Source organism: Hippocampus guttulatus, chromosome 5, assembly GCF_054856545.1.
Source record: "Hippocampus guttulatus isolate MCC_2025c chromosome 5, RoL_Hgut_1.0, whole genome shotgun sequence".
Classification (NCBI taxonomy): Eukaryota; Metazoa; Chordata; class Actinopteri; order Syngnathiformes; family Syngnathidae; genus Hippocampus; species Hippocampus guttulatus.
The window spans coordinates 16744881-16887106 of NC_141265.1; the positions used below are offsets into that span (position 1 = coordinate 16744881).

A 142226-nucleotide genomic window follows, 5' to 3' on the forward strand; every position below is an offset into this window, starting at 1 on the left:
TTCGACCATTGGAACGTTTTTTTATGAGAAGTTGTACAGAATCCAGGACCTCGTAAAAGATTATTGGGTCCTTTAAACGCTTCATAACACCGACAACATGTTTGTCCTCAGTGGCACAGAGCGCAACGGGGGTGAGGCTTCGAAACACTTCGTTGACTAAACATGGCTTCCTCCATTTTTTTTTTGTGGCTGTAAAAGCTGGATGCAATTTTCACGATGGTCACTTAGCACAGAACGCAAAGGCCAGGCAGGTCAAACCAACTGTTGCCATCGTAAAATGGGGCCTTGACTCACGAGTGCTCCAACGTCTAAGTTTTGAATACAAAGCTCACATACTGTGATGCTCTGCAATGCCCTCCGACTTTTGATGTCGCCTCCCCAGGGCCTACCACACATAGGCACACATGCAACATACGAAATGTAGGTGTAGTTTTAGATCGATTTGGTTTTTATTCATGTATTTTTATTCTGCATTAAAAACACATCAGTGGCTTGATGGAGTGCTGGTACAGATTCGTAGCATTTCAATTGATCCATCCATCCATCCATTTTCCGATCCGCTTATTACCACAAGGGTCGTGGGGGGTGCTGGAGCCTATCCCGGTTGCCAGCCAATCGCAGGGCACACACAGACGAACAACCATCCGCGCTCACACTCACACCGCTGGACAATTTAGAGCGTCCAATCAACCTACCATGCATGTTTTTGGAATGTGGGAGGAAACCGGAGTACACGGAAAAAACCCACGCAGGCCCGGGGAGAACATGCAAACTCCACAGAGGGAGGTTGGAGCTGGAAATGAACCAGGTACATCTGCACTGTGAGGTAGACACGCTAACCACCGGGCCGCTTCAATTGATTTAAATGGTAAAAATGTCATACGATAAATTAAAAAAACTTTAAAAATCGAACATGATAATGTTTTGACAAATGTACACATCGTGGAATGAATTGTCTTTTATATTTCTGATTATAAAATTGCACTTCATGAGAGTCATTATCACTTGAAAGCAAGTAGGCATTTCATCAAACCAAGTTCAAACCAACCAGTTTTTTTTTTAAATAAATGCATATTTTTCTAAAAGTGTCAATAAAAAGCGCTTTTTATTCACGTTCTATTCTTTACATAAATGCTATTTATAAAATGTCATGGGGATCTATTTTCATCCCCAATGTCAACCTACAACGGGGTAGGCTAGACTGAGTATTGATACTTTCGCCGATCAAATACACCAAAATTACATTACACCACCAGCGCCAATAGAGGTGGTTCCAGCAGGCACAGTGCAGTCTGCCAAATTCATAAAGGGGCCAAACCAGGCTTGCATCGGCATGAAAATCAAGATGAGCCACGTTTTACGCTCCAGCACAGCTGTGCCATCTAAAAATAGAGAGCCCATAGTCCTAAAAATGTCAAAATGTCAGCGATTAAAATTAGAGTTTGAGAGAACAAAAATGCCTTTTTTGGAAGTGGTGGTGGGGGTTACATGTCATTTTCTTAAACCTCATAACGAGTTGTAATTTTTTTAATGTAATATTATATTGTGGAAGAACATGCTTCAAAAAATGTTGCATGATGGGACTCAACTATTTATTTTTTTATACAAGCTATTAAAAAGTCCTTTTTACACACAATGTCCACTTTGAAGGAAACATAGTTCGACAATGCAGCCAGAACTAAAATCCCGTTACCCTCCGAATGCTCTGATGTTGTTGCTTCCTGTTAGCTACTTTAAAACTTGGCGTCACAAGATGGCCTCTTTGGTGTTATTGTGTGTTTTTGTCAGATAATTGCGTGCACAAGGGGAGTTTCTCGAAAGTTTCTCAAGATTTGATCAAAGACAAAAAGTTTTGCAACAGACTAATGGTGATCTCCCGGAGGCTGGACGTGCGCACAACGGGCGTTTGGCCGCTGCAACTTTAATGCGCGCACACACACACATACACATACACACATTTTAGATCGGAACAGCTTGTCTTTGCGACGACTACACCAGTCTTCACGGAACATTAACTGGCTCTAATTAAAACATGAAGCAATATGTTGTTTTGCAAGCATTACTCTTTTTTTCCCTTTGCATCCTCCTTCATAAAGCCTTAGGGAGCACACCTTCAGTCAATTTCCCAGACTCATCCCTGTCGTCATTTCACATATGCTACGTTGTGTTGTTGGACATGGCGGGGCATCTCCGCCTACACTAATAACGTGACTAAGGAGTTGAAATGAAACTACATTTGGCTTCCATAATATGTGTTTTTTTGTTTTCCACAGCAAACTGTTGTTTGGAAGATAAAAGATGTGTGGTCAATAGTGAATCCCCCGCTTACCACGTACGTTCCAGACACATCCAGTTTGAATTTGCAATGTACTTTAAACAGACCGTATCAAACACACTCATAGTTTAATAATTCCAACACACTTTAAAAGCACTGTAAACATATTTTAAGGCAAAGAAAACGTAAGCATAAAATTTAAAGACAATATTGGCTGTATTGTGATGTGTGTGTGAGTGTGTATGTAAGAAGAGGTTGGGTTCTGATGGGGTGGAGTAGCGTGTGAGTGTTTGGGTGTGAGCCGGGGCCGACAGTAGCTCCTAATTTCTTGTGTTTTGCTGTTCTCCTAGCGTCAAATGCGAGAGCATTGCATTGAGGAAAACCATCCCAAAAAGTGATCACTAAAACATCCGCACTATTGCAGGGGTGCTCATAATGAACCGTAGTACATGGGATTATTTGAATTGTAATCGTTTTATATTGTTGATCAATATTTATTCATTTATGTAACAATTTAATGACAATATACTTATTACTACTTATATGCCATATACCTTTTCAGAGGTTGAATTGTATTTTTATTATTTATTTTATGATCATTGTATGATACCGTTTTTGAGTAGTTAATTTGAAAAAAAAATCGGAATTAATTCACGTGTCTATTATTCATGGGTTTTTTTTCTTTAAGAAACGGTTAACCAAATTATCAAGTTTAAATATTTTAAATTAATGTATTCATTATTAATTCAATGATTTATTTTGATTTTAAGACCACTGTGCAGCACTGTTTTTATTTTTTGTTGTACTGAAATATGAATGTAGTTATTCGGGTAGTCACATTAAATTTGATTCCAACTGATCACAAACCAGGTCAGCACAAACGAAAGTCTTGAATTTGAGTTTTTGCGAGACTTGTCTATGTTCCCCTCGTCTCCCTCGATTGCATGGCTCCACATATGGCCGGATGGAATTGGGCAAATCATTTCCAATATGTTCACGGGCGCGGCAATGGCGTTTCACAATATGGCTCATGAAACGACATTTAAATTGTCCATGTGGCACAAAGCGGTCTTTGAATGCCCTGCAGTGGAAAAAAGTAACTCAATTATCTAGGATCCCACATCAATATTCCCCATTTAAATGATTTCCATGCATCTGTTCAGCCCCCCAAAAAGACACTTTTTGTTACGAGTTTTTAATAATATATATTTTTTAAAACTGTATTGAAACAGACATTTAAAGACGTACTAAAACACATAAACGGAAAGAAATAAACTGCAGCATTCAATAAGGTGGACCACGGTACAATGTTGGCTCATTTGCAGCACCGGGTGGGCACCAGGTAGTGCTTTAGAATGGTTTAGATCCTATTTGGTAGAAAGAACTTTTTGTGTTAGCCCTGGTTGCTCCCAGTCCCGTTCTCCCCCGCTGTCATATGGTGTTCCACAGGGTTGAAATGTGGGACCCCTGCTGTTTTCATTGTATTTGCTGTCCCTGGGTTCCATCTTACTTGTATGACAGTTCCCAGTATTAAAATACATCATGTATATTTTAAGAACGTTCCTCATAGCCAGACAGCATGTGGCCAAGGAAAGGGTGGCTTCCCCCTGGTCAGGTCATTAAATTTCCCGGTGCCACGGAACACCTGGCCAGGGGTGAACACCGGGCGGTCCCCGCATTAGCTGGTATTAATGCAAATGTTGTGCTACAGCTGGTTGGGGCGAGGGAAAGGGCAGATCCCGCGTCAGATCATTAATTCCGCCCACAGAGACGAGCAGCAAAAATAGAGGGGAAGAAAAGTATGCACGCAGGCGAGACTTTTCTACAAAGAGAGTTCACAAGATTTGGGATTTTTTTGTGGACTATATTTTCTCAAGAAAATAAAATATTGGTGTCATATTTGTCGTTTTTATAAACTATAATCAGAGAAAGAGATAAAATTAGATTTTTTGGTGGTGGTGGGGGGGGGGGGGGATTAATTCGTCACAGTTCCCCCCAAAAATGTGGTAATGAAACTAACGATGAATGTTCATGATGTAACACAAGCATTTACGACTAATTTCAAAAAAGATTTTACTCAACACTCTTCTTTTTTAAGATTGTAACCTTGCAAGAACAGCTGTATTTTGTACAAAAGATCGCAGGAATTACAAATAAAATATAACAATAATTTTTGTTGTTTGTTTTCTGTCTCTAGCCGCCCAAATTCTCGATGGCACGTTTGTAGCAAGAAGTAACTCAGTCACTTTTCTGAATTCCGGCTCCGCCCATGTCCCGGCTCGCGCACACCCAAGCTCAAGTCACCGCTGGCTGCGCCGATTCAAAAATGAGACAAAGCTGATGTGCAACTAAACGCCGTCCGTCCATGACTGACCGCACAGCTGTGAGCACTGTGGGCAAGAAGAAGAAGGAAAAAAAAAAGTATCTTTTTGTAATGAAACGCTTCAGAATGCCTCACGGTGATCATTGCGGGGGTCAAGGAGAGTGGAAGCTTGCGATAAAGATGGAAGTGTTGGGAGGGAGTGAAAGAAAGAGACATCAATCTCCTCCCCGCCCCACTTTCACTGTGGTCTGGGAGACCTGTCCTGTTCCTGACATCAACAATACTCAGCCTTCTGGCGAGTCATCAATCAGTCACACGCTGACAAGATGGTGGAACTGAATGCTCCATCTGTGGGTGGGTGTGAGCATCGACGTGCATGAGTGGAGTGTGTGTTGGTGGTACAGCGGGCATATTGGGCAGGTGAAAAGATGAGTAGAAATATATGGAATGGACCAGCCACTGGAGGGGGAAAGGAAGCGACAGCAACGGGGTGAGATAAAAGTTCAAAACATGCAGGATTTCATTTATGTTTTATTTAAGGACTGTGTAAATATATTTTTCTTGAGTCAAAACTTTGTAGGATAAAATAGTACCGTATTTTCCGCACTAAAAGGCGCACCGAAAAGCCTTCCGTTTTATTAAAAGCTCACAGCGCGCCTTAAAACCCGATGCGGTAATATTTCGCCTCCAAAATGGCTCCTTGCTCGAGACATGCTGACAATGCAGAGTTCAAACTTAAGGCGATCGGTTACGCAATTGAACACGGAAATAGAGCAGCGGCAAGAGAGTTCAACATTAACGAGTCAATGTCATAACTTGCTGTTGGTTAAGTGAACTGTGTCGCTGCTTTATTATATACGTTTTACTGACATCTGATCGTTCAGTTGGTGTTTCCTTGAGCATAGCTCCATCTAGTGGATGCATTGTAGATTGCGTCTTATAATGTGGTGTGTCCATTCATTTTATTTTGAGTCAAATTTTGAGGGGACTCTTTTTCAGAAAAAAAAAGTATTTCAGGAAAAAAGTATTGATTTCAGAAAAAAAGCATTTATTGAGGAAAAATAATATTTGGAAGGGAAACCCTTCATGCAACATCAGTATGCGGGGGGAATGCGATGCTTCATAGGGGAACATTTTTGAGAATAAGTTGATTTTACAAGAATAAAGTTGTCATTTTTTTATCTGTAATAGTGGATATGAAAAAAAATATTTGGGAGAGAAAAGCTACAATTTCAAGAGATGCTTTTAAGAAACGCCAAAAAAGAGTCGTTTTCTTCTACCTAGACTTTGGGAGAAACGCATTTCCTTTTGGCTTAAAAAAAAGTGCAGCTAGTCATATTTCGAAAGGATAAAAGTTTTTTTTTTCATATATATCTATATATCTACTTTTCATTGTTATCCGGAGACGTTAACTTGGACGTAGCATATCTCGCAATCCCTTCAAAGCGCCTTATCGTCCATTTGAACATTGGCGCATCCTCGCAATAAACATCCCCTCGTAAATCACAGAGGATATCTATTAAATTAGCCCCGCAGCCAGATCAAATCAGGCATAATTGGTTAAATGCATTATACTGATTAATCGCCTCATGAGCCGTAAGAAAGTAAAAGTCAGGATGAGCAGAGGAGATATATATTAGGAGATATATATTCTTTGTCTGGAAGAAATCTTTACAAATGGCCTGACGAAGGACGAGCGCTCTGTTTCCTCCGCCCCCGTGGCTCGTCCGTCGCTTTTGATGGCTTTGAATCTGCTGGTCTAAGCTGTGTCTAAACATCTTCCCCTCCCGTTTGATGCGCGGGCTTTTAGAAATGAAAAGAAGCTTAACTGTCCGTTCCAATAAAGAAAACAGCATTCTTCTACTCAACAACAGTAAATGCTGCCCGGATTAGAAGAAAAGGCCATTGTCTTCTGAGTGATGGCGTCATTACAGAGCACTTTAGAGAAGGGCAACACCAAAAACAATTCATTGCAAAAAAAGAAAAAAAAACATCTAAAAGTTTCACATGCCGAGTACACTATTTCTACACTGAAATGGCTTGGGGCAAAGACAGTTTTCATTTGAACAGCACATATTAGTGTTGTGGTATTCAGGATGCTGTTGCACACGGTCATTATCATCATCCGGCAAAATTCTGCCCCGAAAGAAGTGGTCGAAAAATTTAAGTGCTCACATTATGTTCAGTCCAATATTTTTGAAGGGGAGCATACATTTGTGAATATAAACGCAAAAGATTCAGTGCAAAAGTGCCACAAAGTCAGCGAGAAATGACTTGTTGGAGGCCCACAAAGAACAAACTCCAGCATTATGAACACACTGATATGTAGGTTCCAACAAATTCTGTCAGTATGGATCGATCGCTGTGCATATACATACATATATATGCCTTAAGAGTTCAAATCCTGACAGCTGCCTCTTCAAAGAAAAAAAAAGACTTCCACGGATCACTTTGCTTGTGAAATTTTGAAATCCACTTGACCTTCACCGCGTTGCCTTGAAGGCGTTCGACGGCGTTCCTGTCCATCAATCTCGCACGGCGCAGAGACGGAGAAATAGATTAACTTCAACTTCACATTTCTTTTTCCGAGTGCGTCACGTTATGCTTGCGGGGGCGCATAATTATCGTTCCATCGGTGAGGGCAAAAGTGACAGCCGTGTCACTTGTGGATGTGGAGAGTTCACTGACGGAACGGCAACAGATGACAAATTTCTATTCACAGAAGAAGCTTTTAAAGAACACACTTTATCGACCAGTTTATTTTCATGTTTACTGAAGCCAAAAGGGCAGCGTGCTTCTTCCTTCTCAAAGTCTACTTTGCACATACTTGATGTTTTTGCTCTAACCGGCCCTAGCCGACCTTCCTAACCTCGCCGCATCCCTCCCGTTCCTACAACCGGAATATGAACATCGGAAAGAGTTTCTAAAATGCCAATTCTCAGGTTAACGGAGAACTAAACGCCAATTGTATTTCTATTTTTTTTTACAATTTTTTTTTTCAAATTTACCCGCTGTTTTCGACTGAAATTAACAATTTCACTGCGTTACTTCCGCTATACAGGAGATACCCGAATTACGAACATCCAATTTAAAACCATTCACTCGTTAATGTCGTTAATGCCGTATTTGTAATCGCACGCAACATCATGGCGTACGGGAAATTTAGTGTGCTCCAATTTGCCAACAATTCAGGTGAGGAACAGCCTCTTGGAAGCCATTGTGTTCGTACCATGGGTGCTAATGCAGAATGTCACCCATAAACCCATTAAACCGGTGAGCAGACTCCGATGCGTATGCTGCAATAACTAGCATAACTACGGATGGATAACATGATGGTTTCAATAAATGTTAGTAAAATATTTGTTGTTTTGTGGTGTGCTGCGAGAATCTTCTAATGAAAAATACCGTATGGGCCTTGGCGTAACATGTAAAGGTAGGGAAACACCAGGTTAGAGATCCCAACTTGGGTACAAATTTGGTGACGTCATCCTCACAGGAATGGAATAGCCTCTTACAAGACAGTGCGGAATTTTTCTTTCTTACTTAGTGAATCTCCTATGATCCGTTTTGTGGTTTCATATCCCCAATCCTCGGCAGAAGTACGTCAGAGAAGACAACCAATCTACAGCAAGTGCATGCCGTAATCAAGTCATCAACAACTCCAATACACCGAGGGGTCCTGACTCACAGCCGAGTTTCAACATCAATCATTGCGGATTTGTTTGTATGCTTCCTTTTAAATCACAACGTAGCCCCCCCCCCCCAAACACCACCGCCAATGATTCACTACTTTGCATGATTTGCCCTGATACAAGGACGCCGCCGTGTTTTCGACAATGAGCCTCGGTAATGACGTCGAGGAAAAACATGGAAATGAAATCAGACATCTATTCTTCAGCTACAACGCCCCGGCGGGGGCGTTGGGAAAAGACTGTAAAAAGGAGCGATGGGAGGAGGAGGCGGAGGAGAGCGTACAGGTAAATCCAATTGAAAAGTAGACAGAGGAGCTGGCAGCGGTGGATGGGCGGAAAAGAAATAAATCACAAGAGTGAGGAAGAAATGATATACTGACGAGAGGGATGGAAAATAGATGGAGTGGCAGGGAGGGAGGGGAGGTGGGGTGGGGTGGTGGCTGGTGAAGGCAGTGGGAGCTCCGAGGAGGAAATCAGCTGCTTTCTAATGGACGCTGATTACATCTCCTCCTAAATGTCAAGTATATTTCCATTTAAAGTGGCTCACCATGCTTAAAACGCCAAGGAAAGAAGTGCACACACAGACCACATGCAGACATTCTGAACAGGTACGGGCAGAAAAACTCCACTCAAACATCAAAAGTAATTCCCGCTTAAATGATCCCCCCCCCCCCCAAAAAAAACAAAACAAAAACAAAAGTGGAAAAAAATTCTTTCAGTTAAACATTTTACTCTGTTTATCACAGTTTAAAAGCTTGCGCTATTCTTTCGTGGATGTAGCCAACATTTAATATCTCTCGCTCTCTCTCTCGATAGATAGATAGATAGATAGGGCAGCAGGTGAATGATCACTCTGATTGGCTAATGTGTGAAAAGAGGCAAGTCTTGGAGTTATCGTGCGCAAAAAAATTTGAATTTAAAACATTGATGACTCATCGTCAATATATGCAGTCATATGGTGAAAATGAGAGAAAATGGGAATATTCAAATTGCAAGTACCTTTACATACAGTGTGTACTCCTAACTCTTTGTGCCGGTGATCCTAAAATTTTAGGTTCGGGGCCACGGTGTTCCTATTTGGTAGAATTTTCTTTCACTCTATCTATCAACCCAGTATAAACAAATACAATGCAGCTCAGCTTTTCCGACACCCAAAGTGCCACTGAAGCAGAGTGCAACTGCATCCCATCAATAAAACACGCATGCATACTTCCCTCCTCATGGTCCTCCTCCATCATCTGGACCCGCCCGCAAATCTGCTCTGAACCAATGATGCGTGTGCGCCCACAGGGGACTGGTGGAGGGGTGGGGGGCTCCGCATAATGACTGCCAATCAGGATCAACGTAATGGTGGCGCCCCAAAGCAAAGAGAGACAAGATGGATGAGTGGCCGCCAGGTCCCGAGCGGCGACTGGCGCAAACACAGCTTTGGGATGGATTCAATATGTCACAATATAAGACACAGGTGGGAAAGCTCCGGTGTGTGGGTGTGCGTCAAACAAACAAACAGGCAGTGAAAAACAAATTAAAGGGTACCCTTTCATCTGTAATATTCTATTCCACCGTATCAATATTTTCAGCAAAGAAGGCAGATATTTTCAAAAAGAAATGTAATTGTTCAAGAAAAAAAATATTGTTTGAAAATGTATTTTCACTGACAGATGTTGCATAACAAAGAGAAGAGTTGACGATTTTTGAATACATTATGTTTTCAGAAAGAGAGTAAAATGGGAGAAAGAAAAAGATATTTACTGGAAGCTGCAGGGTAGTCAGGTGGTTAGCAGGTCCACCTCACAGTGCAGAGGTGCAGGTTTTCTCCAGGTACTTACAAGGTGTGATTGCGAGCGCAAATGGTTGTTCGTCAATGTGTGCACTGTTCAGGGTGTTCCCTGCCTGCTGCCCAATGACAGTTGGGAGAGGCTCCAACATGACCGCGACCCTCGTGAGGATAAGCACATTCAAAAATGGATGGATGGATGGATGGATATTTCTTGAAAATAAATTTGTCATTTTGTTTGGGGGGCGGCCCGGTAGTCCAGTGGTTAGCACGTCGACTTCACAGTGCAGAGGTACGATTCCAGCTCCGGCCTCCCTGTGTGGAGTTTGCATGTTCTCCCCGAGCCTGCGTGGGTTTTCTCCGGGTACTCCGGTTTCCTCCCACATTCCGAAAAACATGCATGGCAGGCTGATTGGACTCTCTAAAATTGTCCCTAGGTGTGAATGTGAGCGTGGATGGTTGTTTGTCTCTGTGTGCCCTGCGATTGGCTGGCAACCGATTCAGGGTGTCCCCCGCCTACTGCCCGAAGACAGCTGGGATAGGCTCCAGCACCCCCCGCGACCCTAGTGAGGATTAAGCGGTTCGGAAAATGGATGGATGGATGGATTTTGTTTGGGGGGGAGGGAGACAAGATCTAATATTTTAGAGGAAGGGGCAGGTTTTTTGGGGGTTTTTGGGGGGGGGGGCCCAAAGTATTTTATATAATAAAAATAAATATTTGTTTTCATTAAAAAATATTCAATCTTTTCTTTGACCAAAAAAATCTGGTATAAAATATATAGCGAGAAAAAAACATTTCTGGAAGAGAAAAAAAATCCATTTAAAAAGTCAGATACTTCTATCCATTTTAATCAGAGTGGAATTAAATGTAAGTTTTATTGTACCTTTTTAAACGTGTACGGTAGGACATTTTAACCATCTCCCTTGAAAACCAGTGTTATAAATCATGTATTTTTACAACACATCCTGTTTACTAGCCACTCTAAAAGCGAGACATCAATAACAAAACAGTTGACAGCAGACACCTGCTATCATAGCAGCCAGCTACGTGAACCGCTGCACGTTGAAACTAAAATTAGAGCAGAACAGGCCCCCGCACTCCCTATCATGATGGCCAACCCTGCAAATGATCGTCAAACTTTGATGCCTCGTTCCGCCCACATTAGCTAAATGAGTTTCACCATCTAGCGGGGGTCCATCTGTCTCGAATAGCAGCTAACAATCGGGGCTCATCTGGCTGTAGTAGTAGTTCGTCAAAGAGCCCTGGTATTCGTACAGAGTAGCTGCTTCACCCCCCCCCTCGAAAAAAACAAGGGGACGCTCTTGAGTGAGTCTCGCTACATGTCTATGTTAGCATCTGTTGGTTAAAAAATGTATTTGACATCCGCTTTACTGTTGTGCTCTCGTCTGGCCCGCCCTTGTCAGCACTCGTTAACCTCCGCATGGACTCTTTCCCCCATTAGACTGTACTGTTATTCTCTCCTTTAATTAAAGACACCAGCTAATCTCGCTTCCCACCGCGGCGTTGCCTCGTGCCTGTCACCTCCAGATGATGGGCGGCTAAGTATAGAGCTTTTCATTTGCATGTATCGACGCCGCGCGTTATAAGGTCAGCGGGGGGGGATTGATTTTAAAGCACTTTGAGCTCTGATGACTTTCACTTTTTGACAGAGAAGTTCTCGTGTGGACGAGGAGCGGTGGGCACCTATACTAAGAAAATCATCAGGAGGCCTTCATTCACTCCTCACGTAAGAAACAATATCATGGACGAGGAAGTTGAAGCTTGTCTTTCTCCAAGCAAATCAGTGTGTGTGTGTGGGGGGGGGCAGCAGTGGCGTCGCGGGGGGGGGGGCGTAGAATGATGGAACGTGTGAATAAATTTAGAAATCAAGATGAAAGTAAAAATGAATGATGTTCAGGTTTTTAATGAAAACACAAAATCAACATTATAATCAAAAAAGAATGTTATTTAAATTACAAAATATGTAAGAAATTGTGAATTAAAATAGAATGATCATAAAAATCAAGAATACATTCCAATGAAATAATACAAAAAGCCACACAGGAAGAATTATGCTAAATTTGCGATATTCTCGATTTTTATTTTAGAATGCGTGTGAAATAAATGTCAGAGAATTTCCCTTGAAGTAATAGGGAAAAAAAGGGAAACATAAAACACACCAGTTTTTCCATATTTAAAATATCCTACACCATAGTTAATATCTTACAGACTTTTATTTGGATTATCGCTGTTCATATTATCATATGATTTAAAGGTGCACATCTATCTTGAATCACACTGTTCTATGTATTCATTAGAACTTTATTTATTGTTGTGTCAGTGATTTTTATATATTTAATTATTTTTTGTAGGTCTTGTTTTGGGACAAAAAGGGAAAATAACATTTTTTGTTGGACAGTGACATAATAAAAGTCTGTATTGCTTTGTCCCCTAGTGAAGTCAAGCTCATTTGCATACAGAATCATCTTCCCTAAGTGGCTACTCCAGCAGCTGTCTGGCGTTTGTTAACCAATAAAAAACAAACAAAAAAACAAAAACCCTGATCAACCTCCATTTTACAATTATCAAGAGCTCTATTGAGGGAGAGAGCGTCAAGCTGATTAGATTAAATAATGCTCGGAGACAGAGCCCTTTAGCAAATGAGGACATAAAAACAAGCCTACAATGAAATCCGGGCTTCAGGACGACGCACCGTATGTCTTTGAGCCCGCACGAGACGTCGCTTAGTGGCCCGTTGACGCGGCGGAGTGCCCGTTTGAGCATCCATCACTGTTTTACGGGGCTCGGCTCTGTTTACATATTTTCCCCACCAATAAACAACATGAGTGATGTGCCGCGTAATGCGCCATAATGGAGATTTATACAATTGGTTAGGGGTGTGGGAGATAGTCCGGGAATCAGGTGGGGCTGTGACCGCCTGATTTATTTCATTTAATTAGATCACTGATGGTAAAACAACTCGCAGGGATAAAAGAAAAAAAAAAAGGTAAAGACGACTGTTAAGGGAGGCGTAAATACTAGTCGACTTTTCTCATCTTCCCTCTGCTTGTACACAGGCTTGCTTTATTTACAATATCTTTGCAACGGTTCTAAAAGGTAGGAGTACCAAGAGTTGTACGCAGACTCACTCCTAGTGGTACACGACAGAATCACTGGCCATGTACAGTTCAGTTGTATTTAACTTTTAATTTAATGGGGGAGTTTGCAAAAAGTGAAAGTCATGCCAATGTAGCATTCATGGCTAACGCAAACATGTTACAGTGCTAATGCTAGCTTTCTATTGCTGGCCCAGCTATTTTGTTGATGCTGATGTGTGTTCTCTGTGAATTTGTGCCTGTTGATATTAGCGAGGGGCGTGGCTTTCGTCAGCAACTCGTAGCATGTTGGGAGCTTTGCAAAGTAAGGTAATAATCTTGCTAGCAATGTTGACACAATACAATACAATACAATACAATACATGCTGATTTATATAGCGCTTTCACAACAGCGGCAGCTGTAACAAAGCGCTTAACAAAACAGTTAACATAAAGTGAAATAATAAACACAACACATAACATAAAACACGGACAGTCGTGCAACAAACACTCAGTAAGGTCACCTGTGAGATTAAGAGTGTATTTTTGGTTGATTCTAAAATTTCCCCTGAAAGCATTGGCTATAACTTGTTTTGTGAGTAGTGTACAGTATGTATACACTTGTATGACAGAGAAGAATGTTAAAAAGTATCATGTTTGACTTGAGCAGGCACTGTTTTAAATGCTGCGGCTCATCTTTGGTATTATTTCGCTCACAATTTGATGTCAACAGTCATTATTCCCAGTGGGAAAATAGGAATTTTGTAATGCTTGAAGTGTCAATTAAAGGGCTAATTTCATCAGCGTGCAAAGACCACATTGGTGAAGAGTTATGAGTCATCTATGCAACTTTGGTCAGCAGAACTCTACATAATGAACGACCCTGTGATTTATGCCCAGTCTGCAAATATGGCTTTGGACCTTTAGGCGTTTTAATGGCTTTTTTTTTTCCACCCTCGAATTGTCTTCTGAGCTACTTGTCATTAAATAAAACATGCTCCCTCAGGAGGTGCTACAAGCCTATAAAAGCAATATGCTAGAAAGCCAACTTGCAGCTTTTAGATGAGATGTTTGAGAATTTTAGTTCAATCAAATGTCTTTTTTTTTCTAAAGTGCTGTAAATTGATATATTCGGTGTGAATGAAGAGATAATCCAAATTGCTTCCTGCAAGCATTAAGAAAAAATATACGTGTTTTTTTTTTCTTTTCCCCCCCAATCGAGCGCGACAAATCTGCAGCTGTAAATTCAGGGTAAGTAAATTTGATCTATGACATATTCCAATGAAAATCTTCATCAGAGGAATGGAAGAATCTCCCTAATCCACCACTCGACTTTGAGCTTTGCTAAACCAGGATACATGGAGTCCTGACATTTCGAGGCTAAGAATGGCACACGATAAATGAGTTTGCACCGCTTCCTGTGTGCAAGTCAACCACAGTTTAATACCTGATGTAGTAGAATCATGTTTATCATACAAAAATTTACCGTAGTTTTGACTTGACTCGTGTGTTAGCGAAGCTTACTGATACACTGCAGCGAGCTCTGAGATGCGTACGAATTTGCCTACGCCGAATGCAAAGGAACATATATCCATCGTAGCAAATAGTGAAAAATACGACCCCTATGTTGTCGCTGGCCACTTTTTTTATGTCATCCTCCAACCCCGCGACATAAGGAGGAAGTGGATTGAAATATTTTCACTTTTCAGCTGCGACAACTACCTTCGACCCCCATTTCTTCTTTGTCATATGTGGGGTGTCTGTAAGAGTTAAATGGTGTGTGTACCCTCCCTAAATTAAGATATAGTGGTGGCAGCAAAGGTATGGTGGGAAATGGCATCACTGGCCTTGTATTCCGGTAGAAGATGGGCAGCGTGGCGGGGTCGATGCATCAGAGGATTGTTGAGAGTCGTGTTAAAGGTTCCCTTTAGCACTGTGTTCATGATGCCTGGACTCAACTGTACACAAACACAAAACAGAGAAGATGTCGGTGGTTAATATTCTTTTGACACTTGTAAGACAAGTGTAAAGAGGAAGCATTATGCTTTAAAATGACAGTTATTGTTTTTGTCTCACAGTGGTTCATGATTAAGTTAAACAATATGGGTGGACTCACTTTTGCACTACATCATCATTACCCATTTTATATTAGCATTGCTTCAGTAAAAGCTACTCCATCTTCTCAAGATTCTTTGTGGGATACATTGGGGGCACTGTGTTGGGGATAACTTATGCTCACTACAAATTCAAAGAGCACGACGAAATGGCAAACTTCCTTTATCGTGGAAAGGGAGTGATTTCAAACACAGCCACAAATCCTGTATTCCTCCCATCCAGGAAGTGCTTGACAAACCACTTCCTGTGAGCTATCAAAACCGCCAAGCCTTCTCCCCAGCTTCTACCCACCGTGACCTCTTGGTGATGGTGCACATCATCAGTATGCACGAAACGCCGTAGCGGGGATTTAGGCACAAGAGGCCAGAGCGCTCAGATCTCCGTCTTGATACTGATGGGAAAAGGGTTGCGGGTTCAACTGCGGGTCACCCTCGGAGGGGTTGCACTGGAGGTGGATGCTTAAGAGCCCCTTTGGAAGTGACGACAGCATCGGCATGGCAATGATGAGGGAGATTTATGGGATGTTTGGCTGGGTCAGAGAGGGGAAAGGGAAAAGGGGGATCTACGCGGGGAATGGTGTTAGTGGGTCGCAACACAGACGTGTGCAAGAGTCTTTCCCACAGCACGCACACACGTGCAGTACAAGACATCGAAAACTCAGCAGCGGCTTTGTAAGCTAAATGCTAATTATGTACACATACGCGCATAATAATAATAAACTGAACAGATATGACAATTACTTTTGTCTTTTACCATTAAACGCACAACGTTAGAAATCACCGATTCCATTCTCAGCATGTGTGTTGGACTCCGGTGAATCAAGCTGTCTCCGGTAAGAAGAGCGGATTACGCTCCATGCTCTATCCGGATCTGGCCGTCCATAATTGCCTCACGTGTGAGCTTTTGGGGCAACACGGATTCACTTTCTCAGCACAAGAAGGTGCGGGAGTATTTCTCAGCGAGGGAAACTCTTTCACTGCAGTTTATGTGCCGTTTAGCCTCTAAAAGTTGCCGTTTTTACACCCCACCCGCCCCGCCCCCCATGTCTCCATTCCGTATAAATGAAACTGATACAGAATCGGGTTATTTTCTCAATTTTCTGGTTTCAAAGGTTGTATCAGAGATGTAACAGAGGTGAGAAAGCGCCATTGTGAAAGGGGATACCGGAAAGGTGGGACAGGGATGCGAAATGCAAATACACTATTGCGTAGAAAGCAACTGATGCAGTTCAACAAGCAATTAATACGTCACACCAGAGGCTGTATGGAACATACCCGCCATTATGAAAACGATGTTTTACTGTAGTTCAGCACTGGCAGAGGAGAGTGCGGTTGTATTTCACACTGCACACCTCTTTCCACTTTCAAGTCCCGTCTAAAAACACACCTGTTCAGGATTGCCTACAACACATAGCTCTTCCATTTCCTATGTTTTTATGATTTTATGATTTTATGTCCTGTTTTTATATAATATCTCGTTTACTAATTTTTACATTGTATTTTCTTATTGTCTGTACAGTGTCCTTGGGTGGCATGAAAGGCGCTTTTAAATAAAATGCATTATTATTATTATTATTAAGATGTGTAAGGTTAGTGATGAGATGAATGTCCTTTACACGCCTGCCTGGATATTAGGTGCCATTAGGGTCTACTAAATGTACTGTAGAATTGCACATCTCTAAAAGTGAAACATGAGCAGTGTAACTTCAGCTGAAGAGTCGGACAGTGGGAATCATTAAAGGTCTGAAAAGTCTCATGTGGAGCCAGCGCATCGAGAGAACAGAGGAAGGTTTGCAGATAATGAACATGAAAGTCACGCTTTCAAGATTTACATCCGTCCTTTAAATCACATTTGTTTGTGCTCCACAACTAATCCATGAGTCGTTTCATTTTCAAGTATAGCACACACACGCACGCACACGGTTAAATGAAGCCCAACCAATAAGAGCGATGTCATACGTGGGCAAAGGTAATCAAGCCTACTCTCTAGAAGTAGGAGACTCATAGGGTGCGCCGGAGTCCCCAAATGAGCTCCATCAGCGGGCTAATGCAGCTCAAGAAGGCAGCGATAGCACATTACAGCCACTTTCACAGACGAGCGCACATGAGCACGCATTGATGCTAATGCTCAAATAGGTACAATTCCCCCTGCGCCGCCATCTGCTCGCCAGCAGTTTTAACAACCTTGTTCAGCTCCGCTCCTTCTTCCTCCCACCTTTCCACATCCATCCCTCACGCCGCACTCATCGCAGCCACCTCGTCTCATCCCTGTGCCGAATGAGCGTCCTGTGGTGTCGAAACGCAGCCGCAGTCACAAAGCTAATTACTGAGACGTGGGCTTCGGCATGCTTTCCGCACGAGGCGTATGAAAAGGCAGCTGTTCCGTGTCATGATATCTCGAGCAGGATGCACACATAGCGATAATCGGGAGAAATGGGAGATTTTTTTTTCCGCATACTGAAAATGGGACAAACATGAGCATTTTTTTTCTCTCATGCAATCAAAGTCAGCAAAGGCCTGCTTGTCTCTAAATGATCCTTAGCAGGTATCCAGTGGTGTAGAGTGTGTTAATCGTGGTATTTCCACTCTGATCAATCAGAAAGCAATCAGGACCGACAATCCGAAGTGAAACGGGAAAAAAAAAAAAACACACGAGCAACTACTTGTGTGGAGTGTTTGCATAGCGCAGTGGAGGGCCATGTGTTTGGGAGCTGACCCTCCAATGGAGACTTACCCGACAGACATAATACCACTGAAGGCTGGCTCCGGGCCTTGAGAGAACGAACTTGAAATTGGTTTGGTTCAAGCAACAACCCCATTGCTAATATAGTGAAAATGGTCCAACGCAACAGATTCTGAAGGCCAAATATTAAATGACATGGTAACGCATCAATGCTGTAATCTAAAAGGACCAAAAAATGAACTGTTGGGAATACATGAATACGATTTAATGAAACAGAAAAAGGATTTCAGTAAAATGATTTAACGCTCACAATAAATATTTAACTCATTAGTCAAATTTAGAAGGGAATTTTACTGTTCAATTTTTTTCCTTACACAGTTGACTGAAAGGGATGATTTGCTTATTTTTTACGCCAATCAAAGTGTAGGGAATGTTTAAAATGGTTGTATAAACATTCTCCTGTATAGTTAAACAATATATCATTACTTTTTTTTTTTTATTCATTTTCTTCCTATATATATATATATATATCCCATACTGGGCAAACTTCTGTGAAAACAAATTAAATACACATTCAATAGAAGTGTTTACTTGTGTCATTTTTGCATAACACGACTATTTGCGGACACCGAACACAAATTAGAAGACATCAGTGACACTATCTGACATAATGTAAATTAAGAAGCCTGTAAAAGGCAATTACGACTGCTGCTCGAGGAGACTTTGTCACACTGAGGCGAACGTCTCACATGGGTGATGATATTCATCGATGGCTTTCGTGTTTATTCCGACTGTTTTCACGCGATGCAATGCCAGAGCGTTGCGATAACGCCAGTGCATTGAGCATGGATGCGAACTGTTGTTTTTGTCAGAGTTGAGTCAAGTGCTTGATCATATCTCACAAAATTATATTTTTTAGGTGAAGGTATAGTATGTTCATCATACGATATATATACTGTGATAACACACAATATGTATGTTAAGTGTACCTGGTAATCGGCAGGTCCTGGATTGGTATTGGTGTTCTCTTTGAAGCGCTCTTCTCGAGAGGCCATCAGACACATTGGAGGGGAGCATCTCACACTTGGGTTATACTCACCTGGACCTAGTCAAACAACAATTGCATTTTATTTTGGGAATAAGATTAAACACTTCTAAGAGGATACTGCAGTACAATTTCTGTAATTTTAGATGTTAACGACAGAACTCGCACAGATAAGCAAGAGTGCCGTAAAGCCGAATGCAAGTGGGGGAAAAAAGACAAGCTGCAGATTTCTTATCAATTCAGAAAAGACTAACGACCAGATTACAGTTAAAGAGGCCAAAAGTGAACATTCAACAAACCTAATTGAGGCTAACTGTCATAACCCACGCGTACTATTTAAAACTGTTGACTCTGTACTGAAACCCCCTCAGTCTATTTGCTGAGACTGTTCACCCAAAACGTGCAACATATTCCTTCAGTTTTTCATTGACAAGTTTTCTACAGCAAGGACTTTTGTTTCCCTTTTAAGAAAACTTGGTATTTCCTTCAACTGCCTGGATGGCACTGAATTGGGAAACCGCTTCTACTGGCCGGGAATCAAGTTGGCTGTGTTCAGTCCCACAACGGCGCAACTGGCCATTCCTACGGCGCCTGTCTACAAAAATGTCTCAAGAAACCTCCACCCATGCGCAAAGCTAGACTGCACTTTGCGCTTGACTGGCGCTGAGCACAAAAAATAGGGGCCTCTGACTTTAAAAGGTTATGGCCGACAAGAAACAATACGTACGTAGTAACCACCATGCAAGGATTCTAATTGTGCCAACATATGGCATCCTGCAGGGACTTTCTGTGCAGTGTTTCAAGAGTTAGCTTCCTTTAGAATGATGAAGATTATAATGTTCCCTAATGGTCCATACACTGTGGACCTATTCATATATGCAAATTCAGTAATGGAGAAAATCGTGCATGTGTGCGAGACGAAGTACATTTCAAAATGTGTGTGTGTGGGGTGTTGGGGGGTAGGGGGTGAACAGCACAGCAAACAGTGCAAATCTATTTATATGCAAATTGGAATTTGGTTAAACGGTTGGAGGCGCCTCATGGGTTGAGTCCCATGGTGAAACGGGCCAAGTCATAAATTATCCAACTAAGTCAGGAATCTATTCATTTTGAAACAACATTTCGTTCATTGAGACTGTAATTGAAGTCAATATTAGCTCGGAGGTCCGCCGAGATGGCGAGCTAATTGGAGAGCGAAGGGCGGTACTCTCTCTGTACTCCCGCATCTGCGACTGTTCTGGATAGATCAGAGATTTTCAACCAGCGATCCATGAAGAAATTGCAAGCATTCGCTGGCCTTCTGATTTCAACATTCAGCCAGCGTCACAATGCATCAGTGTGTGGTGACGAAAAGGGTAGCAACACAAGAGGTGGGGAATCCACTCAGATTCTGCTACATGCTGCTCGGACAAAGCTTTGACTGCACAGGGAACATGGACATTTACAACTGCATTAAATGTCATTGATGTACTGTACTTCACAACCCTGTGTGAAGTTCCAGATATGTTGTTCAGTCGGGGTTTCTTCTTTGTCAGAATAGTGGTCCCTGGATCCAAAAAAAAAACCATAAACACCTTGGAATGGATGGATGGATGGATACCTGGTCCAGTGTTCACACAGCCTAGAAAGGAAGCAGTTTGTCGCGGTGCCGCTGACAGGAAGCTGCTTTGTCGTCTTCTGGCTTCTTTACTCCGAGCTTCAAAGTAACCACTTGTGCCCTTTGTCCTATTTATGTTGTATGTATTGGGTGGAGGAGAATCCTGAGGGCGAGAAACACCTGAGTAATTACTTTCCTGTGTATTATGTTATTTGGATTGTAACAAGTGCAAAACAAAACAGGAGCACACAAGCACGGAGCCTCTGAGGTGAATTTGTCACAGAACAGGTTGGAATAAAGTTCGCTGATTTAGCATGAAGCGGCAACAATTGGTATTGGAGTAAGAATGAGAGACTGAAGATAAAATGCACACAGGGAAAAAATATCTGGCTTTTTTTCAGGAATTCAAATTAAAATATCCACCCAAAAATATATGTTTGGTGGTTTGAAAATTAAATACATAAAAATGGCTGTTTGCAAGGTTAAAAAAATTCAACTGAAAAAAAATAGAGGCATTTCGAATCGAATAGAAAAAAAAACATCACTTTTTTGTTAGATTAAGAAAAATGCACAAATAAGAAAAATATTTTGATTTTTTGCTGCATCAAAAATTTTAATTCCCAAAGGTATTTGTCTTTTGGGGGCATGAAGATAAAATGGCAAAAGACCGAATAATCGTGTGTGAGGTGGTTAAAAAACTTATATGGGGTATTAATGCTAAAAATAAACAAAAAAGAACTTGGGAGTAGGATTTAAAATTAGTAGTAGTAGACAGAAAAACATTTTTGGCAGGCGCATACACAACAAAAAGGTGCTCTTTTTCAGATTAAAAATGAAAAGTAAAAACGATATATAATTCTAAGATAATTGTGTGGGGTTGGAAATACACTACAATACACAGACAAAGATATTCGTTTTCGGTGATTAATATTATAATTCACAGCAAAAAAGACTGTATTTTTAGATCAAGAATTAATTTATTAACAGACAGAAAAAAAACTTATCTGCAGAGTTTTCTGATTGTGGGCTTCACCTTGACAACAACAAGACATTTTTCAGCTAGGATGATTTACTTTGAGCACACGATTACCAGTATTTCATTTTTATTTATTTGGGAAAAGAACACCACCACCTGTTACAGTAGAAAGTAAAGATAAAGGCGTGTGTGCATTTTTGTCTCCATTTTTTTTTCAGTTTGGGGTCACCATCACAGGCCATCTGTTTGCTTGAGCACAAAGCCAGACTTGTTGGACTATTAGCCAACATATGGCGGCACGCTGCTTGCTAGCACAGACAAACAAAGGCTAATTTGTGAAGCCGTCATCACGCTTTTTCTCCACAGAGGGAGAGATGCCGCATTTCTAAAAATACGACGGGTGATTTTCACACAATCAGCCCATCTTTAACTCTGCGCTGTTTGAATAATTTGAAATGACAAAAATCATGACAGGTGAATGAGTGTCACCTACGAGAACCCTGCTAGCTTCGAGTGAAGAAGAATCAGTCTTGTTGTGTGAATAATTGATGGTGAGGGCTGAATATAGCCACACCATCCATCTAGACGTAACATAGCTGAGCTGTCATTTGGCTCTTCTTTCTCACTGGTCTTCCATCTTTAATCATCTCTAACTAGGACTGTGATTCCGCTTTTGGATTTATGGACACGGTGGGAGGATGAGGAGAGAAGTACCAGAACGTTAACAGAACAATGACGCACGCACACAGAAAGCAAAGAAAATTGTATTGTGTTCAACTAACAAAACACAATTGTACGGAGCCATACATCATTTTAACTGATTTAAAATGTGATTTTCTTTCTGGAAACGGCATCGCCTCCTTGAATTTGGCAGATTTAAAACTTTATGGACAGTATTGACTCGTACATGACATCAATTGTTAATTTTTGATAAAACATATCACTGTTAGGGGGATATACACTGTGTCCACTGTGGTTGAGGCATATATGCTCCGCTGCACAAAACAAAGAAAGAAAAAAAAACGTGGCAAGAGTGGGGATACAAGAAAATAATATTGTAAAGAACAATTTGACTTCCCCTTTAATGCCAAGGCCATCGTCCTATTGTTATCCCTCCAAGAAGTTAAATTTAGAATCTTGATGCTTCTGAGCTGATTATGTGACAAAAGCAGTTGATAATTACTAGTCAGCCATTAAAATGACAAGCACTTTTTTCCACTTAAAACACCCATCTCGCCATTAATACTACATCTCCACGCGTTTGTGTTGTCTTATAAAAAAATAAACTAAAACAAAAAAAAAACCAAAAGGAGAGAGAAATGTGAACGGCATTTCGCCAACAGCGAATATTTTCATCTTTTTCTTTCCCCGGCTTCCCCGGAATAGCATGCTAATGTGGTGCACAAGCACAGCTGGTGTGTCATCATGAAGCTGATAAGCATCTGCTAAATAATAGCATTGGGCAGCTGAGGTATGGTGTGTGTCATGAGGCCATAATGAGGTTGTACGTGCGCCTTTAAATGAAATGTACAAGAGACAAAACATGTATCAGCTCCATTTGCATCCGATTGATTTTATAAGGACGTATCACTTTAGTCATACCACTTGCGGAAATGTACTGACTTTTGCACTCTTGTGTAAATGCTTCCAGTAACAATTGTATACCGTCAGAGATATTTACAATTATGTACTCCTCCTATTTACACTGTGTAGGGATCTTGTGCATAACCGTCACTGACAAATAAGGAATAAAATGTGAAATGCTCTCTAAAAGCAGTAAAAGTGAGGGAGGAAGTTGCACCACATTCAAATGGCCTTGTCCATAGATTTAAACTATTACAAGCAGTATTTAGGGTTACACTGAACAAGAATATTCAAAACAATAATACATTCATCAAGTTAGTAGTACTTGCGAAACTCAACTTTTGAATATTTTGGAAACACGAGGCATGATCTTCAGGATCAAAGCGATCCAAAACAACAATGCGCTTTCACAAAGATAATCATACTCCATTTTGACTGCCCGTGCTACAGACGTCTTCATCCACCACTCAGCTTATTATCGTAGTTGTGGCTTTGCAGTGGCAAGGAGTATCCGTCAATGTGATGCAGTGCGGCCGGACAACACCACAAGCCCTAAGCACAGTAATACGGGCTGTCATTAGATTTTGCAGTAACTCATCAAGTGTTTGCATGGCTGTAAAAAGCTAATCCACCTCCAAGTAACGTGATCTTGGAAGGCGTTCAAGAGTCAGTCTCCCTGTGATGAATGTGTGCTGTAATGAAGTAAGCTGTCTGTAAGCCTTGGCAGCCAGTGCGCCCCCTGTACAACCACACCTGGAACACCACCACCCTCCTCCCCGCCCTTCCCTCCTTGCCGAGTCCACAGGGCCCACTTGAATAAAACGAGCAGCTCGCCTCTTTCGTTTTACATCTTTATTAATCTCGGCTCTCCCAGTTGACTATCTGTGTGGCTGCTTAGCTCCCCAAACCACCAACCTGCTACTGCTTCAACATCTGTCTGTATTCAAACGTGCAGCTGCTGCATCAAAATGTGCACACCTGCGTCAACGGGTGGGGTGCTGGCATGTAAACACTTGGCAACTCGAACATCTGCCGGACACAGCTGGTGGACTACACCGTGCTGGACTGGAGTTTGAGGAGGGTGATGAATGGACATATGAAGAAAATGTAATACTGTAATATCAAGCGGAACATATACACAGCACCATTGATGAACTGATTGATTGTCCTTGCTGACAATGTGATTAGCAACACATAAATGAATCTAAACGACAGCCTTGGAGAGTTGGAAGAGTGGCTCAATACAAATGAAATCCGGTTCATTAAGAAAAATGTGATCACATTTAAGACTTTTTACTCGATGCGTTTTCTTTAATTTGAGCCTGAAAGCACTTGGGGAGCAACAACATTCCATCAGGAACTACCTTCAAGTCAGGCTTCTCATTGGTTGACTTTTGAGGCATAAACTTTCCCATACAACATTGTGATCGAACACCAAATTGAAGGTGTTTGACAGACGTTCGACTTTGGAGCTTCCGCTGAATTACATAATCTGCGTTTTCATTAAAAATAATGCGGTGCCTTGAGATATAACTGACCCGACATTTGAGTGTTTCACGATGCGAGCTTACGGGCTAACGGGCTAATGGGGGCCGCGGATGTTGTTTTGTCTCAACTCAACTCAACTCAACTGTATTTATAGAGCACTTTCAAACAGCCATCGCTGCATACAAAGTGCTGTACATGGAGCAATTTAACATATACAATCAACAGTAAAACAAATAGGTAATAAAGACGGTAGAAAGCACCAAACAGTAAAACCAAGAACAAATCTAAGTCATGCTGAGTCGAATGCCAAAGAATACAAGTGAGTTTTGAGGAGGGTTTTGAAGATGGGCAGCGAGGAGGCTTGCTGAATGTTCAGTGGGAGGTCATTCCAGAGAGAAGGACCAGCAATGCGTAGATCCACATAACACAGACACTTCTGGGATTTACCTTTTAGTAAACACAGCAGCACACATTATTCAGCCTGTGGCTCATACTACAGGACAGATAATTCAGCACGGGCTTCCTACTACAGTATTGGTATACCCACAATGCTTTGCGTTCCAACATATACCGTAGTAGCCTGATAAACAAAATCCATATTGGAATGCCTGGGAATATAAATAAGGACAGTGAGATGTTCTGTAAATGGTGGCATCTAGGTAAGATGTATTTAGCTAGTTAGCTCACTGCGCGCTCTCCTGTCGAAATGGGCTAAATCTAACAAAGGAAATCACAATTGCTCCAAATAGCCACTGACGGAACGAAGGCACTCAGTTGTTATGTATAGTGGAAGATGAAAAAGCAACATTGCCATGACAAACAGCTGGTTGTCAAAATTAAGCAATCAATAAGACGCACCACGGAGGATTCTTTAGCTTACCACACAATAGGTGTGAGGTTGTAGACACGTGGGCTACCGTTAACGATGACGACAGCCGATTCAAACTCACGCTGCGTTTCGCCAACATTTTCTATTTTTGTTTTTCCACTCTGCTTGTTTTTATAACAGGCAGCCACTGGGAAACTAACAATGAGCAGCACTTTTCGGCTAGAGGAGATTTTCTCACTTTGAGAGTGTCCACACATGATAAAACCTCAAAATGCACAACACACAACTTCACCATCTGTGCACCGATAAAACTTACTTAGTTACTTTTTTTTTCTTGGGAAAACTTGACTTTCTTAGGAATGTCCTCATTGTTAATGCCATTTCATTCTATGGCTGTGTGTCATGAATTTTTAAGATTCAAATATCTTACGTGATAATATATGTGCTATACAAGGTCTTGTTTTAAAATAGTCCAATGGACTCTGTCGTTTTACGCATAAATACAATGCATAAATCTCATTTAAATCTTAATAAAAATCAGTTTTTCTTTTTATACGCCTGATATTTTATGGAACAATACTTTTGTAATTAACGGTCAGTTAAATATTTAATTGAAATAGATAATATATAAAAATATGTAAGTTGATACATTTACTGGTAAACAATTATTCATAAAACATTAATACAAAGGTAATATTTTTCAAACATATGGTGTAGAAGTCTTGAATTATTAGAACATTTTATAGATCATTTTAGAATTTATTTGATGCAGTTTTATGACACAAATACCTTATATTGGGTCAATTCAAAATGTTAAAACCAATGTTCTTAATATTCTTTGGAATATTTCATTTAAAAGATTCAACCATTTTAATCGATAAAAAAAAGTCGACTATTTTGTTGTGTTTACGCTCTTATTATTAGCAGTATGATGTTACTAAAAGGAACACTGTTGACTGGAACAAATTTCATAATGCCAACAACAGACGCGAATACCAAGGCGGACGCATTTCATCTGTTGGCTGCATGCAAATGCTACGATGACAGCCGCCAAGCAGTGATAATAATAACAGGCATGTGTCTCCAGCATTTTCCACTTTATCATCACTAATATCAACACTCTGCTTGCTCAGTGTAACTGGCGGGATATTAAAAGACATATTTCACTGCGGTTGTTATTACATGCGTCACGCACACACACACACACACACACAATGACTCATAAAGCATCGATGGGAGGGAAGCAATAAGGAAAATAAACAAGGGAAAATCTTGACCAGACAACTCGTACGGTACATCCAAACGTTAAGATTTGGCGTGACGTTATTTTGACGGAATTTGACAAGGACAAGACGGTCACAGTTCAGGGAGGAATCAATTTTGTGCTTAGGTTTGATCTGGTATGTTAGTTTGACATTAAATATTCCCGGGCTTTGATGATCCAGCGGTGCCAGAAATGGACATCAGTGATGCCGTTAACGGGTTACTAAATAACTTGTATGTTTCTGCATCAATATGTGTTGCTGCGGGTATTCTTTTCCAGCGACAAATATTCATCAAGATGAAGATGTCGGGTTTGGAGTCACTTTGGACCAGGGTTGGGCACATCAGGTCCTGGTGTTGAGGTCCTCGTGTTTACCAATGTTTGCAACATTGGCTAGACAGTGTGACCACGGAATTGATGAGTTCTATTTTTTTTTCTTCTTATATGGGAAAACATGTTTTGAAATCCAACCAAATTGTACAGATTCTGTTCAACTTTAGACATTGCACATAAAAATAACTCAATATCAAGTGAATAAAAAAGGCAGAATCCTGAGGTTGCTGACAAGTAAAGTTGGTCGTGTGAAGTCGACAGGGCCAGAGAAAAGAAGTACCCTTTATAAAGGTCACATACGTTATGAAAAGCAATTTGTCCGGTGTGACGCTGCTCACAGACACGAATCAGTCACTCGGGCCGACGAGGCGAGAGCACCTCATTAAGGTCAGGGACATGTGCTTGGAAAAAAAGGAGAAGGAAAAAAAAATGCCGGGTACGATATTGGTTTCAGAAAAAAAAGTACATTATGGAAGTTGATGAAAAGACAGATGTCATAAAAAGAAATAAAATCAGAGCAAAAAGCAAGACTGATGACAAAGACAGGGTACATGAAATGTGGCGGAACATAAATAAAATCAAGTCTGGCAAGGAAAAAAAAAAAGAAGAAGGCGACTGTGACGCGTTGATGCCACAGGGCAAGAGAAGTATGTTTGTCACTTATTGACATTCATTTCATTGCATTTTTATGACACGCAGCGCAACTGCGGCCTCAAGTTATGGCAGACCAGGGACCAAATGGACTTATAGATTCGCTATGGATTTTTTTTGTCAGCTGTCAAAATGATGCGGCCGCGAGTACTGCCAAAGATTCACAAACACGCATACACACACAAGCTCCAAATGTGGCCCACGGTGTATGTTCTATGTGAAAACCCACGCAAGCATGGGGCAAACATGCTAACATCATACAAAAGGACAGCGCTCAGGGCCAAACTTGAGGCAAACGTCCTTACTAGATCACTATGCTACCAAGCCACACTCGTCGACAACTGTAGCGGTGATTAAGTGCTGCGGCCAAGTGTTAAAACCCAAATAGAACCAATGTTTTTGCTGTCTTTATGGGGGCTCACAGTTCGCATTGACTTTTTTAGACTCTGGGCTCAACAAGTAACTCTGCGCCAAGTCACCATGGTTACAAAAGCAGTCAGTCGCATTGGTCCTGCACTGGCTCATTTGCATGAGTGTAATGTGAAATTCATTGACCACAAACATCTGTTTTGAATTGTCACACAAGCATAACAAGACGTTTACTATTAGTTTTAGTGCGCAGCAGGTAGATATTTTCAAAACTTACATAACTGTTTCACAATGTTAAAATGTAGTTTCAATCGTTGCCGGTCCAGTTACTAACTGTGAATAAAAGCTTTAACAACTCCTATTATTCGTTATGGGGGCATTTGAAATCAGACCAAAGTTGGCCCAGCATCCTCTACTGTATCATCCAATTGAATTTCAGTCTCTGCGTTCAAATTGGATGTCAACATTTTTTTGCTATCTGGCTATTGTCCTTGGCCGTGAGCCGGCCTGCCTCTCAGTGGCAGTCCGTGCGGACCTCCATCCATCTCAGCGTAAGTGGCGGAAGAATGAAATTGACATCAATGAAGAAGAAGCAGAAAGGCAAGAGCTGTAAAAAAAAAAAGTGACAAAAGAGCCAGTGAGAGCTTGTGTGCGCCGTCGCTCGGGGGGACAGTGCAATGTGTCACTAATCTATAGAAGGCAGGAACCCATGCCACAGCGCCTCAGGGGAGAACATCGGTCCAAATTAAATTCTTCACTCGCTGTCTCCGGGCGCTGCCTGCGGGTGTATCCCACGACCTCGGCAGAGAAGAGGCCATTATGAGGCGAAGAGACAGAAAGAGGAGAGGAAGGAGGCAGGTAAAGAAGGAAGGACACTGTTGTTTGAGAAGAAAATAAGTTTAAAACAAAACCCTTTATGAACCGGTTTACTTGCGTTTACTTCTTGTCACTAGGGATTGCGCTACACCGAGTCTCAGGGAGGCTCTGGTCCTGTCAGAAATCTGTGTAGCCGCAGTTGAGGTCCTCGAGCAGTTTATTTGGTTTTCTAAAATATTTTTATGAATTACTGTCTCAGCCCAGTTTTGGTCAGGACCCTCTTTTGCAAGAGAAAAAAAATCCTGGCGCCGCCCTTGCTTGTCACACTCTGCCAGACCTGGCTCAGCCTTTTAAAAGCAGTTTGGAAAAGAGGGCTAAAATGGGTCCTCAAATATTTTGAGTACCTCGTTTAAAAAAAAACAAAAAAAAAACACCTGGTGCTTTCTTCAGCCCCGAGTACCCGTTTATATATGTAGATATTTATTTCGTGCAAACTGTCAAGAAAAAGTCAAGCCAACTGCAGCAACAAGTGTTCATGCTATGCATGACAGGAACACATCATCAACGCGATAAGAAGGTCAACTTCAAAATAAACCTTACCTTACGAATTAACATCTGAACATCGATGCCTTGGGACGCTTTTACTTCTAAGTTGTTCCTGGCAGCGCGTCGCGACATGACGCTTTCTTGACTCGTATTCCCGACGGTAATTGGGGCTACTTTACATTGCAGTCACAAGCTGTTGCCATTGACATCAATGACACAACGTCGTCCTTAAATCAAGTTCAATCGCTACTTAAGGGTGTCAAAAAGATCTCTTATCATGCTGATGTTGTATTACACGTCACCTGTTGGCAGCGCTTAACAGAGGCTCCAGATAGCCGCTAAGCAAGTGCCTCTTATAGGCTGGCGAGAATTGTTGGATTGCTTTGCAAAACCAGTGAAAATAGGCAAAAATGACTCTGCCCACGTTGATGCGGACAGCCTGAGATCGTTGCCCTTCCTCAGTGATTGCTTTATAGCAAACCAGGCTCACTCAAATGTGCAGTTTTAGCCAGGCGAAATTGCTCGTGTGGTTGTGACGTCACTTCGACTCAGAAAAAAAATATGGGGTTGAGATTTGTCCAAAATCTATTTTGGTGGGAATGTGGGTTTTTTTCTTTGGTTTTTTTTTGTCTTCTGTGTCTTCGACCAAGCAAAAATATATCATTTTAATTTTTATCTGAATACCCGATCATTCGATAACATTTTCAAAAGGATATCCAAATACTGAAGTATTGGATAGCCGCAGCCCTAATGTACACACAAAACTTTACAAGTTAGACTTCTGTAACCCGTTATGCTTGTGTCTTTTATTCTACAAATAAATCTGGCAATGGCTGTGGATTAAAACATGTACTCTTTAAAGAGCGGACTTGGAAGATAAGACATTATGCAAATGACTAAGACTGCTGCAATAAAGCAAACAAAAGATGTTGCAAAGAAAAGAAGGAGCAGCGATCAAAGAGGAAATATTAAAGTGAGTCAGATAACAGGTGCTCGTGGTGTGTTCCATGGCCATGTGCAGACATTCAACGTGACAGAGTACAGCTTTCATATTTGCCATTGCCATCACTTGCAACATGAAGCATCTCGCTGCACATGAAACAGATGACAAGACGGTGTGGCAGTGCCTTCATCCTTCCTTGTATCCCTTTCATGCGTCTTATGCATGTCCACACCGCCGCTTCCGGAATATCAGTTGCTTTTTTTTTACTATCGGCCCCTGCGGGGATGGTGGAGGCGTCGCCGCGTCGACGACCTCGGCTGTGGCGCAGCATGTGGCTAACGACTACAGCTACCGTGTCCCCAGGCCCGTTTTCATTAAGTGCTCATCAGCGAGGCTCAGCGTGAAAGCCTGGGTCACGTGGCCACTCACGTACACGGGCCCGAGCATAGACATTTATGTAAAATCAAGCAAGCATTTTTGTGTATTTTACATGATTTTTCTGACTTTTCTTTAACTTGTTTTGTGCCGCAGAAGGGCTTTAGCGTGTTCGCCCACATCAAACCTAGATGCTCCTCCGCCTACAAACGTTGCAAATTAGGCTTGCAAAACACAAACAAGAGGGAGTTGCTGTTAGTGAGTCAAACCAAAAGCAAACCACTTTTACACATTTAGTCATATAGACAAATATATATATATCGATATATTTGGCCTTGTGGCCATACAGGATTACTTTTTACACGATATTGAAGTTAGTCTTTCAACATTTTTTATTCCAAAAGGTTTTCATGTGCTTGTTGTTCCACATATGCCTTTGTGGACTCTTGCTTTGTGCATTGGGAAGAGATGCACAGAAATGCTGCCAAAAACGGGTCCAAACATTTTTCTTAAAATGGAGAATCAGCACTAGAAGAAAGTGTCTTTCCTACAGCCGAACTTAAATCTGAACATTCAGTGACCTTTAAGACTCACAATGGCAAAGTAGGCATAGGTGTGATCTCATTTTATCAAAATGTGAAGAGCATGATGAAGAGGACTCTTTAAAAAGCAGTGGCCCGAAGGTCGGGGTCACCAGCGCGCGCCAGGTGGCCCCCAAGGAACCACATGAGTAGCCCTTGATCCTTTTCTCCAAATATCTCGCCAGCGACAGGAGACTGATATCCTCGAAATGTTGTACAAGTGATCATTTGAAAATGTGAACATTGGGCAGAGATTTACCGAAATAAAGTGCTGCATCTTGATATGTATCTTTTTCTCCAATTGTTGTGGGAAATGATCAACATGTCACTTCTTCAAGTGAATGTCATTCATGATTAATAATAACACAATCGAACGTTATTCAAGGGATTTGGTCAAAATTTCAGCAGTGTGTATCAAACTGTTAACCATTTGAATTGATCAAATACGCAAGTAGCTCTCGCCTTCAAAAAGGTTGGTGACGCCCTTGCTATGCCAATGCAAGACGATACTTGTGGTTTGCCTTTAATCCATTATTAATGCAGCAAAACTGAATAGGTCAAATTTACTGAGAACGCAACATAGGCCACAAATGGGTTTTTTTTTGTTTTGTTTTTTTGTCAAAGGTTATTCACCAACTTCCCCTGTTCATAGGGCAACTTCATCAGAATTCAGCCTTTTTAAAATGTTTTAAGCAAGCCAAAACCTCCCCAAAAAATGACCAACAAAGCGTGTGACTGCCCCAAAATGGCAACCGTGTGAGGATTCAATTTAACACGTCATCGTCATGGCTGAGCTCACCTATCAATTTCCCCATTTTCAGACGAACCAAACTGCCTTCATACAATAAAACAATCCTGTCCGTATTCCTGCCTCTATTTGTGCTTTCATCCATTTGTATACTGGAATACATGAGAAAATTTTGGAAGGATGGGATGCATTGTGGTCACCTACCAACTTAGCATTTCTAGTCGATCTAATATATATATACTGGGTCCTTGGGCAAGATCCTTCACGCTAATGCCTACCTCATACAATAATGAGAGACAATAAAATGAATGACATGCCGGCTCAGACGTCGCCCGGCCAAACAAGGTCTGCGTCAGGTGCTGGGGAACCAGAGCACCTTGATGAAAAATGGGCTACTGGAACAAAGCGGAGATGGGCTAGATGCGATAACATGGCTCTGTTGGAACGCTACTACTCAAGCAACCCTAGTCAGAGGGGTTACATGCAGAGAATGTGGGCTAAATGGTTACTTTGAAACCCACAGTCACGGTTGACCACGAAACAACTAGTAGCTCAGTGTTCCAACATCCACAAACGGCAACTGCTGTCACAACTTGAGATTGATGAGGTGCAACGCAGGTTCCATGGTGAAGGGCCCCAGGCTGCCAGATCAGAGGAGGAGGTCATACAAGAGATTGGGAGGCAAGCCCCAATGAATGCAGATGATGAGATTGGGAGGCCAGCCCCAATGAATGAAATGCTGAGCGAGGCAGCAACTGACCTGAAAGCTAAGATCATGGCGAGAATGAAAGCTGGGCAACCTAGAAACCGATTACAACGGCTATGTGAAGTACCACCTGAAAGTCTCATGGAAAGTGTGAATGCAGCACTGAGGGCGATCCCTACCGTAACAATCACGGAAACCAATGAGCTGATATACGCTTCAGCATCAGTGATCCTAGAGATGCTTGGCTATAAGACCAACCATGGAAGCCATGAGATACGTTACCCACCATGGAAAAGACGGTTGGAGGCTAAGATCAAGGCGGCTCGGAAAGATGTGAGTCAATTGACAGAGGCCCAGAGAGGTGTGATGAAAAGGCCGATACCCGAGAGGTACATCCAGATGACCATACCTGAAGCACTCGAAACTGCCAAACAAAGGCTCCAAGCCTTGTCCAGCCGCCTAAAGCGGTACACGAAAGAGAATTAGGCCAGACGAATAAACAGGCTGTTCGCAACACAACCTGCGAAAGTGTACGCTCAGTGGCAGGGTCCTAACAACAGAGCTGACCCACCAAGACTGGAAACTGAAAGGTACTGGAAAGGCATATGGGAGAAGGAGGTTGCACATAACAGCAGTGCACAATGGCTGGTGACCCTGTGAGAGGAGCACAGCGACCTCCCTGAACAGAACCCAGTTACCAAAACAGTGGCAGACATACAGGAAAGAGTCTCAGATATGAAGAACTGGACAGCACCAGGCCCGGACATGGTCCACACCTACTGGCTAAAGAAACTCACAGCACAAATGAACCAGCTGCTGAGGGATGGGACTCACCCAGGATGGCTAACCGAAGGGTGAACGATCCTGATCATGAAGGATCCCTCAAAGGGTGCAGTCCCATCCAACTATCGGCCAATAACCTGTCTCTCCACAACATGGAAGCTCATGTCAGGCATCATTGCGGCTAAGATAAGTGGACACATGGATCAATACATGAGCGAAGCACAGAAGGGCATTGGCAGAGATACCAGAGGAGCCAAACATCAGCTCCTGGTTGACAGAACAGTCGCACAAGACTGCAGGTCCTGACATACCAACCTGTGCACAGCCTGGATTGATTACAAGAAAGCCTATGACTCGATGCCACATACATGGATCACTGAATGCTTGGAGTTGTATAAGGTGAACAGGACCCTAAGAGCCTTCGTTGCAAACTCGATGAGGATGTGGAAAACCACACTTGAAGCCAATGGCAAGCCACTTACCCAAGTGTCCATCAAATGTGGCATATACCAAGGTGATGCACTCTCCCCACTGCTGTTCTACATAGGACTGAACCCCCTAAGCCAAGTAATCACCAAGACTATGGATACCACCTCAGAAATGGAGCTACGATCAGTCACCTCCTCTACATGGATGACATAAAGCTGTATGCTAAGAGCGAAAGGGACATAGACTCCCTGATCCACACAACCAGGATCTACAGCAGCGACATCGGGATGTCATTCGGGCTTGAGAAATGTAGTCGGATGGTGACTAAGAGAGGAAAGGTAGTCCGCACTGAAGGGGTCTCACTCCCTGAAGGAACAATAGCAGACATTGAGCACAGCTACAAGTACCTCGGTATACCACAAGCCAATGGCATCCTCGAACTGGCAACAAGGAAAGCGGCTACGGCCAAATACCTCCAGCGAGTGAGGCAAGTCCTAAGAAGCCAGCTCAATGACAAGAATAAGAATAAGCAATAAACAGCTATGCCCTGCCAGTGATCAGATACCCTGCCGGAATAATAAGATGGCCAAAGGAAGAGATTCAGACCATGGACGTTAAGACCCAAAAGCTCCTAACCATGCATGGAGGGTTCCATCCCAAATCCAGCACCCTGAGACTGTACGCAAGCCAAAAGGAAGGAGGCCGGGGACTAGTGAGTGTAAAAGCCACTGTCAAGGATGAAACATCCAAGCTCCATGAATACATCAAGGAGAAGGCTCCAACGGATGACGTACTCAGAGAATGTCTCAGACTATGGGGAACAGAGGATGAGGCGCTGCAAGAGGGACCATCATGGGAGGACAAGCCCCTACACGGGATGTACCACCGGACCATAACTGAAGTGGCTGATCTCAAGAAGTCCTATCAGTGGCTAGAGAGGGCTGGCCTGAAGGACAGCACAGAGGCACTCATCCTGGCTGCTCAGGAGCAGGCCCTGAGCACCAGAGCCATTGAGGCCCAGATATACCACACCAGACAAGACCCAAGGTGTAGGTTGTGCAAAGAGGCACCTGAGACGATCCAACACATAACTGCAGGGTGTAAGATGCTGGCAGGGAAAGCCTACATGGAACGTCATAACCAGGTGGCTGGCATAGTCTACCGAAACATCTGTGCGGAGTATGGACTGGAAACCCCAAGGTCAAAATGGGAAACACCTCCGAAGGTGGTGGAGAATGACAGAGCGAAGATCCTGTGGGACTTCCAGATCCAGACTGACAAGATGGTAATGGCGAACCAACCAGATATCGTGATCATAGATAAAGGGCAAAGGTGTCACGTTCCGTATTTGACAGCAGGGGGCAGGCGTTCTTGCTTGCCGCCTGCACACCTGCCACCCATTAGTTGACAATTGCACCTGCTATATCTAGGCACTCCGACAGTAAACTCACTGCCGGAGTATTCCATGCCGTGCCATTTGCTATCGTCTATTCCTTCTCGGTTAAAACTCTGACTTACTTGACTATATTGCGTGCCTTAATATTCCTCTCGTGTTTGATTGGTATTTTACTTAAGAACTTTCTCCTTGCCGTTTTTGTTTCGCAAGCGTTTTCTGTTATTTTCCTGGTCCTCTTTTTTGACCAGCGTTTTCTGTTGCTTCGTTATTATTTCCTGGCCCTCTTTTGACCAGCGTTTTCTGTTGTCCGTTTAGACGGGGATTTTGTGTTATAATAAATTTCATTTTTTATGACAAAATTCTTTTTCTGTGTCTGCTGTTTCGGGGATCCACTTACTTCTAGTAGTTGTGCACGAAGCGATTATTCTGTCGCTTCGGGCTCAACGTGACAGAATACTCCGGCCACCATGGATCCCGCAGACATAGAAAAGATTTTGTCCGCTCTGTCCCGTCAAGAGCAACAGACGAGTCAGCAGGGCCAAGCCATTAAGGAACTCCGCGGCGCGGTTTCCATGCTGGCTCATCGGTTCGATGATTACGAACCCCGTATTGTACGATTGGAGGAACGGAGAGCACCTCCCCCGGTGGTTCGTCATACCACCACTGAGGCACCCGTCTCCTTCCCCACAATGAGTAGGGAACCGTCGCTTCCACACCCCCCACGTTACGGGGGTGAGCACGGTCAGTGTGGGCACTTTCTCCACCAGTGCTCACTCGTCTTCGACCAGCAACCTTCCGTCTATGCTACTGATGACGCGAAGGTTGCTTATGTAATGAGCTTATTGACAGGTCAGGCGGCTCATGGGCTATCGCGATGAGCGACGCAAAGCCGAACCTCCGGTCTTCTTTCCCCGGCTTCGTAGCAGCGCTTCGCCGGGTGTTCCACCATCCCGTCCGGGGCAGAGAGGCTGAGGGCTCGAACTCCACCAGGGGAGGCGATCCGTAGCGGACTACTCGATTGAGTTCCGGATTTTGGCCGCCCAGAGTGGCTACGACGACAGGGCACTTTGTGGACTGTTTCGTCGCGGATTGAACACCCAGCTCAAGGACGAACTAGCGACCCGCGACAACAGTTCCGACCTGGAGGAGTTGATAGATCTCTCCCTACTGTTGGACAACCGCATGAGAGAGAGAAGCCGGGAGCGTGGAGGTGGTTGGTTCCCGTTCCGGCATGACACGCACCGTGGGGGATCCCGTGAGACGCTTCGGGCAGCTGGGTCCGGCTGGGACCACCCCCGATCTCGGAATGCTGTCACCGGGGAGGAACCGATGCAGCTGGGTGGCGGAAGTTCTGGATCGGAGGAGAGACGGCGCCGGTTCAACGATCGGGCCGGGTCTGACAGTGGTCTACAAGGACCTCACGTCGCTCCCGGTCCTCCGGAGCCTCAGCCGTCTACATTCACCGAGTACTGTGAGTCACGACCCCGCGCAGAGCCTCCCGAGCCTCGGCGAGTCGATTCCCGGCCGGGGCACCCCAAGAGACTGGAACTCGAAGGGGAGATCTATGGGGCGTCCCGGGCGCGGCGGATTAGGGCCCTGATAGACTCAGGGGCTGATGATTGTTTTATCGACACCGACCTTGCCTCAGAGTTGGGCTGTTTTATCGAGGAGTTGGCCGCGAAGAAGCGCGTTCATGATCTTGATGGGCGCCTCCTGGCGGTTGTAACACAAAGAACAGAACCACTAAAGCTCAAATTATCCGGGAACCATGTCGAACGCAGACGGTTTTATTTAATGCGGTCTCGAGCCGTTCCGGTTATTCTCGGCTTGCCCTGGCTCAAGACTCACAACCCCGTTATCTCCTGGGAGCGCCCGGCAATAGAGCTTTGGAGCCAGTATTGTTATGAGCGCTGTTTACAATCAGCCGTAGGGGGACGCGAACGTGCCGGTGACAACTCCCCTGAAACCATCTGCCTTGACGGAGTGCCAAATTGCTATTATGACTTACGACAGGTATTCAGTAAGGATCGCGCTCGCTCTTTGCCCCCGCATCGTCCATACGATTGCGCCATAGACCTGCAAGTGGGCGCTCCGCTGCCGAGTTCACAGCTATATCAGGTGTCTCAACCAGAACAAGAGGCATTAACGGAGTATATAAATAGCTCGCTCACTGCAGGTCTAATTAGACCATCGCGATCACCGTTAGGTGCGGGTTTCTTCTTTGTGGAGAAAAAGGACAAGTCGTTGCGACCGTGTGTAGACTATCGTGGGCTAAATGACATCACCACCAAAAATAAGTATCCGCTGCCTTTGTTGGACTCCGCCTTCGCTCCTTTGCAATCAGCCACCATTTTTTCAAAATTAGATTTACACAGTGCTTACCATTTGGTCCGCATTCGTGAAGGAGACGAATGGAAGACTGCTTTTAAGACCCCATTAGGTCATTTTGAATATTTAGTCATGCCTTTCGGGCTGACCAATGCTCCCGCCGTGTTCCAAAGCCTGATCAACGACGTGTTAAGGGACATGCTGAATATCTTCTGTTTCGTCTATCTTGATGATATATTAATTTTCTCCCGGTCGTTGCAAGAGCATAAACAGCACGTCAGACTTGTTTTACAGCGTTTATTGGAGAATAGGCTCTTTGTAAAGGCAGAAAAATGCGAGTTTCATGTTCCAACCATCTCCTTCCTGGGTTTTATCATTGAGCAGGGCAAGCTGAGAGCCGACCCCATCAAGACGAAGGCGGTGGTGGATTGGCCAACACCGTCTAACCGTAAGGAGCTACAGCGCTTCTTGGGGTTTGCAAATTTCTATAGGCGTTTCATTCGCGGCTATAGCCAAAAGGCACTCCCATTAACCCGACTGACGTCCATTAAAATCCCATTCAGATGGGACTCGGATGCGGACTCGGCATTCGCGAATTTAAAGGCAGCATTCACTAATCCCCCCGTGCTGCAACATCCTAACCCTGACCTCCCTTTCATCGTAGAAGTGGACGCATCGGATTCGGGAGTGGGGGCGGTTTTGTCCCAGCGTTCCCCGGTCGACCAGAAGTTGCACCCCTGCGCCTTTTTCTCTCGTCGACTCAGTGTCGCCGAATCGAACTACGACGTGGGCAATCGAGAACTGCTAGCTGTGGTCGCTGCTCTACAAGAATGGTGACACTGGCTCGAGGGGGCCAAAGAGCCATTCACTGTATACACGGACCATAAGAACCTGGAATATATCCGCTCCGCCAAAAGACTCAACTCCCGTCAGGCCCGGTGGGCCCTACTATTGACCCGGTTCAATTTCACCCTCACATACTGTCCGGGATCCAAGAACACCAAGCCCGATGCCCTTTCCCGTCTCCACGACCCCGCGGAAAGGGACCGGACGCCGGAGACCATTCTCCCGGCCCATTGCATCCTGGGGGCGTTGAGGTGGGAGATTGAGCGGAGGATAGAGGAAGCTCAAGATGGTGTCCAAGTCCCGGCTGAATGTCCCGCGGGGAAGCTGTTTGTGCCCCCACCGCTGCGTTCGGAGGTGTTGCAGTGGGGGCACGGGTCCAAGGTGGCTTGCCATCCTGGGGTGAACCGGACTGTGCATCTCATCGCCCAGCGGTTCTGGTGGCCGGAGCTCCGGAAGGATGTGGTGGAGTACATCAATGCCTGCTCCTCCTGCGCCTGCGGCAAGGCCTCGCATCGACCTCCGGCGGGATTGCTCCAGCCTTTACCCATTCCTCCCCGACCTTGGTCCCACATCGCCCTGGACTTTGTCACGGGCCTTCCTCCATCCCGGGGGCGGTCCGTCGTTCTCACTATTGTGGACCGATTCTCGAAAGCTGCCCACTTTATTCCCTTGTCCAAGTTGCCGTCGGCGTTGGAGACCGCCGACCTCCTCATCAAACACGTTTTCCGTCTCCATGGCATACCTTTGGACATAGTGTCGGACCGGGGGCCCCAGTTCGTGTCCCGAGTGTGGAAGCGGTTCTGCCGGTCCCTCGGGGCCACGGCCAGTCTGACCTCGGGATATCATCCTCGATCCAATGGACAAGCGGAGCGCGCCAACCAGGATCTGGGGGCAGCCCTCCGCTGTGTGTGTCTCCACCGTCCCTCCTCCTGGGCCGACCACTTACCTTGGGTGGAGTATGCACACAACACCCTCATCTCTTCAGCCACTGGCAGGTCCCACTTCATGACGGCCTACGGGTATCAACCACCGCTGTTCCCGTCCCAGGAGGGACAAATAGAGGTCCCTTCTGTGCAGTGCCACCTCAAGCGGGCCCATCACGTGTGGAGGGAGGCCAGAGCCGCACTGTCCCACACGGCGACCCGGAACCGGCAGATCGCGGACCGTCGTCGGCGCCCGGCACCAACCTACGAAGTGGGGCAGGAGGTGTGGCTGGCGACGAGGGACCTGCGCCTGGCCGGCACGTCCGCGAAATTGGGGCCCCGATTCACCGGGCCATTCGTGGTAGAGTCCGTCGTCAGCCCCGTCGTGGTCAAGCTCCGGCTGCCGGCCACCATGAAGGTTCACCCCGTGTTCCACGTCTCCCTGCTCAAACCGGTGGCGACCAGTCCCTTGGCTCCTTCTCCCACTCCGCCCCCTCCTCCGCGGGTCGTCGATGGTGACCCGGTGTACACGGTACGGGCCATCCTGGACTCTCGGCGCAGGGGAAAAGGTTTCCAGTATCTGGTCGACTGGGAGGGCTACGGGCCGGAGGATCGGCAATGGGCCCCCCGCTCCTGGATCCTTGATCCGTCCCTTCTTCGTGACTTCCACGCATCTCACTCGTCCAAACCGGGTAGGACGCCTCCCGTTGAGGGGGGGGGGGGGGGGGGGGGTACTGTCACGTTCCGTATTTGACATAATAAGATGGCCAAAGGAAGAGATTCAGACCATGGACGTTAAGACCCAAAAGCTCCTAACCATGCATGGAGGGTTCCATCCCAAATCCAGCACCCTGAGACTGTACGCAAGCCAAAAGGAAGGAGGCCGGGGACTAGTGAGTGTAAAAGCCACTGTCAAGGATGAAACATCCAAGCTCCATGAATACATCAAGGAGAAGGCTCCAACGGATGACGTACTCAGAGAATGTCTCAGACTATGGGGAACAGAGGATGAGGCGCTGCAAGAGGGACCATCATGGGAGGACAAGCCCCTACACGGGATGTACCACCGGACCATAACTGAAGTGGCTGATCTCAAGAAGTCCTATCAGTGGCTAGAGAGGGCTGGCCTGAAGGACAGCACAGAGGCACTCATCCTGGCTGCTCAGGAGCAGGCCCTGAGCACCAGAGCCATTGAGGCCCAGATATACCACACCAGACAAGACCCAAGGTGTAGGTTGTGCAAAGAGGCACCTGAGATGATCCAACACATAACTGCAGGGTGTAAGATGCTGGCAGGGAAAGCCTACATGGAACGTCATAACCAGGTGGCTGGCATAGTCTACCGAAACATCTGTGCGGAGTATGGACTGGAAACCCCAAGGTCAAAATGGGAAACACCTCCGAAGGTGGTGGAGAATGACAGAGCGAAGATCCTGTGGGACTTCCAGATCCAGACTGACAAGATGGTAATGGCGAACCAACCAGATATCGTGATCATAGATAAAGGGCAAAGGTGTCACGTTCCGTATTTGACAGCAGGGGGCAGGCGTTCTTGCTTGCCGCCTGCACACCTGCCACCCATTAGTTGACAATTGCACCTGCTATATCTAGGCACTCCGACAGTAAACTCACTGCCGGAGTATTCCATGCCGTGCCATTTGCTATCGTCTATTCCTTCTCGGTTAAAACTCTGACTTACTTGACTATATTGCGTGCCTTAATATTCCTCTCGTGTTTGATTGGTATTTTACTTAAGAACTTTCTCCTTGCCGTTTTTGTTTCGCAAGCGTTTTCTGTTATTTTCCTGGTCCTCTTTTTTGACCAGCGTTTTCTGTTGCTTCGTTATTATTTCCTGGCCCTCTTTTGACCAGCGTTTTCTGTTGTCTGTTTAGACGGGGATTTTGTGTTATAATAAATTTCATTTTTTATGACAAAATTCTTTTTCTGTGTCTGCTGTTTCGGGGATCCACTTACTTCTAGTAGTTGTGCACGAAGCGATTATTCTGTCGCTTCGGGCTCAACGTGACAAAAGGAAAGCCGTTGTAGTGGATGTAGCAGTCCCAAGTGATGGAAACATCAGAAAGAAGGAACATGAGAAACTCGAGAAATACCAAGGGCTCAGAGAGGAGCTGGAGAGAGCCTGGAAGGTAAAGGTGACAGTCATGCCTGTGGTGGTCGGAGCACTCGGGGCAGTGACCCCCAAACTAGATGAGTGGTTGCAACAGATCCCGGGAACAACATCGGACATCTCAGTCCAGAAATGTGCAGTGCTGGGAGCAGCAAGGATACTGCGCAGAACCCTCAAGCTTCCTGGCCTCTGGTAGAGGACCCGAGCTGAATGAGGGACCCGAGGGGTGAGATGAGGATTTTTATATATGATGGATTAACGAGTGAACTTCAAATGTATTTGAGAGAGAACAAAGGCAGAACGTTCTTGGAAGGAGACTAATAAGGGTGTAGGAAAAGTCGCAAAAAAAAACAAACCTCATTACCGTAAGTAAAAGTCAGGATGCAGTCAAAGATAAAAGTAGTGGAAAAATAGGATCGCTGGCATCGTTGTAATAAAGGGTCAGATGCTGTTGCTGCAATGCCCCACTTATTAAAGTCTGAAAATTGGCGCTTCTTTCTTTTAAGGACTTTCTGTTAAGTAGGGAGGTTTAAATCTCGAGTGACAAAACAGAGAGAGACTTACTTTGGCCACAGTTGAGGATGCCAGCCGCTGCGTGGCTGATCTGAATGCGGCTGTGTGCTGCTTTTTGTAAAGCTCCTCTGGACGCGTTTCTACCTGACACAACATAAACAGTATTTAGTCGAAATAACGTGGAGGGTGATTTCACTAAAAGAGAGCTTCAGTTATGCCGCCGCACGTGTGAAAAGGAGAGCAACAGTCGCCGTTGCATTTTTAGCAGTTTCTTCAACAGTACAAACAGTCAAACACACAAATCCAAAATTACAAAATGAGAACATCAACAAAGAGCCAAGGCAAGCCAAAACTCACATGCAGAAGCACACATGAAAGCTAACTGACCACGTCCTGATGTCGCTCACTATAGGTTACGCCCCTAAAAGGCACATAAAATGTTATAATTGTTGTGACTCAGCTTGTCATAACAAACAGTCATCACAGTGAATTTCTTAATATTCTACTTAGTTGTTTAGCAGGATAATTTACTATTGTATTGTGCCTTGAGATAAGAGTTTAATTTGTTCCATGACCACACCTGTAATAGTCTTTCTTCGCGGAGGTTAAAAAAAATCGTGTTCAAATACAGTATCAGTTGCTTCAAAGGCCAGCACGCTCATGCTATTCGCTTCCCATTATGTGTTAGCATTAAGCTAGCGGCAAAGCTTTGTACATCCCATCCATCTCCTGAACTGCTTATCCTCACCAGTGTCTGTTGAAAATCCATAATGTATAATTCCCTTTGCTTTATGTTTAGCTTGACAGTAAACTTCAACTGGGAGTATCAATTATCTAACTTGTAAATTAAGGTACAACTGTACCTGGTAATCTCCTGGGCTGGGTCCTTGTATGGACTCCTTGTTGAGGAAAATGCTGCTGCGTTTAGCGGTGGAGCCAAAGCCCCCTTTCCTGGCTCGCTCTGAATATGCCCTTTTCAAACTTTCCTGGGCCAAACCCAAGTCCAGGACATTGTAGGAGCCGGGACCTGGACACAGTACACTGGGGAATGTCACTTTGCCAACAAATGCAGTACTCGTGCAACACAGTGAATATTACTGTACACCCAAGTCAAAGATGCCCTCGCAATCGTGTACTTTTAGAGCACTCCCGCAAGAAATTTTATACTTTTGTTGTTTTCACAGTCTAAAGCAGTGTTTCCTAACCTAGTTGGGAATTGCTGGTCTGTAGTACTGTATTTTGTTGGCTTCACAAATAGCACTCCACCCATACTTTACCAAACAACTTTTGTGGCTTTATCAACTTCCCCCCAAATGTGTTTGATTACTTATGTAAATGTTGAGAGAACGCAATTAAACAACGCTAATGTGTTTGCATACAACCAGCAAAGACAATATTGCAACACAAATTAACACAAATGAGCAAATATTGCCCCTGCCGCCCCCTCAACCCTCCCCCAAAAAAAGAAAACTCGAATGTGATGCAGACTGAGCCAACACATTTGAGCTTTATGTAGCTCATTTGTCATTGATGCCAACCGCTTCTATCTGACTTTAAATGGAACACTTTAGGAAGATGTACTTTTTAGTGATTGTATTCAAACAGTTGTGTCTCTCTAATTGCCTGTCCACAAGTTGACAATTAAACACGTCATTTTGTTCGCCGGCTATATCCCAACATGCGCCTGTGAGCAAGCCCTTCTGAATTTACAAAGCAATGGTCATAGATGGCCGTCAGACCACACTGTAAGAAACCATACCATGTCAAGAGGTAAGCAGAGCTGCGCTGAGTTATGTTAGATGCAAAGATTTGCTTGAACTCACAGTATTAGCTTCTGATGAAACAGCAAATACTTGACAAGTTTTCAGGCACAAAGACATAATAACCTGGTGTGCAACCTCCGTTGCGGTTCGGCGGGAAACGTTCCGCTGTGACACCAAACAGGCTTTTGCGCACCCTCGTCGCATCGTGAGACATTTGAATGGCGCACCGCGGGTCATTATAGGCACCAACAGGGGGCGACTCTTCCTTGGCAAGCTTGAACCTCTAAAGGACAAAGCAGAGAAGGGGCAGGTCCCGATAGCACTCACCGAGGTCCACGTTAATGCTCATTTATCGCCGCTGGCATTTCATGGCAAGCATTTTAAGTCTAAAACCTCTCTCCAATGACTCCCTGACCATCTGAGATGCTAATGGGCTTCATCCAGGCACACACTTCGACAATAAATCACAAAGCAAGACCTCACTTCTTATTACACACAACACATAAGACCTAAACTCCTGCGGGCCCAAAAATAAGCACAGTTCTGGTGCCAGAGGAGGGTTTCTTTGGGAGGTTGTTTTTTTTCTCAGGCAAAAGCTATTTTAGCACCGCTCAAGTTGTGCTTGTCAAGCTCGACTCGATAGACCTTTCATCAGAGGTTCTCCGTGTCAGTCGCCGCGACGCAAAGTCAGCCTCAGCAGCACTTATAGCACACAGAGGCCACAAGGTTCAGCATAAGCACTGGAAAGCATTGGAATCAAGCGGCTGGATTTTACATGATTCATTTTCATGCTGCGTAATCCTGCATTTCTACCTCCTTAGGGGGTATATTATTGAAAATGGAATTTTTTAATGTCTTATATACAAATAGTTGGGTCTGCTTGCCCATCCATCAAGTGTGAAATGAAACAACTACTGTGTTTGTGAAAATGCTTCTTTGAGCGAGCCCTTTTGAACGTCTGACACTTGGAGCTACATAAGTTACAGAACAGCTAAGACTCTCCATAAGTTCCAGTAACAAGCCAAGCTAAAGTTAGCGCTTAAACAACATGCCAAGATCTTCATTTCTTCTTTCTTTTTTTTTCCTTTACTTTCTTTTTCTTTCTACTTTCTTCGATTTCAAGATCTTCATTTCAATTTGTGAATGGACAGGATCACTGGAATGCACTATATGCTAGACATTTTGACACTCTCGCGGCGCCATTTCTGAACAAATTCACACCCAAAAACAACCCAAAAACGTGTGCTTTGTTAGCAACAGATGAGCTATCACTTGACATCTTCCAAACATTCACAAAGACCGGAAAGGAATTGTTGCATGAATAACTGTGTTGTCACATAACCCGCTGTTTGAAGGCCACCACATTCAACGCATGTTACACATGCGAGGAGGCCCATCTGTCAGGCTCATGCTGTGCCTTTGCTCTTTTTTCCAAGTTTTCCTCTCCAAAAAAAAGAATCCCAACTGAGCACTTTACTGACGCTCATTTGAATTCTGTTGTCGAGCTTGTTTTCTTCCAAACCACACACACACACATACACACACACGCGCGCGCACACACACACACACACACCAAGTTCGAGAAAAATCCCACATGTGGTTATTGTCCAAATTATATTGCGGCAAAATTGTGAAGAGCCTATAGTTGAGGCGACAACTGGGCGGATTCCCACTGTTCCTCTTATCCTCTCATCCCTCCCTCAGTACCTCCTTATCTCATTTCCTCTCTATCCCTCCGCAAGAGAACACGCAGAGTCACACCGAGATGAACATATAAGAAAACTGTTGCCCGAGGTTCTAACGCCCCCCCCCCCCACACCCACACACACACTGCGCACAGCATGTGGTCAGGGAAATTAGGTCGGAAACTCTGCCTTCCATAGATGCACAATTGCGCTTTTGTGCCAGTGATGGCAAACTGTGAAAATTTAATGACAACACTATCAGCAGAAATTTACCTTATTCCCCTTTTCCACTGTATGGCATTGACTCGTAACCAACATTGGAATTTATACAGACCCAGTGTCTCCTTGTCATTGGAGATGTTGTTCCTTGCCCTGACTTGCTGTTCCTGTTCTTGACATGTGGGCGCTGTAGTATTATTAGACTCCACAGTCTCCACTTTGCTGCGGCGCCCCTTCAACTTCTCTTACATAAAATCTCTAAATGCAGGCTTTTACAGCAATGCATTTTTGTTTGGCAGTCATTTAAATAAGCACTTGAATGTGTGTTTCAAAACCCGCCTGCTTTTGAATGTGCTAATAAACTCATGTTCACCTCATCTCTGAGAATCGCACTGAAAAAAGGAGCTCAGCGTCAGGATCTGGGACACGTACGGAACAGCGTTCTCCTATGAGAAGTCGCTAATTGACTGCATTTATCTCCCAGATTATATCCGGGAAATATTTTCAGTGTTGGCACTATGCGGAGTAATGTCCCTAAATGCATCCAAATGGATCCTAATTTGCTTATCTGGGCCAATGGAATCAATAGTTTGTTTTCATCCTACGGCCACAATGAAGCCATATTGTGTGTCATCCTGTTGGAATTGTACCAGTCAAATACTAAGTGACAAAGTGAAATGAATGCACTGTGCTACTTAATGAGACGACTCCGGCGTGGGCTGCCATTGCAGCAAAATCTATCTTTGTTTATGAAGAGCGCATGTTGTACTATATGGTATGACACTTTATGATTATCCATCAAGTGCATACTGTACATTCTACAAATGTGGCAAAGCAAAGCAAAATTAAATAACATTTCCTACTTCCTACTTCACTTGAATTAAAGTTCCTCATCCGCTTGCTGTTCTTGTTGAGTCTTCTTGAGTGGTGTTTGCATTGTACCTCAGTCTGAGAAAGAAAGGCGGCGGTGACTTGATGCTTTTTGTCACTGAGCCTCTCAAACTGTCCTCTTATGTCATAGTGGCCAGGACCAGGAATGCCCTGTACAAAGACGAGTAAAGACAAATTAAAGCTGCAAGCAGCGATGAACGGGTCCTCGCACCCCCTTTTTTTTAATGGCCAATCTTCCAAATGATTATCAGTTAGACAGTACAGGCAAATTGCCCATCTCTCTGGACAGTGCCTCCCAACTTTTATATCTAGTTGAGGCACAAATTTAAAAAAAAAAAATCTATGGCACACCACCCAAAAAAAAAAAGTCAAAAGCATATGCAGTGTATTTTTTAAAAAAAACAGATGATGTCATCTAAATGTACATACTCGTGAAACCTGGACCTCACAGGAATTGAAGAAAGACAGCCAAGATTTGCTTCAACACCTTTGCCATTCGTGGAAGAGCATTTAATTGTTCTGCCTATCACTATACATTGCTGGCATAGATAGATGAACAAAGATTATTTATTATTAAAAAATATTATTTGTGGTAAATAAATAACAAAAATTCAACACAGGAAACTAATATGTCATGGCACAGTGGTTAAGTATCACTGGTTGAGGGTGCCTGCTTCTGACTGGGGCTCATTTGTTAAATTTTTCATGTGTCCTCTTATGAGACGTCCACCCAATTTTGGGCTAATCGGTGAAAATGGTGTCAGGGGTAATGTGTTTCCTATCGTTGCAGGGGGTGCTGTTGAGTGACTGTCGGAGTAGTGCTGTTGTGTACCCCTAAAGGAGGGGTGTCAAACTCATTTATGGCCCGGACCACATTTTAATTAATGTTTCACTTGGAGGGCTGTTATGACTGAAACCATATAAAGAATTCAAGAATAACTGTTGATTCAACTATTTTTTAAGCTACTATCATGAGGGGTTTGTAACAAGAAAATGTTTTGAATATACTGTAAATCTCATTTATTGCATATGAGAATTTAAAATGTTGGAAGACATTTTAGAAAGGATCATGGAAGTTGACATGTTTGAGCTGCACATAAAATGATGTGGCGGGCCAGATCTGGCCCCCAGGCCTTGAGTTTGACACCAGTGCCCTAAAGGTACTAATTGTACATTTTCAAGCTTGCAAAAATTCTGGGCAAGTTGAGACCCCGCAAAAAGGCCATTCATTCATCGTTTGTTCTGCAATTTTCACAGGCAAAACCAGAGTGGACAACAACCATGGCACATCCAAAAGGATGATTTTTTTTTCATTAAAAAATGACAGTTACAAACCGGACATAAAATGGGCTGGATATACGTGAGTTTCGGCAAAAATCTTGGGCAAAATCAATTTTCATTCAGGACTTCACTGCGCGTGTGCATGTGTGCGTGCTTGCCATGAACAAGGTTGTTATTGTCTGAGTATAATACTTCCCATGTACAAGAGAAAAAGCCATTTTCTAGCGCGACACTCACACAGGGCAGGGGACACTTCTTTTGATGGCTTTATGTGTAACACCTTTTGTTGCTCGTGCTTTTACGATTGACAAAAATCCAGGGGCTGCGTTCGCACCCCGCGGTCCTCGGCAAGAAGAAAAAAAATTGTTATGAAGGGAAGTGTGCGAAACAACATGGTGTGTGGCAAAGTAATAAATATATTTATAAAAATATATATAATCCTGAAAGCAAACACAACAACTCGAAGGCTGACTATTTTTAACAGAAGCTCTGCATTTGAAACTGACAATGTGAAGTTGGCAAGTCAATTTCGAGGCAATGTCTGCTGACAGCTGCATGCAGTGATGCATTATAGGAAGTGTGACACTAAGCGTGTCGAAGTGAAGTCTGTATTTGTGTAAGTACTGAAACTGCCTTTCTGTATTTGTATTTGGACATAAAACGTCAGTGGTTCCTTGACTTACAAGTTGAATTCATTCCGTCACGATGCTCAAAATTCAAAACTAGGGCAGTTTGATACTTTTTTTTTTTTTTGCAGACCGATACCAGTTTGAATATTCACTGTTTAAAAACTCATTGGGACTAAGTACTGATATCGAATTCTTAAAATTTGTTTTCATGATATACTTCCCCTTGTAAAATAGTCGCCCAAGTTATATTTCTATACTGTGTTGTAATTAAAAAAATTTTTAGTACCGGTAATCATAGTCGTAATAGTGTGAGTCAGGAGTGTTGCCCCTCTATTGCACCAATTTTCAAGGGGTTTCAAATATCACATGATAATGTGGAAAATGATAATGATGGTGAAAAGGACGATTCTCATAATCATCATCATCATAATGATGATGTTCACGGTGAACAGAAGGTTTGGGTTCTATTTCAGTTGGACGTTGCAACAGAGCGACGTGCACATTTCAAAGTGCAGCATGTCCAAAAGATGATTTAATGAGCTTCAGTGGGACAGCTAAGGTAGAAAGGTGTTTTGTCCTGTGTGTCCCCACTGTGACTAATGACCCATCTGCTTTACGGGTGCGTACGTTAACATAGTCCTGTGCTATGAGCTCCTAATGATGATGGATGGAAGCACAAGCATCACAGCGGGGAGGTCCAAATATACCATGGTAGCGTGCGTGTGGAAGGGCAAATTCTCAAAGTCACAGGTAAGTCCACTAAAATTTAAACGTGCTAAATTATGTTTTTAATGTTGGTGGAAAAGGTGGAAGGACAGAGAAAGAGGTATTAAGTGCTTGACAGAAGGAAGATGTTTCACTTCCTTGCGCGCGCGCGCACACACACACACACACACACAGACACACACACACACACACACACACACACACACACACACACACACACACACACACATACTGTGGTTCACACACAGGTAACTCCTCAACATCAACGTGTTTTGAGTGGGGTTTGAAGATGGCACTCTACTGCCCCCCTACGGCACCAAAGAACAGTCAAATTTGAGTGAAAAAAATATATATTTCATACACTCGACTGAATGCTCGGTTATTAGGTGAAAAGGCTAATGTTGTGACCAATGAGTACACCTGCAAATCCAGTAATGACAGATTGCATTCTTTTGCCACACTAGCCATGTTATGATCATGTTTAGTTTAATTAGAACATAATGATTAAAACACACACACACACACTCACACACAAATTATGGTAGGAAATGGTATATTTGTGCAAATTGGGTTGGGGTTTTTTCATTTTGGCCATGTAAGGAAGTTGATCAAATTCATTACTTCAGTAATTTTACTTCAATGTTTTTAATTATAAAATGGCTAAGCGCTTGTGACAAAACAAGTCATGTCAAGACACACTTTATGAAGATACATAAATCATTGTTATCATGATTATTATTATTATTTTATGTACTTAAATGACTTTGTTAACCCATAAAAGTGTGAGGTGTATATTTGCCTTTTTTTGTATAATATTCATGACTATATCAGGACTTGAATGAAAATGTATGCCTTTGTAAAAATCATGAAAACGCTTCAAGCATTTCATCAAACTTTTATCTAAATGAATTATAGAAATTACTTGTAAAAATACAAATGAAAATGTTTTTGGGTTGGATATCACCAGCTTCTTAAAATAATCATCACCTCAAATGCCACAACACTTCTTGTTGCTAGATAGCAGACTACTTCCTGGTTCAAGCAGGATGTGGAGGTGGGCCATACCATTTTGATTGGGAGGTGTAACCGTCTCGACAAATGCGATAGTGACTCAAAATATTTTATCCAAATCCAATTCATTACATATACTGTATAATGCATGCATTACTCTCGGTAGACCCTTTGAGAACAAATCATATCATGTAATTGTCATCAAACATGCGCTTACCTTCTTGTGTTCCAGTTGGGTCAACAATTGGTGGTATCGAGGAATGACAAGTTCCGCCCTGACCCTCTGCTCTTTTCGCATGTTCACATTTTCGTAGTGTGTTTCAGGAACACTGATGTGGACATTTGAGAAAAGAAGAAGCACAAATCGAAAGCCACTTAAAAAAAATGTATCTATCGTAGAGTGGGCAGGTGATGCTCACATCTCAGGGTAGTAGTGGCCCGGCCCTGGACCTTCATCCTTGGTCACCTGGTCTCTCCTGGCTGTCATGTTGCCAAAGTATATGCCTTTGTATTTCTGGGTCTTTGCAGCCTGGAGACAAAGGGACCAAAAAAAAACAAAAGGCATTCCAAAACTGTGGTGAGGGTAAAAGAATGACAGGAGGAGGAAGAGATAACGACAAGGTGACTGGATGTTTCAAAAAATATAATGGACTAATTTTGTGTTTTAACTGCATTGTCTTGTGGAGTTGAAGGTGAATGAGAAGTGAAGTACAGAAAAATGTCTCACAGTATGTCAGCATTCTTCCTCACTTCCATGATATTTTGTGGCCTTCACTCCTCTGTCTCAGCTTTACAACGTTTCAATACCGAACACTTAACTCAGGCTTCACCGAAAAAAGAAGAAAAAAAAAGCACAAAAATCACTGAATTGTTGAGGAGTACATTTCCTCACTTCCACTTGAAGAGTAGACTGGTATTCGACGGTTGAGTTAAATAAACAGGCGTATCTGCTATCCTGTGTAAAGACATTTGTGCTGTCATGGCACAAATAAATGCCAATGGTTCATGTGTTTTACGATGGGAGAGGCCCATGGACTTCATCGTGAAGGCAAAACTATGAAATAGTTTTCATTTGACCTCAAATGAGGTCAAACTCTGAAACAATTACACAATCCAAATTCAAAATTTAAGAATTGATGTCTAACTTAAATGTTTTGTTCTTCATTTGTTGAACGGTCTGTGATTGAAACAATTGTGCTCCATCGGTGGCCAAATAGGTGTGTGAAAAGAATGTTTATGTACATTTTTTAACCTTTTTTTTTTAACTTTTTTAATGTCTGGCTGCTGATTTATTGGTAAATATGATATTCTGTTTGCCTCATAAATTTGTAAATTTGACTCTTATCTTCAAGCTATGAAGCTCAAAGCACTTTCATGGGTGCATTGTACTCTCTTCAATTGAGTGCCCAAACATTATTGAAGCAAATAGGATAAGACTGAAGTTGACTTACTGAAATATTTATCTGGATTGACTTCAATTCATGTTCATAACTCCAATGTGAAAGCTCTGATCATGTGTGGGAAAAAAAGGGAGAGCAGGGGGGCGCGCAAATAAAAGTTGGAAATCAAAGCATCTCAACCTCTGCAGTCTCTTTTGATAAGTTTTCCATGACCTGGCTGTCCGGCCCTGTTCACTCATACACATCCTGGGAAGAGCAGGAAGAAGAAATAGTAAGTTTGGCTCAAAGGGAAAAACTCCACGGGGTGCCTGTCTCCTGCCCTCCATCTCAACATCGAGCACACAGCAAGATCGCGGGTTCAATCCCTCCACGATCCTGCCAGGCAAACAAAAGATTTCCAGATACAGTAGTTGCGCTTTAAAACTGAAACGAGCATGGCTCGCAGGCAGATGCAAGCAAGCGCCAATGTCGTTGCTGCGAACGTGGGGTCTGCGGGCACAAATTACTTTTTTATGTCTAGCAATGCTTTTAAAATCAGAACAAACACAGCTGATAGGAGTCAATTTTTAAATACTGAAGGGAATGTCCAACATGTATTATTTCAATGAGATTTTTTTTCTCCCATGCTACAAATGCCAAAAACCATTTTTTTTTGTTTTGTTAGGATTTTGAGCAAAGAATTGCCATCATTAAAAATGGGAGCGAAAAACAAAAGTGTTTCCTTTATATTTTTGTTCAGTATAATTTCAAGTTACTGTATATAATCAAGACGTGAGGCAGACTGTGGAACAAAAAAATCTGGTAGCTCCTTCGATGCTAAACATGGACGCACCCAACATCGTGGCGCAACCACTCGCGTCAAGAGTCCATCGGAATGCTAATCATCGACGATGTCCATATGTGACATGAGATCATCTTTCATGCTGTCTAGGGAACTCATTTACAACATTCAAAAAGGACTTCACACGTTGCTGTTTACATGCTGCTGTTTTGGTTAGCAGCAGAGCTCAAATGAGCTCAGCTCGTATGTCTTTGTGAACAGCAGCGTTTATGATCTACAAATAACTAATCACAGTTGTGTCCCTATTTTATATGACTGGAAAAAAAAACAGACGTCAATTTATCTTAGGCAGATGATGGTCCTGGCAAATAAGTGGTCCACAGCATCTATTGGGGAGGGGCCACTGTTTGAAGAAACACATTCTAAAGCGATGCTGAGAACTTGTGGTCCTCGTGGATGCCTGCGGTTGTTGTTTCAAGTGAATATTGTAATGCGACCGCAGGAATAATGACAAACGGCACCTCTTTATTGCACACATATAAAATGGATGAGCATCGGTGCGCCGTGGCTTCCAAAGTGGAGCTGCCTTCATTAGGCATGGAAATGGGTTTGGAGATAACTCAATAGGATGAGAAGTGATGCATACATTTGATGTGCCCACCATGAAATGAACTTCAGCGCAGGCCGTCCCACAAATAGCAGCGGTCCACCGAATACCTAATTCGAAGAAATTATTTTTGCCTCTTTTATTATTATTTTTACTTCTAATTGTGCATGTTTTATTTATGGCGCTGCATTCATTAGGCATGTCATTTGATTTGGAGAGATAACTCAACAGTGTGGGAGATGTTGCATGCATTTGATATAAAATACATGAAGTATTAGGGCACTTTGGATTACATGGGAAGCAACACCTACGTTCAAAGGATTGTAGTAGGCTGGGCCCAGGGTTGTGTCTCTGTGCGGAGGCTCCTGTTTGCGGAGCACACCTGAGGCATCCTCTTCATAGCCACATGCCTGACCCGGGGAAGGAATGGATGGCACATCGTACTGGCTAGCAATTCGCTGCAGCAAACTTTTAGCAGGATGCGCCTGCAAAGAGACATTATGTTACATCACAAATTGTTTGAGTTTTATATTTTTAATGAATTTGAAAAAAAAATGTAGTGAAGAATTTTGAGGTTTTTGTTTTTTTTAATCCACTTTGAAATGTGTCTGTCACAGAATAATGTAGAAAAAGTGAAGATATGTATGTGCTTTTTTTTCATATAATCAGCCAATCGTGTTTAAATCTTGATGGATTAAAAGCCCTCAGACACTTGAGTGCACTCACAACATCAATTACACCCACCAGGTGAAGAGAGAAAAAAAAATCAAATTTCAAATAATTCTGTATGTGTGTAGGGTTCACGTCCTATGCAAGAGGTTCAATGCGAAAATAATTTGGAACTCTCAGTGACACTGGGGACCATTAAATAAGCTACCAAAGGCAAAATGACGCAATTAAAATGTAGGTGCTTTTGAGGTGGATGTGACTAAAACAAATGAAGACAAAAGTGATAAATATTTTTGGACAAATTTTTTAAATGCCTCATCTTACATATTATGCATTATTATTTCTCACAAATGATTTGGGTTGTCTCTATGGGTCAAAAAAATGTGTCCTTTATTGTTTAATATGCAGTTCAGAAAATGAATGGATGGATGGAATTAATAATGAATCGATAATGTACATTATTTATGTTGGATGATGGATAGATTTTCTTATAAAAGCCTTCTGGTTACAAACTACTACATTGACCGTATCATTTTATTAGTTTCCATTACTCAGTTTACCAGACTGCCACCAAGCACAGCAACATTCGCACGAGCCCTCAGCTTGTGGCTGGTGGTGGCAGGCTGCGAGAGAATATCATACGCCCCGGGGCCCGGACCTTCACACGCCAGGTCATCGAAGCGCCTGGAGCGGCTCCGAAAACTGCAGCCGCCATGGACATTTAGCTAAAAAGACAATTGACAATTGTTTAACAACACAGTATTGCAAAATTGCATCTGCAGTTGAGTAAGAAACCAGTGATTGGCAAATACTTTTTAAACAATATTCAATGGAAAACATGACAGAGATATGCAAAACTCAAACTGATAAACTTGACTGTTGTTTAATATTCACTCCATTTAAATCTAATGTCTGTTACACATTCCAAAAAAATCAGGGAAAAAACCTGTCCTGTTTACCATTCTGTTACATCAGCTTTCTTTTTAACAACACTCAACAAATGTTTGGGCACCGAGCACACAAATTGTTGACACTTTGTAGGTAGAATTTGTTCCCATTATTGCTTGATGTGATTATATTATACATTATATTATATCCTGTATTAATATATATCAACTTTGTTTGCTCATCATATTTAGAGCTAATATGCCACACATTTTCAATGGGACACAGGTCTGGCAGGCCAGTCATGTCGGTGGAATTCTTTCCCATTTGCTCCATCGTTGCTTGTGCAAACAGAGCCTTTCGGGGATTCCTTTTACACCCAATCATGACATTCACCTCCAATTAGGCTGTTCACCTGTGGAATGTACCAAAAAGGTATTCTTGAGCATTCCTCGTTTGTTGCCTCCTGTCCATATTTTTGGAAATGTGATACAGGCATCAAAATCAAATTGAGACAAACAACAACAATTACAATCAGCATTTTGAACAGGAAATATTTTGTCTTTGTAGTGTATTCAAGTTAACACTGGTTGGAAAGGATTTGCAAATGATTGTTTTCTGTTTTTGTTTTACACAATGCCCCAACTTCATTGGAATTGTTTTGTTTGTTTTTTTTACACGAGAGGGTTACATTATGGTAAACCAGGTAGTTGAGCGCCAGAATATTAATGATACCAAAGCGAAGCATCCATCTTACCTTCAAAGGTGAGGTATCATAGTGCCCAGGTCCTGGTTCTGTTGCACAGGACTCACTGATCAATGGTAGTCTGCTAGCCAAGGACAAAAATGGAGCATAGCCATCTATGCAATGAGGACAAAAACTTATTTATCAATTTAAATCTGTGTTTTGGGGTTTATGACTTTTAAACAGTCCTACCTGACCCTGTGGAATGTTTTCTTGAATTTAGGTTGTATGATCCAGGACCGACTGCAGCTGAGGTCTCACTATTTGGCAAGAAGGTGACTCTTGGAGCACGCCCGTACATGTTTAAGCCCTCACTCCGCTCATTTCTTTCACATTAATGAGAAAGCTCTTAATGAGGTCAGCTTTTGTCTGCGTTTTTTCGATATCGTTTCTAGGATACCACTAGAGTTCCAGTCAAGCACTCAACTCCGTCGTAGCCAAGATACCACTCGACGCCGTGACGTGAACAATCGCAGTCTACCATCTAGTGGTAAGACATTAAAAGGCACACATTTTATGTTGATTATTAGATTGTGTCGATTTCTTTGTATGTGTATGGGGGGTTCTCTGTGGAGATGTTTTACTTAAAATAACCTTGACAATAACTACTCGCCTCGCCATCTTTTATCTATTTACTCTCTCTCTCTCTCTCTGTATTAAATTATCGTCACTCGGCGACACCTTTAGTAAAAAGGCAGCCAATGGTATTTATATTGTAATTCCAATTACATACACTATACGAACAATTTTGTACAATAAGGTAGTCATTTTAAGTGATGTTGATATCTACATATATTTTTTATTTCAAAACGGATCTGCGGACTTGAAGAAACTAATTGGCGTTCGAGAGTAGCGGCCCAGGTAAAGATCGCATCCAAACATTTAATTTTACATTTTTATTTTATTTATTTTTTCATCCTGGCACAGTGCATGGTTTCAATTCAAAATATATATCCGTGCATTAAGCTTGCGTCCAACGTGTCTCTCGACAGATGGCAGTATTGAGTTATTAAAATTATGGTGCATTCACTGAATAGAACCGTTATCGGAATTTGATTATATCTTATTTAAACTTTGGACCATGCAGTGATTTGTAGGGCAACTTAGTCAATAAATTACACCACAGCGGCTGGGAGTGATCTTTATTGATAAGAAGCTGCACTCAGGGTGATTTTCTCGCCCCAAATCCCCGTTGATTGGAATTGGAATTCGTAATCGACGAGGGTAGCTTGAACGCGACCCCTTTGGTCAACGTCTCCTGTAAGGCTTCGACGGACGATAGCGAAAGGCTGCATCTTTTGCCTGCATCTTCAACTCATCCCGTACATTATAACATTTAGGCAGGTCATGAAGGCGACTACGGGTGTATTGCTTTTGTTGGTACTATCCGCGTGCGTGCTCTCGTTGGCCCAAGCAGCCAGGAGCCGGCCCAGCAGCCAGAACAGCTTCCGAAAGGCGGCCAACGGCGTCTATCAGACGCTGAGCAACGTGTTCGGCGAAGAGAACATCCGAGGCCTTTACAAGGTGAGCGTGTGGGACGTGCCCGGATGTAACTATTGATCTTCTTGTGTGTGTGATGCTAAAGTGGCTAACGAGGAAATCAAGCTCATTTGGAATGGAGGCGGGGGGCTGTCTTGAGGAGAATGCCATTTTGAAACGCATTAAGGCCAAAATTCACACCCATAATATAACTCATCGTAAAAACATATACACAAAATCGTCAGTTACGGTTGTTGAACAACTAGTCTTGCCTATTTATGAATTATTTTAATGAAATGTAGCGCAAATCATTTGTGACGTCACGCTCTAAGATACCCGAGCATTTGACGCTTCATCCGGTGCGTTTCGTCGCCGAAGCCGTTGAAGCGAATTTTCTCGTCACCAAAAGGCTCGTTAAGTGCATTTTTAACAAGCAAACAAAAACACGCAGTGTGTATTAGGAAACACAAAACTCCTACTCCGACATCCCTTCCCTGGCTCCCTCTACATGTTAAGAGTTCTTTTTAAGATCCTATTATTTATTTTCACATTTTTAAATGGCCTCGCCCCACCTTATGTCTCCGAGCTCCTCCGCCCCTACCCGGTGCCTCAGGTCTGTGGACCAGACACTGTTAGAGGGACCGAGAACTGCTCTTCCAATGCTCAGATTCGAAGGGCTTTACATAAAAGGCACGAAAGCACGAAAGTTGGTGAATAATTGCATTTTTTCGGCCATTCATTGTAGCTGGGTTCTCTAGAAAATGTTGTGTCTGGCAAATTGAATGGGGTTCAACTCTTTTGGTTTCATCTGTCAGGATGATTTACAACACTGCTTTAGATTGAAAAAAGTATTCATTAAAAATATGTTTTAATGCCAATTCCTCTGTTCGTTTCCAGTTCTTCTCCAAAGCAACAGAGCGCTTTGTTCATGGCGTGGACTCCTTCCTTGACACTATCTGGAAAATTTGGGTTGATTTCCTTGATGTGATGGGAATTGACTGTAAGTTAAATGTAGTTACTACTTAATCCATTTAAAGCAGTGCGGTAGTGAAGCCACTGAGGAAGTAAGAAATCAAACTTAACTAAAATCCAGGTGCCTATCTGAATTTGTTGCCTTCCTTCAATCTGCAGCATCCAACCTGAGCCACTACTTCAGCCCGGCATCCCTGAGCAGCAACCCAGCACGCGCCGTGCCCCTCATGGCCGGTGCCCTTGCAGCCCTGTGGTTGCTGTCTGTGTTCCTGGGCGGGGTGTTCTACGTGCTGCACATTTTGTTCGGCCGCTTCTTCTGGCTGGCGCGTGTGGTTCTGCTGGCAATGGCCTGCCTATACGTGCTGCAGAAGTTCGAGGGTGACCCCGAGCGCGCACTGCTGCCGCTGTGCGTCATCATGGCACTGTATTTCATGACTGGTCCCGTGGGTGTGTACTGGCGGCGCGGCACCAGCTCGCTGGAGGAGAAGATAAATCACTTGGATACTCAGATCCGCCTGCTCAACATCCGGCTGAGTCGGGTCATCGATGGCCTAGAGCGCATGGACGAGTAAAAGCAGCAGCAGCAGCAGCGCCCCCTCCACCGGTATTTAAACGTCCAATAAGAATTTCGCCTGCTTGAGTTCAGGGCCTATTGTCCTCAAGTATTTCAACCCTTTGTTTGCATGACGCCCACTACATTTTTGTGTTTCCGACAGTGGCACCTTGAACTAGGTCAAAATCTTTATCGGGTGTACAGGCCAGGTTTAAAGTCACATTTTAACATTTACCTGTCATATGTGTATAAAAAGAAGTCTCTCTGATTGGTTCCCACATCAGCCTTGTTCACGATTCGAATCTTTGCAATCAATCACCGGAAATACAGCGGATGCTTCAGTTGTTTTCGGTTCACTGACTCGAGTTATTGGAAAGACTGTACACTCTCATTTAATAAAATTGGTAAACTCACTCAAGTTAGTGAAAAGGAAACAAAGATGATTTAGATCTAAGGATGCACCGATCACAATTTTCTGGCGGACTGCTCAAAAGTAGTTCTCTGAATAAAAACTGACAGTTGCTGATTTTTATTTATTTTCCTCATTCCCTGGAGTGCGATGAGATCAGTGAAGAAGATGGATTCTATTTTAAGGCATCATTTTTGGGCCTCATACCTTGCAGTGTGGAGGTAGCTTTGGTATGAGTTCTACTCTGATGACCAGTAACGCAGAGATCCCCATGACTACTTGCAAGCCATCTTCTCTAACTAGCACGACACTGAAACACGATGGACAAAAGTACTTTACACTGACTTCAGAAATTCTTTTCTCCTCCCCTTGTCAGAAAAGTAAGATTTGATGCTGACTGAAGTGAGGTTTGTGAGGAGCGCTGACATCACACATTATCATATCAAAAATCTGACGGACATGGAAGGCAGGTTTTCAACTTGAATTTCCAAATTATATCTTGGAGGTACCACTGTGCTGTGTTATTCCACAAAAAAAAAACTTCCTCTGTTTTTCTTTGTTAAATTATCAAGGAATATTTGGACAACACAGGTCAAGAGAAAAAAAGACCCTGTCAAAAATGTAGTGTTTGTTCTCTCCCTAAATTAGCAAAGTTAAAATGCCCCGCACCCCCCCCCCCTTCACCCCCCAAAAAAGTATGTTCTGAATACTTTAGTCCACACCGTGTGTATGCACATATTGATGTGACTGCATCATTACAGGAATGTCTCCCATCATTGATACACAATATTATTCTCAGGGACTAATTGGACTAAACATTGAGCTTTTTTTGTGCTGTGATCAAATAATTCTGTATATGTTATGATTATTATTGTTTTAAATGAAATGTCAGGTTTGTCTCCCCTGCCCAATCCTAACGATGGACAGTTTTTTTGAATTCTCTTGTTGTGGAATGTGGACTTGAGACGCCATTTTGGATGCAATGGTTATGCCGCACCAAGTTCAAAGAAGCCACGAATAACATCACAAATCTGTTAAGTGTTCTCTACAGGCATCTTGCAATTAATTCATAACTGCAAACGTCTCAAATGGCTTTAAATTGTCCAAAATTTATCTGTTTGCATCCATGTTGTCTCAATTAATAGTGATGGATCATAAATTCTATTACCACAGAAAAAGTACTTTCTTGCACTAATTACTGTACTTGAGTCAATAATACAGCCTGCTACTTTTTAAGTGATATGAAGGGGAAAAGTGTATTTAAAAAAAAAAAAAGCAATTACATGTGTTTTATCAAAGGGTCTGGGCCACTTTTTTTATACAGCCCTCTGAGTGTCATGCAAAGTTAATGAAATATGATCCACATTTTTATTATGCATTTTTGGGCTTTAAAAAATCTTTTTATTTGAAGAAATGCATGGCAGACTGCATCTTTTGGCCCAGCCGTTTTAGTCGTGTATATATGTGAAAGTGCAAGTAAGCTTCATTTCGTCGCAGTTGATGGATGGATGTTTTATTATGTACTCACAGCATGTTTTGCTTTGTTTTGTTTTTTTATGAAAATGTTACAAGTCAGCTTAGAGAAGTTTGTCATTTAAAAAAAGAAAATTCACTGGTCAAGAAATTCAAGTGATGTTACACTGAAAAGGGGTCAAGTTTACAAAAAAAAGGTCCCATGCGTTTGTGGGATTTTACACTGAAAGGAATATGATTAAACACACTCCACTTTTGCAACTACTGCATTAAAAACATTAAAATGCTATTCCTTATTAAAAAAATGTCAATACAGCATTTATTTAATGAATGAATCTAACGGTATCCTCACTGTTCCTGTTATTCCATAGGCAGCCTTTTTCTGTTACGTGCCAACTTGAATCAGTGTCATTTTTATATTCACATTTCTCAACTTTTTTTTTTCTTCTCATTTTGCCGTGTTGTACATGTAGAATAGGCCACGTGGAAAGTTAAAAACTGTGATTTGGTGTGTATGTGTTTGTGAGTTGAAATGCAAACATGTCGCTGGGTAGCAATTGAATCTTGTGCTTTTGTGGGTGTGTGTGACCAATTCCAAATAAATTCCATATTTAAATGAATAAAAAAACAAACCGGAAGTGTGTCCTATGTTCTTTGAACCAGATCACCGGCACGTGGAGGTTATAAGCACTACTTAACAGACTACTTAACTATGAGTTTATTTACGGTCAATCAAACAGTATGGTGGCATGTTGAAAACAGTTTTATTTTGCATTTTGCAATCATTTCTACTCTATATTTTACATTCTAATTATGTTTTTCTATAAAAGTCATTAGTTATTGCATAGTTAGCTCTGCAGCTTTATTTTCAAAATCTGTTCATCTGAAAAAATTGGATGATATTCAACACAATTCTGCGTGTCTACAAAAATATATTTGGCTTCAGTGTGATGACAAGTGCAGAATTCTCCAAAAAGAATCCACATTTTCAACAAGTCTACCAAACTGGGTCATTGGTCGCATAGCAGTTCACATAGCTTGATTCAAGGTCTGTCTCGATTCACAATTGTCCTGTGATGAACAGGCTCCAATTCCCTGTGACTGTCAAGGGGATAAGCGCTATTCAAAATGACTGAAGGGTGAATCCTCTTTATTCAATCCCTTTTTGCGCCATAAAATGTCCAAAAGGTTGAAAGTCTTGCAATAAATAAAAAAAAAGTGGAACACAAAATTTCTGCGACACATGGTGACTTCCAGGTTGTCAACATGAATGCTCCCAAGGTAAATCGCTGCGCAGGATAAAAGGTTCCATATCCAAGTTGTTTCATTTGAAATACCACCAAAAATTAATTTTCCTTAATTGATTTATTTTTTGCTAATTCCACAAAAAGCACAAATATTTTTTTTATTTTTGTTGTCATCTCCCCCAAAAACATTTTGTTGGAAAAAAAAAAGAATTTGGAGGTACAGTACTTGCGTTTTTGCAGGATGGCAAGGAATGTTAATGCTAACATAATGTTACGTATTTTCTTTTAAAATTAAGACTGTGAACTTAAATTTTATAATCCTATTATTCTTGTATGTTTGTCAACTTCCTGTTCCTGTTCCATGGTTATCCTAACACTTCGGTCCTGTGACTGCTCACTGGTTTGATGATTTTGGAAGCACATTTACATAGAAAATGGTACCTTTTAGAAGCGGGACAGCACTCTAACGTCAGTACCGGTAGCTGCTCCTGAAGCCGCCCCTGGTGTTTGAAGAAGCTGGACATGATGAATTCCACTGTTGAAGCTGGCGCAGAGCACATTTGAGGCATCGCTGGGCGCCAATGACACCAGAGGACCGGCGCCGTCGAGCGACAACGTGGCTAAACACACTTGAAGAGAACAAGAGACGTGAATAAGATGCTAAAAACATAACCTGTGAGTCTAAATGTTATTAGGAGCGCCGGCCTACATTTCCAACAAAATTTTCAATATTTGTTCTATTGAATTGTATTCATTTATTCCTAATAGGCTATCATCCATGCACTGTTTCTAGAACATGTGTATGTTAGATTATTATTATTTTCAACACTGAAGGGCCAGCTATGAAATGCACAACCCGCTGAGTTCTGTCATACCTGCTGAGTTCTGGTCCCACACTTTGACAGAGCTGTCATGGGATGATGTGGCCACTAGAGCGGCACCACTGCCCCCCGGTGGCACAGGCAGGAAGACGCAGCATGCGGTGGTCTGCAGGTGGCCCCGGTACTCTACCACCTTGCAGCCTGGCTGACGCAGATCCCACAGCTGACCACACACACAACATCATGGGAGACTTTTACGAATTGATTCTCTGAAAATATGGATTTTCAGAGAAATATTACCACTTTTTTTCTTGTACCATCTTAACGCCATTAGTAATACACATATTTTCCGTGATTTTTTTCCTGAATATGATAACTTTACTGCTGCAACATCAAATTCTGATTAAATTGTGACCTAATTTGCTCAATACTAATTTATCCTTGTAATTTCCCCCCCCCCCCAGTGATATTGAGTATGTTACAGCTGTAATTTTACAATTTTAGTCTCAACATTTCATCTTTGTCTGAAAACAATTAAGTTTTAATTTCACTCGAATTTTGTCATGAAATTAAGACCCATTTAAGGAATATTTCAACTTGAGTGTCAGAATATTATATTTCCTTGTGATTTTTTTTCTTGCAATATATTATTCTTATAAAATGTAAACATCTATTTGATAGCACAATGCATATTTCCAAATATTCCTGATGTATTTTTTTTAATTACAACAAATGTTTTGATTAGATTTTGTGCTACAAAACAAAATATTGGAAAATGCTGATATGTTTTCTTTTGTTCTCCCAACATTTGAAATTTTTTTCCCAAAAATTCAGTCTAATATTTCGATTTAGATCCTTAAACTTGGAGGAAAAAAACTACTAAGAAATACTTTGTCTTTAATCTCAGGGCATTATCAATTAGAATATATATCTTATTTCTATATTTCAAGATTGAAGTTGAAATATTATGATCATTTGTTGAAGAGAATACATTTGTAATACCAGAAATACAACTTTAATATGCATTAAATAACCGATAAACATAATCTATAAATATTCAGATGGACACTTTTCATGATACTTAATATGAATGAATGAGAACTTTTGGCAGCCATTTTGTTTTGTCCAAAGCAAACCAACACGAATGAGAAGGATGTGACACAACCTCACCGTGGCCTCGCAGCCTTGGCCACCACAACCGTTGCTGCTGGACACCAGGTAATTTCCATTGTCAGAAACGTCACAGTGGGTCTGGATATATTGCTTGGCCGGAAATGTGTTGGTCACCTGCCACGCTCGGCTGTCCCATACTCTGTATGCACACACGACAGACATTTGTGTCGTAAAAGTGCAAAAAACTTTCCACGTGAAAATATGCTCTCTTGGTAAAACTTGAAATGTCTTATAAAAATGGATCACGTAAATTAAGAGTTTTATTCTTTTTTTTTCCTCCAATAAGTGAGTTTTTTTCCACCCACATTCGAACTTTAATCTTTCAAAAACTTTTAAAGGGATTTTTTTTCCTCATACAGTATTGCAACTATATTAGAAGATGTTTTGTTTTCCTCTTTCAAGACGATTTTTCCCCTGTAAATAACAAATTTATTCTCAAACTTGTAGTATTACATATGTTCTCAAAATATATGTACCGGTCATGCAATTCTTCTCAAAAAAGTTGAATATTTCGACTCATAGTATTACAGTTAGCTATTCTTGTGATTCCATTCGACTTTATTCTCTTTTAAGTTTTTTTACGTTCCCCAATATTGCTTTGTTGTTTAAATGCCTGGTAGCCAACTACAAAGAAATATCAGCCGTTAGGGTTTTGCAATGGATTACATGTGTCTGTCCTTTTTTTTCATAGCTGCACAGTAGTGAGAGGGAGAGAAAGTGCTGCACTTTTGCTGGTATGTGGTCGATACAAGTATGTCGTAATCAAACTGAATCTCAAATCTACAGTGGCTGCTTTGAATAGTTGCAGTGGCAAAACCTGTCTGTACCGTATGGTTTTGTCCTCCGACGTTTGGACGACCGAGGAGCTGCCTGGCACCCAGCACACGTGAGTCACCTACGCCGTCGTCAGAGGGAGGTTCAAGGTATCGTGTGGCCTTGATGGACTGAACAAAATGAGTGCATTGTTCTCACCAGGTTTCTGGAAATGTTGTGTTTCTGCTCGCATTTTGCAGATTCAATGTCCCACAGGCACATGCAGTTGTCGCGGGAACCCGTGCACAGTTTCCTCCCATCTACAGAAACACGACGGCAACCGTGTCAGTTTTGTGTTCTATGAACCCAATCAGTAGGGACAGTACAAAGCCCGTGTCAAATCTTAAGTTAGATAGACTAAGATAAAGCGTTGGCATCACTTTGATGTATTTGATCCATTTTTACTCCCATAGATGGTTAGGTAGATGCAATACTTGTGTGATTCTGTTTTGAATAAAAACCTATTTGACTTTTTTTTTCCCCGTAACCCTAACCATACTCAGATATCACAACATATATTGTTTACTTGTAAATTGGTGATTTTCAACCAATCGCTGTATGGCGACACTATGATCATTTTTAGATTCCTTTTGCTGAGATGGGTACGTGAATGCGTGCGTATATGTCAGACAGTGAATACCAGGGCTGATTGCAAGCCCGTTGACCACTAACTGGTGCCCGCAAAACTCCTGAATGGGCTCATCCCCCTGGTTCAAGTCCCACATTAGGACAGTCTTGTCCCGTGAGGCGCTGAAGATCCACGTGCTGCCCAGGTAACACACCACCTAAGTTCACAACACAAGGTGGAGAGGAGGTTTGTGTGTGTGTGTGTGTGTGTGTGTGTGTGTGAGATAGACAAGCGCTTCCAGCCCTCCAATGCACAATATTGATGTTACCTTGGTAACCTCTCTGTTATGACCCTGGAAGGATTGACACATGCGGCCTTGTTTCCAGTCATACACCACCACCGTCTGTAAAACACAGCGATATGTTTTATGAGCCATTGGAATGAAATGTGATTGAATTCAAACTTAAACGTCTGTCGTCTACCTGGTCGGTGCCTCCTGAAACACACAGATCGGCGCTGAGGTTTGTGATGGTGTTGACGGAGCCGTGATGGGCCGGTTCATACTGAACCACCTGGCTGTCTAATGCACCGTCTGCCTTTTCACCCTCTGAGGCCCTGGACATGGAAGAGGAAAAGTGTGATAGCCATAGAGCCACAAGTTTTTAAAAGTTACTACACAAACTGCAGCATTTGGCTGCTGAATGTGTCTCTTTCAGTGGTGTGGCCTGGTCAGTGACGTTGGAGTCTGGTTGGCCGGTTAGTCTGCTTGAGTTGTGGCCTACAGGAGCTCCTTGCGAGTGTTTTGATTTTTTGTGTGTGTTTGACATTGCCCCGTTCTATGAATGAATGAAAATACATCATCAACTCTCACCTCTACTTGCCGACATGCGAGGGCATTGCCTTCATAATATTTTTCCACTTTACTCGAGCGGTGGCACTACTGAAGCTCAATTGTAACTCATATTTTAGCTTGCAACACAAGGAGCAAAAGCTGAACCAACTTGCCGGTTGGGGCACAAGTAAGTGTGTTTAGATATGGACATCTTACCTGTACAGCTCAGACCTCTTGCGAAACTTGCTCTGTAACTTGCCCATTTCTGAATCGCAAATCCTGCGACAACATTGACAAGCATTTTCTTTGGCTTTTTGTTGGAGGTGGGTCTGGGTGACAGTCATCATAGAACAGACAATGGCACTGAGTAGTTCTGGTTATGACGATATAAATAAACAAGAACACAATTAAACCTGGATTAAAAACAAACAAGCACAGGTCGAGATTTCAGGCAAGCCCTCAGAATTGTGTGGCTACCCAAAAAATAACTTTAACGAAACCACTCAAATCTTTTCTTTTTAGGAAAGTGGAACTACTGTGTCTTCTTTTTAGGAAATTAATCACAAAAGAAGATCAAAGCCAAAACTCTTAAACCTCTAAATTGTGAGACAGATGAGCTAGCCACTCCCTCCCCATCCTGCCGATAGCATAATTTCTGTATTTTAAAAAAAAATAATTTTCTTTTGTCCCTAAAGGTGACATTTTAGTGTTCTGTTGTTGACTATCAACAGCCAGAACCTACGAGGTTACATCACGCGCCAGACACACAGGTGCACATCTTAGCTTCTTAAGCAATTAAATCCTATTACCGTCGCAAGAAACACCGACCACTTACCAACTGCTATCATTAACAACATTTAGAAAGAAAGTTAGAATCGTTGTGTGGTGTAACGCCGGGTAGAAGTAGTGGATCGTGTGGTGGTTTTGTGTACGCGTGTACCTGCCAGTCCAGCCAGGAATCTTCCTGATGCGACCGCTAGCCGCCTAGCATGCTAACTAATCTTGAACCCTGACGTTCGGCGCTCTGACGGCGTTAAAACTCGGCCGAGTCTTCATCCGAACACCCCCTGAACGGTTCCCCGCAGGCTGGCATGACATTTTCGAAACTGAGAGTGGGTTCGTGGCGTGGGAGGGACAGTTTTGGACGAGTTATCTTCCTTGGAGACCGAGGAGGAAAGAGCGACGCTTTCTCCGTAGCTATGGAAAGAATGTGCGGATCACGTGACCAAAAGCCGGTCGTCAGGACAATGGCTCCGCCTCAAAAATGAGATTAAGTGATTTGTCTGCCGCTCACGAGAATCAAATAAGATAAATGTTTGGGGCTGTTGAAATATTGGAATTCAACTCTTGCGTGCAATTATGATGGCTCGCCCTAATTTCCTCTGGCCATCACTAGAACCGCCCTTGCCTCCTTGTTCTTCCGCAACTTGCGGCACCTGAGGTCAATGAGCACTCAGGTGAGCCAAAATAAAAAGGAGTGGTGAGAAATCGGTAGTTCTCTCTCCTCCCCGCTCTTCACATACTGTCACTCAGGACAAGACAGAAAGTAAGTGGTGAGGTTTTATTGTTGAAATGTTTGGTTCTTGTTTTTCTGGTTTCCCTTCAGTCCTTGAAAAAATACTGTGAGATTTCTGCAAAGAAATGTATTTTTCTCACTGCTTTTCAAATCCCAAGGTGCCTTATACTATTCAGACTTTCAGTGACTATAAATTGGAGCCCAAAGAGGTTATTTTATGCAGTTTGTACAAACTGTGTGATTAATCTCCCCACAGCCCCACTCATCTAGCCGAGAGTGGCTATAAAAGGTCTGACTGCTGACCTGGAGATGTCCACCATGAAGCATCTCCACTTGTCACATCTGCGCTTGATGCTGCTGCTCAGCTACTTGGGTAAAAGTAACATTTATCCATATACCAGTCTGCCATTTGTCTGAGTTTCATCTGGCATACTAGTACATGGACAATCTGGATAGCATGTGTAGTTGCTCATGAAATGGCTTTAAAGACTCGGACTATAATGACTTTTCAATACTATGTGCAATTAACGCTCATTAGTTAAGTTGTGTGCTGCACTTGTAACTACTAGACCCAAATAGTGTAAAGTGTTTAAGCCTCTATCCAACTCGAGGTTCATATTGCAAAGAACTGTCATCACTAATGTGCTTGCACTGTTTTCGCCACAATGCCCTACTTTTGCTTTGCTATACTGTATATGCTCAACTTTTTTTTTTTTCTTTTCAGTAGCTGTTGTGCTATCGGCCTCCACAAATCATGTGAGATGGTGCTTAAAGTCGGAAAAGGAGCACCAGAAGTGTTTGGCACTGGCCACCAAAGCACCAGTCTTTTCCTGTGTCAAGAAATCGAACACTTTGGAATGTCTCACTGCCATTCATGTGAGGTTTCTCCCCCACTCTCCCAAATAGATGTATTGAAGCATGGTGTGGTCATGTTTGAAACAACTGCCAGTCAAAGCTTCCAACTTTGAATCTTGCTTTTTCTCACTGGTCCCATAAAGGGATGGGACGTACATATGAAGTTGGTTGCTAGTCGCCTTCTTTGAAAATTAGGCAGAGCTGGTAAAGTTGCCAAATGTTGCAAGGTGGCAACATTGGCTGTGCAGAAAGTTGCTCAATAGTCAAATGCTACCTTGGAAAGAATTTGTCTTCCATTAAACTCTGTGCAGGAGGGTACAGCGGACGCCATCACATTGGATGGAGGAGACATCTACACGGCTGGCCTAGATGATTACAAACTCCATCCCATAATTGCTGAAGACTATGGTGCTGGTAAGTAAACTGGAAACAATCAATCGGAGGTTAAAGTCATTGTGTGAATGATGGCACAAAATGTATCACTTTTTGCTGCATTTGTCGTCATTTTTCAAATGGCATCAATTTTTTTCCATTCAATGTGGTCAGCATCAAGTAGCTGCTACTACGCTGTCGCTGTGGTTAAGAAGGGCTCTGGGTTCGGCATCCAAGACCTGCAAGGGAAGAGATCCTGCCACACTGGCTTGGGGAAATCTGCCGGCTGGAACATTCCGATTGGAACTCTCATCAAGTTGGGTGTGCTGAAGTGGGGAGGCAATGAGAATGAAACTATTGAATCTGGTGAGTGATATGTAGTTTTTTTTTTTCTTCCCCCCCCCCCCAACATGATTTAAATTTTTTTGCTTTCCCCTCTCAGCGGTTGGTAACTTCTTCTGAGAGTTGTGTCCCAGGAGCACAAAAGGGTTCCCAATTGTGTAAAGGCTGCAAGGGAGACTGTTCACGTTCTTACAACGAACCTTTCTATGATTAGTGGTGCATTCCAGTAAGTCAGGTGTTCCCCGCTTAAATTTTTTAAATTGTTGGTTCTGGGTGGACATGTATTGCTGTAAGTGTCTCAGATGGGGTGGACAGTAAGAAGAGGTGCTAAAAATATTAGAACGTGCATGAGATGGTAAAACTTCTCATACTGAATCTGTCTTTTATCCAGTCGTTAAAAATATTTCTTTACTAGGTGCCTGGTGGAAAATGCTGGAGATGTGGCATTTGTCAAGCATCTAACTGTACCAGGTGAGTCCATTCAAGCGTAACATGAAGTATCACATGTCCTTGCGTCAAATTGAGAATGAGTTACCTAGAAATTTAGTTTTTCCTTTTAAACTATGCCATATGACTCTGTCATCTTCTAAAGGACAGTGCACCAAATATCTAAATGTGGACAACAAGAATAACGTAAAGTATCTGCTTAACTGCAACTTTTTTTTTTTCCTTACAGACGGCATGAAGGCAGACTACGAGCTGCTGTGCATGAACAACACCAGAGCACCCATTGACGGCTACAAAGAATGGTACCTGCTCACGCTGTGGTCACCCGCCACGACTTCAAATTGGCAGATTTGATTTGGCATAGCCTCACCACAGTAGAGGTAGGATGCACACTTGGATTGAAGATACAATTACATGTGTAACGTGGTTTGAGCCTCCAGGGGCTGCCGCACTCTTCAAGGAAGAAAATGTCCTCACTTTATTTATTTTTCCCAAAACAGAACTTTGACCTATTCTCCTCTGAGGCATACGCACCTGCCAAGAATTTGATGTTCAAAGACTCGACTAAAAAACTAGTCAGGTTGCCTGCCAACACGACCTCCTTCCTGTATCTCGGTGCCGCTTACTTGAGCATTGTGCGCTCCCTGAACAAAGGTAAAAGAAACGCGCTCACAGTGAACACTGTAACAATTTTGCATCACTTCCTTTCAGAGGTCACTGCAGCCGGATCAAACGCAATCATGTGGTGTTCCGTGGCCTCGAGTGAGACTCATAAATGGAGCGTCAATGGCATGGTGGATGGTGAAAACATGATTCTATGCCAGACTGTATCAAGATGATCCTGGTAAAATAATTGCATGTGTACAAATTAAAGGGTGGGCAAAACATGCTCGGTAGCTTTTCTAGAAATATATCTCGCTACTTTTGCCAATCTCCACAAACTTGGGTGGACATCTGTTAAACCCAATGTGGACATTTTAAACTTTCTGAAATGTTGGCTTGTTTTCTTCACGTTACCCTCCGATAGCTCAAAATTGAGTCCCCTCATGCGCTCCGTTAAGTCAAAGGGACCGTGCTAGAAATTGAACGGAAACGCAACGGTTTTTCCACTTTAGCACAACGATGCAGATGCAATGGCAGTGGATGGAGAAGAGGTGTACACAGCTGGCCTGTGCGGTCTGGTTCCAGCCATGGTGGAGCAATACGATGAAGGTATGCATTCCCCCCCTCCTTTCCTTGTATTTAAAGTAACATTTTTTTTTACCTTGTTTTCACTCAACAGCAAAATGCAACCACACTGGAGGTACAGTAAATCAATTTTTCTATCTTTATCATTTTTGATAAGTGGATATCAGCTGGTGTTGGCCACGTTTTCTGTAAACATGGACAAGCATTTGCACAAAAGAGAATGACTTTTCAAAGTCTAACCAAACTTGTACATGCATAGCCTCAGCCTCCTCCTGTTGCGGTGGTGAAGAGGGATTCTGGCGTGACCTGGGCTAACCTGATGGGGAAGAGGTCCTGCCACACCGGCTTTGGCAGGACAGGCGGCTGGAACATTCCCATGGGTAAAATCTACAAACAGACTGGCGACTGACTTCAGTAAGTATACTTGTGCAGAATGTAAAATGTGACAGCATAAATGTAATATTTAGTTATAAAACTGATCAGGGAAATACGTATTCCAGACCTTAAAGCTGGCTCAAACTGTAGTCCTTTGAAAGATGGGCAGGGAACTTGCCAAAAAGTGGAGTGGGTGGCCAACGAGCTATAGCTTCAGAGGTAACTTTGTAGACCAGGAATTCATGCTACAACCAGAATGTGTAGTTGTTAAACAGGAAAACTGCACTACATAGTTGCAAAGTAATTTTTTTTTTCTTTCATTTGGTGAATCCAAGAAGTTGCTTAAAATGCATCACAATTTTTTTTTCCCCGTTTCATCAGCAAAGTTCTTCAATAGCGGCTGTGCCCCTGGATCTCCAGCCGGCTCACCATTCTGCTCCCAGTGCGCAGGTAATGGCAAAACTGTGGATGATGAAACAAAGTGCAAAGCCAATTCAGAGAAGTACTACGGCTATGCTGGGGCCTTTAGGTAAGATCTTAACAGTGCAGATATTATAACTTGGGGAAGCTGATTAACAGTCAACCTGGAAAACGCTGCATTACAGGATGCAAACTTGATCTGACTGCATTGTCCTCCTTTTTTTTTTTTTTTAAAAGATGTCTTGTTGAGGGTGCTGGTGATGTGGCCTTTATTAAACACACAACTGTTGCAGAAAACAGCGACGGTAACATGACACTCCACCCTCCCACCAATCACCAGTACATGGCGATCATATTTCTGCTCCATTGCAGGAAAAGTTCCAGCATGGGCTGCTGGGGTCTTGAGCAGAGACTATGAGCTAATTTGCCCCTCCAAGGGTCCAGTGCCAATAACAGACTTTGAGGCTTGCCACCTGGGAGTTGCCCCAGCACACGCTGTGGTGACCCGTCCAGAGACCCGCGATGTTGTCTCCGTTCTTCAGGAACAGCAGGTAGGAAGTACTCAATTGCATTGTAAGTACTGCAGAAGGCTAGTGGCATGGCTGATTAATTTCACCCCATGTCATTATTTCTCTTCTAGGCTTCCTTTGGTCGAAGCAGCAGAAACGCCCCTTTCAAAATGTTTGAGTCTGCACCTGAGAGGAACCTCCTATTCAAGGATTCCACCCAGTGTCTCCAGGAAGTGCCAAGCGGGTCCAATTATCAAAGCTTCTTGGGACCAGATTACATGGATGCCATGACCTCACTGAGGCAGTGCACAGACTCCACTCCAGGTTTCTTTGGGGGTGTAGGGGTGCATGCTTGAACCAGGAAAAATAACTCTTGCTCGTTCTTCCAGAGTTGGAGAAACTGTTCTTCACACACCTGCCAGCAGACAAACTAGAAATCTCAAAATAAAATATTTTCCCCTCATGCCACATTGTCAGTGTTTGTCAACAGCAATGGATTTTTTTATTTATTTTTACTGTTTTGGTGCTTTTCTTTTTTCTAACATGCACCTCATTTGACAAACGTTTTACAAATCCTTGTAGACTGTTGCTCTGAATCATTTGTCAATTTTATTCCCCCTCACCACTTGATTGGCCTCGTTTTTGAAAAGGTTTACAGGCCCATTTGAGACTTCTCTGTAAAACCTTATTTAGCTGTACGTTGCTATGTTTCCCAGAAGTGGACCTTGCATAAATATTAGCTGAAGTGTCTAATTGAAATGCAAGAAGTTGGTACAGCGGGATGTCCAGTTACTGAAGGGTTGCTGGTTTCCTTGGGTGAGACACTAACCCAATGTTATCTGATTGAAAGAAGTAGTTCATTTCAGGGGGCAATTTGCAGTTTTAAAATGGAACTTCACTAATCTCAAGTCACACCCCTCCTGCACTAGACATGCACTGCATGCAACGGTCACTGTAAACGAGCAGCTGTTGGCCACAGATGTAAATGTTAATTTTCCTTTGCTAGCTGAACTACTTTTCTAAGGTACACTGAAAATGTGCAACTTTAAAATTTGATCTAAATGACATGCTAGAACCTCACTGACCTGTCGCTGGGCGCATCTCTGTGGGGAACTTGCTCGTCCTTCATTACAGACTCGGAGGTTGCGATAACTCCCACAGCTGCAACGGGACAAACCAAGGCACCAGACTTCATTAATTCAACATTAATTTCTACTCGTGTCCAGAATGCAAGCAGAGTGTTCAGTATGTTCATTCAGTATTTATATCCACTTTAAAGTCCATAATACTGGTATGTTCTGTCTTCACTAGCAAGAAAACTATACGAATGAAGCAAAATTGCACTAGTGGACAACTAGTGCATCATTAAGAGTATTAGTAATGTGCAGATGTTAATTATTGCAGTTTTTCCTTTCTAAGTCATACTAGTGTGCATGAAATGTAGTACAGTAGAGGAAGGAAGTGATGGCAAAAGCAGTAATAGGACAATTGTTTTACGAATGCACTGAATTGTTCTACTCATCAGGACAAAAGCGTATGAGTACATAATGGACCTTAAGCAGGATGTGAAGGACATAGGATACTGTTAATGGTTAAAATGGCTTTCCTTAACATTCATGCATTGAATAACTAATACAGAACCATGTTTTAACGTTCCTGATGAAATGTCCATTGAGTATGCACGTCCCGACACAATGTAGGCCACCTTTTTGGACCTTCCATTCACATTTTATCGAGCAGTGCTTCTATGAAAGGGGGGGGGGGGGCAGCTCAAATCAAATCCATGAGTGGCGATTGCTGGCCGCACCACGCCCCCGAGCTCGCCACCCCTCCCTGGCAGGACGGGGAGGCCGACGTCACGGAACCACACAGCCGAGGAGGAGTGGACCACAGGCGCCCTGTGTCACAAAAACACGCGAAGACAACCGTGGAGGGGAAAGAAAAAAAAGGAGGGGACCAAACTCTGCTCGCCGTCGTCTTCACCCCCACCTTGTCGCAGCCATGGAGGCCGCTAGGCTTTGCGACGAGCTTTCACCGACATTCGGTGTCGTTGTGGGGCGTTTGTGAAGGAGGGAACAGTGTGGTCGTATCCTTTTTTTCGCCTAGCGGATTGGAAGTGAAAGTCCGCCATATTTTTGCTTTACCACGCCCGGGGAGTGGAGCCACTGGGAAAAAGAAGGGAAGGAAGGGGAAATTGCGGCACGGCAGTGGCGATGTCCGTGCGTGTCTCCCGGTGCCCACGCAGTTGAAGACTGGGCTTTTTTTTAAACGGAAGGAGTGGCGAGGGTGGGGAAAGGAGGTTATCGGTGGTGCGGGTGGCGACGCTTAACGAGATCCCGCTCGGGATGTGTCGTAAACGGATCTGTTGACCATCCGGAGACGGCAAAGCAGATTACACCAATTACGATAGCACCCGAGTGGACTGCATTGTGAGGAAGAAGAGTCTGAGGTGTTGGTGGAGGTGGGGGAAGAAAGAGAACAACAACATTTCGTTCATTTCTCAAATATCCAAAATTTCCCCTCCTCCGGCAGCTCCGTCATTTGCAGGCCGCTGCATGAGACCCCTTCCACGGCCTGCTCGCCGCCCTCGCACCGGCCTCTTCGGGATCAAATCAGTGAGACTCGTTGACCGTCGCGAATAAAAACAAGACAAGTGACTAAGAATGACCCTGGAATCCATCATGGCGTGTTGCCTCAGCGAGGAGGCGAAGGAAGCCCGGAGGATCAACGACGAGATCGAGAGGCAGCTCCGCCGGGACAAGAGGGACGCGCGGCGGGAGCTCAAACTGTTGCTGCTCGGTAAGCTCGAGGGGAGTGTGTAGCCCAAATTAAATCGACGTTTTATCCATTCAGTACGTGCTTTGTGGAGGTTTATCATGGGTGCTCCCACCTGTGTCAAGTTGCGTGAGTGATTTTTGGGAGTCCAGTGCACGGATTGACAGGTTCCTGGATACCCGCATTCAGCCCAAGGTCCATCATGTACTAGTACTCTCTTTGTTTTCAGAGGACAATTTCCCACGAGTAGATCGACTCCATGTACTTGTGTTTAACTATTATTTGTTTCCCCCGATTGTCAGAGACATTTGATTTACTATTGGGACATGTTTCTGGTTCGGCAAAACCGTTCATTGGTTTACAACTGAGCGAAACTAGTTAACTGCTGGATGTTACTGGTAGAATGTTGTTGTTGCTGGTAGTAGTAGTCGTACCAGGCAGTTATGCACAACTAGTAACCTGTAATTGTCCATCTTGTATGTCACATTTGTCAAAGAGTACATAAATCATACTACTAGTACATGGAACTTAAATGGGATAGCAAGTATCTCTTAGTCATTTAACCCTGTAGAACGACTAGGATGCACTAGTAGAGTACATGGCCCTGAAGCCGGATATCAAGGAGCGGCTACAGAATAAATGCTCAAACGACTTTCTATAAAACGGGGAGCCAACATGCCACACTTCATTGTTGTTGCGTGCTGGGCTTCATTTGAATAACTGGAAGTGGTTCGAGTGAAGTAATATTTCTGCTGCATACTTGGCTGACAACTTGTACGACCTGACTTGGAGGAGTCCTGCGTCTGGGCCAAAGTCTGCTTCTTCGGATGAAGGACGCTTTGTGTAATGATTAGACTATGTCACAAGTGGCAGTGTAAAGAGCAGGGGTGGGGAAATGTTGATCATTACGATACATATAGAGCAGTTGTGGGTTACGGTTAAGTTCATGCTTATAAATCTTCAAACAGCTGCTTACTTGAGCGCTCACAGAGCAGCAACACATACAAACATGCCGGCAATACTCGCGGTCAAATTTTCTCTGCTCTGTGGGAATGACACCTATTATTGGAGCGTTGTTTGGCGGTAGGGGTTGTCTTCTCTGCCGCCGCTTCTTGCTGTTAATTAAGTTGCATCTCTTTCCTTTGAGCTCAATGCTGCCCAGCATGTTGTGGCATAACGTGGTAGTACCTTGAGTATGCGCAGCTCAAAATCCAGATTTTCTTGTGCAGTATACTGTAAAAACCTAACCTTAAATCCTACCTTTGTTTTTTGGCAATCCTGTCAAATAGTGTTGGTCACATGTTGGGAGGGAGGGGGGGGGGTTGTGAATAACAAGTCATTTACTCACTATTCCATCTAGTTAATTGGATTATCGAGCAAAAAGCCCATTAGATGTGATGACCATGCTTGTGGCGAGAGAGTGCCAGTCATCTCTCTGTCATCCGGATCCTGTTGCCTGCCTTTCTCACTTCCTCCTGTGGGGGAGGTGGGGGCAGAGTTGAGTTGAAGGGGGCAAAGTGAGACTGGCACGAGAAGCCGCAAGAATATATAATATAATATACGGTTGCCGCGTATAACATTTGCAAATGTCGAGCGAAATGTAACGGGAATGCGACTGGCATCACAAACGGCAACAAACCTATCATGAATCAACAGCGGCGGCGGCCGTGCAAGGTATTGGCACAGAGCGAAAAGATGTTGGTGCCTTATTTCTTCTAAAACTCGATCATAAATCCCCTTGTGCTCATGGAAATGCTCATATCGCGGAGCACGCAGGGAATTGTCTTGCTGCCAGACATATCGACCAGCTGATATTTTTGAAAAAGAATATGCAAGCCGTGGCAAAATCCTTTTTGACACCATGCACCGAACTACGGGTGGAAACTAGCTTTTTAGCAAAAATTGGCATCTGAACAGAAAAATAAACAAAAAAAAAGGTGTACTGTTGCATCGTTCTTTGTTTTGAGAAAATCACAGCAGCAGGTGAAATGTGGAACAATTTCCAGAAGAACTTGTGTGGGAAGTATTAGGCTGTCAGACGTTCAGCATCCTCAACTCAGGTCCTGCACATCACTATTTCTGTTCATCAGCTGTGTTTTAAATTTTAAATGCAGTTTTAAAACATGGTGAGCTTTTAGGTCAAAAGGTGGACGACTCACTGGATCGGCCACATGTTGAATTTCAGATATAGGAGCCATCATGATGTATTATGTCGTAGAGGAGTAGCCCATGCCCTTGTTGTGGTTCTTTTATTTTATTTTTTTACATTAGCTGCTTAACGGCATCGACTATTGCGCAACACCAGTTGCTGGGTTCCTCAACCACTGTTCCTTGTCACTGAGGTGAATAGTCGTATGTGTAAAGTGGATGGATACAAGTAAGGCCAACATTCTTTCCACATGGGGACTACTTCAAAAGCCACGACAGCCATCTAGAATTAATATAAAAATATTATTTATTGTTGGTCAACGTTATTATATATGCTAATGTGCAACAGGTTCCCGGTTCGTCCATCTCTTCTTTTAACAGTGGCGTAATGTCTCAGTAATCTCGATGGGAAGATTTTCATCGCGTTTCATCTTCACGCCAGCGTCTACTTTAGGACCCGTGGTTGAATGTTGGTTTTTTCATGCTCCAAAATGGCCTTTCTTGCTGTTGTTGCAGTGGCTAAGCTGGGCAAAATAGAGTCAAAATTATATAGTGGAGAGTAATGTTGGTAACTGTAATGACGGAATGCGTCGCACTCTCTTTGCCGCCGGCATGTTCCCCCCCCCCCCAAAGAAAAAACACACACACACACACACAAACACGTTCACATTCTCTCGCTTGCCGTTGCCAAAACCATTGAAGAGTTGGCGGCGAGGTCGAGTCAGTCTGTTCTGTTGGCCTGCCAACATTCTCAATGAACCAGAGGGAAGGACCCCCCCCCCCCCCCCAACTCTTCACACCCAAATAGTTCCTGTCAGTGCTTGGAGACGAGCAGCCAGCGCACAGCACGGACCAAAGGATTTCGGTTGGCGCTGCCTCTTAACTCATGTGTGGCTCTCGAATGACATTACATCTCTTCAGAGTAGGCCATGTGGCTAAAAAAATATACAGTATATCAGCATACACGTATTTCATACCGGTCGATAGAAATATTAATGTACTCTTTTTTTTTTTAATTAATAAGAAAAAAAATTGATGAAAAATACAATTAATGAAAACAACTATCCAGAGGGGGAAAAATGCCATTCAAAATATCTCAGGAAACAAATTTTCAAGGAATGTACAGTTTTCACATTAACCTCCATTCATTTCGCAATACAATGTAAGTGTAGTGAACTAATACAGTACATGCATGCATTCGTGTTGACTGTGACTTCAAGTGCAATGCTGACGGTTGGAGCCGCTAGCACATCCAAGAGGAGGAACTCCTTATCCACCAGGTGTTAAATCGTGTTTGTTTGCACAATTGCATCTTATTGCAAATGTTGCGCTGGGGCGATTTTATTTTTTTGAATGTATTTTCTGTTGCGCCAGAAAATTGCGGCTCGATTTCGCTTCTCCATTCCATGTCGGTGCCTTTCAGAATTGGAACCGTGACCTAGCAAAAATGCAGATTGGGGGTTTTTTTTTCTTCATTTTTTTGGCGTTTTCTCATAATTTTACAAAAGTTACTCTTGTATTCCTACTAATAATTGCTGTTTCCTTTTTTTCTTCTTCCCCGCAGGCACAGGTGAAAGCGGTAAGAGCACGTTCATCAAGCAGATGAGGATCATCCACGGCGCCGGCTACTCTGACGAGGACAAGCGAGGCTTCACCAAGCTGGTGTACCAGAACATCTTTACCGCCATGCAGTCCATGATCAGGGCCATGGAGACGCTCAAGATCCCCTACAAATATGAGCACAATAAGGTAAACTTCAAAAAAACTTGAAGCCCAAAAAATGTGCAGGGGAAGCAGAGGAAGAGTGTTTGTGTATTTTTAGGGGTGGTCTGTCTATCGCATGTCGAGCAGCCATCCAATCATCACTTCCTGCCCTTTTTTTGACACTTCCTGTGTTCTCGCGGTGCTGCATTTCACGTCGTCTGTAGATAAACTGGAGCCGTTTGCTCTCGATCCTCATGTAACCACTCAAAAGAGTAAAGCATTTCTTTTGCCGACGTAACATCACCTGCAAAAACTGGCATTTTCTTGTCCACCCCCGCCCATGTTGTTCCGTACACCCTGTTACCCTGTAGTATCAGTTGTTCGGGGTTTCGCATTTTTTCCGCTCCAAAAAATGTGCACACAATCGGAGCTTCAAATGACAGAAGGTATCCAGTCAGTAGGGTGTTGTCTTTAATATTAACACATTAGCATTCCAAAAGTGTGCATCTCTCATTGCAATTAAAGAACCGTTGTACTGTTTGACCACCTAGCGTCCCTGACCTGAAGCCATAGCTCCCACTCAGAAAGACAGTTGAATCTCACTCAAGTGTGCAGTTGGCATTGCTGAGCTTTTGAAAAGCTGCTAAGTGCTGAAGGACTCACTTTTGGGCTCATGTCTTGCCTGTTAACTTTCTCATATTTGGTAGATGACCTTTTTGTATTTGTGAGTAGCTTTAATGTTGTTATTGTTTTTTTTTTAAAATTCTTTATGTCATATTATTTTATTAAGTAACTGTGATCCAAAATAATTGTAACCAGTCTAAATTACACAAAAATCACCGCCCACCCCCTCACACTCCTCAAAAATACTATTTTGCACCCCTGCCTTTGACAGGAAGTGGAAACAAAGAGTCCTGCATTTGAGCCCACCCTCAATGACAGGAAGCTTTTATGGAGATTGGATGCTCTGATCAATTATTTAGCAAAGCCATTGCATGAGCATCCGGTCCGCTCATGCCCCGCCTTGTTGATCTCGGTACTTCTTCTCTTCAGGACGTTTACTTTTATACATGCTAAAATACAGACAGGTAAACGGTCTCGGGTGCTGGTTAAGTAGTACCGTTAAGTGTTTGTTTTTTTTTTGTTTGTTTTGTTAAAAGCAACCCTATGTACTAACTTGCCTTAACATAATTAGCCTTCACTGGCTTTTAATAAAGCCTCAGACCTCCTGACTTTGCCATGCGAAGTCAATTGTCATCACCTACTGAAGTGATCTGTAATATCGATGGACCAGCCAGGACACCTGATGTTGGACACACTTTTAAAGATCTTGAGGTTGACTCAATCTATTTTTGCATGTTGGCTGTTTGGATATTGTAGACGGGGGGGGGGGGGGGGGGGTGTACAGAAAATGCTTTGAATTGGTTTACCTACCTTTAATGAGTTTCAGTGCTCGTTTTGCATTGGAAGGAACCCCAAGGCACCGTAGGGGGGAAAAAAATGTTGCAGTGGATTCACATATTGATTATGTGCCTTGCGCCACCCGCAGGAAGAGCATTTACTGGTTCTGCCTGTCACTGGCATAGACAGTTGAACGAAGATACATGTGTGGCAAATGGGGGCGACGCCCCTGAAAAGCACCATCCATTTTTTTTAACCTAATAAAAAATGTGCTTTTATTTTATTTTTTTCAGGGCTGGATCAGATGAATGGCCTTTCAATTCCTTTTAATTGAAAATTGGTTTGATGTACGAGTTAATCACAGAACAAATTAAACGAGTCATTCTTGACAGCAGCGTATTAAATATGCACTATCACAACCATAATAATTGTACAGCCAGTTAATCTTGACCCGTTCTGAGTATATCAACTTGATCACCTGCTTATGAATTGCCGATGCGACACCTGTGTTGAAACAAGAGCAACAACGGAGCGACTCCATTGAGTGTGACCTGTTAACTTGTTAACTGGCGTGCCCTGAGAAGTGCAGCGGGCCTCCAATGGGAAGTTCTGCGCTTCGTCTGACAAAAAAATTTGGCGATGCTGCCAGTGGAAGAAAAGTGTTCATGCGAGGGGCCGTTATGGCTGTTGCTCATCATGGTGTGCTTGGGCCGTGTGTGCGTGTGTATGCATGCACGTGCGGTGACAGTCGATCGTGGACGGTTGGTTGAAAGTTTTATTGTAATAAACACTGCATGCTTGGATGCACAAAACGGGCGATATTGACCCTATTTGTACGTTCTGTTGGTGTAGTTCTTCACTGTCTTATTAGGTAACCAAACCATAACATTCGCACTGCATCCCATTGGGCTGTGCAGGCGTACCTAATGAAATGTCTCCTAATAAGTGTCATTGGTTGATATGCAGTAACCTCATTTTGGAGTCCAAGTGATTATGCCGTGTTCGTCCTAATTGCTCACAAATGAGGTGTCACATTTATCAGGAAAATCACATTACAAAAGCAGCAACTGGGCCGGCCCAAACTTTGCCCTTAATTGGCTAGATGGGATTTGGGATTCAGATATTTGGTCCATGTCAAGCCTCAGGGTGTGAAGACTCAATATAGAATCGTTCGGAATTAGCAGAAGTAATAATCAGGCTGATGGTGTTACTTGGCTGAAACCCCCTTTTCCAGGCCAACGCCAACGTGGTGAGAGAGGTGGACGTGGAGATGGTCATCATGTTTGTCAATCCTTACGTAGACGCCATCAAGAGCTTGTGGAACGACCCGGGCATCCAGGAGTGCTACGACAGGAGGAGGGAATACCAGCTGTCCGACTCAACCAAATAGTGAGTGATGATGTCCAAGTGTGCTCATTTCTTTTCCTTCGTATATAACCCGGAATACAATTTCATTCCAGAGAATCGTGACTGGCTTTTATATTTTCGAATCTGTTTTGAACATTTCTTGTACTTTTATCTTTTGTACTAACATTCAATTCAAAGACCATTAAGATGTTTAAAAAAAATCTATTACATAATTCGAAATACCAATAACGTTCATGAACATGCAACTCTGCGACAGATCTCATCGGCGCACACACCGGGTGTGGTTATTCGTAGAAATAGTGTCTGTATTAATACTGAACCGAGGTCCTTTCTCCACAGTTACCTGAACGCGTTGGACCGGATCGCCGAAAGCTCCTACTTGCCAACTCAGCAGGACGTACTGAGGGTCCGCGTCCCCACCACAGGCATCATTGAGTATCCCTTTGACCTGCAGAGCGTCATATTCAGGTGCGCGCCCGGCAGATTTGCTGTCCGTCTTCCAGTACGAGTGCCCCGATTTGCGAGTTTTTTTCCATGTTACTCGCCATTGCGTGGTCAACGATCTAAAAACAAGGCTGTATTTGCCATTAAAATATCTTAAACCCATCCTTCAAAAGCCCCAAAAATGTTAACGCTGGATTTTATGATTGTAAATAGTCTCAAATCTCAAAATAAATAACAATGTTAGAAGAAAAAAAAATTACAAAAGGAGTAATATCATGCAATCGCAGCAGCAGAACCAACAGTGATTTGGTTTTAGTTGGGACAGATTTTTGCTGTTTGCGGCAGGGCTTGGCCCCAATCACTGTGTGGGTAAATTGAGTTACAAGCTTGGTCAAGGAACAAATTAATCCCACAAGTCAAAGTAGCACCGCGCCCCCTCCCACCCCTCCCCCATATACTTTCATCTCATTCCGTACGTAGTGGGGAGGGGCTTAGTCTAACAAGCACAATGGCTGACTATTGACAGGATGGTGGACGTGGGCGGTCAGCGGTCAGAGAGGAGGAAGTGGATCCACTGTTTTGAGAACGTCACGTCCATCATGTTCCTGGTGGCGCTAAGCGAGTACGACCAAGTTCTGGTGGAGTCGGACAACGAGGTAAGCGCGAGGTCACCGTGGCCGCCGTTTGCTGTGGTCCCCGCCCGCATACAAATGCGTTCTTTGCAGAACCGCATGGAGGAGAGCAAAGCGCTGTTCAGGACAATCATCACGTACCCGTGGTTCCAGAACTCCTCCGTCATCCTGTTCCTCAACAAGAAGGACCTGCTCGAGGAGAAGATCATGTACTCTCATCTGGTCGATTATTTCCCGGAGTACGACGGTGAGTAAAACGGGCGAGACACTCATAGGCCTGTGGAATATCCTCTCACCTGTCCCGCCTCCATTTTGTTTAACATAGTAAATAGTGTCGGACAGAGACATTTTCTGTCAACACAGCAGGGGGCGGCAGAAGGGAGCGCCGATCGCATTTGGTACTACCTCCAGAAGCTGGCGGATTCTCTGTGCCGTCCCGAACACTGCGGCATTCCCGCAAATGTAGAAGACGTATTTCATTTCAAATTTTCACTTCACAAGGGCTTTAAGCATTTGATAGCGCAGGTTCGGGAAATAATCTAATTTGCGATTTGGCTTCCACACCACATTCAATATTGGTGCCTTCACACTGTACATCCATCCATCCATCCATCCATTTTCTGAACCGCTTATCCTCACAAGGGTCGCGGGAGGTGCTGGAGCCTATCCCAGCCGCCATCGGGTAGTAGGCAGGAGACAGCCTGAAGTGGTTGCCAGCCAATCGTAGGGCACACAAAGATCATTCGCACTCACAGTCACACCTTGGGACAATTTAGAGCGTTCAATCAGCCTGCCAAGTATGTTTTTGGAATGTGGGAGGAAACCGGAGTACTCGGAGAAAACCCACGCGGGCACGGGCAGATCTTACAAACTTCACACAGGAGGAATCGAATCCAGTACCTCTGCACTGTGAGGTCGCGCGCTAACCGCTGGACCACTGGGCTGCCTTCGCACAGTACAAAATTCTGGAAAAATGCGACCCCACCCACCACCACCCCTTCATCTTCTTTCATGATCGCTCCTTCCAGGTCCCCAGAGGGACCCCCAGGCGGGCCGCGAGTTCATCCTGAAGATGTTTGTGGACCTGAACCCCGACAGCGACAAGATCATCTACTCCCACTTCACCTGCGCCACCGACACGGAGAACATCCGCTTCGTGTTTGCCGCCGTCAAGGACACCATCTTGCAGCTCAACCTGAAGGAATACAACCTGGTGTAACAATTAAGGACCGGCTCCACCTGTCAAGAGATGCATCGCACTCACAAATCCCAATCGAATGCTTGCATCTCATACTAATTTATTTGCCAATGTGTTGGTAGTCAGGAGGAGGCGAGCAAATTCATTGAAATGTTATGTTGCTATTTAATGAAGAATTTATAGGAAAAAAAATGGAGACTAAAAGGTTTGCATTCCTTTTTAAAAAACAGTTGCTTTTGACTGACTAATAATAATAATAATAATAATAATAATAATAAACAAGGCAAAAACTGTGATTTTAAAAGTATTTGATTTCATATGGATGTGAATCCTGATTATGTTGGTACCGTCGCCCGGGCTGAGCCAGAATGCATACTGAGGAACTGCCCGTCAAGATGACACTTGTACCCCTGATCTTTTTTTTTTGTTTGTTTGTTTTTGTGACAGAATGACATTTAACCAAAATATTGATGATCAAAACATGTATCACTCAATAATATCAGTAAAATGCCCCCCCCCCCCCCCCTTAAATGCTCAAACGGCTTTTCCATACGAGTGCAGATTTCCATATGCATTTTGGGTAGCTTCCCCGCCGCCTACTTCCGGCTGAGGTGTTCAAAATAACGTTAGGAGCTGCGTGACCTGAGATGAAAATGGGTATTTCAACTGTGCCACATTCACACATTTTATTGTTTTGGGGTTGTTTTTCTTTGTTTGTTTGTTTTTGTGCGTACGTGTGTTTGTCGTCCGATGCCAAAAGCAAGTAATTCAACACACACATGAAGACATTTTGGAGCCAAATGTGTGTTTAGCCACTAGCCCCGCCTTCCTATCACCTGGCATATTTCGGATTGTCCTGTTGACTGTTGCTAGGTTGAAAGAAGGCAAAGTGTTATAAACGTTTGTACCAAAGTTTATGATTGGCCGTTTCCCCTCATCCTTCCTTGAGTCACTTTGGAGTATTTTTTTTTGTTTTTTTTGCTTTGTTCCCAAGAACACAAGCCTGTAATTTACATGTATTGAGGCATAGTGCAATTATGAATGCTATAATCATTGTACATACATCTCTTGCGCTCTCTCTGTCTCTCTCGATATATATATATATATGGCAGCATCATTTTTGGCTTTGTAATCATGACTTTTTTTTGTTTTGTTTTGGCAGATTGAATGTGCGGTATTGGAAAAATATGTATCGCTGTAATTTTACGTCTAATGGCTCAATCTTTTTTTATTTGGGGTTTTTTTTCCTGAAAGAAAATGTTATTTACATTTTTTTTGGTTTCCTTTTACAAGAGGAGAATGTACATTTTTTTGTGTGTTTTTGGGCCGTTTTGATTCTCAGCAAAGAAACAATGTTCAGCTTCAGAAGTACATAAAGAGGAATATGATGATGCGTTGCCATGTCCAGTGCTTTGAGTCGTCATTTTGTTCACTGACGCGCTCGTGCTTGAAGATCGTCATTTACTGTCTGTCATCATTATTTAAAATATATAAAAACGTTATTTCTCACACTTGACACTAAATACATTTTTGGTAGGATTTCACGCAGAAATAAGTTATGTGAGGGTCATAATGGCTCCTCTCTAGCTTTTCAGCATTTTTTACACTTCAAATTGTTTGTTTCATGCGTCATTTTATTTCTATGAAAATTCTTAGACGTTAGGAACATCCAAACATCCATCCCGTTTTGTGTGATTTGGCGCAAAAGCGACTTTACCATGCGTTTTAATTTTTAGTTGTGGTTCAGAAAACAGTGCAATTGTTGCTGAACCTAACTCTTAATTCACAAATGCACCTGGTTGAAGTTTACTGTCAAACTAAACATACAACATCGCATCTGTGTTGCGGTGCTATCATCACGCTTCAGGATAATGGAGTGAACAAAAAATGTAGCAACACATTCAACAGTGAAAATCTGCGCCAAATTAACATCAGTTCTAAATCCACTCGGGAAGAAATCAGTCAATTATTAAAAAATTATAATTTTTTTTGAAAAAACAGCAAGAAGGATTTAGCACAAAAAAACCCACTGGTTTGCTCCCCACCCACACAGAAATTATAAGATTGTTTGAAGGATTCAAAAACATTTTATAAAGAATTCCCAAACAGGCGAATCCGTGGGGAACCGTGAGTATGTTGGGGGGTCACAGGCATTTTCTTTATCCTCTGTGAAGCATTAATGTTAGTGCTGTATTAGCAAAAGAGCGGTTGAGACCGCTTCAGTTTGACGGTAAAGTTTCTACTGCCCCCTAGTGAGCACACCAGGAAGAACAGCAAGATAGAAATTAAGTTGATGCAGTGGGGAAAACAGCCTAATTATTTTTTATCCTATATAATGAAGTCTTTACTCTGGTTTTTTAATGTACAATATTTATCCCCTCATTAAAATACAATTTTTTTTAGAAGGCTGGAACTGATTGACGGATCAAAACACATCACAGATTTCGTTCTGCAGTTGAAACCCATCGTCGAGTTGTCTTGGCTCAATACCGTTGGACTTTTTCAAAACTATTGTGAAATTTGCTCGAACTGAGTTATAGTCAATAATGAAGTGCTCACTTCATGCAGGCAAGTTTCTTAAGCTCCTTAAAGTAGGTGCTGTCAAGGTTCAGGTCCAACTTAGAGAAAAAGAGTTATTTTGTGAACATTGGAATCTTTCATTCTGATCGCATGGTATGGTCATGACATGTGGGGCCCCTCAAGGGTCAGGCCTTGGACCCCTTTTGTTCAGTCTGTAGATGTTACCTTTGGGTCAAATGCTTCAGAATGCAAATATTGGCTATCATGGTTTTGCAGATGACACACAGCTATATTTATCTGTATCCTCAAATGACAGCAGTTTAATTAACCAGCAAGCAGACGAGGAGAATTTTAATCTACCGTATGCTTTTATCTCCAGCAGACTTGATGATTGTCGCGGTCTTCTGACTGAACTCCCTCAAAAGAGCATCAAACAGCTGTAGCTCATTTACACTGCTGTCGCTCAGGTTCTGACCAGAATAAAAAAGGTCAGAAAGTATTACTACAGTCGAAAAGGCCTTGCGCTGACTCCCAATCAGCTGTAGAATACATCCAAAAATACTGCCATTGATCTATAAATCACTGAATGGTTTGGGTCTTGAATACATGAAATAAATGCTTAGTGAACATCAACCCAGTTGGGCTATGAGATCCGCAGGGTCAATTAGCGGAGCCTAGTGCTCAAAGTAAACATGGTGAAGCTGCATTTAGCTGTTATGCTGCATAGAAATGAATAAGTGAAGTCATTTTCAAAACCTACTCTAATTTCTTTACTTTTTAAAGTGATCTCTTAATGTGTCAACACACCTGCTCGTAATTTTTGAAAGCGACTTTTGTTTTCTCTGCTTTGCTTCTGAATGCCGTTAACTGCCGTGTTTGTCGATGCTTGTAGCTGTTTTGTCTTTGCCCGGCGTGAATCGCAGTGAGTTGTCTCGCATATGAAATGCGCTACACGCTGACTTACCTCATGTCATTTCCATTCATTTCGATGGCAAAAGGACGATCTGATATCACGGCACCAGCGTGCAGTCGCCACACCTCATCATGTTTATTCAGGGCCTTCTTCCCGTGAGTGAGGAAGAGGAGCGCGAGGCAACACTGGCGTGCGTATGAGTCTCAGACATGGGAGGATGCTGCATGTCGTCCGAGGCCCGGGTGAGGCAGCAGATCAACGACGAAATCGAGAAGCAGCTGAAGAGAGACAAGAAGAACTGCCGCCGGGAGCTCAAGCTGCTCCTCTTAGGTGAGAGCGACCCATTTTGATGAGGAAATTGAATTGGGTGTCTGGTGTGTGTGCTGCCTACTGTGACCCATGGTGGGTGAACACATGACAGGTTGAAATCAAGATTTCTGCATTTAGAAATACATTCAAGCTGACTTTGGATGGACAAGCTGAGTTGATGTAGTTGGCGGTGGTGTGGACGCTGTTTCTAATGATTTGACCCAGTCGTGCCATGAAACGATGTCACCAGAATAGTTTACCGCTTTTTAATTTAATGCATTCTTGATTTCATTCATTTCCTCCTCCTTTTCTAGTTTTTAAATTAAATTGCGCTGGTTAGTTTTAATACGTTTTTCTGTTTAATCTAATTTTATCGGTTCAATTGACGTTTAAAAAATAGAATTTCATTTTCATTAATGGGTTGTCCATCCATCGCTTGACTTTGGTTTTCCAGATTTGTTTTGTTCTGCTTATTGTTTTATTGTGTTTGATTGTATTTTTTCAATTATATTATTACTGGATTAAATTGTATTTTTTTATTTCATTAATTGAATTTAATCTCATTTTGCTATTTCATTAATTTTCTATGGTTATCTAGTTTTTAATTGTCAGTTATTTGAATGATTTTCTTTTTATTATTAATTGTATTTTATTTGGTTAATTGTCTACTGCATTTCCATTTTTAAAAATCAAATCTAATTTGTTTTCAACGATCTATCCAGAATTTTAAAATCAAATTGAGATTTATTCCATTTTAACACATTTCATGCATTTAAATTTAAGCTTATTTTATCAATGAAGGCATTTTCTGGCTCCTATTCATTTTAAAAAATGAATTCTAACCCTGTGACGTCACACTTATCCTGTTTATTTATTTAAAGCCAGTCAGTTTTGACACAGTTCTGTCTCTCATTGGATTGTGCAGGTGTACCTAATAAAGTGACCAGTGCATGCCCCTTCAATAACAAATAAAACAAAAAATCTGTTACTGACTGGGAAAAAAAAAATCAGGCTATAATCTTATTGAATGAATACATCACATTTTCCTACCACGTTCCTTGCTTTGCAACTTTGCGAGGATTGTTTTGGTAACCTTTCAAGCGAGTCGAGGCCTGGGTGTGGCGCTGGTATGATGGAAGACCACATAGCTGCTGCGGCTGCCCCGTATGCAAACTCAATGCAAATCAAACCTTAAACAACACTCGCGGGACGACACGTTACTAAAAACTGTGTGCTTGTTGACATCTGCAAGCTACTTGTACTAAAAAGTGAAGAGCTACATGTTGAATTGTAAACTGTTGTAATGCCCCTATCGGTACCGGTAAACATGCACATGTCATCTTGTGCAGTTTTGCCAGTAATGTGGAGAAATTTAACACAGTGGAGTAGTCGGAAAAAGACATAACGACTAAGACTTAGCCGTTTTGCTAATGCATGCAGTTGCTTGTGGAAGAGATGTCAATATCCTTCATCTCCAGGTTAAGGTGCATCATGTGCTACTAAACTCTTTGTCCTGACTAGTAGGACTAGTAAGACAAGTCTGGGATACGAGTAGGACAAATGCATGTTATTATTGACGCCAAACTGTGCTTGTTTGCTTCATTTTTGTGAGGAAGACTGAAAAAGAACGTGTTTGCGCCAGGCAACTTGACTTGTAAACAAAGATGCATTCAAAACGATCACGTGACATGTTTGCTCGAGTGGCAACTTAAACTGTTGCAATACAAAGCTCGCTGCACGGGGGTGGGGATTAACATAGCAACGATACACATGCAAACAAAAATAGCCTTTTCGCTGTCGCATGAGTATTGTTACCCCCAAGACTCCTCCAAAAATGTATACATAATGGAGGGACAACACAGCAGAAATTCAAGCAACTAAAAACATCACATCCGGTCATGGCAGTTTTCCCCAGGTCCGTTTGGCAGTCAAATATAATACAAGCAAATAATGCAGCTTTCTTTGTGTGTGTGTGTGTGTGTGTGTGTGTGTGTGTGTGTGCATGTGAGTGCGCGCGCGCGCAACTCGCACGTGTTAGGGGTTGTATAGACTGGCCAACTTTACAACTCCACGACTGGTATCCAATCACGTGTCTGTGCCATGCTTGTGGAGGCGGTTGCAAGAGTGCTGACTGAAAGTCACTCCAAGTGATTTAACATACCAAATCCGACTGAGTCATGATCATGAAAACTTGACTCCAATGAACATGAACATTCACCAAAAGATGCCAAAAATATGACCAAAAACAATGACTCCCCTCTACCCCCCCAAAAAAAATTCTGACCATGAATCTGGCAAAAAAATCCTGACCCAAAACATCTTGACAATGATGACAACTAAAACATGACGACAACCCTGACCAAAACCTATGAATAAAAACATGACATTGACCCCAAAAATCATCACCAATGAGTTATGAACAAGAGCAAAAACATGACCCCCGACCAAAATCATCACCCAAAACTCAGACCAAAATTTTTGACCAAAATCACAATCACATCCCTGAGCAAAAACATAAATACGACAAAAAAGTTATAGCAATTATAATAAATCATAACCACATCCATGACTGAAACACACAATCATGACCACAACCCTAACCAAAAACCATTACCAAAACTCAAGACCAAAAAAATCACCACCTCAAGCCTGAGCAAACACATGACCATGACCAACAACTACGACCAAAGATTCTTAAAAAAAAAAAAAATCATGATATCTATCACAAATAATGACCAAAATCATTACCTCATCCATGACCAAAACACATGATCCTTACCGCAACGTAGATCAAAAACCATGGCCAAATATTCAAGACCAAAATTCCTCATCACAACCATAAGAAAAATAAAAACTTGACCACGACAAGAAAAATCACAAAAAAATACGTGACCGGCCCAAAACTGTGTACCAGGCACGGGCGAGAGCGGTAAGAGCACCTTCATCAAACAGATGAGGATCATCCATGGAGGAGGATACAGCGAGGAGGACAAGCGCAACTACGCCAAGCTGGTCTACCAAAACATCTACACGTCCATGCAGACCATCATCCGAGCCATGGAGACCCTGCACATCCCCTTCCATGACGCACGCCATCAGGTAAAAAGGGAAGGCTCTCTGCCGCAAACACGTCATTTGGACGTCTCTGCTGTGTGGCAGATGAGTGCCAACACGCTGCTGGAGGTGGAGGTGGCCAAGGTGGAAGACCTTGATCAAGAGCACGCGGCAGCCATCGGGAGATTGTGGAATGACGGCGGGTTGCAGGAATGCTTCGATCGCCGCCGGGAATACCAGCTGTCTGACTCCACCAAGTAGTGAGGCTCAAGTCCCGAACAAAAAACGTCACCAAAGATCATCAGCTAAACATGACAAAATCATCCTGAAAAAAAATTCGGAACAAAAACCATGATCAAAATTTAAAGCAAAATATAAGCAAAAGCTAGATGAAAAATGTGACAAAATAATTCTGACCCAAAAAATCCTGACTGAACACATGACTGAAAACTTGACCAAAATATTTTTTAAAACTGACAAAATAACACGTACCAAAAATTCTGACCAAAACGCACGATCAAGTGTCATGAATAAAAATTTTGATCAAAAAACAACAAAACAAAATCCTGATTATAATCCTGAGCAAATCTGGCCCAAAATGCCACCAAAGTCACAATCAAAAAGTGACAAAATAGCTCACCGAAAATCCAGACTAAAGCATGATAACCACAGGAAAAAAAAAATCAGGCACCAAGGCCCTAGAATACTCATGATCAAAACCATTATGAAAACCCACGGTTTTGTATTTCTTATATTGTAAGAACAAAAAAAACATGCACAAAAAAAATGTTTAAAAAAATGATGATCAAAATGTGATAAAATCCAAAAACCCATGACAAAAATCCCGATCAAACCTGTGACCAGAAAAACCACAAGTGTAAAACACTTAACAGTAAAATTGTCTTCGTTGACCCTCCAGCTATCTCACCGAACTAGATCGCATCTCGCAGCCCTGCTACGTACCCAACCTCCAGGATATCCTGCGAGTCCGGGTTCCCACGACAGGCATTATCGAGTACCCCTTCGACATGGAGAGCGTCATCTTCAGGTATGGCCCACCTCACCCACCTACAAGCATCAATTCCAAACAAAACTTACCTTTGCGGCCGGCGCTAGGATGGTGGACGTGGGCGGTCAACGTTCTGAGCGGAGGAAGTGGATCCACTGCTTCGAGGACGTCACATCCATCATGTTCCTGGTGGCGCTCAGCGAGTACGACCAAGTTTTGGTGGAGTCCGACAATGAAGTGAGGGCACTGCAAAAGCCGTGACGGCCATTGATGATGGCAATCCTTGACTAAAGCCACCAATAAAAAACATCACCAAAACCTGATTAAGAATGTAACAAAAAATCCAGATGAGAGCAATGATGATGTCGTGTCGTTTTGTCAGAACCGCATGGAGGAGAGCAAGGCTCTGTTCAAGACCATCATCACATACTCGTGGTTCCAAAGCTCCTCCGTCATCCTCTTCCTCAACAAGACGGACATCCTCCAGGAGAAAATCCTGCACTCCCACCTGGTTGACTACTTCCCACAATTCTCTGGTTGGTTCCTCGATTGGATGACATATTTTGATTCAAAAGAGATATGAGAGCCCGTGGCTGGAAATTTCAAGAGATTTCTGCTTTTATACAAACAGCAAGCAAAATTAAAGGCAATATAAAAACAAATATTACAGTATGCAAACAGCCTATTGTATGAATATGCATTGCCAAAAAAAGTACTTTTTTCTATTATCACTGAAAAAAAAGTTTTCAGATGAATGTTGACATTTTTACATTTTGTTTTTATGCAAAAAATTGTGTTTTGGTGAAAGGGAAAAACAAAAGGGAATGTGGAGGGGGATTACAAGTGGTTGTTTAATTTAATTTAATTTTTTTTACAAACACCACTTGAAATGTAAAAAGTAAAGATTATGCCGATGCATGCTCTTCACTGGACAATGACATCATGAAGTAAAAAAAAAATAGCCTGCTTCCTGTGATTCAGATTTTTACATATGACACAAATTTAGTCCATGTGAAAAAAAAGAGGTAACAATAAGACTTAAATCATCCTAATATTCTGTGCGTGGCGTTCAGGGCCTCGTCACGATGCGTCGGCAGCTCAAGAGTTTATCCTCAAGATGTACCAGGAACAAAACCCAGATAAAGACAAGAAGGTCTACCCGCACTTCACCTGCGCCACTGACACAGAGAACATCCGCTTTGTGTTCACCGCCGTCAAGGACACCATCCTCAGACAGAACCTTCAAGTCTTCAACCTGCTCTAACCGCCACAACCCTTCTTTTTTTTTTTTTTTAATGTCATTGTCAAAAGTCAGTGCCTTTCTATTTATTCAGTTTCAGTGTATTAACCCAAGTTGTGCCTTAGCCAAAACTCTTCGCCGTGTTTGGAAAGAAAATTTGTGTTCGTATTTTTGTTAAAAGTGAGGTTGATGCAGTGCGGAAAGAGATGCAGAAAGCAAGCACACCAATTATTTATTTATTAAACAGAAAGGAAGTCACTGCAGTGAACACCTGAAAAAGTACATCAGCACCAAAATATACTCGAGCAAAAAAAAAAAAAAAAAGAATGGTGATGACCATGAGGATTCCCTTCTTTTAAATCGATTTTTCTTTTCGCTTTATAAACATGTTTGGCCTGGCATATCATTACTGTCCAACGAGAAGCATGTACATTATCTCCAGTTTGTTTGCATTACTTTGTACTTTGAATTTGTTAATGTGGGGGGGGGGGGGGGGTCAAATTAAGTGATGAATATCCAATATTGTGAGATTGTTAAGTTTTTATCTGAAAATAAAAATTAAATGTTTCAGAAGGAAACAAAATAATCTCAGGAAAAAAATGCATCTCCAAATTTTGTGAACTAAAAAATAAAAATAAAAATTTGTGTCTATACTAAACACAACAAAAAAAAAGTTTTATTAATAAAAAGAAAAAAATATTATAGTGTCCAATTTTTGTTGTAAAATAAACCCAAAATGGTTGCATCTCAAAATTAATGCAAGTATCTCTCAGTTTGTCAGTTAAAAAAAAATCCAAAATTGTGATTTATCTTGTTTGTTTCCAAAAATAATATATCTTTTTGTGGTGTTGGAGCTAAAACAGTAACAACAAAAAAGGAAATGTTTATGCTCATTGGTGGTGACAATGTGATACAAAAACAGAAAAATCAGTCTGCTTCCATTAGACCCATTTGTGAACAGATGCATCCATATATTTATGTATATACATAGCCTACAAGATTAATATACAGCAGTTTAGTATAAAAACGGCATGCATCTTAACTCGCACACTCCAGAGTTTTAGCTTGTGGAAACGGATACCAAAAAAAATACTGTAGGAGTCACCGAGTAGAAAGTGAGTCATTACGTGAGCGTGTGACATTAAAAGTCAGGGGGGGGCAAAAAAAAAAACAAACAACAAACATGAAATGTGATAATTCCCTTTGTTCAGTAAACTTGAGATTTGATTTGACAGACTTGTTATAAAACTCGCACACACGAACACGCGAGGTGAGGTGAACAAACAAAAGGCACTGATGGGCATGAGCTCCATTGTGTGTTTTAGTGTGTGTTTGGCAAGCATTTCTTCAACATCCTATCGCTGCATCCAACTGGATATCGAATAAATGCTCAGACATCTTCTGTGTTGTGACGTTTGCATTCAGTATTTGGGTAAACTCTCCCTGGCATCCTCCAGTCTAGCGAGAACCCACTGAAGGGACAAAAACAAGCCAGGATGTTGTAATCCGTTCAAGCACGGAGAGAACTAACACGAGGATGGCGACTCACCGTGGCGATCTCGGGCGTCCTGAAATTAATGATCTTGCCGAACTCTTTGGCGTGAAACACAGACTTGACTCGCTCCTGCACACAGAAGAAAAGATTTAGAGAAGAGCAAATTGGATAGATTTCTTTTAGAAATCCGGTCGCAACACAAACGATGAATGAAGTGAGGTTTGTCTCTCCTCTCCCCCAAGACAATCAAAATAAAAGCATGCATGTGCTGAACGCTTTCATTCAAAAAAAATATATACATATACACAGTATATTTTCAGATTTTGAAAAAACACTCACAAAATGAGACACATGCTTCATATGGAGTTTTTTTTTATCTGAAATGTGGATGTACTGTACATAGACGTCTGTAAACACTGAAATGTGTAAAAAAAATAAAAATCAGTTGCTTAAATGTTTTATACTGTAATTTCCAGCAAAACGGGAGAACAATTTTGCAATACTTTTCTGCCAATAAATTGCATATTAATCACGGGAAATTAGTGTTTTCCGTGATGTATTAGCATTAGCATTAAGCTAGCAGTCTACAAGCTTAGCTACGTGCTTGTTTCATACAAGATTTAAAAAATAAATAAAAGGCATCACCTTGGCCTCGATGCGAAGTCGTCGGTTCTCAATTATGGTGGGCTCCTTGGTGAACTCGTCAAATAAGTATTGCCACTCGCAGATCAGTTGACCGAACGTGCCCGTGGTCACAAAGAAAATGCCCCTTGGATGGCAAAAAAAATAAAATAAAAATCATCATCATCAAAGGAGGCGATCAATGATGTCATTAATCAACAAGCGGGAGCGAACACTTACTTCTTGGTGATCATGAGGAAGTCCGAGTCATTGACTTTAGCGTGAGCAAAGTATCGGTATTTAGCAAAACGGCCGTTCTCGATTTTCTGCAGAGACACACAACACGCACACGGGACAAGAAGTGACAATTAACATTTCTGAAATGACTTGATGTGGAGTGTTGACGTTGTGGGGGTGTAGGTAGGGTTGAAAAACAAAGACAACAAATGGCAGGTGGAGTTTGACAATGTCCAAAACTTTATTGGGGAAATGTTGGGGATTTGAGACAAGATGGAGGACAGGAAACAACAATGGGGAGAAAAAAAATAACAATGGCAAAAAAAGATGACCATTGGTGAAAAAGGGAAATGCCCCCCCCCCCCCCACACACACGTCTAACAAAAATGTAACTGATTAGAAATACAAAAAAAAAGTACCTGAATCTGTCAAGAATTCAGGCAGAACAAAAATAATAATAATCACACAGTGCTGAACTCATATATTAGACCACTTGGTTTAGAGAAGCCTCATGAAGTGCTTTAATGCAAATGCTTTCAGTGAGCACTCAACGTCTTACTACCTTCCTAGAAAGAGAAATCATTTGCTTATTTCTGTATTTATTTATTTTGAGCTCGGAGCGCTAGCTGTCTTCCTCATCCTCATAATCCTCCTCCTGATTCTGATCCTCATCGCAATCATCCTCACTGTCAGTGAAGTCACTGAGGCTCAAGCTACTCTGTGGACATGACAAGAGAGAAGGTCACAACATCAGACACACGACTACACAAACCCACCAGGCTGTTGATGGCCCTTCCGATTCACTCGCTAACCATCGATCCAACTTCTCAAAACTCAGCGTCACAAGAACAACACTCATCATAATTAAAGCACCGCTGCATCATTCTGACCTCAAAGTTCAAAGTGAAAAAATGTGGCCCATTCCTTGCAGAGATTCTGTCGTGTGATTTCACTTTCAATGCCTTCTAAATACGTCGCGTGAACGTCATAACAAGCGGCTCGGGAACTTTGGCTGCTTTCTCAAATTCATGGAAGGCAACCCCCCCAAATAAATAAATAACCCTTTTCAATTCTTTTCTGCTAAATTAATTAAACATTGCCGACTACATGTCTAAAAATAATTGGTATAAATTCACACAAAATAAAAAGAAATGTTTTAATGTGGAGTGTAAATTAAAAATGAAGAGATATTTGTTTTAATAACTTAAATATCTACATGCATAAAAATAAACTAATATTTTAATGTGATTTTTTTATACAACTCTTAAGTACTTTAAGTCAAATGACACGTTAAAAGGTACAATATTTAAATGTTTGGATAAATTTGATTGTGAATAATATAATTATATAGTATATTCACAATATGTAACTAAGTAATGTAACGGTTTACCTAGTAATACAATTTCCACGCAAGGCACTCATTATTTTAAATTCATTAATTGAGCATAAACAAAAGCAGAATAAAAACGACTTGGATCAAACGTCCCTTTGAAGGTGCACTGCTTCAGTTTTGATCACAAGATAAGTCAGACTAACTGAGATCATAAAATATTGTAAAAATTGAATAACGTAATATCATTAAAAAAACATACATGACTCTAGAAAACGCATCCCTTGATAATGTCTAATTGTTCTAAGCCAGTGCCACACAGTGGTAAGGGCACCGCCTGACTTGTAGTACCGCTGTCCGCCTCTGGAGGTTACAGTGTGTCACTGGCTGGCCTGATTCACACAATACGCAAAAAGAGGAAGCATCTGATGCAAAATATTTGTGACCTGAGCATTTTTTTGGAGTCTTTCGACAGGTCACCGCCCAAATGTCAACTTCCACTGTAAGTGGAAGTTACTTGGACTGCAGCACAATTCAAAATGCATTATTCTAGGGGACTATGACTCGATGAGGTCACTCCGTTGGGTGTCCTACCTGAAGCATCTGACTTCCGATGCCCTCTCTTTGCCTGTATGGCCGTATGACTCCATCTTCGTGGATGAAGCGAGGGGGGCGCAGGGATTCGATGTCTTGCGACGTCTCCGCCGCCCTAAAACGGATGCAAAAATCCCACATGGAAATCCACACCTTGGACCAAATGCGTGACTCGATTTGCGGCCTATGGCAGCTCCTTGCGTGTGCTTTCATTTAGTATTTGATTGTTTGTCCAATGACCCGCTAAAATGTCTTCAAAAATATATAGAAAAAAATGGTGAAAAAGAGAAGCAACCTCTTGATGCCTTGAAAGGTGCTGCTGGCCATGTCAATGATGCCGCCGGTGGGCCTGGCGACGGCACCCACCAGACCTTTCCCAACTCCTTTGAAGAAGCCTGCCGCTCCTTCCTTTTGTGCTCCTGCGCAGTGACATCACCACACAATTAAAACATTTAAATAAAGTGAGTTAACCACAGGAATACATTCCGCACATTTTTTTTAATCTGGTCTCATGGCATCCCAGATTTTCACCTATTGTGGTTGGGTTTGGAAGGTATCATGGTAAACTGTAACACCCCATGTATAAAAAAACAAACAAACAAACAAGCAAACAAACAAAAAAATTGTTACATGGGGGGTCAACATAGTGTTGCCTACCTTTAATGGGTTTGGTGACAATGCCTGTTATTCCGCTAACAAATCCCTGCCCAAGAAAACATCCCAAATTAACCACTGCTTCTTCTCAACAGTAAATGTGTCATAGAGGAGAAATGCGTACCGAAACCAATCCTTTCCCACCCCTGGTGAGACCCTCTCTAAGGCTGCTGGGCTGCTTGTTCATGGCCTCTCTCCTCTTCTGCTGGTACTCTTCATCCATCGTGATGGCGGCAACGCCCTTGGCCATGGCGCCAGTGATCCTGGAGGCCGCACCCGCTATGCCCCCTGTGATGTGCACCAGTTTCATTGTTCAAATTGCATGCTGCTTGGCATCATTTTAAGACAAATTATGTCATATTATGACTGAAAGCCCAGACATATCAAAACCTGTATTTTACCCTATAAGGACCTTCAAATTTAAATTCTTGAAAAACTGTCGTAAAATACTTGAAAACTGACTTAAAACATGAATACAAGGAAAACTGAAAACTGACATAAATACACTGGAACCTGACCTTAAAACGGAAATAAAACCATGGTTAACACGACTACGTTAATCGGATTTGCTTACCTACAGCTCCTCCTACCAGAGCCTTCACTCCAAGCGCCATCCCTTCCACAAACTCCTCTGGCCCCTGGATCGCGCCCTGTGGAACACCAAAAGGCAAACACGATCACGTCGGTATAGTTTTGCACATTCATTTGACCTTTGTGGTTTTCTTTTTCTTTTTTAATTATCCCAATGGTAACACGAATGAAGCCATTAAATTACTAAAATGTGCACTTGAACTTTTCGCCTTACCTGATAGGGCTCATAGAAGAAGGCCTCGACTCCCTCGGACAGCCCTCTGATCAGACCGAAGGGATTTCCCAGTACATCTAGGCCCAGCACCAGGACATACATTTGCTTGATTGCCTAAAATATAAAGTGGTAGCTTGTCTTACAAGTTTAATTCATTCCAGGAGTCACATTTGCATTTAACAACTGTTGCTTTTTAAACTTTGATTCAGGTAAATCTTTTATTCAACTTTAGTGCAATACATTTTGAATGATTGTTTGAGCACAGTGTTGACATTAAAAGTGTGCATAATGTTAAGAATGACTTACAAAAACATGAAATATAACTTTTCAGAATAAAACTTGTTTTTGATGAATAGTTAGGCCTTCCGTGGTGCTCCAAGTCATTTCTCATGATCCCCTGTCCAAAAATTTTGAGAACCACTGTGCTAGATCACCATGGTTACCTGTTTGGAATAATGCCTGATGACTTCCCACTGGAGCTGCTGGGTGGTACAGAACTGGAACGTCAACTCAAAGAAAGCAAGCCTGACACAAACAAGATTCAATTGTGAGCCCTTTCCCTTTGATGATGTGACTCGTTTGTTCCGTATTAGTGGTACATACTTGAAGACGACGTCCTGCACGTCGGTGAGCGTGGCGCCAATGCTCTTGAGCAGGAGGTTGAGCGACTGGACAGGTATGAGCTCCCTCTCCCTCTTTTCCTTCAGGCCGTCCTCACCACCCGTACTCAGAGATAAACTCAAATGGAGCTAACGAAACACAAACGGGAAAAAAAAATGTTTAAATAGTAAAAAGAAATAATTTTAAACATATACTACTGATAATTTGACCTGCAGGGAGTACCAGGCATTACTTAGAGGTAAGATGTTAATTAGAGAGGCCTTTTTTTTAACAGGTAACACATTTTTCCTCATACATGAATGTCAGAACACTTAAGTCATTTATCCCATTAATATATTTACTAAAATAGTTTTAAATATTTTTTAAAATAATTTTGACCGTAAACTATTTCAAAACATTTTTCTCATGAATTTATATTTTAAAATGATTTCCATATAAATTGAATTAGTAATTATAGGTTAAACTATTCTCAGTAATATAGTTTAAATTATTCTCAAAAATTTATTTTGTGTATTTAAAACATATTTTGTCCAAAATGAATTCTGGAAAATATTTTCCCATAATTAATTTCATTCTATATATTTAACCATGTTTTGGACCCATAAATGTAATGATTCATCTATTGTTTTCTATTTATTTTCCACAAATGAATGTACTATTTCTTTGCCATAATTTTTTGCATAAATGTGCAGCTGGAAAAACACAAAAACAAGACTCGCCCCTTTGACATCTGTTTTTAGATAACATCGTAAATTGGCATTGTACCTTGATGGGGGAAATGTGGAAGTACTCGTATAGGCTGATGGGCGTGGTATCAGCGGAGGAAACGTGGTTCAGCTCCGTCTTAATGTACTCCACGTCTTTCTCAAACAGTTCCACCTAGAGCAAGCAGAAGCGCAGAACGTGAATGGACACGAGCACTCAAGCTGTCGGTCAAACTATACGACGGGAGGACCGCACCTCCTGTTGGACGCTTATGACGCTGGCATCCTCTGGGGTAAACAGGTCGAGGATTGCATAGAGGAAGCCCAGATCCAGCTTCAGATCCATTTCCTGGATCAGTACCTTGAAGTACCTGAGGAAAAGATGACGGGGCTATGAAATATTTTAAGAATCGATCATTCTCCTGACCTCCGATTGGTGATTTGAGTAACCTTATAAAAAAAAAAAAAAAAAAAAAACTAATCTTTGCTCAATGCTGCCATTCTGTAGTATAATTTTTTTTTACATATTTACAATTTAAAACTGACCAACAATGTGAAGAGAGACTGTAGAGTATAGTGAAGCCCAAAAATGGCAATTAAAAGAGCATCCTTACTTGATGCGGGAGATGTCAGAGTGGCCTGCTGCCCTCGTGACGATGCTGAGGTCGGTCAGAGGCTTGGGTTCTGTACAAAATGACGAAATAGGTCAAAACAGACAAAAACAACAGACAAAACATCAGTCAGCTCAACAGACCTGCATCCATGGTGACAGACTTTGGAAGCTTTACCGGGTAAAAAACATAGGGAAAGATGGCTCCTGGGAGCTGATTCTGGATCTGTGCAACATACGTCCAGAATACAGTGAAGACCCATTGTTTTTTTGGAGCAAATTGGCTTCCCAATGACTTGAGTCTGACCTGGATGTGGTGGATTTGGACCCGGTAGGAGCTCTGGCGCGGCGAGACGCTGTACTCCACCTTGACGCCCGGCAGGAAGTGCCTTCTGAGAGGGGCGTCGCACGGCTGCAGCAATCGCATGTCCGTCCCATTGGGAGACAGGCAAACCTGCCAGAGAACAACAACATGCAATATAATGATTGAAACACATTTCAATGATAATTCGTGAAAAATAGTAAAGTATAACTGTCATAAAAATATTGAGCACTGTGAACTGAATTTCCCTTAAAGGTTCAAAATTAATTACTGAAAAAAAAATACAATGACAGATATGGTTCTACAGCTAGAGGTATACTTATTGATGTAGATATCCTGTATAGTTCGGGATATGTGTCTGACCTGGAAGCTGTTGTCCAGGTCGACGATGGCTTTGTCAATGGGTCCGGATTCAATGTACTCTTTGAAGCATTTCTCTAGCATCTCAGCCACTTCATTGCTCATAGGCTTCCACCGGTTCTTCTTCTTGGGCTTCATTTCCCACACCACATCGGAACTGCAACAGGACAGCGGTTGGCACCAAAATAAAAAGACACGACATAAGACCGGGTGATGTACCTGGTGATCCCGATGTAGGAGACTTCTTGGCTGCTGCTGTTGTTGACCAGTGAAACGCCGACGTTGTAGAGTGACAGGATGATTTCCTGCTCAGCTAACTGTGCCTTCTCACTCTCGCACAGCAACTTGTAGATGCGCAGTTCCTCTGTGAACAGCACCACGCGCTGGAGACCTTGGAGACCACAACAACACATTTAGGGTGGGCTTCGTTGACCAGGTGGGCTTGGATGAGTGCAGTTTTGACATTACCTTCATAAAAGGAGATAACAAAAAGTTTGCCTTTCTTCCTCAGGTCCTCACGCAGATCCTGTGGATGCAAGATGAGGAGGGCTTCAGGTCAAAACAAGATGTAGCCAATTGTTGTCAAGCAATTGACAGTTGTGCGTGAGTCGCCGACAGCGCTCACTGGGCAACCTTAGATGCGCACGTGTACCCAATCAAGTGTCTTATTGCTCTACAGTTTTTTTTTTTTTTTTCAAAAAGCTTGACGTGTTTTTACGCACACCTCTTCGCTCTTCAGCTTCCCGCTGTATTTGCCGCACCTCCAGCAGAGCTCCCGGGAGCCCGTGGGCTTGGCCCAAGTGTAATGCACGGCTTTCCCGGCCTCTACCTCCTCCACTTCTGCTGCCTTCTGGGAGCTGAACACAACAAACAAAAGCCATCAAACACTGGAAAAACAAAACAAAACAAAACAAAAAACCCCCCACTCCCTTGGTTAACTGCAAACGACAGCAAGCACATCATGCAGACACAAAGCGCGACGATATGACAGCACCCAGCCACCAAGAATGTATTACCACGGCAACCCTCCAGTCCAAAGAAGCCGTCTCAAACATTCAATCATGGGGAAGAGGTATTAGCAGAATTGACACAAGAGAACCACTGGAAAATGCATGAGGAGCAATTCCGCTGCAAGATTTTCATGGTTTGACACGGATGATGATTTGACATAAAGGAACGGATTAGATGACATCACACTCGTTCCTCCTTTCTACCTGGCCTCCTCCATTGAGAAAGAGAGATCCAGCAGTTCACTGGGCACCCATGGGGACTCTGTCTGTACGCTGCATGACCCACAACACAAATACATACAGAACGTGTGTAAAATATGTATATACTTGAAAAACTTGCACAAAAGGGAACTTCCTCGCAAAACGCATCTGAATCACTTCCATTTTGACTGTTGCACGGCTTCCTCTGTATACACTCTAATGTCTTTCACTTTTATGATGGAGGTAGTCGCACGGCCTTATGACTTATTCAGCGGAGCACTTCTGAAGCATTGTCACATACTTGAACCATATTCAGTGTTCTGGGAGCACTGTACACAGCAACTGCAACCACGATTGAATCTGCGAGTAGTAATGAGCCCCTTGCACGCCCCTTTTCAAATGGTGATTCATCCAAATGACCTTCAAGGTGGAGGTTAAAAGCCTTGGAAGTAAGCGTTGCCATATGACGAGGATGCCGTCTTTTGAAGCTTGGCAAAAGTAAATGTCCTGAAATAGCTGCTTAAAACGAACATGCCTGACTTCCTGTTCAGTTTTAAGATTGGGTCCTTGAGACTTTCTTATACATCCTGTTATGAATACAAATGTTCACACGCTTTTGTGTCAACAGTGAAACTGGTGTCAGGATTTTTTTATTTTTTTAACTTTTCAGGCCATATATATTCACCAGGAGATCCGTGTGACCGTTGGGCATTTTGTCACCACATAAAAGGAAGTACGTTTGTCAATAGAATAATAATGAAAATAACATTTGTGGCTGACCTCTGGTAGAACTGCAAGGTCTGGTCTTTAGTGTGGTTGATGATAAGGAAGGGTGCTGCGCCATCGTGGTAGTCGGAAAATCGGATGGTGGCAGAGTGGTCCGATACATTGACATCAACAATGATACCGCCCACCTATGACAAAAAAAATAAAAAATAATAATAATCCTGTCGACTACAAGAAAATGTTTCCTTTGATTAACACTCAACCAGTCACCCATTTTATTGTCCTTACAGTGTTATCCAAGCGCAGCAATAAGCAGTTCTCTGGACGTGTGAAGTTGATGGTGCGAGGCGGAGACAGACAGCCTTCTGTTTTGACTTTCAGAAGCTTGGCATCATTTTCAGGCCAGAACGGAATGGCGGACTAGAAGACAAAGAATATGACCACAAAAACAAACAAACAAACAAACCATGTCAGTCGTTTTTAAAAGGGTGAGCAGTTCGTGTCTATTTCTTTTTTCTTCTTACTTTCATTATAGGAAAGGGTGCAATAACAGTGAAAAATAATTCACTTTTTATGAACATGTGAAAACGCACATACACAGACAAGATTGCATACACAGATGGTAAGCGCAGAAATATAAATTATTTGTCAATATGCCTATGCTCACATAACAGTGACTATTTCTATATTCATGTCATCTGTCTAGTATGCCACAGCACATCTTTATTTGAATTAGTTAAAGGTTTGAAGTACTGGAAACTGTTTTGAATTGTGAAAGATCATGCATAAATACGGCCCGAAGAATGCAGGCTCTCACCTGTTCAGGCGGGACTACGGTCCAGTTCTCCTGGCCCTCCTCACATATGAGGACAGTCTGCTTAGTCCTGTTGACTAGCATGTAAAATGGCATGAAGGTGACGATGCGGGTGAGACTGAAGCTGCTCGTGTCGATCTTCACACCGACCTGATGGAGGAGGAAGAGGGATGGATCAGGTGGCGTTTTGTTCATTTATCCATTTTCTCTGCTGCTTGTCCTCATTATGGTGACACGTGAGCTGGCTTTTGAGTGAGAGGGGGCATACACCCTGGACTAGTTGCCAGTCAATCGCAGGTCGTGTATCGCGCAAAAATTAGTCACACTCACATTTACACCTACAGACATTTTAGATCAGGGGTGGGCAAAGGATGTATGACTCATGAGCCACACCTCCCGCCCCAATTCTTTAATCCAATAATAATCGAATTAATGAGTATTAAGACAAAAAACATTACCAGACACTCACCAGATAATCTTTATACTGGCCTTTGCATTTCACATCTCCGTAGCTCCCAACAGTATCCAGGGAAAAATCATCAGAGAGTTCGCTTTCAGAGATCATGAGACGGACCTGAGAGAGGCGAGAAACATCCTCTAACCTTTGAAATGGTTTAATTTCTCAACAATTTCCAAGCTTTACCTTGTTGTTCTTCAGGAAGTAACGAGGTTTGAAGGAGAAGAGCAGCGGCATCTCATAATCCAGCGGGTGCTTGCGGTGGATGTCGTCCGCCTTGTACTGCAGCAGTCTGCCCGTCTTGTTCACCATCCAGTATGGTGAGTGGATGGCCACCACCATCTGGCCCTGGTCGTGCTTGACGTGCACGGCGATGTCCAGCTCATCCCGCCGCCTCTCCATCCCTTCGCTGTAGTCTTCCTCCTCCGTGCGGAGGGACTCAAACACAATGAAGGCAATTTCCTCCTGCTCACTGCACAGGCTGTTGACAACAGAATGCTTTATTACAAGTGAAACTAGAGCGCCAGACAGCTCGATACACATTTTTAATTACAAAAAATCGAATTCAACTGAAAAAGATTCGACAGGAAAAAAAGATAAAGTATATTTTGATTTTGATTGAATTGTTTAATTTTTCACCATATGAACAGCTGAAAGTACGTCGCAATTGTGGCTAGCCCACATGGGAGCACATTACACATTTTGGCAAGGAAGAAAAAAAAAGCAAAAACAGCAGTTGGAGTATATGTATACGGGAAGTCAGACCTGTACTGAGCAGACCAGTCTTGAGCGAGGTAGTCAATCAGGCGAAGGTCCAGGCTGGATTGGTTGATGACGGCAGTGTGAAGTTGGGCGGAGTGGCCCGGGTTCAACGTGGACTCTGTTTCACACTCGCTGCTGTCCTGTTGAGTAGAGGACCGCAGTTTAGTGTAATGCCTTTTTGGACGTATGCAGATTGCCAGTAAAGCTGTACATTGAGTTTATAGGTGATCGGGTAAGGCAGCAGATTTCGTAGCAGGACACAAGGCCACAGATGGAGAACATATGGCACGTCAAAGTTGCCCCCAATGCCGCCTGTGTCTTTAAACGTCACTGTGTCCTTCACAGGCACAATGTTGACCGTCAACACGTCGCCCAGATTGCCGCTGCGGTGACACTCCTGTTGAATGGGAATCTTGGGCTCCTGGGGGTTGATGTCGTCGTAGCTGAAGCCCTCCGAGCACTCAAACTGGTCACCGTCTTCACCTGTGACCGGCTGGAGGCTCAGCTCAGACCTGAGAGGAAAGGAGAGGAGAGATGGTGGTGTGACTCATGCCACGACTGACGGTGTGGTTGGCTATAATTCATTTTGGTCACCGAAAGTGTCAGGTCATGACAGTTTCTGACTTTTTTTGCCCTTCTACTTAATTTTTTTGGGGCAACATCCGTATTTAGTGTGTCCCTGCTGAAATGCACTGATAGCCACTTGTGTTTGACCATTTCTCCGCCACATGAACGCATACACAAGTTTTGGTGATCAAGTGCTGCTGTTGTCTTCAACATGAAGCCAACCCTTTGCCCCGCCCCTTGTAGTCAACACAGGCCAGACTTGTGATGACCAAAATGACTAAAATGCTTTGTATTAATACGTAAAGGTGTACAGTTACCTGTACGAGTCCAGAGGGACACAGTACTCCTCTGTGGGTAATGAGGTACCCAAATATGTTGACCCCTCAAACACTTTAAAGGGGATGGAGAAATGATTGATGATCTGAAGAAACAAAAAAGAAAATAAATAAATAAACATACAAATATTCTGTGACGTGCAACAGACACACGTGTGCGTTGTCGTACCTGGAAAGGCGAGCGAATCTTGATGTACTTGCTGCCTTCCATGGAATACACCTGACAGACCAGGAAGCGCGTGACTCCCGACACCTCGTGCATGACACTGTACATTCTCCGTCCAACTTTAATCAAGGGGATCATGCTGGCTGATGTGTGACCCGCTGGAGCTGTGAGAGCATTTACAACATGGGTAAGCAAAGTATTTTATCTAGCTCACTGGGTATTTACTTCCTCAAGCACCCTTTAATATGAGGAATGAATTTCGGGTGACTCATGCCCGGGTGCATTACTGGGCCTCGTTTTAGCCATGATTTCAGGGTCTTTAAATGTCACATACATGAGTGAATACATTTGAGATAGTTTTACGTACTCGGTTGTATGTAGAAATCCTTTTCACTGAGCGAGATCATTGCTGAGAACTGGTCCGACTCGGTGGTGACGGAATAGTCCATCCCGAGCGTTTGGCCGTCCTGAAGCTCGACAATATGGTCGTTGCTGTGCGTGGCGACCGGGGAAAACATGTCGCTGTACTGGACAAACACGGGCAGGCCCAGGCGGTTCTTCACCACGAACGGAGCCTCGTCCTTCTGGAAGCACCCGGCCGTCTCTTTGGCAGCGTCGGCAAAAGCCTGTGGGGATACACTGTCGTTTCAAGATCCCCGAACAGATTATGTTGTCGGATATTTCTGTTTTCACCTTGCCCAGGTTACTCAGCATAGCAAGTCCACATTTGGAGAGGGTGATATTGAGCTGGTCCTTGCTGCTGATCAAAATGACAGTCTTGTAATCGGGGACATTGTAATCCACCTCATCGGCCCACTCGATGTTCTTCAATGGCTTTGTTTTCATCTGCTTGTTCAAGTGAGAAACAATCAGTCAGGGTTGCTTGATTTAAAGCAAAACTTATTTCTATCAATGTTTTCAGGTAAAAGTAATCATTTGCCAGGTAATCATGTTTGGAATTAGAATACTACCGGGACTTACTAAAATTATTTGTGCAATTCTTGTGCCTCAAATAGTTATTGGTGATTAGTAAATGACAGTGTCTGCAAGCATAGGATGTTGTTGTTTGTTAACATTACGTGTACTGCTTTTATGATAGTTTGTAATGAATGTGTATGAACAAATGGATAAGAAGAACAGAAAACAAATACAAAATCCATATTTTAAATAATGATTTTTAGAACATGCAAGGGTATGACGACCTTGAATTCCAATTTCCAGGGTCGGAATCCATCTCTCATCTCATCCTCTAACGGCTCCAGCAGCGGCTCCCACACACCCACCACCTCGTTGTAGTAATGGACCTAAATGTTATATTGAACATGTGAAATTGCACAATCCATCCGTCCGTTTCCTATCGCGCTTGTCTTCATGGAGATGGCAGGTGATCTCAAGGCTATCACAGCTGGCTGGCTTTGGGTGAGAGGCAGAGTACACTGGGGTGGCAGCATTTACACTCACTGACGCCACCTTTTGCAATGTGGGAAGAAATCCCACACAGGATTGAAACCTAGGACCACTCTGTGAGGCAGATGTGCTCACCATCACAACACCGTACACACATATTGCTAAGATTGTTCTTTATGTTTCCTTTTTGTTTATTTATTTATTTCTCAAGTGCAAATAAACTAACATTCCGACTAAATCAATGTAAATTTTTTTCTCACAATATTACAACTAAAATAAATACAAATAATTTTTTGGACAATTATTTTTCATAAAAGGGCAACTATCTCATGATGACAACTTTTTTGGGCACTTCTCAACAACTTACATTAGTTTATTTTTCAAAATTCTTTTTTTAAACATTTCATGCGGCAGGCGGTCTACTGGTTAGCACGTCAGCCTCACAGTGCAGTGGTGCAGGGTTCGACTGCGGCTCCGGACTTCCTGTGTGGAGTTTGAATGTTCTGAGCATGCCTGCGTGGGTTTTCTCCGGGTACACTGGTTTCCTCCCAAGGGACACATGGCCAAAACACGATAAGCCTGCATCTGTCATAAACTACTACGCTTGTCTTACCTCTAAATTCAGTTCACTCTTCAAGTTAATGAGCGTGGACCAGTTGTTGACATCTCCTTGGTAGGAGGATTTTGCCAGAAGCATGGGCACGGTGCGGTGGCCCACTCCAGCCTCCAACGTCACACAGATTGATTTGATGTCCATCTGGAGATGAAGGATGGACAATCTGTTAAATAAGGGTAACCCTTCTTTTCGTCTAACTATAATCGAGGCTTGTACCTTAAGTGACTCCCCCTGTGGGATGAGTGGGGCTGCTGCTTTGATGCTTGCTTCTCCCTGCTCCTCCAAGAACCACAGTTTGAGATCCTTCCAGTCGCGTTTCTCCCACATGTCCACAGAGACAGGACTTTCAATCTCCTCTGTGGTCTCCATGGTGCGGTTAAAGGCCGACTGGATGGTGATGACCGTCTTGATGATAATGGGCGAAACCTGGATAAAGCGGTAGACAGTACAAAATCCCATAAAGTTGAACATGTGAGAATATACAGGAATGAATGACAGTAACAACACACCCGAATACGTGTACAGCCCTAGTAAGCAGTCATCACCAACCTTGAGCGAGAGAGAATTGATAGTGATCTCCATAGCTTGCGGGGATGTTGGGGACTGAGAACTTTGAAAGAACACCTGGCACGGCTGCAGAACTGTGGTCACGTTGTGTAGTCTCTTCTCCCTGAGGAAAGGACACGCCACCACCTAAAATAGACAAAGAAATGCTCTCAAAAACACTCCCCCCGGGCAAGGCGATGACGCAAACAGCGTCAAACCTTGAGGTCTTGGATTACGGCCGTCATCCTTGAAATCTCTGCGTCGCTTTTCATGACTAACTCGCACTGCGTGGTCATCACCAGGGCCAGCGCGTCGGCACGCGTCAGGTCGGCCACGAACACGATCTCTGGGTTTCGCACGACGACGTTCATCTCGGACCTTGGCGCGACGGCTGGAGACGGAACTGTGACGCATATATCAACAAAGATCATTCATGAGCATGACATGTTTTTACTTCAGGTGCCACAGAGCAGATTCCCACTCAGGGTGCCATGGCAGACAAGTGTACCTCACCTTTGAAATATTAAACAGTTTTAGGATCAAAGTATGTTGAGTATTCAGGGTTTAAAATATTATCTTAAATACTTTAGAGGGAAGGCGTCCATCACTCTCGGCTTTGTCTCCAATCCACTCACTCACTTGATTCCTCTGGCAGGGCAGGGATGTTGTTTTTATCTAGCGCAGCTGGGTTTTTCTTGGCTTGCGGTGTTTCAGCAAAGCCTTGCTTGGTGGCTTTCAGGAAAACGTCTGCCACAGTAAGGAGGAACTCCATGCTGGCGCACAGGTACACGTCCTGTACCACCATGTCTAGGTTGGTGCCTTCGTGGCTCCGCCGGTAGTTGACCTCCACCATCATGTTTTTTTCCGTTCCGGGACGCATGGCCATCATCCTGAAATGGGACAATGCACCGGTGACACCCTCCGCCACACCTACACGTTGAAAAACATGCTTGGCAAAAAAAATTGTTGGCAATTGGCAGTCAACGTCCACGGCCGTGAATGAGTTTAGTATGGGAACCGTGTATTTGTAACCGGGAACCGGGCTCACTTCCCAACCCTCGTACCTTGGGCTGACTGTCTTGCTATTCGGCCTCTTGTCATCGAGGAGGCAGGTAGCCAGACGGACGGCGGCCTTCATGGAGCTGTCCGAGTACATGGTAAAGGAGGTGGAAATGGTGCCCAAGGTGAACTCGCCCAGTTTCAGCTCATTATCGTGTGGCTCCAAAGGGAGAAGCTGGAGAAAATGAATGCAGTGTGAGCAAACCAAGCCCCACCAATTCATTTAACCAATTAAGCTCTTTAGCATTATTCTCAAATGTGTGTAAAGACAGTCATTTTCATATATATTTTAAGCACTTGAGTTTTTCTACATTACCTTTATTGTCATTGTATGCATTACCACAACATTTGAGGTTGCTAATCTTTGGTGTGCATTACAATATTGGCAAAAAAATAAATAGCAGAGTTGTATACATTTTTTTTGTTGTCTCCTGTCTTGGATCAGATTAGATTGTTCATGTCTACCTTCTTTTGTGGCTGTATATTGTACCACGCCACACCTGTGTTTGTGTTTTGAACTTGTAATTTAATACCTCGTTCATATTGGGCTTAAATAAGACCAGCGCCATGGAGTCAATCTTGAAGTCCGCTTTCAGGGTTGTCTTCAGCTTGACATTCTTCCGAGTCTCCACTACAGCCGCCGTCACAACTGTGTTGCCTAAATTGATCAAAAATGTTGAGGAGATTTTTCCCTAACTTTCTGGCCAACTCGTGAAAACTTACTATTGGCTCTTTCTGTGTTTCCCGAGCTGCGGGATCCCTTATCAGCTGTCGAGTCTGCAGTGTGAATTGGCGCAGAGGCGGTGACAGTGTTCGAATTCTCTGAGAGGTTTTCATTGAGAGTCCTGAAGATAACCACCATATCATCCTGGCTGAGGATCAACTGTTTGACAAGACAGAGCATTAAAACGACGGCGAGACCAACTTTTTCTGTGAAATGAGCCGACTAGGTTGGCCCATTCAAATATCTACACTGTTAGTTTAATTCCTTATTAAGATAGTTTAATCTTAAAGAATAACAATACAAAATACTCAGTCATACTTTTGGTGTCTAAACCTATTCGGCCCTCGTGGCCTACATGATGAACTGAAGGTTTTTCACAGCCCTTGAGGTTTTGCACACAACATTATTCTTTTACTAGAAAAATATATACAGCAATGTCACTAAGTATAGAACTTACGCTCAAGGGCATAAGATGAGCTGTGATCTCAATGGTGGGTATGCTGTGGTACCAGTTGGACGAAAGATTCCTCTGGATCTCCACTTCCAGACTGATTGGCTGCAAAAGGTTGCTTTCACCCCGAAACACTCCATTAACAAATGTCGTCCTGCATAGAAAATGAATTCATGATGATGACTGGGCCCTTGCAACCCCTTTTTCATGACAAAAAGATGATCAAACTTTGACACTTCGCTGGGTAAAAAATGCTTCAGCTTTGACACATGTTGAGCCCCCCCCCCCCCAAAAAAGCAATAAAAAAATGCATACGTGGAGTCATACCTGTACATCTTGAGGTCCGTGAGCTTGACTTCCATAATGTCCACCACAGGCGGGATCTTGCGGTAACTCTTCGAGGGCTGCTTAGCAAAGTGATTCTTGACCGACAGGAAGCCCAAGTCGGCCACCAGGACGTTGGGGGACGAGGACGACTGCGGGACGAAGATGACGGGCGCTTTGAAGTGAACGTTGAGAGAGACGCGAGTACTGCGCTCCGACAGCTCTTTCACCACGCCGGATGCCGCCTTTTCGGCCGCCTGCTGGGTCACCTCGGCGACAGCCTCCTTTGCCTCTTGGAAGTTGTTAATGAACGCCTGCGGGGGTGGAGCACTTCAGATAGTGAACTGATGTCATTCATGCAAGTACCATTACTCCATTATAATCTCAGGAAAAAAAAAATATATATACTGTATATACACATATACACACACACACACACACACAATATAGAAATTTGTGAAAACGCACACTAGAGTAAACTTTTTGAGTGGGGTGGCCAGGGTGACACGACGACTCACGAAGGGATGGGCAAAATATGATAACTAATAATTTCGTTTTTATTTATCTGCGGGCGCTGTTCATACTTGCCTGATGGAACCCACACAATAGGTCATAATGGCAGGAATACGTGCGATTCTCACCAGTATGGAGGACAAAAACTTGTTGAGGAAGACAACCTGGATGCATCCCACTGTCAACGTAACTGTGGTGTCAACCTGAGACATGTCAAAGTAGGCGTCTCCCTCGGTCGCGTCAGTGTGTTGGATCATTTGGAAGGCAAACACCTCCCTGTCTGCTATAGACACAGCCTAAGTGCAGAGATATCCGGCAAGGGGTTGAAAAGTTAAAGTGGCAGCCATGAAGGTGAGATGAGAATGCACTTGTTGTACCTTCTTATAGAAGGCGGTTTCGTGACAGTCAAACATGATGAAGTTCTTCAGGTTGGCCAAGACCTTCATCTCTCGCTTCCTCATCAGAACCTCAAAAACCAGTCCTAGGAAATTGAGGGAAGGAGTTTGTCAATGTAAAGTGTACAACTAGATCGTCAATTCTTGAATGGTACCTTCGATTCTGATCTCCGAGATCATATCTTGCTGTCCTCGAATGTAAACCTTCAGAGAGCGCAGATCGGCTCGGAGGTGCATATTGATGATGGCTGTGGTCTTGGAATTCTTTGGTGCTGTGAGAGCACATGAACCCATTAAAAGAGAAAGACTGTTTCATCACAGCAAGATAAAATTCAAAACAGTAAATTGGTATGCTTAGTTTGGTTTGAAATAACCTGGTCAACCCCCCCCCCCCCTTCCAAAAAAAATCGAAGTTTATGGTACTTTTTCTCTTGGCAATGACCGCCCTCTCCGTCTTGCCCTCGTCCACCTCGTCCAGCTCGTCTTCCTCACGGATGGTGTGAAGCTCCTCCTGCTCGCTCTCCTCCCTTTGGGTGTACTGCGGCACCAGACCGTTGAGGTAGTGCATGGTGTTGAGGAGCGCCTCCGTGTGGAGATTAACATCCAGCGATGAGAAAGTCACCTGACGGCACATATATTTATAGTCATCGGTGAACGTCGAGTGGTCGAGTGCAGAGTCCCACCTTGCCTTTTTCGGGACAACGGTGGAACCCTGCACACTCGCGGCTCTTCAAACATGAATTCACCTGGTCACTCTTTTAGATTGTTCTTCGGGGGCTGGAAGGAGGGCCTCAAATGGTTAACAGAAAACAGGTATTGGAGGTTTTTTCCTCCATATACCGCTTTTTCAACAATTCTTCTGATGACATGAATTACACAGGGAATCTTGTTATTGGCCGGTTCCTATTTCCCATGAATAACGGTGGTCCAGTGTACATGCACACCGACAATTAGGCCAAATTTGCGCATAGCATATCAAAACGAGCAAAGGCCCGGTTATCGGCTGTCGATAAAAGATTATCCTGAGAAATTATGCTGTGGTGCGGAGAGTGCGAAGAGTGATTTTTTTCCTCCTAGCCAACACGAAGTGACCGGAAAAATGTTGAAGGACAAAAAAAATGCTTCATATGTTTAGAATCAGTATGTGTGTATCAAACTTTACCTTGAGTAGCTGCTCTGTGTTGTTGTGTAGAGACTTGAACTCAGGCCCGTCTTTCTCAGCCTAAAAATAGATCATCAATAGTTATATTATAAAAACACTTAAAAAGGGGGCACTTGGAAAAATAATCTTCCAAGCCATTTACTTACTTTAATATACTCTAGTGTGAGCATATCGACCTCTGTGTTATCCAAAGTAGTGATGAGTTGAATTTCCTTGTTTTGGGAATCTACACAAGAGTGAACATGGAAGTTAACATTGCAAATACTTTGTATTTACATGGTATATAATATACATTGACCCGACAGTGATATAAAAGGCTAAACGGGTATGCATTTGAATATGAATGCTTGTCCATGTGTGCCCTGTTCTTGGCTGGCAACCAGTCGAGGGTGCACCCTTTCTTTCGCCCTAACCCAAACATAAGAGCAGGATTGAGCCATTTTGTGGGCTAAAATACTGACCTGTATATTCGGGACACCTGAGGCAGATCTCCTTGAGGTAAGTGTTGGATGTCATGTCGAAGGTGCGCATTTTCAGCTCAGTGCCCAGGCCCTCCACCTCCAAGTGGAGCACCGTGACCTCCTGACAGCTGCCAATGAGGCGGCACAACTGGACAGAGAACTTGAAACAAACATGCAGGTTTAAAAATAACGAACGAGATTTACCTGGCTGTGCAATTTCACAGTTGATGGATGGAACAACATTACCTCGCTGATTTCAAACGTCATGACAAAGTCAGTCATGTTCTTCTGACGCTCCTCCTGTGCGGCACCCTTTCGTCTGTTCAGGTCGGCGTAGCGCAGCGGCATGGGACTGTCAGGGAAGAACTGCTGCCCCGTGATAGGAGAGCTGGGGGCGTCGTAGAACAAGTCTTCTTCGGACCCTGAGGAGACCAAAACCCATTAGCATCCCATAACAGTGCGTGTGAATGTAAACAATAAGAGGGATCAAGATGACCTGACTCACCGAGTGAAGAAATGCTGATGGTCTCACATGACTCGAAAATCAGAGAGGAGCGCTTGTCGGTCAACTGCAGATGTCTCCTCGTTGACAATTGTGGTGTGAACTGCTTGGGCTTAGGAGACAGTACAAGTTCTACGAATATATAACACTGTGACAAATGTGTAGCAATGCAATTGTGCTTGTATTTAAGCATGACTATCCGAAACGTCCCACTCTTGACTGAAAAATAACAATGTGCCAGTTTTAGAAAGTGAGTGTTAACGACCGCACACTGCAAGCTTGTTTTCACCGGCTGAGAGAGAATACTGGATAGTGTGAAGCTTCGTTAATCGCAGGGATACATTCCATACCCACTCACAAGAGGTGCAATGTAGACACCACATAACATCGGGAAAAAAATGTTTTACCCTTGCCACACGCTTTAGACATTTATACATTCAACAGACTTGCACATCTGCTTGTTAATTTGTGTGATGCTTTAGGTTATTTCCCGGGTCATGTTGCCCAGCGGGTACGCGTACCTTTGAAAGTGGGGGCACGCCAGTGTTGGCCGAAGCAGAATTTGTGTGCGGCAGCGGGATACTGTCCACCAGCTCCAGAACACTTCGAAGTTTGACGTCGGAGATTCGGAGGGAGAGCAGAGGAAGCTCTCCAGACAGTTTATATCTGGGGGGAGTTAAAGAGGAAATATGATTTGTTTAAATAGCTTATACACAAAGAGTTATCTTCAGTGCCTGCCCACGCATCAAGTGTGAAATGAAACAACTACTGTAAATCTTTTGTAAGTTGCCTATTTCTAAAAAGGCATAGTGACCCATTATGAATTTTAGTTTTAACAGTAGGGCTGCACTGTGACACATCAGTGAATATACAGTAATTTACATAATACTATCCACAAAATGAATTTTTATGCCATGACTTGGCAGCTATGATGGGTGAAGATCTACCAAGCATGAGTATGTCAAAACACACAAAAAAAAGTTCAATGTTCTTGGCTACATACACTGTACTAACAACTTTTTTTAATACTTCAGCATTCAGCGGTCATGGAAACAAAAGTCGAACTCGGCATTGACCCAACAGTCCAGGGGTGCGCAGTATGAGCAGTGGCTCAGTTGCGTGTGACAGGACCACCATCTTAAAACGGGCTAGAGAAAGAGGTAGCTGAGTGTACTTTTACTGACAAATTTTCAAGTGTTTCTAATCATTAAAACAGGTCAATTTGAGCCACGACATGGTTAAATTGGATTCAAACATACCATCACCGGTTATAAATGTGTTGTCTTTTTTCATTTTTACACTTACTTTGCCATGCGTGAGTCTTTGACCACCATGGCCCTGCTGAACTCCATTTGCAAATCCACCGGCTCCAGGATGTGGAGCGGCGACTGCCTCTGCATGCGGGCCTTTTTCCAGTCGCCGTCTATAGCAGGGAAAGGTTTTACAAATCAGTTACACTGTGTCTGCAACCGTTGGCATTCATACAACAGAATACTAGCTTCATATTTACATTGAGAAAGTAAATATGTGACACGGTCTTTTTATTTATTTATTTTTAACTAATGTACTAATTTTGTACCTGGTTTACTGAAAAGGAATTGCAGGTTGCTGAGTTGGATGTCAAAGCTGTCGTAAGCTCTCAGCATGATGTCTTCAAGTTTGCTAGAGACCGCTGAGAGCTGAGGCAGATTCTTTTTGGACTGACTGGACATCTACAAACACATGTTTTTAAAATGAGCTTTAAGAAAATTCCCTGCTGACACATCCTCACCTCCAAGTGTCCGAGATCGAGCAGCAAGATGTTCTGAGTGCCGTCGTAGAAGCCCGTCTGTGGGATGATGACATAAGAGGCCAACAGGTTCACCTTCAGGTCCAGCACCTTCTGCGTCTCGATCACATACATTAGTCCTGCAACAAAAGATACGAGATGGCGTCTTTGGAATAACATTGATCGTCTTGAATGATGGCTACTAATGATATGTTCGTTATGGATCGAAGGTGTAAACTGAACTGTGGATTCTAATTTGAATGGCCGAGGTGGAGGTCTGTGTACGCACTGTACCTGTTTTAAAATCCATGAAAAATACATAATTATGTGCGTGTCCATATTGTACTGAGAAGCCAGGATGGAGTAGCATGTATTGGTTTTCTCGCTATGCTAGTTAGCATCTCATTTTTGGAGCCAAGATAATCTTTTGCTCTTTTTTGCATCATTGTTACCCTGTGAAAATTCACAAAAAGCCAAAGTAAAAGTCGTTCACACGCAATAGAATCTTCATGAACTGAAGTCTATCTTTCAACCTTTCATGTGTACAGTTTCTTTTTTTTTAAATATACTTTTACAGTTATTGTTGAGGCTAGAGATTGGATCGTGATTAGCATGTGTTCCTGGTTTGAATCTTGTCTCATGTCATCGCGTCTTCATCCCACATTTCAAAAACATGCATATTAGGTTCATTAAAAGATTTTTAATTGTCCATCAGTGTGAAGGTGTGTTCACTTCATATCCTATGATATTTTTGTTTGACTCCTCTGATTAAGAGATGATTGCTGTTTAAACAACTGACCAGTGGCTGTACGGTCTCGGAACTGCTCCAGTTTTATCAGTGTGGCGTTGGTGAGTTCGTCTAGCTGCAGGTCGTCAGGAGGCCTGAAGAATGCGGCCATGGCATTCACAGTCATCTGCACTCACGAAGAATACACGCAGACATGTTAACACTTTTGTCACTTGCGACAATGAATTACAGCTGACGGCACCCACGGCATCGTAGATGATTTCTAGCGGCTGCGATTCAGCAAAGAACCGCTGATTGGCAGTCTGATCTGGAGGGTTCGTCTCGAAAAACAGGCTGAGCAGCGGAGTTCCTGTTCCCATGCCGACCGTCTTGGACGAAAGGAGGGTGGGAGCGGGCCGGTTACTTGCCTGACCCGTGATCTCGAACAAACTGAGCTCGGCTGTGAATCTGCAGAGATTTTTTTTCTTTATTATGACTAAAACTGAACAAACTTTTCGGTGATGGCCATTTAAAAAGTGTCTATGAATAAGACACACTTGATGGCTTGTGCTCCAGATCTCTGCGTCAGGGAGGATATCAGCTCCCCGACTGTCAACTTGATGATTTCGTCTTTGTCCTTGCGGTCTTTGATGGAGACGCTCAGTTTTTCCATGTGGAAATTCCCCTTTAAGTCCTCAAACTAGAAAAGAGAAAATACAATGCATCTTTATTTCTGTGGCACTTTCACAACAATAGCAATGAAAATAAGATGGACCACGCAGAAGCACTATCACAGTAAACTCAAATGCCAAAAGCTAAGAAAATATCGATGAGAGTTGTACAGTGTTAGCGTCGAGTAAGTCACACAGAGCATACTCAAATGTTCGGTGAAATTGTTCTCGGACTATGACATACCAGCTAGGCTGGCTGAACATCCACTGTTTTCAAATGGCAGGCTACTCATAAACACTATCCTCCCACACTCCAACAGCATACACATTTGGTTCATTGAACACTATAAATTGTTCATGCGTGTGAGTGTGAATGGTTGTTTGTCTATATGTGCCCTATGAGTCAGCTAAAGTAGGCTCCAGCTCATTCGAGAGGACAACCACTATAGAAAATGGATGGATGGATTTAAGATGCAATTTGTGGATTATTGGAGAATACGTGGGAGGAGACTCACATCCTTCGGATAAATGAAATTAGCGGCCGTCTCACTGTATCCAATGGCAGTGTAGAGCCTGGATTTCTCATCAGGAGTTAACAGCTCATCAAAGCCTGTTTGCAAATACATTGATGGAAGGGATGGGCTTCAGTAGAAAACCAGATATATGTGGACAAGCACCATTTCCTCTACCGTACCTCCTCCTGTGCTCTTGACCTCCTTTGTTTCAGAGTCAGGCTCCACCCCCCAGTTCCACATCCAGCTAATCCACCCTTGAGACTCCTCTTCCTCCATCTTCAAGCCCGGACGGTAAATACGCAAGCCAGCCTTACTCGCCTGAGAAGATGAAAAAAATATGAAAAATGAGCAAACCTTTACCGCATCTCAAATTCAATGGCAGGCATAATAAGAAATTACTATACCTCCACTTCGGCCTGTTGTCTGGCTAGTGTGATGTTAAAAATATCTAGTGTCTTCTCCGGCTCCTGAACACACACATACGATAGAAAATTGTTGACAGGGTGAAGCGTTGACTTATGCCAGTGATGTGAAGTGAGCGGCACTTTAAATGTAACTTACTATGCCATAATGTAGAATTAACCTGATCTGCTTGCTGCTATTTATACAACATACTCGGCATGTACAGGTAGCTTTATGCTTAAAGGGCCCAAATATTGCACAGAGTAAGTACATTTGTCAGCAAATTTAAACAAGAGCACCATTTTTCACAGTATACGATATTTTTAGAATTGGAATGTACCTTGGTTGAATAAAAGTTGGGGAAAACCTGCTTTTGCAACTCTTAACTCTTAATTGTCAGCCCACCTGCAGTTCTTTGAGTAGTTCCTCACTGGGGTTTTTGCTGGTGATCTTGATCTTGTAGAGCTCGCGGTAGTGCTTCACCAGCTTGCGGTGTTGCCGAATGTGAGGCCACGACCACATGTGGAGACGAGGCTTCACGTCCACCTCCAGGACGCTCGTGATGGCATAGTTCCACCTGTAGACATCACAGTGAAAAGATTTTGAGTCGCGGGGGATATTACAAAAGAAGTAATCACATCACAGAACAGTGTCTTACCAAATGTTGGCATTTTTGTGAACTAAGACGTCGGGTCTGTATTTTCTGTATGGCAGGTTACGTGACATCAAATCCACTGAGCCTAGTAGCTCCAAGATGCTGATGTACTAGAAAGACAACCAGGACAACCTTAGGCCGGTTCCATTTCACGTCTGCTGACCGCAAGATGGGGTGCTTATAGCACGTGGAAGAGTCATTCGGGATTCATTGAATCATAGTTACATTTGTAATGTTCGATTTACACTGTTTTAAGTGACACAATGCCGATTTCTTTTCAATGCTCTCAAGCTGCACGGTTAGGATCAGCTTCATGGTAGACTACTGAGCATTTCATTGCCATTAGGTCTCTTCCAAATATGGATAAAAATGCAATAAATATTGGCTCTCTGCGCAGTATAAACGCATCGCACGTACTCCTTCATTGCCAGGTTGATGTCATTGAAATACTGTGCACAGATTATGACACTGCCTACCTGGGGTTTGTTAAGCTCAATTGCCACCTCGCTGAGATTGACCATGAGATCCACTTTAGGAGACGAGAAGTCCAAATCTGACCGGGGATTCATGCAAAGCTTTGCACCCGCTGAGATGGGACGCAAAACTGGAGAACAGCAGGAAAAAAAAAGGAATTGTGCATTGGTGTGGTTTCATATGACAATGTTTCGCTGGCTATATGGCGGTTCTTCATTCATGCAACAAAGTTATTGCAGACATTGACTTTTGTATAAATTTTTACAGAATACATTCAACTCTGAAGCAGCATGTTGAGGCACGACATGCCAGGCAACATTAAGAGTGTACAGGAAGAGATGCAAAGGAATTAACAGCACGAAGAAGAAGTGAGCTAATAAAAAAATGTTGAAATTATAAACTTGTTGTTGCTGCACAGCAGAGAAAAATATGTGCCTGTGAGTATTGTTGTATGTTCTGTTTTAATGTGTCTTCTTGGCTTCTGTATGATTATTTTATTTTGAACACAAGAAACACAAAGGCATATGTTTTTACTGGAGTTGGGGGGAATATTTTCCGACACTCACTGAAATCGTGGTCTGCAGGATGGGAGCCTTTGAGGTCCAGGCTATTCTGGAGACATAACTATAAAAAGACCAAGAAAGAGAAGCTCCATTGCATTTTTCACCTGCCAAAGATGCATCTTTGTTCTCTATCCAGAGACTGTGACACATAAGAACCACTTTAAAAAGCCTTTAAAACAAACAAAAAAACGTTTTGACTCACCAAAGCCTCATCCGGACTGTGAATGGAGAAAAGCACCGAGTTGACATTCCAGTAGGCAAACAATTTGTCCAGCTGAACCAACTGAGAGGAAGGAAGCAGCAATTAGAGCAATGCATCCCTATGTAACAACATCCAACATTCACATCAGACTCTCACAACCACAAACTTAAATAATATAACAAAAACAAACTTCCTTGTCAATACAAAGAATGTCCTACCTTGTAGAAAAGCCTGGCATTCTCATCCAAGACAGTCGGGTTCCAGTCTTCATCACAGGTCTATGGGAACCAACAAGGGTTATATTATTCGGGGGTGAATTGGCATGCCAAACATCATGGTTCAGCATTTTTTTTTTTAAACAATACAGTACTTCTGCAAAAAAAAAATAAAAAAAAAAAAATATATATATATATATATATACTGTATATTTTATATACTGTATATCAAATCCATTTTTATGTCAATGTGGGCTGCAGTGTGCACAGTACATGAGCAAAACAAATTAATATAAAATTAAAATGATTAGAGCAATGTGAAATGATGCTCGGAATAATTTCCACATCCATTTGTATGCAACAATACAACCCTAATAACTATCTAACCCGATGTAACGGATGTCAAGTGAGATTACTTGAAGGCTGAGGTTGCTAAGCGACATGCCGAAGGACAAAGGACACCGAGGATTGGTGACCTGAGGTGAAAAAAAAAATAGGTTAACACATTTTAATTAATAAAATACTGTATTTCTTTACAAAACGCGCACACACACACGCACACACACACACACACACACACGCACACGCACACACGCGCACACACACACAAACACAAACACATTCAAATACCCACATCATCCTCATAGCGAATGTGGATATTGGAGATCTTGACTTGAACATTTTTGATGATCTGAGTGACGAGCTTCTCCACAAAAGTGTCCTGTTTCTCCGCCGTGGGGTTCTCTGTCAAATAAATCAAATAGGAGTTAAAGCTCAAAAAGTCATTGGGTCGTTTTGTCTCTTATTGACAGCGGTTGTCAATCCCTTGCAAGGAGTAGTCATGATAAGAGTGTGGAGTGTGCAGCATGTTTTGGCAGTAGTGATGTAGTGGTTGTGTGAAGCTGTTGAGAGCGACAAACAATTGGACACAACAACTTGAACGTGTTCTATTATTCGGGATTAATCGCACTGACCAAAACTCGGCCTGGAATTTGCTGAGAATTGTTGCGTAAAATCAAAACAGACTTCCTGCTCATGTCCAAAGGTCCTAGATACGATCCTGAAATGTTTACCAAGTTCCATATGGATTGGTGAAACTGGCTGTTAAGGGCTGATCCCCCCAGCTTTCCAGGGGGTGCTACCGAGTTGTGTTTCGGGGCACAGAGGACTAACCTTGCTCGGCGACCTTCAGCTTGGTCTCCTCAATCCTTTTCAGCTCCCTCTGTCGCGCTTCCTGCAACTGCTTCTCCTCCTTTTCCGCATCATACTTGATACCTGCGGGGATGGCAGCCCATCGGTTTGGCCTGAGACCGTGGTGGACTTTGGAACAAATACAAGTGTTCACGATGGGCAATCTTACATACTTGCTGTTGGGACAATGAGCAGATAGACACCATCCAGTGTGGCCTCCACAGACTGAGTGTAAAGGTTCTTCCAGGGAATCTGGAGCTCAAGTCGCCCTATTGAGATAAAACCAGTGATGAAAAAATGTGACCCTTTGAGAAAGAAAGAAAGAATAAAAACCAAACAATCTCACCTATGTGTCCCGCTCTCACTTTAAAAGGAATGTCAAGCTGACTCTGTGAGAAGGGGGAAAAAATTAATGAATAGATAGGTTGATAAATAAATGCTATATTCCAGCACATGCATTTTAGGGATGCAACTTACCAAAGCATTCTCCTTAATTTCAAGATTTCGAAGCGCGACATCACCTGTAAACGAAAAAATACATAAAAATCGAATACCCGCGAAGAGATCAACAACATAAACAGAATGACTTTCACATTGGTTTACTCATAAAAAGAAAGGAGCCAGTTGGAAGCAAATCGCTGAGTCGCTTGCGCTGACCATTGCCAAAGACATGGTGCCCATTTATGCATTGCAAAAGCAGTTATTTATCCACGTTGAAAGGTTTGAACTCGAGATATGTGCCGAGCGATGCAACTGATGGCTCATTTTTAGGTTATTAAAGAGTTGAATACTGAAAATTTTCATTTGTGAGCGCTTTTGTTTACTGTATGTTTCAGCAAAAGGGGCATTTTTTCCCCCAAATGTAAGCAATTATTCTTACATTATCTGTTATGAAGAAAAAAAAATCTCAAAATTTATTTTAAATAAAATCAGTAGAAGAAAATTGGAAGCCGGAAGAATTTGGGGGGAAGTGAAAACCCCCTCGCCAACCCTAGTCCAGTATAATAAAGGGCCTAAAGAAACACTTCTACTATCAAACAAGAAGGACATTAAATCCCATCGACTTGCTTTCAAGCTTGTGCATTATTTAAGACAATCAGAACTCCGTACCGTGATTGCCCCAAGAGGCAAAGGCACTGTTGATTTTGTATCAACTTTAGAAGATGAAGGACACAACTAGGCCACAAAACATCTTCACAACACAAAATACAGTACTTGTTATGGCATGCAACTTTTCACAATTAAAACAGTGTCCACATTCCCAAAAGTATTATTAACATGCCGGTGGCATCATTTTGTCTAAGAGCAAGAGTCAGACACATTTTTACCAGTAGCGTACAGTCGAGGTCGAGCATGACATGGCCCAAAAGAATTAACCACAATGGAACATAATTTTAAAATTATTATCATAAGCTAGAGTTACTTTTTGATCATGCAGCAGCTCCAATTGCCTTTTGGTTTTCATATGGTAGTGCTTACAACACAACACGACAAAGGGATGTTTCACTTTGGTCAGCATAACTGACAAATCATTGGCTTAGAAAGTCGGTGTGGAGAATTAATATGTTGATTTGCCCCAAGGGTTCGTTAAAGTGGGTAAGTGCAGAATTGCTCACTTATGAAAACATTTTCAGCTTTTTAAATTGCTCTATACCATCCATTTTGTATACCGCGTATCCTCACTATTGTCAACACAACAATAATGATCAACTCTAATGGCCATTCACTCCAGCAATTAACATTTTTGGGGAATGTGGGAGGAAGCCAGAGCACGAGAACCCCTTTTAAATAGCGATTCAAAGCGTAGCCATGGAAGAAGATTACGATGCGATGTGAATATATTTGAGGCATCTTGCTCGTGTGCAGGACTCTTGGTTTTAAACTCAAAAAATGGGAAAGGGTGTGACTCTTATTAATCCTGCGAAACTCGTCCCAGTAACGACAGCATTTAGCTTTGCACGGGAAATTGTCTTTGAAAAAACACGTATACTGAGAGAACTTCTACCCACTAACTTATCTCATGTAGTAACAGCATTCGGCATGACTTTGCGGTCGAACTGCTTTAGCCCATCTGAGAGGGGTCGACATACTGACAAATGACAGCCAGAGGAGCTACAAGCTAACGTCAATCTGACGCTAGCACACTAGCTCGGGGCACAATGGCACCGCCTCTATAAAAAAAATACACAAAACGAGTTAATTTACCTCCCCAGATGCCGAGTTGAAGCTGCGAGCTGTCAAGGTTGACCACGTAGTCACCCAGAAACCTATTAAGAACGTCTACCACGACGCTTTCGAAGACCATTTTGGAGCTCTTTTCATCTACCTGTCACCATGTTTACATTCAGATGTTTGACTCTCTTCCGCTTTGACCGACGTAATGTACGTAGTGGTGGGCGGGGTCGTGACACCACCAAGTCTGTGGCAACCTGCGACGTTATTCGCCCACTGGACTGTACTGTTGTACCTTCTCCACTGATTTCCGACTCAATCAAAACACACGGACGTCTTATGCATTTAATTGTTTAATTCAAGAAAACTCCGCCTGATTGATGCATTGATGATGTCACAGCATTCACCGAGCATCACAGTAAACTTTATTTACAAAGCATCCAATCAGAGTGCAGTGATGTCATCCCCATGACACTAACAGCAGCGAGTCGCATATTCTCTCTCTCTCTCGATCTATCTATATAATTACAATTTAGTGCAATTCTTAATTCAACTTGTGACACGAAAATATGTCTGTTTTTATTAATTTTGCAAAAGTATTTGAAATGTTGTATGTTTTTTAAAATTTTTGCAAAGGTTTTTTTTTTTTAAATTACACTGCTTTTAATAAATCTCACATGTCTTAATCTATAATCTTTTACAGACATCTAATCGGGGTAATCGTCCCTTGGTAGACTTTGATGGGCGGGGGGTTCAAATCGGGCCTAAAAATCGGTATGGGACAAGCACTACGATTAAGTCAACAGAATGATTTTACACTAATTTCCACTAGAGGGCACGCTGGGATTGACTTCAACGCCTCTTCCTGCTTTGTTATTGTAGGCTACTCTTGTACAGTGGACAGTATAATTTGAGGCAGACAAAACCCATCAGGAAAGGCTTCAAACTTGAAGACTTGTACCTTACAAAAACGGTTTCCACTCAGACCCAGCTGCGCAAATGTAAAAACTGCTTTCATACATTTGTCCTTTACACAGGCAGCCTCAAAACGTTTTCTCCCGAGACGTGTCCATGTCATGTGTTTCCATCGCATATATATTATGAACGAACACTAGTTTTTCAAAGGTTTTGCTAAAGCTGGAACAAGTTTGCACTTTTTTAACCTGGGCCCTGAAAAAAATGACACTACCACCAAGCTGTTGAAGTGTAGAGTGTATAGAAGTAAGTGTACTATAGAAGTGTAACTTCATACAGCTGAGCATTATGACCTTCTAATTACACTTACGTGAGCACTGTGAATCAGTGTACCTAAGGCGCAAAAAAATCTATTAAAAAATAAAAATGCATTCTGATCCTGTCAAATAAACTTGAATTAATCCAAAAATTCATTATCCAGACCTAATTATTTCATCTTGCCAGGCATTCAGAGAAAGAAACATCACATTTGCATGTCAACTGCTCTCAACAGCTTATTCTTCATCTAATCTAACAATTAGGAATCACTCAGGTGAACACACTAATCAAAACATATTTCTCCCCGCTCGATCCTATTTCTGTGACACAGCGAGCCTTAATATTAACAATGCTCTGTGATAATTGGCTGTTAAATACATCATGATGTGGAGTAACATCCTCATTGCGCGTGTGAGATGGAATATGAATGTGATGAATTAATTGAAGGAGTGTGAGAGGGCCCAGAAGGTCAGGAGGCTTTTTGCGGAAATGAAGCTTGCCTTTATTACGCTAATAAAAGCCAAAGTGCTCGCTTGTGATGCAGAGATAAACGACTGAGACTTAGAGGAGGACCTTGCCTTGGACAACACTTTGTGTTCACGCTCCAATTAACAATAAAAAAAAAAATACCGTCTTGCAAATTGGTGCTGAAACACTTAAATGTTTTAATGCTTCACGTACAAACATCAACTGATATTCACTTGGTGTTTCATTTCACCCTAATGCAGTTTCCCCCTGATAAATTGTTGTAGGCAGGGGACACCCTGAACTGGCCACTCGAGGGGCACACACCTGCTCACAGTCACACCTCAGGACAATTTAGAGTGTTTTTGAAATGAGGGAGCAAACCGGAGTACCCGGTGAAAACCCACGCAGGCACGATACGAACATGCAAACTCCACACGGGAAGGCTGGAGCCGGAATCGCACCTGCACTTCTTCACTGTGATGCAGCCGTGCTAACCAGTCGATGACTGTGCCGCCGAAATTTAAAGTGCCAAAGCCAATTTCATTTAGCAACATGAAATTTAGTAGGCATGTTGCTAGTGAGCACGCCCACAAAAAAAGTCTGTGCTTCAACAAAGTTGGACTCGCCAAGCCTTGCAGCTGGAGCGGTTAATATTAGTCCTGCTTGTTGTTTTAGACCGTTCAGGATGAGTGTTAATAAATGGCATGCAAATGAAACTCCAAACAATTGTGTTTTGCAGCGTGTATGAGTTAAGGTGATTAAAAAAAAGAATTAAAATCCTCGTTGTGATGGCCTAATCATTAAAACAACGCATGTAGAAGTTACACCTCTGGCCCTTGTGAAGTGTGCTTAATTTCTGCTAATGACACATCGCCGATGCAACACATGTCACTTCACTTGTGACCTCCATGTTTTATTCAGTCATTCAAAAGGCTCAAGTTATATATTTTCAACTCAAATTTTAGAAATGGATCTGTCTGTTTGACATTTGTGCTATATTAATGACACTTTATGGGGGAAAAACAGCAATTTATGATGAAAATTGGTACAAAGTGATGTTTACAGACGGACAATATGGCCTTTAGCCATTGAAGTATTTCTCCGGATAAAGTACTCGGGTCTAATACTGAGAAACGTAACAACATATAGTAGAATTTCAAAATGTAGTTGCTCTAAATGTCACAATTTGAAACCCTGGGTAAAGTTTCCAGAAAAATATTTCAAAAGTCTCATTCAAACGCAAATGTGCATGGCATCTCGTGAGACTTGAACAAATCTCTCAGACATCAGCATAGATAGCTAAACTCAACATTGCAAGGTACCTAAACTCAAAAATATGCATTACCGAAACTCAACATTCCAAGTTACCTAAACTCAAAAATACGCGTTACCTAAACTCAACATTCCAAGTTACCTAAACTCAACATTTCAAGTTACCTAAACTCAAAAATACGCGTTACCTCAACTCAACTTTCCAAGTTACCTAAACTCAACATGTCAAGTTATGGGGTTTCTTCTGGTGCTGCAGCTTGCTCTTCATGATTAATAAAGTTGTGGTGTTTGCTATACTTGCACCCTGCAATGGACTCTTTCTCTTTCCATTATTTTTGATGAGTACAGAAATTGTCAACCAGCTTTTTTGGCATTTGTGTTCAACTTTTGAGATTTCCACTCTACAGGATACACAATTTATCTCCATGCAAAAAAAGGAACCATGCAAGTGTTGAGCAGATCAGCGAGGACAATAATGTCTGCATTATTAGTCCTCTTATTGTGTCTTAATTAGAGGCATTTAATTATACTGTAGTGCAGTGAGGCTTATTAGAGCCTGCTGATGAGGGGAATTAACATGCACACACTCACACATGCACCCCCAGGAAACTGGAAGATTGGGCATGCAAGCTTAGATTTGAACCCCAGAAGTGTCAGGCAGATACCAACCCAGGGGTCTGAAATTGAATTTATGTTGGAGCTGCTGGAGATTGAGACTGGGTGTGTCTGGGCTGCATAAAGTAGTCCACAAAAACGGGGTCCACGTATTCAAAGCAATGAATAGGATTGGTGACCAGATCCCTTCTCTCATCTCCGCGCTTGGCAGTCACCTCAGTGTGTCCAGTATTGACATCTGATTTTTTTTCTTTCAATACTGTAACTTTCTCTGCATATTCAAGACACGTCGGGTGACGCTGTGTTCAACAACAACAAGAAAACCCCCCAAAAACATTCTGTTGGTTGATACTCGTCGCCAACCTTTTTCTACACAACAGGTTTTGAAAAAGACATGACTGGGATGTTTTCCTTCCACTTGGTATCACTTCAGAATTATGATTCGCCCAAAGCAGCAATAATCTAAAAATAGCATGGTCAAAAATAATGCAATTTGGATCAAAAATTGATCCAAAAGTCAATCCATGGGTCGATTTGACCTAACTTTACTCGCTGTTTTACACAAAAGAACCCCAATAATTGAGTCTTTTTCGAAACCTCAGAAAACATACTGTGGTTTAATTTGTTTGTTCTCTGAGTTTGGTCATGTGACTTTTGCTTAATTGGTCATTACCTGAGCCCTGAGCTACTGTGATGTCATTTTCAGTTCACAGAAACTGGCAAAACGGCTGCCCTCTGAGATGGCTGAAACAGGTGGATTTTGCTGCTTGATTCATTTTTCACGAATGCAATATTTATCCAAATAGATTAGGAGGTCCGCATGGAACATATTCTTGTAAAGTACATTTTTGAGTTAACTTAACCCCTTCAAAATGAAAATTACAAAAGGTTATTTGGCAAGTGTGAAAGCAATATGGGGGAAATGAAATACGAACTCAAGAAAATTACTACACAGATTGTTAACAAAAAAAAAAAAGGAATAAAACGAACAAAAAAAGCAAGTTTGAATAACTGGCCCACCCACTGACCCAAATTGGAATTTATTAATCGAACACTACATTAGGGGAGGTCACAGTCATGTGTGTGTGTGTGTGTGTGTGTGTGTGTGTGTGCGTGCCACATATTATCCATAACACTAAATAGGTTTTTAATTTTTTCCACACCCACGCCTTCCTCCTCTTCTCTTGGCCGGCTGGTGCATGTCAATTATTTGTTCAGAGGCTGGTGTGACAGGCTGGGGGGGGGGGGGGGGGGTGTCCTCCAGGAGCCTTTGGGATGCTAAGCAGGGACTATGGTGGGGCTTGAATATAAGTCACTCTTGGTGATGCTTTGTGCAGAGAGAGAAGAGGCGAGCTTCAAAGCCGCCGTTTAAACGCCGACGAACAAAAGAGGGCAAACTTGATCCCGATCGCCGTTTGAAGTGCATCCACTTATTTGGGACATCATACACACATCATCTCGAATGTCCAGCTCACCGTGTGTGTGATTTATGCTATGGTGTTAAGTGTTTGTGTATGAGTGTAGAAGAGGGAAAGTCAAATCTGGCCAGCCTTCCTCATCATGCCTCGCATTTAATCATGCCCATCACGCTGCGACTTTTTAGACACAAAATAACCTACGACTAACTGTGTGAGCACATAAACTTGCATTCGCAGGATGGAATGATCATCCATCCGTGTAATCATTTGATAAATTCAATATTTTCCTCGTAGCTAACTTCAGGAAAATAACGGGAGCACGCGCAACTAACTTGTGCACTTCCGGAAACGCGCTACAGTATTATTTTTAACATCATTTCACACTTGATATCTAATCAAATAGATTTTTATATAGGCCTCCTATACAGCAAATTCCCTCATAAAAAATATGCGCTCGAGTGTAGGGGAATGTCCAGCATTTTCCCATTCAGTCCCCAAATGTGCACATAAAAAAAAAAAAAATGAATCAAATCATTAAAATGACCCTCGAGGACACTCATTTGTTACTTCTTTATAAATCTTCACACAAATACTTATCAAGCAATACACTGCTACAACCAAGCATAAAAAAGACACCGGTCGGCGAAAATAACACGCAATGCATTTGATTTCAATAAAATGTAGAATGGAATTGGGAGAAAGTTTTCGGCTACATTTCTTTGGGTTCAGCGTGTCTGATTGTACTTACATAATAAATCGCAAATGTTAAATAAACGGTGCAAACAAAACCATACCCTATCGCCTACAAATATTTTTGACACCATGTTCAACCTTTTTTGTGTCTCTTTTGCGGCGCAGTCATCCACCATGTGATTAAGACAGAAGGAGGGCCGGGTGTAGAAGGTTGCCTTTCCCCTCCAGAGCATCTCCTTGGTGGGATGAGGAGGAGGAGGAGGCCGGCATGGACATTCCGCTCAGACCGTGCGACATGAGTGCCGGCGTGGGTTTTATCGGCACCGGCACCGCGGGGAGCGCAGGCCCGCTGGCGCTGTGATGGTGGTGGTGGTGGTACAGGCTTTTTGCCGGGACCCCAAAGGGCGCGTACTCCGGGGATGGTGCCAGAGGCTCAGACAGCATCCCGACGTGGGGCCACACGGAGGTCATCAGCTGAGGGGGCACCGGGTAGCCCAGGTGGTGCATGACCGAGGTGAGGGGCACGACGCCCTTGTAGTCCCGACTGATGATGTTCTCGATGGCGAACGGGTGTTTAAAGCCACCCGGCTGGGCGCAGGCGATGCCCCCGTAACTTTGGAAGTGCGAGGGCGTCGGTGGCGAGTGCATGAGGGGCAGGCGACCGGAGGGCTCCTGGTGGCCCGGCTTGCCGCCCTGCTGCGTGTGGTGGTGATGGTGGTGGAAGTAGTGCAACATGGGCGAGCTCTTGCACGCCGCCAGCTCGGCGCGCAGCACTTTGAAGCGTTTGCGGCGGCGCAGGAAGCTACCGTTCTCGAACATGTCGCCGCAATCCGGGTGCAGGGCCCAAAAGCTGCCCTTGCCGGGCTGGTCGGGCCGCCGGGGGATCTTGATGAAGCAGTCGTTGAAGGACAGATTGTGCCGCAGGGAGTTCTGCCAGCGCTGCGTGTTGTCCCTGTAGTAGGGGAAGCGGTCCATGATGAACTTGTAGATGTCACTCAGGGGCAGCATCTTGTCTTGGGAGTTCTGGATGGCCATGGCCGTCAGGGAGATGTACGAATAAGGAGGCTTCTGGTCACTATAGGAGTTTTTCCCTGGTCGTGGCATGACCTCTTTCCTTTTTTCTTTCGTCTCTTTTAACTTCAAAACAGCCTTCTCAGAGTAAGTTCCCCACGGAGAGATTGGTCACAAATGTCTGAGCCATTGGAGAAGCTGCAATGAATCGTTAGCAAACTTCGCAACGTTCCTACATCACTCGGAGAAAAACAACAACAACAACAACCACGCTGCGTAAAAGTGCCGTGCGTAAAAGTGCGAGTCCTTGCCTAAAAGTTGCCGGAGACGTTCTCCCTTTGACCGCTTGCAAGCCTTGTGGTCCAACTTTCGTCTGTCTCTCCTCCTCATATGCGATGCTGCCGATTCCAGTTTTTTTTTGAGTGTGTGTGTGAGACCCCCCCCCGCAGGTCTGTGACGCTGCTATTATCCAGACACTTTAAAAATGACACGCAAGGGTAGTTGTGTATGGATGTGTGGGAGGGGGAGTGCGAGAGTGAGAGAGACTTATGAATAAAAATGAAAAGTGTGGAGGGTATTAAAAAAAATCCTTTATTGGCACAAGAAACATTTTTCCTCATCAAAATGAATCCAAATACCATTAATTTATTCCAGCCCCACCCCCCCCAAAACAGCAGCATTTTTAATTGTGTTTTTCATAAAGAAATACAACACTTGTACTGTACAAAAGCATAGACGAGAAAGTAAAATAAACATTTTTATCTAAAGTGTAATTACTGCACTGTGCCTTTAAGGGGTGTGGCCTTGTGAGTGACACCAGCAGCTGAAGTTAGAGTTACTCCTTGAATGTTCTCATTTTACATTTGAGTGTTTGACGAATAGTGGCATTGAATAAACGGCTGGAATTGGTGTTTGTGGCTCTCCTTTCCCCACGTGTGAGGGCATTATGGAAGCTGGATTGCTCCAATTAATTTTTTAATGCATATGTAAAACTTGCTTGACCAATCAAGCATTCACTGTCAAATACCACAAGTCGGCAGTACTTTTTCTTTGCCTTGTTTTGCTGTTGTTGTTTTGTGATGTCGCTGTAGTGATAAAGGGTAAAAATGGCATTAGCAGCATGGTGGATGAGTGGTTAGCCTTTCCGCATCACAGTTGAGCAGTTCTATGTTGAAATATGGACTCACGCACTGCTGTTTTGTCCGGCTTCCTTCCACGTTCTGAAAACTTTCTTTTTTGGTGAATATGAGGCTGCAAATTGTCCATAGGTGCGAATTAGAGTGCTTGTTTGGCTGCATGTGATTGACCATGCAAGTCAGGTCTTACCCCACCTCACGGCAAAAGTCAGATGGGATAGGCTCCAGCTCACCTCTTCACGACTTATATTAAGGACAAACACCAGAAAATGTATAGATGGAAAATACTTTTCCATACCAAAACTAATAAAGTGGAAGTTGAATGCCCTGAAATGGCACAATCTGGGGTTCAACCAACTGTTTGTTATTTTTTTGTTTGTCTTATAGCCTTGTCACAAGAATGCTTCTTGCAGTGGAACTTCCAAAGGTGTGTGTACCCGAACTTGTACAATGTGGAATGTATCCCAGATTTGGAGGAACCCAAAACTCAGTGCAAAATGCGTTGGCTTATTTTAGAGACCTCAGGTCAGCGAGCATTGAAATGATTAACAACCATCCAGTTGATTGAGTTTGTGTGTGTGTTAATTGTGTGTGTGTGATGATGTAAGAGAAGTTACCGAGGGTCACATAAGACTAAAAGTGTGATGGCAACCATGGATACCATATCAACACCACCCCCCAAAAACTCACTTAGTAGCCCCCCTCCCCCATGCATGAAATGAAACAGAAAGTCAGCCATTGCAAATCAAATTCCTGGCCTTAACTTTTTGATACTCCGAATAGGGAATTAATGATTCCATCATAGAAAGTTACCATTTGGTGACATTAACGTGACAATAACGCGACAGTATCGATCGAAATTGAGCATTAATATCTTAAGGTCCAACTCTTATTAGATTTATACTTCTGTTTGCTCTTATAAGGTAAAGACACAAATGGCGGCCTCGCTTAAATGTGCTCGACTGCACTTTGCGACTTCGAAAACAATAAATCATGTCTTCCTTTGCGCATCATCATCACTGAGCTCACACAGACACACACACACACACACACACACACACACACACACACACACACACACACACACACACACACACACACACACACACACACACACACACGCGCGCGCACGTTGCTGTTGATTAATTGCAGAGAGGGCCGTCCAGCGGCTGTCTGTCTGCTCAAACACTCTCGGGCGGATCCTACAAGGATGTAAACAAACTTCAAGCCGACTCTCGGTGGAGAACCACCCCCCTACCCCCTTGCCCGTCTTCCTTCCTGTAACCAGACGCATCCTTCTTTGACCAGGTGTCATGGCTGGGGGTCCTTGACAGTCTTCTCACGAGGTGGATGAGGGGGCCCACCCGAATACATTGCAATAATTAAGCCTTTGGTGAGTTTGGCCTCCTCGGAGAGGAAGTCCAACAATGTAATTAAGGGGCGAGCGCAGGGCTGCGTCGGGTATGAATATTCAAAAAAACCACAGTCGGTTAATTAGCCGCCTCGCACACGACGCCACTCAAAAGGTCAACTGAGGTGATGCTAAGGGCATATTTAAAAAAACGGGATTTTATTGGGAATGTTTCTAATATATTCAGAGCGTTTTGTGTTTTTCTTGTCTTTTTTTCCCTCCTCTCTCGCTTTGTTTTGATTTTTATGCACCATGCGGGAACGTTTGCAGAGGCCCCTTCGAGGCCCTTGCTGGTCCCAAAAAAAAAAGGTGCTTTTTATGCTCAGGAAAGATCAATATTAAATCTGTTTTCACAAAGGGGGCTGTTAAATAGGCACCATGGCAGATCTGCATAACAAAATTAATTAAGTAACAAGCATACACACACACACACACGCATGAAAACGCCAAACTCCTGGACAAATATCTGGTTGTAAAGCACACCTTCTGGGCATACACAACATATGTCGGAATTATCCCTAATTGACTAATTACATAAATTACTCATTAAGTTTACAGCACATCAATTATAAAATATGTATCAATTAATTTTGCATAAATTACAAGCGGCAGTGGGCTTGCACGCACAGGGCAGCGGAGGGAATAAAGCGGTACGGGAGGGGGTCTGCGAAGGTGGAGGGTGTGTGTGTCTGTTTATTTCGCGTCTCCAATAATAATAATGATGTGTTCGGCTTAAGGGCAAAGATGTTCCTCCAAACGCCGCCTCTCGTTCGCACGTTGGGAAGTGAGGGGGGTAATGGCAATTATAGTGATAATAATAATCTTAAAGACCTCTTCTGCGACTCATGAGGGGTGCGTCATGGCAGAGAGAACCATTAAAATCAATTAGTGAGGCCTATTGTTTCCAATGGAAGAATTAAACTGCTTTTAATAGCAGCGAGCAGATGTCTTAAGACTCGTAGGGCGAGTTCAAGCTTCTCAGGTTTGCCGTAAAAGAACACCTCAACAGAGGTATTAGCAGGGGTTTTATTAGACCACCTTGTGTTGTGAGCTGCTTTAAATGTGGCTTTCTATTATGAACAGATTGACCAAGTCCCTGAGTGCTGCTGTCTAAGTGGCCAAATGACCAAATGACTGATTAACTTACAGACAGACTGACTTACCGACAAACGTATTTGTTGGTTGACTGACTGACTGACAAATTCATCCATCCATTTCCTAATCCACTGATCCTCACAAGGGTCATTGCCGGGCTGAGAACATACAAACTCCACAGAGGAAGGTCGGAGCTGGAACAAACCCTGCATCTCTGCAGGTGAATGTGCTAACCAGTCGATCACCATGACGCCTGACTGATAAATTGACCAACTGAATTGATTGAATGATTACAAGACCAACCTTTACAGGGTGACCAACCAAATCACTGACTGGCAAACTGGATTAGTTGAGTAAATAACTGCCTGACTCACTAAGTGACGAACCCAACTGACTGAGTGGTGAAATGAATGACTTATTGTACTTATTGATTGACTTCATAACAAATGGATCAATCAAATGGTCCAATTGGCCAACACACACTGACTGATTCACTGAGCGGCAAAGTGTCTAATGTACTAAGTAACACAGACTGGCTGACTGATTAAATGAATGAATTTTATGATGGAGAGTATGGTACTCTTTAAACAAGCAATTCTCCACTTCATCTTGCTTTGCTTGCCATTGCAGCAGAATCTTGATATCGATTGAGTGAGTGTCCCAAATTGTGCGAGCTCCCGGTAGTGTTGCCGCACTGATGCAGCTTCCATTAACAAACATCCTTCTCCGCTCATCATGCTTTACAGACGCCAATCTTGAGCATCTCTTCTCTTCAGCAAAAACTTTTCGGCTTCCGCGTATTCCAAGAAAGACAGAATCTACCTGAACCTTAGCCGAATATAAACTCAACAATGTTTTTGAATATTATTGTGGCTGATGTTTTCAAGTTTCTTGGAGCTGTCTATGGTGCTGAAATAGTGCAAACTAAAACAGTTGTCTTGATTAAGAGATGTATTCCTAAAACCTACCTACCTATCTATCTCTTTTCCTTCTTCCTTCCTACTAGCTAGTCAACTCATCCACTTCCCGACACATAGATAAGTCGTTTATAACCAACCGTACAGTCGTCGCCAGATACTTTCAATTTGCAGTTTTGCTGCCAAAATGACGGGACAGGCGTGGGTTAAAAACCTTCTGTAAGGCGTCGTAATACAAGATGAAACCAACGCGCGTCTACCTCCGCCGAAACAACTAGTGCCGGCCATCACCCACACCCAGCCAGTTTACGGAGAAGGGGCGGCGCCAGCAGCTGCAGAGGGACTGCTGCAATGCGAGCGTAGCGGTGGTGGGGGGGAGAGATACCACTCCACTCCGCAACTCACATACACACTCACACACACACTCACACACTCACGGACACTCGCACGTATACACGCACGCATATGCGCACACACATTTACACACGCGCATAAACACGTCCCGTCGTCCTGCCACATAAACGTCCCGAACTGAATTGTTGTGTATCCTATGTGGAGCTGCACGGTCATACCGCGCCGACGTAGGCCGACATGGACGACTATCTGCGGAGGGTGGATTGCAGACTAGGGGTGAGTTGCGAGCCTCCACGCAGAACAGAAGCCTCCGGTGTGTCTATTTGTGCGTGCTACAGGCTTCGTTCCTGTTGCTGCACCTGTCGTCAGACATAGCACCATTGCATGGTTTGATAAGGATGAGGCTTGTGTACCCCTTCAGGCTTGACATCAACAAGTTAAGCCCCACCACCCAATACATCCTATCCTTGCATGCAAGCATTTCACTCATCATGGTTCTCAAACTTGAGTCAGAGAGCTGTGGTTCGGGGTCCACAAAATAATTTGCAAAAAAAAATAAAAAATAAAATGTATTGTTATAAAAAATTGCATATCTCAACATTAGAAAGGGCGCACTAATAAAAGAAGCACAAAAAACAACAATAATGCCTGACTTATTTATCAACCTAGCTTCTTTTTAAGCACTTGTGTATTTTTATCTCTGACATAAACCAACCGACATACCAAAATAATTTTTGAACGACTTGACTCGCTACCTGCCTACCTACCAAGCTTTTTACCTTCTCTCATCAACGTTCCTCTTTCTAAAACGCTTCACAATAAGCTCCTCCAAAATATCCAAACACCATCTTGCGTTTTTTTATTACGTATTCCAAGAATATCCATCCATCTGCTACACCGCTTATCCTCACTAGGGTCGCAGGTGTGCTTCGGCCAATTCCAGCTGAGCTGGCCGTCAACCAATCACATTGCACACACGACAGCCGGTCGCCATCGCATACACACCTGTGGACAATTTAGAGTGTTGAGTTCACCTAAAAGTCACGTTTTTGCAATGTGGGAGGAAACCAGAGCATCCAGAGGAAAAAAAAACACGGATTCGAACTGCACCCACTTCAGAGCACTGAGGCAGCACTCACCACAGATTCATTATATTCTTGGGGAATACATGCCAATGAATAGGAAGGCTTGATCAAGTTTCTTCTGTTTCGTTTTTGTCCTCCATGTATTTGAATATAAGCGTGGATGATTTGTGCCTTTGCAGGCCGCTCTGTCATTGGTGTTGTGCTCTGTGCATGGCCACCTTCCAGAGCATCCATACTCCTAATTGCCCCGAGTCTTACCTCTCCCTCACACTAACTCTATCGAAGCGTGTGTGTGTCTCGCTCTGCAGATAAGACAATGTGCTGAGTAGACTTCCAGCATTGTTCCCTTTCGCTTGGAGCGATCTGATTACATCTTTAACTCGGGAGGCTTCGCGATAAGAGCGCAAGGAACGGAGAATGTGTGGGCTCCGCTCGTCATGTTCATTCTTGCAAACGTACGAGGGTCATTCCGTGTACAATCGAAAAAGAATTTTCATTTCAGCGCTCAGATTTTCTTCAAGTTTTGAAGTGTGGTTGGAAGCCTGGAACACCGCATATTTTGGTTTGAAGAGTCACAGACACACAAATACACATATAAGAATAGAAAACGAGAACACTCGCAAGTAGCTGCTCCAGGCCATACCTCACACTTAAAAACCTCGAACGCACACCACATGGCCAAGTTCCTGATGTCAGTCATTTTGGCACGCCCCTTAAAGTCACAAAAACACCACTGCATACAGCTTAGGGCCCGACAAAAATATGTTTTTTAAAATTTTTTTTATGAGACCGAGTCCAAAAGTATCAACTGCATTTCCTAACGTTATATCTTGGATTTGTCTGTTCTTCTCGACTGAATGCTGCCACACATGCGCACACGTTCACAGAGCAGAAAAGGCGCTAAGTAGAACGCTCCGCCACTAATGCCTCACTTCCTTTCTCTGGCCAACTACTATTGATTCGTCCTCCCTCTCGCTATCTTATCTTCTTCATCCTCATCTTCCTATTTTCGCATATCACATTTCTGCATCCATTTCCCAGCCTTTTGGTCACTAAGTAGCTCCACACAAATTATTTCCACACGTTCTCACCTACTTTCGTTTTAAAAGCCTATTTAAACTTCCTGCCCCGCTTCCTTTCGTCTCATCATTCCATTCCTCGCTTTGATCATCATTCCTTTTTCTCATGCTTCAGTTTTTCATTTCCTCCCTTTCTGCCCGCTTCGTAAACATCTGATCGAAGCAGAAGTGAGCTTGCTTCATTGTGTCACGTACACTCAATTTTGACTGATTGATTTTTTTAATTTTATTTTAGCACCTGCAGCTTTCATTCTCATGGTGATAAGAGATGGGGGTGGGGGCTGTGCACTATTTGAGCTACAAGTTTTCCATTCTGGGCCTCCATAAAAAGAGACAACTCGATTATATTTTTCCTGGTAGAAACAGCACTTCATCACCAAGTCATGCTGTTGATTAATACAGAGGATCTGTGCATGTGGCACATGCAGCAGACACTCTCTTATTTTGCATTTTTACAGAATAATTATTCAATTTAATGTCCTCACATGTGGGAAATGAGAGCCACAGTCACTGATGAAAGCCGGGAGAGCAAAAACACTGACGCTACGCACTCACACGTAGACTCACCAACTTCTCATCCTACCCCACCAGGCCTCGCCTCTTATAGGCACATACCAACTGTACAGTATTTCAATAAATTTTAAGATTATTTTAAGCATAAGTATTAAGCATTTCTTCATCCAAGTTTATTTTGCTGTTAGTGTGTGATTTTTTTTCCCATTTGCGTCAATAAAGACGTCTTTATTCCTGCATACTTGGGTTCATCTTACTCAGCCGTTATCGTGTATTAAATCCCTGTCAAATATCAGACACATGACAGGATTGAGTATCACCACATCCACGCATGATTGTTTACCGAAACCCAACTCCTTTGTATGCGTGTATTTGTGTACTTGTGTATGTGTGTGTCCGTGTGTGTGTGTGTGTGTGTGTGTGTGTGTGTGTGTATATGTCTTTTCCAGGTGTGGAGGGACAAGTGTATCCATGCTGTGCTAGGCGGTCCGGAGGCAGATGTGGACACCGTGGCAGCCACGCTGTGCTTAGCGCTACACCTCAGCCAGGTATACACGTGTGTGTGTGTGTGTGTGTGTGAGTCTACTAATGACATGCATTAGAGACCATAAAGGTTGTTCTGGTCCTTCTTGCTGTTTGTATGATTCCCTTCAGAGGGACCCCTCCCTGGATTTGTGTGTGCCGCTGCTGTACGGCCGGCGTGGTGCCGCCTCGCTGCCTGGAGAGACCCTGGCCTACCTACACACGATCAAAGTGTGCGAGAGCCTCTTATTGTGGAAGGATGACCTAGACCTTGTGAAAATCCATCGAGCAGGAAAACTATCAATCACGCTGATGAGGGATGGCTTGCTGGATGGGTAAACACACACACACACACACATACACACACTCTGAATCACAGTCTATCTCACGCACTCACACACACTGATTCTCAAACACACACTAACATTCAAACACTTTCCCTTTAACTCACACACACACACGCACACACACACACACACACACACGCACAGGGATAGAAGTGTGTATTTCCTAATGCATCCATTGACTGTATGTGTGTTTATTCAGATCTGAGCGCCAGGCGTTGGACTCCAGCATCCTGCGAGTGGTCCATCACCATGATGATGATGTTGATGATGATGATGATGATGATGATGATGATGACTGCGGCCCGGCGTCCGCGGCGATGACGGTCGCTAGAGAGCTTCTTCAAGAGGCACCCGAGCGCGTCGGAGCGGCGCTGAGGGAGAGCCTCGGAGGTGAGAGAGAGGCGCACACCGTGCACCCTGGGGGAGGTAATGGGGCGACGCGGCTTTCAAATCCCTGCACTCCGCTCGCTTAACAGCCGCCAGGAGAGAGGAAGGTTGTGAGTAAGGAACAGAGACACTATAAAGTTGGACGGCTGCTCCTAAGTTAAGTCTTAGGAAGTTGGTCGGATTTCAACAACTTATGGAACGGCAGCCATTCATCCATCCATATACAGTACAGCGCGATTTCAAAATAGCTCCCTGTTTTGAAATACAATGAATCCCAACGTAAAACAAATCACGTAACGTAAATAACATCACGTAACAAAGAAATTGGGGTCTGGAATGGGTTATTTTAAATTCATTTCAATAGGAAACATGTATTCTATATACAAGTAAACTGAGCTTGGAAATAAATTCTGAACGTAATGTACCACAGGTTCTTCAATAAATGTTAAAATCTCGTTACAAATTCTATTCTGTGGAAATGCAAAGAAAGAGTAAGCTCACACCACCGTGGACCCCACGTCTCCACGTCACATAAGATCGACTCGTTTCATTGCGATGTTTGAATTCGTCTGAAATTGTTTAAATGCTTCGAGTGCCGCTGTATTGTTCGCCGACAAAGTTCAAACGAGGAAACAACAAAAGAAACAACAAAATTTCAGTTTAGAGTTGACAATGATCGGCTTGAATGTAATGGATGAGGGAAGAGTGAATTAGGGTCAGTAGGGAGCTTGAATGGACCAAGATAACAAGCAAGTCTACACAAATACACACACACACACCAGCACACACACAGGGGCAAAAAAAAACATCGAAGGAAGATAATTACATAACACAACTATATGCAGTCAACTTGCTTTATTCGACTGTGACAGTCATTTGAACAAAAAGGCCTCTACAAAGTTTCAAAACACAAAAGGGAATACTCCTATTAAAAGTTGACCTCCAGTTTTTTTAACTATACAGTGGTGCATTGACTTATGAGTCATTCCAATACCAAGCTTGTAACTGAATTGGCATCATATCAGACACATTTTTCGTATTGTAATGACTAGAAAAACCATTAATCCATTCCAGCTCCCTTAAAAACCAAAATTTTCAATGAAGAAATCTTGGTCTGAAAATGTAATCAAACATAATTAAAGAAAATGTGAATAAATAAACTTTTTTTTTTAAGTGTAAGTGAAATACGTACTGTAGTATTTGTGTTTTTGGATGTGTGCCTTCAAAGGGCGTGACCTCATGACATCAGAAGCTGGAACCAAGTTGACTGAGTCCATGCAAGTGTTCCAACCAAAATGGAAAACTTCCTTTATGTCTGCCCACATCAATCGATAAAACTGGTGTTGGGGCAACATATTTTTTTGGGGGGGGGGGGAACATTCAAGGAAGTGCAACTTCGTGAGTTTTGGGGGATTGTGATACAGGAGCCCTAAAGTACGTCCTTGTCTGTGTGATTTTAGAGGCGTTGCGGCTTCAAAGCGAAGCCTTTGCCCTCAAACATGGCCGCTGTAGTGTGCGACTGGATGAGCTGCTGAGACATTTGGAGCGGTGTAGTGACAGCAAAGTGGTGCTACAAGGTGATTATATGCAGCAGGTCCTGACTTGATGTTTTTCACATCACCAGAGACTGAACCTACACCAGAAACTGCGGTTCAAACCCGTCTTTGAACCTCTATGTTGTGTCACTTGTAGTGTATTGTATGCTTAGACCTCAGTTATAGCACGAGACTTATTTCAGACTCACCCGCACTCAAGACAGAGCATTACATTTCTTTTCAAAATTTGTTTTATCCCTCCAACAACCTTTAAAAACGTGTGAACTCATTCAAACACACTTCAAGTTCTCGAAACAAATTTCTCATGTTGTCAACACAGTTGCGTAATATCACTTTGAAGAAAGAAAGATTCACTCTGTAACTTTTACTTGTCTTGTGTTATGCTAACATGACCAAGGCCTGGAACACTTGCTGTCGAAGAACCTGAAGGAGTTCTCGGACGGAGAGACGACCATCGCACTCACGTCGGTCACAGTAGGTGAGGAGGTAAGCTTCTCAATTTGGAGGAACGCTATGGGGGGGGGGGGGTGCATATCGTCCACAGTTTTTTTTCTCTAACAGTGTGAGATCAGGCTGATGTGCATACTAGCTGGAATAGCATTTTTATAGCCTTTTTATCGTTGCCGTGGCGACTCCAAGTGGATTTATAAGGCTGGTGGACCAGCATGGAAGCATCACTTTTCATCATCGCTGTCCATTTGACTTTCTTTGCATCACTGTCAGGGATGCCAACAAGCTGAAAAAAAAAAGAAAAACAAAATAAAACAAACATCATTCAATTACCATAAATAATTGATGAATAATAATTGATTAAAAAATTCGAGACAAAATTCCACTCCATCACAATAAATGCAAAAATAATGTAAAGTAATTTTGAAATAAGTATTTAATTGATAAATATTAGTGAATAAAACATTTGAAAGAAATTGCATCTTTACAATAACTCGATGATAAATATGAACAAATCAAGAATTAAAGTGTGAAATGAAAAAACTCACTTCGTTATAATCAAAAATAGTTGTGTTAAATGTTAATTACGGTACCGTAGTTAAAATAAATGACTGAAAACATTAATCGCAGTAAAAACAAATACATTGATGAATATTAATAAATACAACATTTATCTTGCAACACTTAATTACCAAAAATATAAACATAATATCAAAGGCATCAAGAGATGACCAGTTAAGTTTATCAATACTCTTTTAGAAGAGGAAAGAATTTTAAAAAATCCTCTTTTTTTTTTTTTATGATGGCGCCCCCTGAGTGGCTGCCTCTCCAGCAGCGCATATCCCTGTTTGAGTTTCTTTTCGTCCTTTTACTTTATTTATTTCTTCTTCCCATTTTGTTTTGCGTGGTTTTGTACCCCAAACCTACGGAGGGGGGCAGCTTCATTTCTGCTCATCTCCTTTATCTGCTTTAATCTTTTTACGTATCCTGTGAACGGAGATCCCGATGGCACACGCAACTCCATTGTTTA

General features: G+C 42.8%; 8 protein-coding genes and 1 pseudogene across 14 annotated transcripts in view; 5 read left to right on the forward strand and 4 right to left on the reverse strand.

Annotated features, from left to right (window-relative positions):
- Positions 1–14328: 14328 nt before the first annotated feature.
- On the reverse strand, positions 14329–55832 carry stpg2 (sperm-tail PG-rich repeat containing 2). The gene is made up of 13 exons (XM_086111664.1): positions 55642–55832; positions 55462–55565; positions 54380–54544; positions 53462–53635; positions 50782–50891; positions 50580–50691; positions 46767–46865; positions 44044–44203; positions 43021–43184; positions 42209–42301; positions 20606–20765; positions 18950–19065; positions 14329–15121 (listed from the first exon to the last, which is right to left on the reverse strand). The coding sequence occupies exons 1-13, from the start codon at positions 55748–55750 to the stop codon at positions 14960–14962; spliced, it is 1728 nt and encodes a 575-aa protein (XP_085967790.1). The 5' UTR covers positions 55751–55832; the 3' UTR covers positions 14329–14959.
- Positions 55833–56679: 847 nt separating this feature from the next.
- Positions 56680–60973, forward strand: bri3bp (bri3 binding protein). The gene is made up of 3 exons (XM_086111244.1): positions 56680–56973; positions 57826–57928; positions 58060–60973. Exons 1-3 carry the CDS (start codon positions 56797–56799, stop codon positions 58470–58472), a joined length of 693 nt encoding a protein of 230 aa, XP_085967370.1. The 5' UTR covers positions 56680–56796; the 3' UTR covers positions 58473–60973.
- Positions 60974–61080: 107 nt separating this feature from the next.
- On the reverse strand, positions 61081–66993 carry wdr31 (WD repeat domain 31). 2 transcript variants are annotated; one of them, XM_086111240.1, is made up of 10 exons: positions 66730–66993; positions 66006–66162; positions 65440–65572; positions 65286–65360; positions 65030–65174; positions 64549–64649; positions 64404–64471; positions 63574–63715; positions 62458–62626; positions 61081–62211 (listed from the first exon to the last, which is right to left on the reverse strand). In XM_086111240.1, the coding sequence occupies exons 2-10, from the start codon at positions 66134–66136 to the stop codon at positions 62027–62029; spliced, it is 1149 nt and encodes a 382-aa protein (XP_085967366.1). In that variant the 5' UTR covers positions 66137–66162; positions 66730–66993; the 3' UTR covers positions 61081–62026. The 2 variants fall into 2 exon arrangements, with proteins under 2 accessions (XP_085967366.1, XP_085967367.1); XM_086111241.1 differs by having other exon boundaries at positions 66006–66068; positions 66730–66992.
- A 75-nt stretch (positions 66994–67068) lies between these two features.
- LOC147205278 (serotransferrin-like) lies at positions 67069–72276 on the forward strand (annotated as a pseudogene). The gene is made up of 16 exons (XR_015100893.1): positions 67069–67678; positions 68030–68181; positions 68472–68574; positions 68707–68898; positions 68975–69100; positions 69290–69345; positions 69551–69701; positions 69822–69975; positions 70033–70165; positions 70437–70559; positions 70604–70624; positions 70769–70917; positions 71258–71413; positions 71542–71609; positions 71677–71855; positions 71945–72276. The product of XR_015100893.1 is annotated as a serotransferrin-like (transcript).
- Positions 72277–73674: 1398 nt separating this feature from the next.
- LOC147205279 (guanine nucleotide-binding protein G(q) subunit alpha) lies at positions 73675–84876 on the forward strand. 2 transcript variants are annotated; one of them, XM_086111243.1, is made up of 8 exons: positions 73676–74428; positions 74512–74612; positions 78301–78485; positions 81076–81230; positions 81549–81677; positions 82180–82309; positions 82379–82532; positions 83314–84876. In XM_086111243.1, the coding sequence occupies exons 3-8, from the start codon at positions 78339–78341 to the stop codon at positions 83502–83504; spliced, it is 906 nt and encodes a 301-aa protein (XP_085967369.1). In that variant the 5' UTR covers positions 73676–74428; positions 74512–74612; positions 78301–78338; the 3' UTR covers positions 83505–84876. The 2 variants fall into 2 exon arrangements, with proteins under 2 accessions (XP_085967368.1, XP_085967369.1); XM_086111242.1 differs by having other exon boundaries at positions 73675–74612.
- Positions 84877–87074: 2198 nt separating this feature from the next.
- LOC147205280 (guanine nucleotide-binding protein subunit alpha-14-like) lies at positions 87075–92651 on the forward strand. 2 transcript variants are annotated; one of them, XM_086112121.1, is made up of 7 exons: positions 87103–87246; positions 90140–90324; positions 90385–90539; positions 91199–91327; positions 91396–91525; positions 91671–91824; positions 92362–92651. In XM_086112121.1, exons 1-7 carry the CDS (start codon positions 87126–87128, stop codon positions 92550–92552), a joined length of 1065 nt encoding a protein of 354 aa, XP_085968247.1. In that variant the 5' UTR covers positions 87103–87125; the 3' UTR covers positions 92553–92651. The 2 variants fall into 2 exon arrangements, with proteins under 2 accessions (XP_085968248.1, XP_085968247.1); XM_086112122.1 differs by having other exon boundaries at positions 87075–87246; positions 90140–90539.
- Positions 92652–92743: 92 nt separating this feature from the next.
- vps13a (vacuolar protein sorting 13 homolog A) lies at positions 92744–123823 on the reverse strand. 3 transcript variants are annotated; one of them, XM_086112118.1, is made up of 76 exons: positions 123668–123823; positions 121940–121983; positions 121809–121851; positions 121636–121731; positions 121445–121546; positions 120906–121015; positions 120688–120747; positions 120275–120334; positions 120057–120137; positions 119858–119915; positions 119294–119421; positions 118821–118927; positions 118568–118739; positions 118165–118227; positions 117940–118078; positions 117761–117855; positions 117132–117274; positions 116841–117042; positions 116647–116761; positions 115851–115987; positions 115659–115791; positions 115385–115502; positions 114601–114745; positions 114083–114191; positions 113824–113999; positions 113578–113737; positions 113263–113342; positions 113117–113176; positions 112378–112576; positions 112110–112226; positions 111937–112040; positions 111688–111855; positions 111050–111360; positions 110729–110876; positions 110271–110430; positions 110081–110205; positions 109553–109722; positions 109128–109378; positions 108707–108891; positions 108492–108635; positions 108159–108368; positions 107940–108083; positions 107122–107223; positions 106613–106765; positions 106287–106545; positions 105923–106083; positions 105736–105839; positions 105063–105363; positions 104855–104991; positions 104276–104570; positions 104102–104206; positions 103636–103782; positions 103107–103238; positions 102873–103006; positions 102096–102164; positions 101606–101738; positions 101350–101407; positions 101101–101272; positions 100885–101038; positions 100507–100653; positions 100344–100425; positions 100204–100273; positions 99846–99960; positions 99651–99764; positions 98868–99013; positions 98708–98789; positions 98265–98378; positions 98034–98109; positions 97584–97747; positions 97463–97508; positions 97101–97224; positions 96806–96920; positions 94885–94970; positions 94669–94792; positions 94078–94152; positions 92744–94000 (listed from the first exon to the last, which is right to left on the reverse strand). In XM_086112118.1, exons 1-76 carry the CDS (start codon positions 123765–123767, stop codon positions 93950–93952), a joined length of 9819 nt encoding a protein of 3272 aa, XP_085968244.1. In that variant the 5' UTR covers positions 123768–123823; the 3' UTR covers positions 92744–93949. The 3 variants fall into 3 exon arrangements, with proteins under 3 accessions (XP_085968244.1, XP_085968245.1, XP_085968246.1); XM_086112119.1 differs by lacking the exon at positions 102096–102164; XM_086112120.1 differs by lacking the exons at positions 92744–94000; positions 94078–94152; positions 94669–94792; positions 94885–94970 and adding an exon at positions 95020–95599.
- Positions 123824–129513: 5690 nt separating this feature from the next.
- Positions 129514–130437, reverse strand: foxb2 (forkhead box B2). The gene has a single exon (XM_086111771.1). The coding sequence runs from the start codon at positions 130435–130437 to the stop codon at positions 129514–129516; it is 924 nt and encodes a 307-aa protein (XP_085967897.1).
- A 5057-nt stretch (positions 130438–135494) lies between these two features.
- The window catches only part of LOC147205283 (uncharacterized), a 28398-nt gene continuing 21666 nt past the window's right edge, over positions 135495–142226 (forward strand). The window contains exons 1-6 of the mRNA XM_086110852.1: positions 135495–135533; positions 138384–138482; positions 138589–138791; positions 139003–139193; positions 140651–140767; positions 141144–141232. Coding sequence (XP_085966978.1) covers positions 135495–135533; positions 138384–138482; positions 138589–138791; positions 139003–139193; positions 140651–140767; positions 141144–141232 — 738 coding nt within the window. The remainder of the gene's footprint in view (positions 135534–138383; positions 138483–138588; positions 138792–139002; positions 139194–140650; positions 140768–141143; positions 141233–142226) is intronic.

Bases quoted from the DNA above. Each gene is read 5' to 3' on its own strand.
- stpg2 (XM_086111664.1), bottom strand. From the start codon at position 55,750: ATGTACGGGCGTGCTCCAAGAGTCACCTTCTTGCCAAATAGTGAGACC. The intron at 55,566-55,641 runs GTAGGACTGTTT...CTCATTGCATAG, and splicing joins AAAACATTCCACAGGGTCAG to ATGGCTATGCTCCATTTTTG. The intron at 15,122-18,949 runs GTACACTTAACA...GTTTGTGTACAG, and splicing joins CAGGACCTGCCGATTACCAG to TTGAGTCCAGGCATCATGAA.
- bri3bp (XM_086111244.1), top strand. From the start codon at position 56,797: ATGAAGGCGACTACGGGTGTATTGCTTTTGTTGGTACTATCCGCGTGC. The intron at 56,974-57,825 runs GTGAGCGTGTGG...GTTCGTTTCCAG, and splicing joins ACATCCGAGGCCTTTACAAG to TTCTTCTCCAAAGCAACAGA. The intron at 57,929-58,059 runs GTAAGTTAAATG...TTCAATCTGCAG, and splicing joins TGATGTGATGGGAATTGACT to CATCCAACCTGAGCCACTAC.
- wdr31 (XM_086111240.1), bottom strand. From the start codon at position 66,136: ATGATGACTGTCACCCAGACCCACCTCCAACAAAAAGCCAAAGAAAAT. The intron at 65,573-66,005 runs GTAAGATGTCCA...TTCCATGTCCAG, and splicing joins AAGAGGTCTGAGCTGTACAG to GGCCTCAGAGGGTGAAAAGG. The intron at 63,716-64,403 runs GTACAGACAGGT...GTGTGCATACAG, and splicing joins TCGGAGGACAAAACCATACG to AGTATGGGACAGCCGAGCGT.
- LOC147205279 (XM_086111242.1), top strand. From the start codon at position 74,477: ATGACCCTGGAATCCATCATGGCGTGTTGCCTCAGCGAGGAGGCGAAG. The intron at 81,231-81,548 runs GTGAGTGATGAT...CTTTCTCCACAG, and splicing joins CTGTCCGACTCAACCAAATA to TTACCTGAACGCGTTGGACC. The intron at 82,533-83,313 runs GTGAGTAAAACG...CGCTCCTTCCAG, and splicing joins TTATTTCCCGGAGTACGACG to GTCCCCAGAGGGACCCCCAG.
- LOC147205280 (XM_086112122.1), top strand. From the start codon at position 87,126: ATGGGAGGATGCTGCATGTCGTCCGAGGCCCGGGTGAGGCAGCAGATC. The intron at 91,328-91,395 runs GTATGGCCCACC...GGCCGGCGCTAG, and splicing joins ATGGAGAGCGTCATCTTCAG to GATGGTGGACGTGGGCGGTC. The intron at 91,526-91,670 runs GTGAGGGCACTG...TCGTTTTGTCAG, and splicing joins TGGTGGAGTCCGACAATGAA to AACCGCATGGAGGAGAGCAA.
- vps13a (XM_086112118.1), bottom strand. From the start codon at position 123,767: ATGGTCTTCGAAAGCGTCGTGGTAGACGTTCTTAATAGGTTTCTGGGT. The intron at 119,422-119,857 runs GTGAGTGTCGGA...GCTGTTCTCCAG, and splicing joins TCCTGCAGACCACGATTTCA to TTTTGCGTCCCATCTCAGCG. The intron at 110,206-110,270 runs GTAAGTTTTCAC...TGATCAATTTAG, and splicing joins AAACACAGAAAGAGCCAATA to GCAACACAGTTGTGACGGCG.
- foxb2 (XM_086111771.1), bottom strand. From the start codon at position 130,437: ATGCCACGACCAGGGAAAAACTCCTATAGTGACCAGAAGCCTCCTTAT.